The 126,305-nt window shown below is 38.1% G+C and overlaps 1 protein-coding gene, 1 long non-coding RNA gene and 3 pseudogenes across 3 annotated transcripts; 2 read left to right on the forward strand and 3 right to left on the reverse strand.

Annotated features, from left to right (window-relative positions):
• Nucleotides 1-3,976: 3,976 nt before the first annotated feature.
• Nucleotides 3,977-4,714, forward strand: LOC101441261 (mitochondrial fission factor pseudogene; annotated as a pseudogene).
• A 43,775-nt stretch (nucleotides 4,715-48,489) lies between these two features.
• Nucleotides 48,490-90,538, reverse strand: LOC139436754 (uncharacterized). Its single transcript, XR_011646109.1, has 4 exons — nucleotides 90,441-90,538; nucleotides 79,795-79,943; nucleotides 64,138-64,274; nucleotides 48,490-52,520 (listed from the first exon to the last, which is right to left on the reverse strand). It is a non-coding gene; the product is annotated as an uncharacterized lncRNA (long non-coding RNA).
• LOC101434404 (high mobility group protein B1-like) lies at nucleotides 68,083-68,904 on the reverse strand (annotated as a pseudogene).
• Nucleotides 69,183-70,043, reverse strand: LOC101434830 (small ribosomal subunit protein uS15-like; annotated as a pseudogene).
• Nucleotides 90,539-90,624: 86 nt separating the features above from the next.
• PAPOLG (poly(A) polymerase gamma) lies at nucleotides 90,625-121,676 on the forward strand. Of its 2 annotated transcripts, none has more exons than XM_058278609.1 (22): nucleotides 90,625-90,879; nucleotides 93,686-93,847; nucleotides 95,637-95,703; nucleotides 99,409-99,490; nucleotides 99,735-99,844; nucleotides 100,949-101,002; nucleotides 103,190-103,301; nucleotides 105,386-105,475; nucleotides 107,837-107,975; nucleotides 108,617-108,689; nucleotides 109,410-109,530; nucleotides 109,997-110,081; nucleotides 110,459-110,512; nucleotides 111,992-112,111; nucleotides 112,498-112,607; nucleotides 114,734-114,855; nucleotides 115,108-115,283; nucleotides 115,683-115,771; nucleotides 115,860-116,080; nucleotides 116,611-116,676; nucleotides 116,871-116,927; nucleotides 117,634-121,676. In XM_058278609.1, exons 1-22 carry the CDS (start codon nucleotides 90,863-90,865, stop codon nucleotides 117,730-117,732), a joined length of 2,226 nt encoding a protein of 741 aa, XP_058134592.1. In that variant the 5' UTR covers nucleotides 90,625-90,862; the 3' UTR covers nucleotides 117,733-121,676. The 2 variants fall into 2 exon arrangements, with proteins under 2 accessions (XP_058134592.1, XP_058134593.1); XM_058278610.1 differs by having other exon boundaries at nucleotides 115,111-115,283.
• The last annotated feature ends 4,629 nt before the right edge of the window (nucleotides 121,677-126,305 follow it).

Below are 126,305 nucleotides of genomic sequence, written 5' to 3' on the forward strand. Positions count from 1 at the left end.
AATGCCAATATAGAAAGAATGTCTAATGCCAAGGACATCTATGGTTTGCTGAGCCAACAGATCAAATAAGTTAACATGAAATAAAATTCCTATTTTAAATATTTCTTTCATTTGCTTAGAAGCAAGGTATGGGAATAGATAATTTCAACAAAATTAAAATTTAAAATAAATACAATTTTTAAGATAGGATGAAAGTTGACATTAGTGACCTTCCCGTATATTTGTGGCTTCCCATGGTAAATAAGGGCTGCAGAATCTGGCCTCTGCCATCTCCTCCAACACCACCCATGACTATGCCCCTTGCTAATTCTGTTCTGGTTGTAAGTCTTCTCTTAGCTTCTAGAGCAGACCAAGCTGTTTCCCATCATGGGGCATTTGAATTTGTTGTATTCCTTACCTGGAATAGTCTTCTGCCTCTTCTCATTTTAAATACCACCTCTTCAAAAAAAGCCTTTCCTGACCACCCTTTCCAAAGTAGGTCACCTTTCTTATTCCCTGTCACCGCACTCTTTCCTGCATGGCACAAATCACAGTCTGAAACTTTCTTATTTATTGGTCATTGAGGATCTGTTTCCCCACCCCAGAACATAAACCCCACAAAAGCAGGAATCTATTCATCTTGTGCTCCATCGCTAGACCTATGTGCCTGGTACAAAAGTCTATCAGCCAGTGACAGTTCCTGATGCAGCCACCTCAGATTGAGAAAATCACCAATAAATGCCAATATGCCTAGATGGATTTCAGGCAGAATTTGCCATGTAATGGAATGTAGGATATTCTGGGAGCCACAAACCTTTGGGTTAGATTATTCATTCATTTCTGAAAATATTTGTTTTTGGTTTAACTCTGCATAATGATCACTAGAGGGCGACATAGCCAAATACTATATACTCCGAAATTCAAAGATTTTCAGAGAGAATTTTAGAAGTCCTGCAGCCTAACCCTCCTCTCAGCTTCCCTGACAAATGTCAATGCAGTTTCTTTTAAAACAAACAAAATTATGGTGGAGAAGTCACTCCACGTGGACAGATGACTCTGTGGCTGGGCAGTACTCTTGTTTAGAAAGTCCCCTTTCTTGTTGACCTCGCTGTAACTGCCCCTCATGACCTTCCTCCTCACCAAAATCATCAAGAAATGGATACTACCTTAGGCCCTAGCCTGAGCCTCACTGTCCAGAGTATTGTTTAGAATCTTGTACGCAGCCAATCCCAGCATGCCACATACACTTCTCAACCTTTGCCATTGCTCCATATGGGAAGTCCCAATTTTTCTCTCCTTTGACCCACTGGCCCACTGCTCTCTCCCCCAAGCTTCACATTTTGCCTTGTTCCACAGTAAATGTACTCCCCAACATTGTCATCTCCCTCTACCCTAAAAAGACCTTCCATCCTCTTGCCTCCATGAAAAGTTGTCCTGATGGTATCCATCTCCAGAGAAGGTGCTAGATCTCCAAGGTCCAAGTACCATAGGCAGGATTGGCATTCATTTGGCTGCCAGTGCCACTCTCAAAGCATCACTTCTCCTGCTTTGAGATTTGTGCTTCCTGCTACTCCCCTGTCACCACCCCTCTTCTGTATGGTTTCATTAATGTCGCCATCTCCCTACCCTCTTCATTCCACCCGCACCTGGAGCCTCACCCTGGTGTTCAAATTTACCTAGTAATTGTCTCTCCAGCTCACTCAGAAACACCTCCCACCATACTAGTCCTTCAGTCTCATTAAGATGTCTCCTGCATTTTCTCCCCATAGCACAAGCTTGTACATCTTTTCTTATCCAACCAAGATTCCCACTATTATTTTTTTAAACAGCTTTAATATCCTTATCCACTATCTCTCTTCCCAAACATTCCCTGGCCAAAACCCCAACTGGATAAATCTAACTATTCTCCTTTTCTACTCCTACACTAAGTACTGCTAGTGAACATAATAGCAAATATTTATTGACAACAACTTTATGAGGTACCATTATCATTATCCACATATTACAAATGGGAAAAGTAAGTAAGGATCAGAGAGAATGAGTAAATCACCCTATGCTACACAGCTAGTAAGCCAGACAATCTGGCTTAGTCAAATATCTTTAAATATATACAATAAAAATGGATACAATTTTGGAGAGAAACTGACAAACTAAATATCAAAGTGAGAGATTTCAGTACACTTCTTTGAATTATTGATAGGTCAGACATTCAAAAACCTAGTAAAGATATAGATGATAGAGAACACACTTAGCAAGCCTGATAGAGCAGACATATATAGAACCCTGTACCTAACAATTAGACAAATGCACAGAGTATATTTTCAAAATTTGACAATGAACTAGAGCAGTAGTTCTCAAAAATTTTGGTGTCAGGACTCCTTTAATAAAGCCAAAACTTGATTCTTTAAAAGTACTAAGTAAAAGAGTCTCAGATAAACTAAAGCTGAAGGACTACATCACCACTAGACCTGCCCTACAAGCAAGGCTAAAGGTAGTTCTTCAGACTGAAACAAAAGTACAATACATTATGGTTCAAAGCAGCATAAAGAAACAAAGACCTGTGGTAAAGGCAATCATTTGGGTAATTTTAAATTCCAGTATTATTGTATTGTATTGTGTTGTTTGGTATGTAACACCACTTCTCACTTCCTACGGTGCTGAAATGCAAATGCATAAAAAGTAATGATAAATGTAGGTTTTTGGACATACAGTGTACAAGAAAATTGGTGGGGGGACAGAGGGGTATAGAATATGTATGCTACTGAAGTCAAGTGGGTATCAAGCCAAATATAACTGTTATATATTTAAGATGTTAAATTTTAACCCCATGGTAGCCACAAGGAAAACAGATGAAAAAGAGATCCAGATAGAAATGAGAAGATACTCAATATGGCACAAGACAGGAAAGCAAATAAATATAAAAGTAGCCTTTAACAGAAGCAAGGGACAAAAAAAGTATAAGATTTACAAAGGCTAAATAGCAAAACAGAAAGACCTATATTATCGATAGTGACTTTAAATGTAAATGGATGAAACCTCCAGTCAAAATGCAGATATTAGCAAGAAAGGGGGGAAAAAAATCTCTGCAGGAGACACAACTTAAAGTCAAAGATACAAGTAGGTTGATGGCAAAAGGATGGAAAAAATAAACCATACAAATAGTAACCAAAAGAGAGCTGGGGTAGCTATACTAATAACAGATAAAATAGACTTTAAGTCAAAAATAATTACAAAGGGCAAAGATGGTTATTAATACTGATAAAGGGAACAATTCAACAAAGATGTAACAATTATAAATGTCTATGTACCTAATAGCAGAGCCCCAAAATATGTGAAGGAAATACTGAAAGATTTGAAGGGAGAAATGGACAGTTCTACATTAATAGTAGGAGACTATAACACACACTTTCAATAATGAATAGAACATCTGTCAGAAGATCAATAAGGAAGTACATGAATTGAATGATACACTAAACCAATTAGACCTAACAGACACATACAGAACACAGCACCAAACAAAAACAGAACACACATTCTTCTCAAGTGCATATAGATCATCCTACAGGATAGCCCGTATGCAGGGTCATAAAACAAATCTCAATAAATTCAAAAATATTGAAATCATATAATGTATATTCTTTGACCACAACAGAATGAAGCTTGAAATCAATAACAAAGGGAGAACTGGGAAATTCACAAATATGTGGAAATTAAACAACATACTCTTAAACAACCAATGGGTCAAAGAGGAAATCAGAAGCAAAGTTAGAAAATATCTTGAGGCAAATGAAAATGAAAATATGACATAATAAAATTTATGGGGGCCAGCGCCGGCTGTTCTCCTGTCTTTCCCGGAGCGCTGCGGGCCGCTCCGGCAGGTGCTTTGCCCGGGCGCCTTCGTGCGCTCGGCCCAACGCCTTTGAGAGCCCCCTGCGAGCCGGCGGGCGGCGGCCCTCGCCGGGGACCCCCCAGCGGGCCCAGGGGGCAGGTGGGGCAGCATTTCCTTCTCCCACTGCTGCTGAGATAGCGGAAATTAATCGAATTCAGTATGAAATGGAATACAGCGAAGGTATTAGTCAGCGAATGAGGGTCCCAGAAAAATTAAAGGTAGCACCACCAAATGCTGACATGGAACAAGGATTCCAAGAAGGAGTTGCAAATGCTAGTGTAATTATGCAGGTTCCAGAGAGGATTGTTGTAGCAGGAAATAATGAAGATGTTCCATTTTCAAGACCAGCAGATCTTGACCTTATTCAGTCAACTCCCTTTAAACCTTTGGCGCTAAAAACACCACCTCGTGCACTTAGGCTAAGTGAAAGACGTTAGATTTTCTGGATTTAGAAAGACCTCCTCCAACCCCTCAAAATGAAGAAATCCGTACAGTTGGCAGGCTGAAAAGCGAGTGCTCTATGAGTGAAAATGCTGTTCGCCAAAATGGACAACTGGTCAGAAATGATACCATGTATGGCATTTCAAATATAGATACTTCAATGGAAGGAACTTAAAATGACATGGCTGTTGTAGATGCAACTTCATTAAGACGACAGATAATCAAACTGAACAGACATTTACAACTTCTAGAAGAGGAGAACAAAGAACGTGCTAAAAGAGAAATGGTCATGTATTCAATTACTGTACCATTCTGGCTGCTTAATAGTTGGCTCTGGTTCCGCCGCTAGAGGTAACCTCAGCTTTCAAGAATATTTGTCTCAACAACTGGAAATATAAAGAATTTGCAAACTTCTCTGTTTCCGTCTTTGCATTGTATGCTGTTTTATAGTCCAGATCCTAAAAATGTATTTCTTCCAGAAAGGAAGGGGAGGAGGAAGGACTTAAATTTGTAGAAGTAAAGTTATGTTTTGCCACTCAGCTGTACGTACTTCCACCCAGTTCTACAGAAAAAACGACTTAAAATTCTCCCTTTGCATGTTTTGTAAATAGGTGCCAGTTGTTTTTGAAAGGAATTCGTTCTTTGCCGCATCATTAGTTTTACACAACTAATTTTCTGAGTGGAGGAGAGAATGCATAGAGAATAGATTTAGAGAATATCTGTAAAAGAAAAACAATTCTTTATTTTGTCTTGTTTCTCAAATACTGTTAGAGTGAACATTTTGTTTATGGACATTTTTGCATCTGCAACTCAACATGAACACTTTTGAAGTCATTGTTTGAGGTCAGATGTAAGAAAACAAGCCACCTAATAGTTCATGATTATCTTCATTAAGCACTTGTACAGATTAAATTAAAATAGTTCCTAACATTTCAGCAGTCATCTAACATGTGCGCAATATGTGCATTATTTTCATTTTAGTTTTGCAGATGGTTTTCTATAATATAATGTTTTTACTAAGTTCATGTGTGAATGATTTTTAAAACTACAGAATAAGGTACAAATATAGTGTATTTAATAAACTGTCAAGCAAATAAAAAAATAAAAATAAAAATAAAAGTTATGGGATGCAGTGAAGGCAGTGCTGAGAGAAGTTTATAGCTCTACATGCTTACATTAAAAAAAAAAAAAAAGAGTTCAAATCAGAGACCTAACCACAAAACAGGAAGAACTAGAAAAAGAAGAGCAAACTAAACCCAAAGCAAGCAGAAGGAAATAACAATGATTAGAATAGAGATAAATGAAATAGAAAAAAATAGAATCGGCAAAAACAAAAGTTGGTTCTTTGAAAAGATCAACAAAATCCACAAACCTTTAGCTAGCCCTACAAAGAAAAAAAAAAAAAGAGAGGATACAAATAATGAAAATCATAAACAAAAAGGGGGACATTATTACTGACCTCTCTGAAACAAAAAGGACTATAAGTGGATACAATGAACAACTGTATGCTGATAACTTAGATAACCAAGATGAAATAGGCAAATTCTCAGAAACACACGAACCAGGTATATTGACTCAAGAAGAAATAGAAGAGCACAACAAACAAATTACTAGAAAAGAGATTGAATCAGTAATCAGAAACCTCCAAAAAAAGCCCAAGACTCTATGGCTTTACATGGGAATTCAACATAAGAAAATCAATAATTTAATATACCACATTAATAGGATGAAGGAAAACAATACATGATCATCTCAGTTGATGCAGAAAAGGCATTTGACAAAATCCAGCACCACTTCTTGACAAAAACATTCAGAAAACTAGGAATAGAAGGAAACTTCCTTAACATGATAAAGGGCAAAAATGAAAGACACACAGCTAATATTATACTCAATGGTGAAACACTGAAAGCTTTCCCTCTAAAGTCAGGAACAAGATAAAGATGCCCACTGTCACCACTACTATTCAACATTGTACTGGAAATTTTAGCGAAACCAGTTAGGCCAGGGGAAAAAAAGCATCCAAACTGAACAGGAAGAAGTAAAACCTCCCTTATTTGTAGATGATATGATCCTATATATAGAAAATCCTTAAAAATCCACAACAAAGCTCCAAGAGCTAATAAAAGAATCCAGCAAATAAACAGGGTATAAGATCAACACCCAAAAATCAGTAGTGTTGCTATACACAAGCAATGAACAATTGGAAGAAGAGATAAAGAAAAAAATTCTCACAATAGCAACTAAAAGAATCAATTATGTAGGAATAAATTTAAGGATGTAAAGGACTTGTATGCAGAAAACTATAAAATTTTGCTAGAAGAAATTAAAGAAGTCCTAAATAAATGGAAGGATATTCCATGTTCATGGATTGGAAGGCTAGATATCATTAAAATGTCAGTACTACCCAGTGGAATTTATAGATTCAACAACGTAATCCCAATCAAATTTCCAACAACCTTCTTTGCATAAATAGAAAAGCTAATCTCAAATTTATATGGAAGGGTAAGGGGTCCCAAATAGCTAAAGCCATCTTGAGAAAGAAGAATGAAGTTGAAGAACTCAGGCTTCCCAATCTTAAACCTTATTACAAAGCCATAGTAACCAAAACAGCATGGTACTGGCACAAGGACAGATATCTAGACCAATGGAATCAAACAGAGCTCAGAAATCAACTCTCAAATTTATGGCCAATTGATTTTTGACAAGGTGGCAAAGAACACTCAATTGAGAAAGAATAGCCTCATCAAGAAATGGTGCTGGGACATGTGGAGCTGGCCCATGCGCAGTGCTGATGCGTGCAAGGAGTGCCGTGCCTCGCAGGGGTGTCCCCCTCAGAGGGAAGCCCCATGCACAAGGAGTGTACCCCATAGGGAGAGCCGCCCAGCGCGAAAGAAAGTACAGCCTGCCCAGGAATGGTGCTGCACACACAGAGAGCTGACACAACAAGATGACGCAACAAAAAGAAACACAGATTCCCATGCTGCTGACAACAGCAGAAGCGGACAAAGAAACAAGATGCAGCAAGGAGACACAGAGATCAGACAACCAGGGTGGGGAGAGGGAGGGGAGAGAAATAAATAAATCTTTAAAAAAAAAAATAGAAATGGTGCTGGGAAAATTCTAGCTCCATGAGCAAACAAAACAAAACAGACAAACAAAAAAGAGGACCCCTAATTCACTCCATACACAAAAATCTACTCAAAATGAATCAAAGACCTAAATATAAGATCTAGAACTATAAACTCCTAGAAAAAAAACATAGGGGAGCATCTTCAGGACATTGTGTTAGGTAATAGCACAAGCAACAAAAGAAAAAATAGATAAATGAGACTTCATCAAATAAAAAAATTTTGCTCCTCAAAGGGCTTTATCAGGAAAGTAAAAAGACAACTTCCACAATGAGAGAAAATATTTGGAAACCATATGTCTGTTAAAGGATTAATATCCAGTATATATTATATATGAATGTTATTCAGCCATAAAAAGAAATGAAGTCCTGGTACATGTGACAACATGGATGAATCGTAAAGACATCATGTTGAGTGAATAAGCCAGTCACAAAAGGACAAATATTCTATGATCTCACTGATTTGAAATGACTAGGATAAGCAAACTCATAGAGTAGTATCTAGAATATAGGTTACCAGGGGAGGGGGTGGGGATGGGCAACGGGAAATTGAGGCTTAACATGCAGAGTTCCTATTTGGAATGATGGAAATGTTTTGGTAATGGGTGGTGGTGGTGGTAGCATAACATTGTGAATGCAATTAACAGCACTGAAATATATATCTGAATATTATTAAAAGGAAAAACGTTAGTTTACATATATGGTAAGAATAAATTTTGTAAAAAAAATCAGTGGGACTTTATTACATAGTGAACCCTGAGTTAAACCATGGACTTTACTTAATAGTACAAATATAAAAGTGTGCTATCATCAGTTGTAACAAATGTTCTACACCAATGCAAGGTATTGCTGGTGGGATGATATATGGGAACCCAGTATCTTTTACATGATCATTCTGTAAAACCACAACTTCTCTAGTTAAAAAAAATTTTTTAAATTAGGACTCCAAAGAGTTTTTGTTTATGTGGACTATAATTATCAATATTTACTGTGTTAGAAATTAAAAATGAGGAATGTTTTATGTATTTATTAATTTATTGAATAAGTGCAAATATTTATTTGAAATAATAATAAACTTATCACATATTAACATAAGTGCATTTTTATGGAAGATAACTTTTTTTTAATTAGTGAGAAGAGTGGTAATGTTTTGCATTTTAGCCAATTTCTTTAATGTCTGGCTTAATAGAAAACAACTGGATTTCATATCTGCTTCTATATTCAATCTTTTATGATATGTTGCTTCAGTTGAGTCTATGAAAAAAATCCATCTGCACCTATGAGAAAGAGGAAAATAGTCCCTGACACTTGGCCAGCCTTGGGGCTGTTACAAGCTGGCCTGGCCCTCAAAGTAGGCCTTGATGTTGCTCTGTTAAATTTAAACAATTTCACAAAACATCCACACGTGTGATCATGATGGATCAGGACAAAAAAGACCACTCTGTAATCACATGTGAACACAGACAAAAACGAACATTGCCCAAGCCACAAAACACCAAGCACCCCCTCTCCCAGCTAATATGAATGACTGCTGCTGCTTTACCAATTTTAGCTTCAGCCTCGCTTTAATCTGCCATTCTGTAGGTCAGATTTATTAAGATTTCCAATCATAGAGTTTCCCCCAATCTCTGACAACATGCAATCCAGAGCAAAGTCCTGCTTCCTTAAACCCTCCCCCAAAATTACTTAACACAAGTCCAAATCCCACAAGTCTTTTCTAAAACCTCTTACTGAAAAGCCTCATGATTCGCTAGGATATGCATTCTTTACTGAAATAAACAAAAAACCCAGTTTGTTCACTTGCAGCTGTGTTCCTGGTGGTCTTTGGCTAGTTAGAAAAGGGAAGAATAGTTTAATTGCCTTTTTTAGATCACTGTGGATATTCTTCTTTGATAATACATCAAATTTCATCAAATGATAGTTTCTTAAATGTTATTGCGATGTGAAATCTGAAACCACATCAATGAACTTTTCATAGCCTGTCACATTAAAATCTACTTTGCATTTTGACTGGTTCTTCTGACCATACATAATTTTGAACATCCTGTATTGGCTATTTTGGAAAACGTCAGTTCACTGATTTATACAGAACTTCTGAATATTGACACATTTTGCTATGCAATATAGTTTAAAACCACATTTGTTAATATTACCACCAACCCTATCAGAAAAGTCTTTAAGTATTTGAGTAGCTCCCAATGGCAGGTACGAAATTTTCTAAATTCAAATTTTCACTCAAAAGCCCCAGTATTATAATTGGCAACAAATACCATCAGTTGTTTTTCTCAAAGTGGCAGGTTCACTTCGATCATTTTCAAGAAAATGTCTGCCAAACACCCTAGTCCAAATAACCACAGTTTGTTCATCAATTGTTCTTTTGAGTAAACTGGTTGGTGTTCTGCAGGGGAAAAAAAGAGCTGATTCTGCTCTCAACACAACCAACCATACAAGTGCTTCACCATGGGACAATCATAATTCTTGATATACATCAGACATGCTTTAGGTGTACTTTTCATTTTGTCAAACAGAATATTTAAAAGTATGTCCTCAAAGGTCAAGATTTTCTAAAACTAAAATTTTTTACTGCTTCATCAAGAACAGTAAGTAAAATTCGTTGGGTTTTTCCCCTGCAAGTTCATGGTGGTGAAGAACATGACAACTAGTACACTTTGATGCAACTGCCTTGATTCATGCTAAGGAATCAGCAGTTAAACTGCCCATTGTATTTGCACCATCATTGCAAATACCAACACAGTGAAAAAGGCAAATGTGTTAATACTGTTATGAAAAGAGTTTTGACCTCATAAATCCCCTGAAAGTGTCTTGGGAATCCCCAAGAATCTGCAGACCACACTTTGAGAACTGCTAAAGTAGACTATAAAATCTCAACAAATTTAAAAGAATATGTATCATATAGACCACAATCTCTGGCCACAGTGAAATTAAGTTGAGCCCATTACAACAAAAATATAAACATCCCCTTCATTTGGAAATTTCAGAATATTTTCTTAACAATCCATTGACCAAAGAAGAAATCATAACAAATTTAAAAATACTTAGAACTGAATGACAATTTTTTTTTAAAAGTCCAAGTGGGGATCTGAGATTTCCACCCTCACAAAGCTGTAATGAGGCTCCCCACTACCACTGAGGTAGGATCAGTGAAGCCCAAGTGGGGATCTGGGACTTTTATCCCTGCCAGCTGGTAATAAGTCCCTCATCTTATAATATCAACAGAGACTGCATGGAGAGACTGACTTCTGTCACCTACCAGCAATAATAAAGTGCCCCTACCCTTCTCCACTGAGTTGGTATCAGAGGAAACCTAGTGAAGAATTAGGAATTACACCAAGGAGACATAGCAGTCCTAAATGTGGCTCCACCAAACAACAAAGCTACAAAATATGTAAAATAAAAAATGGACATAACTGAAAGAAGAAAAAGACAAATCCACAATTATAGTTGGAAACTTCACACCCCTTCTCAATAATTCGTAGAACAACTAAATGAAAGTAAGTAAGGATATAGAAGAACTCAACACCATCAACCAACAAGATCTAATCAACATGTATAGAACACTGCCTAACAGCAAAATACACATTCTTTTAAAGGGCCCATGGAAAATATGCCAAGAAAGACTATTTATTCTTTCATAAAACAAACCTCAACAAATTAAAATAATTGAAATCGGTGTGTTCTTCTACCACAATGGAATCAAACTAGATATCAATAACAGGAAGAAAGCAGGAAAACCTACAAATTCTTGGGAACTAAACAGCACACTTCTAAATTCTAAAGAATTCTCAAAGGAAATAAAAATACATCAAACTGAATGGAAATGAAAATACAACATATCAAAATGTTTGGAATACAGCTAAAGTCATGCTGAAAAGAGAATTTATAGTATTCAATGCATACATTAGCAAAGAAGAAATCCTAGAATAATAATCTAAGCTCCCACTTCAAAAACCTAGAAAAAAAGAGAGCAAAATAAGCCCAAAGCAACAGAAGGAAGGAAATAATAAAGAGTGAAAATCAATGAAAACAAAAAGAGAAAAACAATAAAGAAATTCAGTGAAACAAGGAGCTGGTGCTCTGAAACAATCAATAAAAATGACAAACTTATAATAAGAATGACAAAGAAAAGGGAGAAAAGACACATTACCAATATTAGGAAAGAAGCAGGGAATATCACTGAAAACTTGGCAGACATCAAAAGAATAAAAGGCATACGAAAAACTATCTAAATTTGACAATTTAGATGAAATGAACCAATTTCTCAAAAAACACAGAATACCACAACTCACCTAATATGAAACAAATAGCTTGAATAGCCCAAAAACTAATAAGGAAAGACTGAAATCATAATTTTAAAACTCCCAAGAAAGAAGACTCCAGACCCAGATAGTTTCATTGGTGAATTCTACAAAACACTTAGAGAATAACTGACAGCAATCTTACACAATCTCTTCCAGAAAATGGAAGAGGCAAGAACACTTCCCAGTTCATTTTGTGAAGCTTAGTTTACCAGAACAAGACAAATACAATATAAAAAAATAAAACTACAGTTCAATATCTCCCATGAACTTAGATGCAAAAATTCTCAGCAAAATATTAGCAAATTAAGTCCAACAATGTGTAAAAAGAACCATACACTATGACCAAGTGGGATTCATTCCAGGTATTCAAGTCTGTTTCAACATTTTTAAAACAATTGTTGTAATATACAATCTCCATAGGCTAAAGAAAAAAAATTACATGATCCTATCAATCAATGGATTAAAAAGCATTTGACAACATTCAACACTCATTTATGATAAAATAGAAATAAAAGGGAATTTCCTCAATTTGCTAAAAAGCATCTACAAAAAGAAGCCAAAAAACCCTACAGCTAATATTGTACTTAATGGTGACAGAATTACTGCTTTCCTAAGATTAGGAAAAAGGCAGGGATGTCTGCTCTCATCTCTTTTATTCTTCATAGTGCTGAAAGTACCAGCCAGCTCAATAAGGCAAGAAAAGGAAATAAAAGGCCAATTGGAAAGGAAGAAATAAAACTGTTACTTTTTTTTAATATTTTTTAAAAATTAAAGTTAATAGATCACAAAGCACATTACATTAAAAAACATTAAAAAACATAAAAAACATGAGGTTCCCATATACCCCACTCCCCAAACCGCCACCCCACTATTTTTGTAAATTGTATGTTTTTGAAGATATATACATCACAAAAAAAAAAGTTATATTAAAAAATATAAGAGGTTCCCATATAACCCCCACCCCCACCCCACTCCTCTCACACCAACAACCTCCTCCAGCATTGTGGCACACTCATCACACTCAGTGAACACATTTTGGAGCACTGCTGCGCCACATGGATAATTGTTTATCCTGTAGTTCCAAACTGTTTCTATTTCCATAGAATCATGACATGATTGTCTACATAAAAATTTCCAGTTCCAGCAAGATGGCATTGGCTTAAATGGACAATTCCTAGCTCATTCACAAAAAATGGCTAAGAAGGGGCAAAATCCTACCTGAGTGAGCTGTGTTGGGAACCCACAGAGTAGGAGGTTTCAGGGCATCAATCTAGAGGGAACTGGACAAAGACATAAAGAGCCCAAGGGAAAATCTTGAGTTTCTCACCCTGTGGCTAGAAACAATAGACTGCTAAGACCCACCCTCAAGGCAATAAAGCCTCCATAAACCTCCTGACTCCCACCAGCCATTGAGTGGGAAGGAGAGCTCTCTGGGAGAATGAGGGTTCTGGTGAAGGGTGGAGAGGGGTTTCCTTTCTGTGGGGTTGGTTACCTGGGCCACCTTTGAACTTCGAGGACAATACCAGCCGGCACTGAGGTGGCCCCGGGAAGAGGGGAGAGGAGAATCTTCTCAGGCAGCTTGACACACCTAGCCACCTTGAAAGAGAGGAACTTAGGCCAGGAGAGGACAGAGATAGGCAACAGACTAGTCTGGTGCTGAAAACTTATCAAAATTCCAACTCCCCTGAGGGAGGCCGGCTATAGGAAGCCTCAATAAACTTTCAAGGGCCTCTTGAGGATACCCTGGGAGGAGGAAGGGTTTGGAAGCCGGTTGAGAGTGATTTCTTTGTGGTGAGTTCAGTCACCAGTGTCCCCTTTGAATCCCAGAAGGGGCTTCAACCTGATCAGGAGAGGGGAGGGGGGTTCTGCTTACAGAGGCTGTCATACCAGTGCCCTGGGAGAGAAAGCAATTAGAATAGAAATGGAGCAGGGACAGACAGGTGCCTAATCAGCAGGACTCTGCCCAACTGCAAAGATTGTAACCTGCCTGAGGGAAAGTGGGTGGATAGCTTTCTCAAAGGCCAGGTAACCCAAAGGGAAAGTTTAGCTCAGGGAAGAAGTTCCTCCCTTGAATATACAAGGTCCATGGTTTGATTCCTGGCTCTTCTTGGAGAAATGATCCACCAGGTTATCAAATATCCACCTGATACTTTAGGACAAGAAACATATAAGCAGTCTTTGTATTAGCTTTTCTCGGATCTCTAATTTTTCTCAAAAAAAAAAAAAGGTTTCTTTTTTCGATTTAACTTAGTTTACTCACTAAAATCTCATACAAAACCTGCAGAGGGCAGGCTTCAAGGTAATTGATTGATGAACACCAGCAGCCTGAGAAATTCCTTAGGGACCTAAGAGGACAGGCTGTTTTTCCATGTTTTTTGTTTGTTTGCTTCTTTGTTTGCCAGTTTTTTGTTCTTTCCCCCTTTATCCTCTTTCTTCCCCTGCCTTCTGTTGTTAATTAGTTGCTGCTCTCTTGTTTCTTCTTTGTTGTGCTTCCCTTTCCTTTGTTTTCCTTTATTTTTTGTTTACCAATTTTGTCTGCCTACACTATTTCTTTTCCTTCCTTCATCTTTCTATCTTCTGCTTTCTGTTGGTGTTCTTTCATTCTACCTTTTTTTGGGGGGGGAGGTCTTCGATTTTTCTTGTTCTTATCTTTCCTTTTTTCTCTGTTTTCTTTCCTTTTTTACTTTTTTTTTCTTTCTGTCTTTTCTCTTTTTCTCCTCATCATTCTGGCCTTTTAATTTATTCTAAATATTTTTCTCTATTCGGTTTCTCATTTCATTGTTTATACTCCACCTTTTTATTCTTATTCCTCTGCACTTCTTACTCAAGTTAATTACTCATTTTCCTAGGTCTTACATGGTTCCTCTTCTACCTTTTACTATTATTATTACTATTATCCTTTTTCTCTTCATACTTCTTTCCTTTTCTCTGGCCCTGATTTTTTTTCCAAGGGAACAGAGACAACAGCAAGAAAATAGCATAAGAGGAATGACATGTAAAAATGAAAACTGACCACACACACAAAAAACAACAATAAAATAAAACCCTAGACTAGAATGAGAAGCTAATCAACTGAACAAACCCATCAAAATAAACTGGTGCCTAGACACCAACAAAAAATTACAACCCATGCTAAGAAACAAGAAGACATAGCTCGGTCCTATATAAAAATTTCCAAGGAATCTACCAAGAAATTCCTATAATACATGAGTCCAGCAAAGGTGCAGGATATAAGAAAAAATAAATTGTGTATCTACAAACTAGTGAAGAATATATGAGTACCAAAATTAAAAATCGAATATTACTTACAATCACATACAAAAAAATGAAATACTTAGGTGTACATCTAACAAAACATGCACAGGATTTGATTACTTAAAACTACACTGCTGAACTAAATCAGAGAAGATTTAGATAAATGTAGAGACATACCATGTTCACAGATTGACTCAATACAGTAAACATGAAGCCATATGTTTTGTTTATGAGATACATACTAAAGATTTACCTATTGTTCACTGAACAATATTGTTCACTGTTCAATGCAACTGAAGGCAGGAGAGATTGTCATATCTTAGAACAAGATAGTCTTATAGTACTGCCGTCATGTTGGGTTGAATAATTGCCCCCAAAAAGATAGCTATGTCCTAATCCCTGGAACCTGTGAACGTTACCTTATATGGCGAAAAAAGTGATTTGTGGGCATAATTAAGAATGTGGACTTGGGACACTTCCCTGGATTATCTGGGTAGAATCTAAATGCAATCAAAAGTGTCTTATAAGAGAGAGGCAGAGGGAGACATGACAAAGACAGAAGAGGAGAAAGCAATTTGACCACAAGGCTGTGATTGGAGTGATGCAACCATAAGCCAAGGAATGCAAGCAGTCACCAGCCGCTGGAAGAGGCAAGGAGCGAATCCTCTCCCAGAACATCCAAGGAAGTTCAGCCCCACTGACACCTTGATTTCAGCCAGTGAAACTGATTTGGGCCATATGCCTCCAGAATTGTGAGAGAATAAATTTCTGTTGTTTTAAGCCCCTAAGTTTGTGATAACTTGTTAGAGCAGCCATAGGAAACTAACATAATCATTAATTCTCATAATCATCACTTGGTCAAAAATTTCCCACTTACTTTAAACAGAAGTTGTTTAACATCCAGTGACATATGATTCAATTGAAGAGAAAATAACAAACCCATGAGTTTAATCAAATAAGGATGTGGCAGCAACAAAACTAACAGAATGGGTATCACTTGCTGGAAGAAAAGCCCTATAGATAACAGGAGAACCCTATTTCAAAAACTGTTTGCATGAACCACACTCTTTATGGCACAGAAGACCATACTGTGTGGGAAAACAGACATCAAACTCTCTGAGACAAGTAATTCAAGAGTTGGACCCTGAATGTGAAGTTTGGGAATTATCTTAAGCAACTTGATAAGAATGCTCTCCATAAGTACATAATAGGAAACTCTGAGTGAGAAGATAGCATTACATTATTGTTTGTCTGGAGTAGTTTTTTTTCCCCTTTCATAGTAGAAATAAAATAATGACTTGTCTTATGTTAAAGTAAATTGGATGCAAATAGATACCCATAATTAAGATTGACACTTGCATAAGATGTCCAGTACAGAGGAGCTGCTGCTGGTGGGTTAAGGTAGCCAAAGAGAGATAACTGTCCACCAAGCATCACCTCTCCCCATTAGGCATCTGTGTCCCCAGGGAATGTGTCTGTAAGGCAGAGTACATGAGTGCCACTGAAAGAGGCGCTAAGGCAGAGTACACAAGTGCCATTGAAAGAGGCTCAGGCTGGGGTCTAGACAAGTGAAAGGAGGGCTGGGGCCAGGAAGCCCAGATCTGGTTAGAGCTTCTAGAGCTGTTTTCTTAATTTTGAGGGAGAGCTTGAGGCTCACAGTCCTTTCTCTCACACCTCCAGTTTTACTCTCACCACTAGCGAGTGGTATGCATCACACTCTGGATGCATTGGATAAGATGTGGTTAGGAAACATGGAGAAAATCTGCTTCCTGTCCCAAAAGATAATTGTATCTTAGGAATTGTTTTTTCTTTTGATACACCTGCCCAGTCATTCTCCAAACTACCAAAAGACTGCATCTAGTAGATAGTTTCACTCAGAGAAGTTACCATATCTGATAAGAGTTTGTCCCACCCACTAGGTCTTTGCAAAGGCTGCCTCTGACTTCTGGCCCTCAGTGGATGATACAGTCATGATTTGTGGTCAAACATCCCACTTCCTTAAAGGTAAGTTTCAGCATTTTCCAGATCTACTATTGCCTTGATATAATTTATAATATATTTTAAAGGTGAAATATTCTATACAGCTCAAATAATTTTTCTTTTTTTTTTTTTGTCAAATTATTTTTAAACCAGGTTAGTTTCAAATAAGTTTCAAAAATGAGTAAATAATCCCTTTGGCTATTGTTGCCACGTGGATGAGCCTGCCCAGAATGTACTGCAGAAGAGATATGGTATATTACCCAGTCCTTCCTTAACCTCTCTGTGCCTCAGTTTCCTCACCTGTAAAATAGTTATCGTAACAGCACTATCTGGTAAGGACACGGAGAGGCATCAAGGGGCCAATGCAAGTGGAGTACTTGGAACAGTGGTTGCATACGGTAAGATCTGGAGGTGCTCCTTGTTTTCTGCCCATAGTTATTAGGGGCCTTTCTGAAAGGCGTGGAAGAAAATGATTTATATCATTCCCAACTTGCAACTGAAAATGATTAGCCCACATTGGGGTTGTTCGTCACTATTAACTAAAGGCTGGCAAAAGCGTATATTATTAAGAAAGCAAATCATACATCACTGACAGGCTGACTACAGCCTTTGTGGATGTTTTATTTAGTCTGATTTTCATCACCTGCCTGGCCCCCTGAGGCATTTGAATTGGTGATCTCTGATATTTTGCTAATCTTCTACATTACAGAATTCCCCATCTCTTCAGCCAAACAGTCTTGGATTAATGGCTGAGAGAGAGCAGTCCCCTCAGAGGAAAAGGAATCATGGAAAGACTTCAGCGTCTTCCATCACCTTCGGATAAGTCAGTTATTTAAAGTTCTCATGTGAAACCTCAAGACAGAATGGAGGAGGGGTCAGGAATGAATTTTAGGGATTTTCAAGGGTACTTTGGATTGTATGTTGTGCCGGACATCTTGTTTGCCACCCCAGTCCTCTCCACACCGTCCCCTCTGTGCTTTGTGCCCAGGCTGCATCAACAGGCTATTTGCCCTCTGGATTCCAGTCAGGTTCAGACAAAGGTGGGGGTCACCAGCAGGAGCTGGAGGTGTTCAGGAGACCAAGACCAGGGTGTTTATATCCCAGCAGGGTCACTTCAGAGTTCTCTGCTCCTGTCAGGGGAACTTGCCCACACAGCTATCTCTGTCTCTGGCATCCTGTAACCAGTCCCCCTCATGGTCCCTCCAAGTGTAGGCATGGAAACCGCCTTCTATGACAAGTCCTGGGTGCTGCCCAATCCCCTGTGGTTCACCAATACCCAGCCCACACCTTTGTCTCCTATTAAACTCGCCTCACATATCCTCCTTCGAGGGTATCAACTATTTCCTGGCACTCTGTCCGACTGATATATATGTGCTCCTCACCTTCTTTACTGTTGAACCTAACCCCTGGTAAAGGGTCAAGGTCTGCACAGAAAATACAACTTTCTCTGCTTTCCTATAACTCAACTTAATTTCTATTTCAAGCTCTAACTCTCCAGGGTGGCAGAAATATAAGCTAAATCAGTTCAGGGTCCCCCTAGACAATTAAAATAAAATTAATAACAGTAAAAATAGAACTGTGCACTAGGACTTTAGGAGCAAAGAGGCTAACATGGCCTCAAAGGAGGGAAATAGGAGTGTCAGGGAACTTCCTAAAGTGTGTGATGCCTGAGTTGGGACTGAGGGGTGAGGGAAGGTAGCCAGGGGAAAAAAGAAAAATTGCATGCTAGGCTTAGGGCAAGGGCTGAATGAAGGCCAAGGCAAGAACGATGTGTAGCAGACTTCAGCACTTCATTGCTGTTCAAGGGTAAGGTTTATGGCCAGGAGAGGGGACACATAAAACAGTGACCAGATCTCAAAAGGCTGTGTTAACATCATGTTACGGTGTGTTAATATGTATTAAGGTTGAATGTTATCTTATAAGTCAGTAGTCCCCAAAGTAGGGGTACACACACCCCAGGGTGCGTACAAGAAAGTTCACTGTAACACAGGAAAAAAATGTCAGCACTTCTGTCTTATGTTTTAATTTCTTTTTACTTTTGCATAAGTTTTATAATGTACATAATATATTAGTATAGTAGTACATGTTTTATAATAAACAAATAAATGTTAGGCATGCACTTAAGTTTGGGTTCAGTCTCAGAATCAACCAGAATGTGACAATTTATTTTGGCATTGGCTAAGTGCCCTCTTTGACTTCCTTTCTAACATCCCAGAACTTTTGTATAATCAGTGATCCTGTGAAAGTGGACATCACCATCTTATCTAAGCAGTATAACAATGACAATAATATAAGCAAGTCATGTGATTTGGTTTCATTGTTAATAGAATACTTGTTTTCTAAAATGGGTAAATTCAAATGCAGTGGATGTGTCATGATGATGGGAGTGAGTGTTGCTGGGGGGGGAGGGGTGCGGTGGGGGTGGTGGGGTCGAATGGGACCTCATATTTTTTTAATGTAATATTTTTACAAAATCAATAAAATAAATAAATAAATCTTAAAAAATAAATAAATAAAATAAAATAAAATGGGTAAATATTCTACATTCAAACTGAAGTGAAATTTTCTTATGTGCTTTATAAGTTGAAATTCTAAGTGTTTGATGAAATATAAATGTATATTTATTATTGCAAGAGAAAAATGTAACAATAATCCATGATGATTGCAAAACTGATAATTTTACATATAAAATCGATTTAAAATGTTCAACTTGTTAACTAAATAGAGAAATTGATTGACACAGTATGAAGATTTAGAAAGGGAGCATTAGTTGGATAACTTTATGAAGATTTTATATTCTTTTTGAGCCACACATTTATAAAACTTTAAAGAATAATACAAAGTAAAATAAAAGAGACTAGCATTCATAATCCAAAATAACCTGTATCAAATTTTTAACTATTTAATTTCATTTTGGTCATGAAACTTTCACAGAAAGAATACTTATTTGGGCATTCTTTTTTTTCTTTCCCTCTCCCCTTCCCCCCTCCTCACCCCGGTTGTCTATTCTCTGTGTCTATTTGCTGCATCTTCTTCTTTGTCCGCTTCTGTTGTTGTCAGCAGCATGGGAATCTGTGTTTTTGTTGCGTCGTCTTGTTGTGTCAGTTCTCTGTGTGTGGCACCATTCCTGGGCAGGCTGCACTTTCTTTCGCACTGGGCAGCTCTCCTTACGGGCGCACTCCTCACACGTGGGGCTCCCCTACGCGGGGGACATCCCTGCGTGGCACAGCACTCCTCGCGCGCATCAGCACTGCGCATGGACCACCTGCACACGGGTCAAGGAGGCCCGGGGTTTGAACCACGGACCTCCCATGTGGTAGACAGATGCCCTAACCACTGGGCCAAGTCCACCACTGTATTTGGGCATTCTTTACATCTCATGAATACGAAGTCGCAGCATAGTATCAACTTTGCCACCTCAAAATTTCACTCCTAAATCAAGTACAATAACATCCATAATAATTTATTCTCATTAAGACATAAAAATATAATAGTATATAAAAATAGGAAGGTTTTAGAGAAAAATTAAGTGCCCAAAACTTATTTTGATCTTTCATCAAACTTTCTGTTTTCAGTAAGTCAAGTGAATCTTCTGCAATTTGTCCAAGCTATGAATCCTAGTACAAAATTTCTTCAAGAACACAGAATAGGGATTTCCAGTTGACCAAGATGGCAGCATAAGATGCTCCAGGATCCAGTCCCCCCCAAAGAATCTTTGAGCAACTAGCAAAAAACAAAAGAACCATCTTCCTCAAAATTCCAGAAAACATCTAAATGGTTGCAGTAATTTGGAAAGTGCCAAATCAAGATAATACAGCTTTAAAAATGGTAAGAGAAGCTCCTGGTGCCCTTGCAGGAACAAGGCATGTATGGAGTCAGCCTGTACTCCATTATGGACACCTAGACCTGTTCTGGAGGGAGAAGAGAAACCCCATGCACATATTGGGTGTCTGTATGTTGGTGCCAACCTTTCTGTGGCAGCCTGAAAGACTAAACCAGGAAACTTATCTTTGGCTTACCCTCCAAGAACTTGCCCTGCCAGCAGAAGCAGCTTGTGGACAGCTAAAGCAATGTAAGAAATAATTAAGTCAGAAGAGCCTGGGGCAAAGGATTACCAGCTTTAAGACATATAATAGATCACCTGGGAGAAGGGGAAGGTCTATTTCATAGGGAGTAGAAGAGACATAGGGATTCCTGTAAATGGGGGAATTCCTAAAGCAAGTCAACACAAGCCCAAGACAAGATAAGGATCAGATAAGACAGAGAGGACCTAGTACTTTTCCTTTTGCCTCATGCTGATTTTCTTGATAGGAGGGCTAAACTATGAAAGAAAGTAACAGCCAAGGCAGAAACAATAGGTAAATTCTGTGAAAAATGGTTTTTTGTTTGTTTTGTTTTGTTTTGTTTCGCATTGGAAAATTCATACTATGTGGAAATTAAACAACACACTCTTTAATAGCCATTGGGTCAAAGACGAAAATACAAGGTAAATTAGGAGATATCTTGAGGCAAATGGAAACAAAAACACAACATACTAAAACTTATGGGATGCAGCAAAGGCAGTACTGAGAGGGAACTCTATAGCTCTGAATGCTTACATTAAAAGAGAAGAAAGATCTCAGATCATTGACCTAACTGCCCAACAGGAGGATGTAGAAAGAGAAGACAAACTAAACCCAAAGTGAGCAGAAGGAAAAAAAACAAAGACTAGACTAGACATAAATGAAATATAGGATAAAAAGCAAGAGACTCAATGAAACCAAAAGTTATTTCTATGAAAAGATAAAGAAAATGAACAAACGTTTAGCTAGACTGACAAAGATAAAAAGAGAGTAGATACAAATAACTAAATTCAGCAAAAAGAGGTGCCATTATTACTGACTCCACAGAAATAATAGGGATTATAAGAGGATACTATGAGCAGTTGTCTGCCAATAAACTAGGTAACCTAGATGAAATAGATAAATTCCTAGAAAAATGCAAAATACCGACACATACTCAAGAATAAATAGAAGATTTCAACAGACCAATAACAAGTAAGGAAATTGAATTAGTAATCAAAATGCTCACCAACAAAGAAAAGCCAGGACCGAATGACTTCACTGGTGAATTTTACCAAATATTCCAAGAATTAATATCAATCCTGGTAAAATTCTTCCAAAAAAAATAGAAGAGGAGGGAGTATTTCCTAACTCATTCTATGAGGCCAAAACCACTGTAATAGTAAAGTCAGATAAAGAAACACTTGTGATGGTTAAGAACATGTGTTACCTTGGTCAGGTAATGGTGCCCAGTTGTTTGGTCAAGGAAGCACTGCCCTAATTGCTACTCTGGGGCATTTCATGGATTTAAATCATCAGTAAGTTGATTGCATCTCTGGTTGATTACATCTACAATTAACCAAGAGATTGTCTTCAGCACTGAGAGATGTCTCATCCAATCAGTTGAAGGCCTTAAAAGGAGAAGTAATGATTTCAGCAATCAGAATTTCCATCTCTCCTTCAATCACTCAGCCTTTCCTGGGGAATTCATTGAGGACCTATATTGGAGTTCCTGGCTTGCACCCTGCCCTATGAAATTTGAACTTATCCATCCCCACAGTCATGTGAGACAATTTTATAAAATCTTATAAAATTTACCAATATCTCCTGTCAGTTCTGTTTCCCAAGAGAACTCTGACTAATACAACACTCAAAGAATTGTATACCATAATCAAGCGAGATTTGTCCCAGGTATGCAAGGGTGGTTCAACATAAGAAAATCAATTTATTTAATATACCAGATTAATAGAATGAAAGGAAAAACATATTATCATCTCAACTGATGCACTTGACAAAATCTAGCACCACTTCTTGACCTAGAAACTAGAAATAGGAAGAAACTTCTTCAAAATGATAAAGGGGCATAAATGAAAGACCTACAGCTAACATACTCAATGGTGAAACACTGAAAGCTTTCCCTCTAAAGACAGGAACAAGACAAAGATGCCCACCCACTGTCAGCACTGCTATTCAACATTGTACTGGAAGTTCTAGCAAGACCAATTAGACCAGAAAAAAAGAAATAAAAGGCATCCAAATCTGAAAGGAAGAAGTAAAGCTTTACTATTTGTAGATGACATGATCCTAAATAGAGAATATCCTGAAAAATCTACAACAAATAATCCTAGAACTAATAAATAAATTCAGCTAAGTGATGGGATTAAAGACTAATGGAAAAAGTCAGTAATGTTTCTATGCACTAGTAATGAAAAAACTAAAACGCAAACCAAGGAAAAAATTTTAATTTACAATAGCAACTAAAAGAATCAAATATTCCGGGCTAAATTTAACCAAGGATGTATAAGACTTATATACAGAAACCTATAAAACTTCACTGAAAGAAATTAAAGATCTAAATAAAGGAAATGTCAATTCTGTAAAACCAGTTTACAGATTCAGTGCAATACCAATCAAAATTCCAATATCTTTCTTTGCATAAATGGAAAAGCCAATTATCAAATTTATATAGAAGGTTAACAGGCCCCAAATAGCTAAAACCATCTTAAAAGAAAAATGAAGTTGGAGAACTAACACTCTCCAACTTTAAAACTTATTACAAAGCTACAGTAATCAAGACAAGAAAGTATAGTGACTGGCAAAAGTAGAGACATATAAAATAATGCAATCAACTTGAGAGTTAAGAAATAAACTCTCACATCTATACCCAACTGATTTTTGACAAGGGTGAAAAATGAGAAAGAACAGTCTCTCCAAGAAATGATGCTGAGAAAACTGTATATCCATATGCAAAAGATTGAATGTGAACCCCTTTCTCATACTATATATAAAAATTAACACAAGAGGGAACAGGGACCTAAATATAACAACCAAAACTATAAAATTCCTAGAGTAAAATAAAGGGAACCAACTTCAGGACCTTTTGTTAGACAATGGTTTCTTAGATTTTATACCAAAAATATGAGCAACAGAAGAAAAACAATAGATAAGTAGGAATTCACCAAAATGGAAAAAAATTCATCATCAAAGGACTTCATCATGAACGTAAAAAGACATCCTATATCTTCTCTCCCAGAAAATATAGCTAGAGGAGAGGCTGAAACAGCCTTGAAAAAAATTTTCTAGCGTTTAGGACACCAGGCAAAGACTGGTCACCACCCAGAAGAGAGCGGGACAAAGGAAGAGAATCAGGAGTTAAAACCAGCAGCTGCTATTGCCAGCACCCTCTCCCAAACTAAAGACACTTTTGAATTCTCAGCCCTCTGGGCCAGCTACAAAGGGGGTCTCAGGGATTCACTACCTCAGGAAAGAGCTGAGAGAGGACACAGCCTAAATCAGACTTAGCTTTTGACTCACAGATTTGTTCTTCTCTGTCACAGGAGCTCTTCCAGGCTGGGTGGAGCCATCCCATTGTTTGCCTTGGGAGCCAGCTTTGGACTAAAGAGATTGGAGACTAAAGAACTCCAACCTCTCAATCTCCCTCTCTACCAACTGGGACTGATTGTTGAGGATACAGAGGGGAGTAGAATTATTTCCTACCTGGGACAAAGGAGGGGCTGTCAGCAAAGGCTAGAGAACTGTCTCTGAGAAAGTTTGAATTACAAGGCTCTTAACCTCCAGGCAAGAACCTATATCACACTGATTCCATCCTTGCTGCAGCAATCACACTCCAACCAGGCATTGAAATCAGAGGGCTGACAAAGAGTGCCATCTGCTGTCAGACCAAGGAATTGCATGTGAGGAAATTATAAGTAAGTAAGACCGTCTTTTTCTGGCCTCTACAGTCTCCTACCCTAAGACCCTAGGAAGTGAGTCTGTAACTCATTACTGGCTCCAGAGCCCAGTTTTGAACAACTAACAGGGACACTCCTAACAATCCAGGTAGAACGAAGAATCAAAGAGCAGCAGTAACACACAGCCTCTTGCCACTAAATCTCCACAAAAGATAGAGAAATTGAAAATCTGAGTAAATTACCATCCTAATCACATGCCTAGACATCAGCAAAAAATTATGAGCCATACTAAGAAAATGAAAGATATGGTCTAAGAAAAGGGCCATGTCAAAGCCCCAGAAGAGATGCAGGATTTGAGACAACTAATTAACAAGATGCATCCAAATTTCCAAAATCAAATTAATGAGTTGAAAGACAATATGGCTAAAGAGATAACTGACATCAAGAAGATATTGAGCAAACACAAGAAGAATTTGAAATCTTGAATGGAAAAGTAACAGAGCTCATGGGAATGAAAGACACAGTAGATGAGATTAAAAAAACACATTAGAGGCATACAACAGCAGACTGGAAATGATAGAAGAAAGAATAAGTGCTACCAAAGACAGAACAACTAAAAGTGAAGAGAGAAAAGAACAGAGACAGAAAAAAATGGAGAGAATTAAGCAGGGGCTCAGAGAGTTGAATGACAACACAAAACACAACAACAAACATATCATGGGGAAGTTCCAGAAGAAGAGAAGGGGAAAGGGACAGAAAGAGTATTTGAGGAAATAATGGCTGAAAATTTCCCAACTCTCATAAAAGAAATGAACTTACATGTCCAAGAAGTGCACCATACCCCAATCAGAATATATCCAAATAGACCTACTATAAGACACATACTACTCAGAATGAGAAATATCAAAGATAAAGAGGAAATTCAGAGAGCAGCAAGGGAGAAGTAAACCATCACATACAAGGGATGCCCAGTAATACTTAGTGCGGATTTCTCATCAGAAACTATGGAGGCAAGAAAACAGTGGTATGATACAATTAGGGTACTAAAAGAGAAAAACTGCCAGCTGAGAATTCTTTATGCGGAAAAACCATCCTTCAAATATCAAGGGTGAATATAAAATATTCAGAAACAAACAGAAACTGAGAGGATTCATAAAAAAGAATATACCTTTGCAGAAAATATTAAAGGAAGCCTTAGAGCATGAAAGAAAAAGACAGAAGAGAGATACTTGGAAGAGAGTATAGATGGCAAGAATAGCAGAAAGGAAAACCAAAAGAGTGAAAAAACATGTGAAAATATGATATGACATATGAAAACCAAAGAATAAAGTGGTGGAAGTAAATAATGCATTTACAGTAATATCATTGAATGTGAATGGATTAAACTCCCCAATCAAAAGATACAGGCTGACAGAATGGATATATGAGCCATCCATATGCTGCTTAGAAGAGACTCACCTTAGACCAAGGAATACAAACCAGCTGCAAGTGAAAGGTTGGGAAAAAATACTCCACACAAATAGTGACCAAAGGGAGTAGTTGTGGCTCAGGTAGTTGGGAGCCCACTTCCTACATGGGAGGTCCCAGGTTCAATTCCCAGTGCTCCTAAAGAAGACAAACAACAAATAGACATCAAGCAAAAAACAATGAACAGAAAACAAGCAAAAAAATGAGCAAAACAATGAGCAAACAATGAGCAGACAGCAAGCAAAAACAAAATGAGCAGAGAGCAGATGAGGCTCAAGCAGTTGGGTGCCTACCTCCAAAATGGGAGGTCCTGGGTTCAGTTCCCAGTGACTCCTAAAGAAGAAACAAACAGACAAAGGGCAGTCTTGAGAGGGAAATTTATAGCCCTAAATGCCTATATTAAAAAAGAAGAAAGAGCTAAAATCAAAGATTTGGCTGACCAACTGGAAAAACTAGAAAAAGAACAGCAAACCAATCCCAAAGCAAGCAGAAGGAAAGAAATAATAAAGATTAGGGCAGAAATAAATGAAACTGTGAACAACAACAACAAGAACAAATAGAAAAAATCAACACAACAAAAATCTGGTTCTTTGAGAAGATCAATGAAATTGACAAACCCCTGGCTAGACTAACAAAAAAGAGAGAAGATGTAAATAAATACAATCAGAAATGAAAGGGGTGAAGTTACAACTGACCCTACAGAAATAAAAAGGGTCATAAGAGGAGATTATGAGAAACTGTATGTTAATAAACTAGACAACCTAGATGAAATAGGCAAATTCCTAGAAATACACAAACAAGAAATACAAGAACTTAACAAACCAATCACATCAAAAATCCCCAAGAAAGAAAAGTCCAGGGCCAGATGGCTTCACAGGTGAATTCTACCAAAACATTTCAAAAAGAATTTACACCAATCCTGTTTAAACTCTTCCAAAATTAAGAGGAGGGAAAATTACCCAACACATTTTATGAAGTCGACATCACCCTAATACCAAAGCCAGATAAAGACACTACAAGAAAAGAAAATTACAGACAAATCTCTCTAATGAACATAGATGCAAAAATTCTCAATAAAACACTTACAAATTGAATTCAGCAGCATATCAAAAGACTTTTACATCACAACTAAGTGGGATTCTTCCTGGTATTCGAGGCTGGTTCAACATAAGAAAATCAATCAACATAACACACCACATTAACAAGTTGAAGGAAAAATTTCATCTCAATTGATGCAGAAAAGGCATTCAACAAAACCAGCATCCTTTCTTGATAAAAAACACTTTGAAAGATAGAAATAGAAGGGAAATTTCTCAATATGACAAAAGGCAAATATGAAATCCCAAAGCCAATATTGTACTCAATGGGGAAAGGTTGAAAGCATTACCTTTTAGATTGGGAACAAGACTAGGATGCCCACTGCCACCACTGTTATTCAACATTGTACTAGAAGTTCTAGCTAGAGCAATTAGACAAGGAAAAAATAAATAAAAGACATCCAAATAGGAAAAGAGGAAGTAAAACTCTCACTATTTGCAAATGACATGATCCTGTATTTAGAAAATTCTGAAATGTCTACAACAAAACTGAGCTAATAAATGAGTCCAGCAAAGTGGCAGGATACAAGATCAACACACAAAAATCAGTAATGTTTTGTACACAAGTATTGAACAATCTGAGGAGGAAATCGGGGGGGGGGGGGAATTCCATTTACAATAGCAACAAAAAGACTCAAGGGAAGCAGATGTGGCTCACATGCTAGAGCTTCCACCTATCATATGGGAGGACCTGGGTTTGATCCCTGGGGCCTCCTGGAGAAAAGGAAGAAGAGAAAGCATGCCCATGTGGTGAGCCAGTGCCTGCATGAGTGCCAGTGCGGTAAGCACAAGTGCCCACATGGTAAGCCAGTGCCCATGCAAGTGAGTCACACAGCAAGATGATGACACATCAAAAGAGAAACAAGGGAAGAGTCAAGGTGAAGCACAGCAGAAACCAGGAACTGAGGTGGTGCAATTGACAGGGAACCTCTCTCCACATTAGGGGTCTCCAGGATTGAATCCTGGTGAATCCAGAGGAAAGAAAATGAGAAGAAAAGACAACACAGACAGCAAAAACGGCAGGGTGGGAGGAGGGGAAGGGAGAAACTTTTATTAAAAATTTTTAAAAAGACTCAAATACCTAGGGATCAATTTTACAAAAGAAGTACAGGACCTATATGTACAAAACTACAAAACAGGGAAACGGACTTTGGCCCAGTGGTTAGGGCGTCCGTCTACCACATGGGAGGTCCGCGGTTCAAGCCCCGGGCCTCCTTGACCCGTGCGGAGCTGGCCCATGCGCAGTGCTGATGCACGCAAGGAGTGCTGTGCTACACAGGGGTGTCCCCCGCGTAGGGGAGCCCCACGCACAAGGAGTGCACCCATAAGGAGAGCCGCCCAGCGCGAAGGAGGGAGCAGCCTGCCGAGGAATGGCGCCGCCCACACTTCCCGTGCCGCTGACGACAACAGAAGCGGACAGAGAAACAAGACGCAGCAAAAAGACACAGAAAACAGACAACCGGGGGAGGGGAATTAAATAAAATAAAAAATAAATCTTTAAAAAAAAAAAAAAGAAAAGAAAACTACAAAACAATGCAAAAGAAATCAATGAAGGCTTAAACAAATGGAAAGATATTCCATGTTCATGGATTGGAAGATTAAATATCATGAAGTTGTCAATCCTACCCAAACTGATTTATAGATTCAATGCAATAGCAATCAAAACTCCAACAGCTTTCTTTACAGAAATAGAAAATGCAATTACCAAATTCATTTGCAAGGGAAAGTGCACCTGAATAGCCAAAAGCATTCTAAAAAAGAAGAATAACCTGGGAGGAATTTCAGTGCCTGACCTTGAAACATATTACAAAACTACAGTGGTCAAAGTGGCATGGTACTGGCATAAAGATGGACATATCAATTAGTGGAATAGAATTGAGAGTCTGGAAATAAATCCCCACCTCTATAGCCAACTCGTTTTTGGCAAACCTACCAAGTCTGTAATGAGACAAAACAGTCTCTTCAACATACAGTGCTGGGAGAACTGGATATCCATAACCAAAGGATGAAAGTGGACCCCTATCTCACTCCCTATACAAGAATCAGCTCAAAATGGACCAAAGACCTAAACATAGAAGCCAGGACCATAAAACTACTAGAAGAAAATGTAGGGAAACATCTTAAAGACCTTGTGGTAGGTGGTGGTTTCTTATACCTTATACCCAAAGAATGCATAAAAAAAGAAAAAAAAATAGAAAAATGGGACCTCCTCAGAATTAAACACTGTGCACCTCATAGGACTTTGTCACAAGGGTGAAAAGGCAGCAGACTCAAGGGATAAAATATTTGGAAATCAAATGTCCAATAAGGGTTTAATATCCAGGATATATAAAGTAATGTTATAACTCAACAATAAAAAGATAAATGACCCATTTAATAAATGGGCAAAAGACTTGAATAGACATTTATCCAAAGAAGAAATACAAATGGCAAGAAGAGACACATGAAAAAATGTTCAACATCCCTAATGATTAGGGAAATGCAAATCAAAACTACAGTGAGAGGAAGTGGATGTGGCTCAAGCAGTTGGGCACCCACCTCCCACACTGGAGGTCCCAGGCTCACTTCCCAGTGCTTCCTAAAGAAGACAAACAAACAACGAGCAAAAATCAAGCAAAAACAAACAAGCAGGGAGCAGATGTGGCTCAAGCACTTGAGCACCAGCCTTCCATTTGGGAGGTCCTGGGTTTGGTTCCTGGTGCCTCCTAAAGAAAAACTAAAACAAAACAGAAAAGAGCAGACACGAGTGCAAAACAACGAGCAAACACAACAAGCAAACAGATGAGGGCACCATTGCAGAGGGGCAGGAAACTACAATGAGATATCATTTCACACCTATCAGAATGGCCACTATTAAAAAGACAAAGAACTATAAGTGTTGGAAAGGACATGGAGAGGAACACTTATTCACTATTGGTGGGAATGTAGAATGGTGTAGCCACTGTGGAGGACTGTTTGGCAGTTCCTAAAGAAGTTTAAGATAGATTTGCCATGTGACCCTATAATACTACTACTGGGTATATACCTGGAAGAACTGAGAACAGTGACATAAACAGACATCTGCACACTGATGTTCATAGAGGCATTATTCACAATTGCCAAAAGTTGGAAACAACCCAGGTGTCCATCAACCAATGAATAAATAAACTGTGGTATATTCACACAATGGACTATTATACAGCTGTAAGAAGAAATGAAGTTATAAAGCATATGACAACATGGATGAACCTGGAGGACATTATGTTGCATATAGCAAGCCAGACACAAAAGGACAAATACTGTATGATTGTGCTACAATGAACCAAATACGTTGTGTAATATATTGTATAATTCCATGTAAAATGTAAATATAAATCAATTTATAAAGATGAAATTTGATTAGTGGTTATGTAAGGCTAGGGAAGGCATGCTAAGAGGTGTGGAGTTTTTCCTTTTGGAGTCATGAAATAGTTATAAATTTTTTTGTGACGATGAATGCACAACATTGTGGTTATACTAAAAGCCATTGATTGTGTACACTTTAGATAGGTTGTATGGCATGTGAATATATCTCAATAAAACTGCTTAATAAATAAGTAAATATGCAAGAATAGCCAGAAATAACAGCTATGTACAGCAGGGGAAACATGAGAGGTGAAGAATTTTCTTGTTTGTTTTTTGTTTATTATATTATTATTATTGAAATAATGAAAATGCTCTAATAATGATTGAAGTGATGAATGCACAACTATGTGATTGTACCAAATACCATTGATTGTACACTTGTAATGAATTGTATGCTTTATTATTAATAACAGATATCAGTAAAATAGATTTGTTAAAATGTATGTATATCCAATCAGGGATGTTTGGCAGACAAGTAAACACCCAGATCTAGAGCACTGATCTGAAGTCCAGGGAGAAAAGGCAGTACTAATGGAGAGGGCTAGGACAGAGCCCCAGGAGCACCAACATTTAAGAGACATCAGGAAGAGGAGCCACAGAAAAGGCTAAGCAGCAGTGAGAGAGGCACAGGGCAAGGAAGAGCCCAAATCAAAAACACAGAGCTGATGCTTAACTTCACTCATGCAAAGAGACATACAAATTAAACTGTACTGCAATACCAAATATCAATGTTTGATAACATGTGTGATGGGACTGAAAATATGTACGCTTTCAGTGGAGGACTATTTAGTAGCCAGCTCACAAAATTACAAATAAATATACCCTTTGAACAACCCCCCCAAAAAAGCCTACAAAATGGGAGAAAATATTTAGAAACCACTTATCCAAAAAAGTTTAATATACAGAATATATAAAGAAATCTTACAATTCAATAACAAAAACACAACCCAATTTAAAAGTGGGCCAATGAGTTAAATAGACATTTCTACAAAGAAGATATATAAATGACTAACAAGCATATGAAAAGATGCTCAATATCATTAGCCACTAGGAAAATGGGAATCAAAACCACGAGATACCATTTCACACTCACTAGAATGGCTACTATTAAGAAAACAGAAGGAGAGAAGAGGGAAGTTGGCATCGGTTAAGTGTGCATTCACCATCTCTTTCGCAAAAATAAACACCGCTGAGTGCAGGCAAGATCCTGCCCCAGTGAGCTGTTTTGGGAATCCACAGAGCAGGAGGCTTCAGGGCATCAATCTGGAGAGAACTGGACAAAGAGATAAATTGCTCAAGGTAAAACCCCTGAGTTTTTTGCCCCTGAGGTGAAAACTGGAGAAAGGCAAAGCCCCACCCTCAAGGTAAAGCTGCTGCGAGCCCCTATTCCCATTGGCCACCCAGTGGAAGGGAGCCTTCTCCAAGAGTGGGAAGGTTCTGGCAAAGGGTGGAGAGGGGTTTCCTTTCTGTGGGTTTGGTTGCCTGAACTCCCTTTGAGCTTTGAGGAACATACCAACTAGCCCGAGGTGGCACCAGGAAGAGGGGAAAGGCAAATCTGCTGAGGCAGCCCAATTTACCTAACTGCCCTGGGATAAAGAAACTTGGCCTGGAATAGGACCGGGTCAGGCAACTGACAAGTCTCACGTTGAAAACTATCAACATTTCAACTCCCCCAAGGGAGGTGAGCAGTAGGAAACACTTAATAAGCTTGGAAGAGCCTACTTAGGATCCCCCTGGAGGAGAGTGTGGTCTAGAAGAGGGTTGAATCATTTTTCTTTGGTGAGTTCAGTCATGGGGGGGGGGGTCCCATTTGAATTTCAAAAGGGAACTCAACCTGACCTGGAGAGGTGAGGGGAGATCCCCACACACAGGCTATTGCATCCTGCTGCACTGGGAGAGAGAGCAATAAGAATAGAAAGGGGGCAAGGACAGGCTCCTAATCAGCAGGAATCTATCCAAATGCAAAAAGTCAAATGTGGCCAAGGGAAAGTGACTAGCTTTTTGAAGAGCTAACTGACCCAATGAGAAAGTTTAGTTCAGTGGAGGAGTTTCCACCTTGAATATACAAGGTCCCTAGTTCAGTTTCTGGCTCCTCTTAGTGATCCACCAGGATATCAACATACAGCTGATACTTTAGGACAGGCAAAACAAAGACATTATTTTTGTATTAGCTTCTCTTGGGTCTCTTATTTTTCCTTAAAAAAAAAGTTAATTAAAAAAAATTTAACTTAGTTTACTTGCTAAAAGCAGCTTCAAAACCTGCAGGGGGAAGGCTGCAGGGTAACTGATTGATGAATGCCAGCAGTCTGAGAAGCTCCAAAGAGGCCTAAGAGGGAAGGCTGTTCTTCCTTAGTTTGTTTGATTGCATGCTTGTGTGTTTGTGTTTTTTGTTGTTGTTTTCTTGTTTTTCTTTCCTCTTTCTCCTCCCCTGCCCTTTTTTTTTTTTTTTAGGTGCTGCTGGCTTGTTTCTTGTTTGCTATGTTACCTCTTCCTTGATCTCCCTTTTCTGAATATGCTGATTTTGTCTACCAGTGCTAACTCTTTTCCTTCCTTCATCTTTCTATCTTCTGCTTTCTGTTGTTGTTCTAACATTCCACCTCTTTGCTTAGTCCAATTTTTCTGATTTTTATTTCTATCTCATCTATTCTGTTTTCTTTCTTTTACTTTTTCCTTTTTGTCCTTTCTTTCCTCTTTCCCTCTCACCTCATCATTCTGACCTTTTAATTCATTGTGTATATTTTTCTCTACTCAGCTTCCCATTTCATCATAGGTACTCCACTTTTTTATTTCTATTACTCTACACTGCTTACATGACTTAAATATTGATTTTTCTAGGTCTTATACAGTTCCTCTTCTAACTTTTACTATTATTGTTGCTATTATCCTTTTTCTTTTCTTACCTCTTTTGCTTTCTCTGGCCCTAATCTTTTTCCTTCAAGGGAACATAGAAAACAGCAGGGAAACAGAACAAGAAGAACAAAGTGTCAAAGAGAAAACTTAACACACACACACAAAAAAAACAGCAGCTAAATAAAACCCTAGAGAGAGAAGCTAATCAACAGAACAAACCCATCAAAATAAAAAGATGACCAGACAGCAAGAAAAAATTACAAACCATACCAAGAAGCAGGAAGACATGGCCCAGTCCAATGAACAAACTAAAAATCAGGAAGAGATGCAGACCTTTGAACAACTAATTAAAACTTTCCAAACAAATATCATGGATCAACCTAATGAAGTGAAAGAAGAGAGTAAGGATATTAAGAAAACACTGGGAGAACATACTGAAGAAATTGTAAACACACATAAAATGATAACGGATATGATGTTGATGAATGGCATAGTCCAAGAAATTAAAAACACACTGGAAGCACATAACAGCAGATTTAAACAGGCAAAGGAAAGAATTGGTGATATGGAAGACAGTACATCTGAAATCAAACAGATAATAGAACAGATAGATAAAAAGATAGAAAAAATCCAGCAGGGGTTTATGGATTTGAATGGCAGCACAAAACACACAAACATATGCATTATAGTCATCCCAGAGGGGGAAGAGAAAGGAAAGGGGGCAGAAGGAGTGTTGGATGAAATGATGGCTGAAAGCTTCCCAACCTTATTGAGGGAGACGGACGTAAATGTCCAGGAAGCACAGCACAGCCCAAACAGCATAAATCCCAAAAGGCCTAATCCAAGACATATACCTGTCAAACTCTCCAATGCTCAAGACAAAGAGAGAATACTGAAGGCAGCAAGAGAAAAGAGAACCATCACATACAAGGGAAGCTCAAGAAGATTAAGTGGTGATTTCTCATCTGAAACCATGGAGGCAAGAAGGCAGTGGTGCAACATAGTTAAGGTACTAAAAGAAAAAAACTACCCAAGAATTCTGTATCCAGCAGAGCTGGCATTTAAAAATTATGGAGAGTTCAAAATATTCACAGATAAACAGAAATTAAGAGAGTATGCCAATAAGAAACCTGCCCTTTAAGAAATTCTAAAGGGAGTTCTGCAGGTCAAAAGGAAAAAACAGGACAGAGAGTTAGAGGAGAGTGTAGGAACAACTAAAAAGACAAAAAGAGAAAGAAAAACAGCATATGACATACATAAAGCCAAAGAAAATATGTAAGTTAGTCCTTGAAAGTAATAACACTGAATGTTAATGGATTAAACTCACCGGTCAAAAGACACAGATTGGCAGAATGGATAAGGAAATATGACCCATCTATATGCTGTGTTCCCACCTTTGGCCAAGGGATTTAAGGAGGCTGAAAGCGAATGGCTGGAAAACAATATTACAAGCAAACCATAATCAAAAAAGGGTGGGAGTAGCTATACTAATGTTGGACAAAATAGACTTTAAATGCAAAACTACTGGGAAGTGGATTTGGCTCAAATGATAGAGCATCCGCCTTCCATATGGGAGGTCCAGGGTTCAAACCCAGGGCTTCCTGACCCATGTGGTGAGCTGGCCCACACGCAATGCTGATGTGAGCAAGGAGTGCTGTGCCATGCAGGAGTGTCCCCCGCATAAGGGAGCCCAAAGCACAAGGAATGCACCCTGCAAAGAGAACCACCCACACAAAAAAAGTGCAGCTGCCCAGGAGTAGTGCCATATACGCAGAGAGCTGACATAGCAAGATGGTGCAACAAAAATAGACACAGATTCCCAGTGCCACTGACGAGAATGCAAGTGGACACAGAAGAACACACAGCGAATGGACACAGAGAGCAGACAACAGGGTGGGGGTGTGGGGAAGGGGAGAGAAATAAATAAATAATAAATAAATAAATGCAAAACTATTATAAGAGACAAAGATGGACACTATATATTAGTAAAAGGGGTAATAGTTCAAGAAGAAAGAACAATCACAAACATTTATGTACCTAACCAGGGCCCCTCAAAATACATGAGGCAAACACTGAAAAAACTAAGTGGGGAAATAGATGCCTCTACAATTATAGTGGGGGATTTTAATACACCATTATTACCATTAGACAGAACATTTCGAGAGAGAATCAATAAAGAAGCAAAGACTTTGAATAATATGTTAGAGGATCTGGACCTAATAGACATATACAGAACACTACACCCACATACAGCAGGATATACATTCTTCTTGAGTGCACATGGATCATTCTCCAAGACAGACCACATGTTAGGCCCCAGAAAAATTCTCATTGAATTCAGAAAGATTGAAATTATACAAAGTAAATTCTCTGACCACAACGGAATAAAGCTGAAAATCAGTAAGGACCAGAGAACAGACTAGGCACAAAGATATGGAAGTTAAACAACACACTCTTAGACAAATAGTGAATCAAGGAGAAAATTTCAGAAGAAATCAGTTAGTACTTTTGAAACAAATGAAAATGACAACATAACATATCAAAACCTATGGGATGCAGCATAAGTTGTACTGAAAAGGAAATTCATAGTACTAGTGCATATATCAAAAAAGAAGAAAGAACTAAAATCAAAGACCTAACTGCACACCTGGAGGAATTAGAAAAAGAACAACAAACTAACCCCAAAGGAAGTAGAAAGAAAGAAATAACAAAGATTAGAGCAGAACTAAATGAAATAGAAAATAAGAAAGGACTAGAAAAAACAAACAAAACCAAAAGTTGGTTTTTTGAGAAGATCATTAAAATTGATAAACCCTTAGCTAGACTAACAAAGAAAAAAAGAGAGAAGATGCAAATACACAAAATAAGAAATGAGGAAGGGAATATCACCACTGACCCCACAGAAATAAAGAGTATCATAAGAGGATACTTTGAAAAATTATATGCCAACAAGAAGGATAATTTAGAGGTAATAGACAAATACCTAGAAACACATAAGCAGCCTACATTGATAAAAGAAGAAATTGGTGATCTCAACAGACCTATCACAAGAGATAGAACTAGTCATCAAACACCTCTCAACAAATAGGGCGGCGGACTTGAACCAATGGTTAGGGTGTCCGTCTACCACATGGGAAGTCTGTAATTCAAACCCTGGGCCTCCTTGACCCATGTGGAGCTGGCCCATGTGCAGTGCTGATGCGCGTAAGGAGTGCCCTGCCACGCAGGGGTGTCCCCATATAGGGGAGCCCCATGCACAAGGAGTGCACCCTGTAAGGAGAGCCGCCCAGTGCAAAGGAAAGTGCAGCCTGCCCAGGAATGGTGCTGCACACACAGAGAGCTGACACAACAAGATGATGCAAGAAAAAGAAACACAGATTCCCGTGCCGCTGACAACAACAGAAGCAGACAAAGAAGACGCAGCAAATAGACACAGAGAACAGACAACTGGGGTGGGGGTGGGGGGGGGAATAAATAAATAAATAAATAAATAAAATTTTTAAAGTTTTTAAAAAAACCTCTCAACTAAGAAGATCCCAGATGCCTTCACAGATGAATTCCACCAAACATTCCAGAAAGAACTAACACCAATCCTGCTTAAACTTTTCCAAAATTAGAAGTAGAAGGAACATTGCTTAATTCATTCTATGATGCCAACATTACCCTAATACCAAAGCCAAACAAAGACACCACAAGAAAGGATAATTACAGAACAATCTCTCTAATGCTAAAATTCTCAATAAAATACTTGCTGATCAGGGAAACAGACTTGGCCCAGTGGTTAGGGCATCCGTCTACCACATGGGAGGTCCGCGGTTCAAACCCCGGACCTCCTTGACCTGTGTGGAGCTGGCCCATGCGCAGTGCTGATGCACGCAAGGAGTGCCGCGCCACTCAGGGGTGTCCCCCGCATAGGGGAGCCCCACACGCAAGGAGTGCACCCGTAAGGAGAGCTGCCCAGCACGAAAGAAAAGTGCAGCCTGCCCAGGAATGGTGCTGCCCACACTTCCCGTGCCGCTGACAACAACAGAAGTGGACAAAGAAACAAGACGCAGCAAATAGACACAGAGAACAGACAACCATGGGAGGGGTGGGGAATTAAATAAATAAATAATTAAAAAAATAAAATAAAATAAAATACTTGCTAATCATATTCAACAACACATCAAATGAATTATACACCAAGTGGGTTTCATCCCAGGTATTCAAGGATGGTTCAACATAAGAAAATAAATCAATGTAATACACTACATAAACAGATCAAAAGAAGAAAATCACATGATCATCTCTATAGACACAGAAAAAACATTAGAAAAAATACAGCACCCTTTCTTGGTAAAAACACTGTAAAAGATAGGAATAGAAGGAAACTTTCATAACGTGATAAAGGGTATATATGAAAAACCCACAGCTAACATCATATATAATGGTGAAATTCTAAAAGCTTTCCCATTAAGATTGTGAACAAGACAAGAGTGCCCACTGTTTCACCACTCCCATTTAACATTGTGTTAGAAGTATTTCCTTGAGCACTGAGGCAAGAAAAAACACATAAAAGGCATCCAAATTGGAATGGAAGAAGTAAAAATTTACCTATTTGTAGATGACATGATCCTATACATAGAAAGCCCTGAGAAATCTATAACAAAGCTTCTAGAACTTATAAATGAGTTCAGTAAAGTCACAGGTTATAAGATCAATGCACAAAAATCAGTAGCATTTCTGTACACAAGTAATGAGCAATCTGAGGAGGAAATCAAGAAACAAATACCATTTACAATAGTAACTAAAAAATCAAATACCTAGGAATAAATTTAACTAAAGATGTAAATGATTTTTCCACAGAAAACAACACAACACTGTTAAAGGAAATTAAGGAAGACTTAAATAAATGGAAGAATATTTTGTTTATGGATAGAAAGACTAAATATCATTAAGATGTCTATCTTATCCAAACTAATCTACAGATTTAATGCAATCCCAATAAATATCAACACAGCATTTTTTACTGAATTGGAAAAACTATGGAATTTATTTGGAAGGGCAAGAGGCCCCAAATAGCCAAAGACATATTGAAAAAGAAAAATGAAATTGGAGGAATCACACTGCCTGACTTTAAAACATACTACAAAGCTACAGTGGTCAAAACTGCATGGTATTGGCATAAGGATAGACACACTGACCAATAGAACCAACTGAGAGTTCTGATATAGATTCTCAAATATACAGTCATATGATATTTAACAAGGCCACCAAGCCCACTCAACTGGGAGAGAATGGCCTCTTGAACAAATGGTGGTTGGAGAAGTAGATATCCATATCCAAAAGAATGAGAGAGGAACATCATCTCACACTGTATATAAAAATCTACTCAAGATGGGTCAAAGATCTAAATATAAGAGCCAACACCATAAATACCTTGGAAGATAATGAAGGGAAGCATCTATAGGACCTTGTAATGGAAAATGCCTTCATGACCTTCACACCCAAAGCACAAGTGGTGAAAGAAATAATAGATAAATGGGACCTCCTCAAAATTAAAACATTTTGCACCTTAAAGGAGTTTGTCAAGAAACTGAAAAAACAGCCTACCCAATGGGAGAAAATGTTTGGTAACCATATATCTGAGAGGAGCCTAATACCCAGCATATATAAAGAAAACCTATAGCTCAAAAGTAAAAAAACAAACAACCCATTTAAAAAATGGGCAAGTGATTTGAACAGACACTTCTCCGAAGAAGAAATACAAATGGCTAAAAAGCGCACGAAAAGATGCTCAATGTCACTAGCTATTAGGGAAATGCAAATCAAAACTACAATGAAATACCATCTTACACCCATTAGACTGGCAGCCATTAAAAAAATAGAGGACAACAAGTGTTGGAGAGGATGTGGAGGAATGGGAACACTCATCCACTGCTGGTGGGAATATAGAATGGTCCAGCCATTGTGGAGGAGAGTTTGGCAGTTCCTAAAAAACTAACTATAGATCTGCCATATGACCCAGCAATTCCACTGCTGGGTATATACCCAGAAGAACTGAAAGTAAGGACCCAAACAGATATATGCCCACCAATGTTCACAGGGGCATTATTCACTATTGACAAAAGTTGGAATCACTCCAAATGCCCATCAACAGATGAATGGATAAACAAAATGTGGTATATACATACAATGGAATATTACTCAGGAATATAATACTAACACACAGGATAACATGGATGAAATCTTTTTTTTTTAAAGATTTATTTATTTTGTTTATTTCTCTCCCCTTCATCCCGCCTGCCTCAGTTGTCTGTTCTCTGTGTCTATTTGCTGCATCTTCTTCTTTGTCCGCTTCTGTTGTTGTCAGCAGCACGGGAATCTGTGTTTCTTTTTCTTGCATCATCTTGTTGCGTCAGCTCTCCATGTGGGTGGTGCCATTCTTAGGCAGGGTGCACTTTCTTTCGTCCTGGGTGGCTCTCCTTATGGGGCGCACTCCTTGCATGTGGGGCTCCCCTACGCAGGGGACACCCCTGTGTGACACAGCACTCCTTGTGCACATTAGCACTGTGCATGGGCCAGCTCCACACAGGTCAAGGAGGCCCAGGGTTTGAACTGCAGACCTCTCATGTGGTAGACGGACACCCTAACCACTGGGCCAAGTCCGCTTCCCCCACATGGATGAATCTTGAGGGTCTTATGTTGAGTGAAGCAAGCTAGGCATTGAAGGACAAATATTACATGACCTCTCTGATATGAATTAAGCAAATTGAGCTGACTCGAAGAGCTAGAGTCTGGAAGATAGGTTCACAGGAAATAGGGGGGGAAAGGAAGGTTGTGAGTCAATGCTCATGCAGGTGAAATCTATAAGACAGAAGTGAATAGGTGTGCAGTGAAGGGATATGACAGAGTGTAGGGATGCTATTGGGTTGGGTGGTGCAAGCGTGACTGGGGGGTAGGGTGGGGAGGATGGGTTAGACAGTCCATGGAACTGGGGGGAGGGTTGAGGGAGGGAACTGATAAACACTGGGGATTGGTGGTACATGGTTGAAACTACAATGTTGAGAAAATTCTTTTGGCAATATGACAAGGAAGGGTTACTGGTTTAGGGTGTTAGATGGGGGTGGGGGGTATTTTGGATAGTTCAAACCTGAAGCAGTCTTCTAGAAAATGGATGAGTGATCATTTTGTCAAAATGTGTTGTATCAATGGGAGAAGACACACATAATGAGTGGGAAGGAGTTGGACTTCCATACTGGGGAGGTCCAATATGGTCTCAAACAGAAGGAAGGGAGTATCTCAAAAGTATAGGTGGTTCCTAATAGGGGAGGACAGACTAATGTGTCAAACCCTCAGCATTGTTTCAATTGTCTATGAATCTTGTCCTTCAAGGAGTGAAGCCTGGTGGTCACCATGGGCCCCAAGGGGAGAGAAAGAGAGGAATAGAATAGATGGAAGAGGGGGTATTTAGGGGGCAATGGAAGTATTCTGCATGACCTTGGAATGATGAATACAGGCCATGTTAAATTTCATCGAAAATTTATAAAAGCGTATGGTCTAAAATGTAAATCATTGACCAAGGTTAGTAGGTATGTTTCAATATTTGTATATCAGTTGTAAAAACTGTACCATCCACATAGAAAAAGGTAATTAATGGGGAAGGGGGAAGGGGGAGGATGTTGGATATATGAAAAATCCCCTATATTCTGTATGAGACTTTACTGTGACCTAAAACTTCTTGGAAGACAAAATAGAAAAAAGTAAGACATTGGGGAATAAAGGGAAGAAAATGCCACTGAACATACAGGACAACACATTACAGTGATGAAAGGCAAAATGTCAAAAAAACGCTTTTTTTAGTATTTTTCACTTTTTTTAATGCCCTAATTTTTAAAACTTTATTTTCATTTTAGTTTTTTTAAATTATTATGCATTTTATTTCATATGTTTAAAACTATCATTATTATTTCATTTTCTTATTAATTGAATTTGGCAATATTCTTGGCTTCATTTTTTAAGAAGTTTTGGATCACAAAAGGGTTACAACTATGACAAGGGAGGGTCATTGTGTGGGGTATCAGTGGTGGGGGATACATGGGAAGAAGTTCACCTGGGCATACATATAAGGTTCAAATGTTCATGGGCCACTGTCACAGTGGGTGGAGATTCACACAACAACTGAAAGAATATTGAATTCCCATCCTGCGGAGCTCTGTCACATTCTCTAATGGAACAGCAACAATCCCCCAAGTACAGGGACAATGACTAGTGAAGAAGGATGGTCCATCGATGGGGCCCTTGATATTGATGACTATGCTTATGAGCCATTTGCTCTTGAATTTGCAACTTAGTCTAGTATTGTAGGATGCCCAAAAGTTACTTCCTGAGAGCCTCCATGTTGCTTAAATGTGGCCTCTCTCTAAGCCAAACTCAGCATATAAATGCATTACCTTCCCCCCAGCATGGGACATGACTCCCAGGGTTGAGCCTCCCTGGCACTAAGGGATTACTACCAAGCACCAGCTGGTGATGCAATTGGAAAAAGATATTGAATAAAAGGGGGGAAAGGTAAAGACAAAAGGGTTTATATGGCTAAGAGACTTCAAAGTGAAGCTCATCAGAGAGGTAATGCTTATGCATATCTCACTAGGATCTCATAGACAGCCAAAGTAGATACTATTCCAAATAGTGGGGATCCTGAGGACTCTGGAAATACCCAGGTCCTATGGTCATGACTGATAGCTGCAGAGTATGATGCCTTGCCAGTGGGCCCTACTTTGGAGTTTGTGCATCCAAGTGTGACAGAATTGGACTCAGATGTGACTTCTCTACATATTGCCTCTTCTGTCCCTTTCATTTGAACCTAGAGTTGGTGCTGGAGTTGGTGGGTATATGTCCAAGAGATTTGAATCTCTGGGTTGTCCATGTGCCAGCTGGGCCCTGAGCCTCAGCAGGATTGCAACACCTACTCTCTAGTTCATTGAACTCACCCAGGACAACCAACAAGTAGGTAAGGATGGACAACCACCACACCAAGGAACCAAGAGAATCTACAACTGCAAGCAAGAGAGTCCCATCCATCAGCTAAATGGGATCGAAGCCCCCTCTCAATCAGAGATGGAGTGAGCATCACCATCCCAGAATCCTCAGGATTGGGAGATAAAATATGGACTAGAGTGGACTTCTTGGTATTCTACTATAGACTTATTGTGATTCTAGCAATGGAAGAAATTATATCATTGATGTGGAGACAGTGGCCACTGAAGGTGCTAAAGTCAGGGAGAGGGAAAAAGGTGTAATATGGGGGCATTTTCAGGACTTGAAATTGACCTTAATGACATTGCAATGACAGATACAGGCCTTTATATATCTTGCCACAAACTACAGAATTGAGTGGGAGAGAGTGTAAACTACAACATAAACTAATCCATGCTTAGTGGCAATGGTCCAAAATGTGTTCATCAATTGCAATGAATGTACCACACTAATGAAAGAAGCTATTAATATCGGGGAAAGTGGGAGGTGTGGGGAATGGGTCATATTGGAATCCCTTATATTTTTTATGTAACATTTTATATAATCTATCTTTTAAAAATAAATAAAAAATATATTTAAAAAAAGAAACCATAAAATAACAAGTGTTGGAGAGGATGTGGAGAAACGGAAACATTTGTTCATTGTTGGTGGGAATGTAAAATGGGGCAACTGCTGTGGAAAACAATTTGGCAGTTCCTCAGAAAGTTAAACACAGAATTACCATACAACATGACAATCCCATTTCTAGGTACATACCAAAAATAATTGAAAGCAGGTATTCAAACAGATATTTTCATAACAATGATCATTGTGGTATATTTTTTTTTAAGATTTATTTATTTATTTATTTCTCTCCCCTTCCTCCCCCCACCCCCCACCCCGGTTGTCTGTTCTCTGTGTCTGTTTGTTGCATCTTCTTTGTCCTCTTCTGTTGTCGTCAGCAGCACCGGAATCTGTGTTTCTTTTCATTGTGTCATCTTGTTGTGTTAGCTCTCTATGTGTGCGGCACCATTCCTGGGCAGGCTTCACTTCCTTTTGTGCTGGGCGGCTCTCCTTACGGGGCGCACTCCTTGTATGTGGGGCTCCCCTATGCAGGGACACCCCTGCATGGCAGGGCACTCCTTGCGCTCATCAGCCCTGAGCATGGGCCAGCTCCACATGGGTCAAGGAGGCCCTGGGGTTTGAACTGCAGACCTCCCATGAGGTAGACGGACGGCCTAACCACTGGGCCAAGTCTGCCACCTCATTGTGGTATTATTCACAATTGTCAAAAGATGGAGGCAATCCAAGTGTCCATCAACCACTGAATGGGTAAACAAAATGTGATATATACATCCAGTGAAATATTATTTAGCTATTAAAAGGAATGAGTTCTTTTTTTTTTTTAAAGATTTATTTATTTATTTAATCCTGCCCCCGCCCCCGGTTGTCTGTTCTCTGTGTCTATTTGCTGCATCTTGTTTCTTTGTCTGTGGCAGGGGAAGTGTGGGCGGTGCCATTCCTGGGCAGGCTGCACTTTCTTTTTGCGCTGGGCGGCTCTCCTTACGGGCGCACTCCTTGCGCGTGGGGCTCCCCTACGCGGGGGACACCCCTGCGTGGCAGGGCACTCCTTGCGCGCATCAGCACCCCGCATGGGCCAGCTCCACACGGGTCAGGAGGCCCGGGGTTTGAACTGCGGACCTCCCATGTGGTAGACGGAGATGCACTAACCACTGGGCCAAGTCCGTTTCCCTGAAGTTCTTATACTTGAGACAACACAGACTAACTTTGAAGACATTATGTTGAATGAAATAAGCCAGATGCAAAAGGGCAAATATTGTATGATCTCTCTGATAAGAAAAAATTAGACTAAGCAAGTATATAGTTAGAAACTAAAATACAGATTTCCAGGGGCCAGGATGGGGAAAGGGAATGAGGAATTCATGTTTAATTGGTGTAGAGTTCCCATTTGGGGAGATGGAAATGTTTTGGATGGTGGTGATGGTAGATAACATTGCAAATATAATTAACTGAAATATATATTTGAATGTGGTTAAAAGGGGAAATTTTAGGATGGATATATGTTACTACAATACAATTCTTAAAAAAAAATTTTTGGAATCTCCCTAAAACTAATAGCACAGTGAATCTGATTGAAGAAACAGGAATATAATGAAAAATCATGGAATTCCATTTGTCAGTGGAGCAAAATGGTAAAGGCTAGGAATTATTAAGGAATCACAAGCACTCAATATTTTGTTCATATCCTTTAGTTATATGGCCAATAAGGTAATTATACTACAGCATAAGGATTACTGGCCATGGGCCCCTCTCATCATTCTTCAGCTAAAAGCAAGTTATTTAATATATAAGATTTTTGGGAGCCCTCTTATCTTTCACTTATTATAAAAGATTCTCAAATAAGATGGAATAGTGGCAATTATGTTTTTACAAATTATGTTTGAACAAAAGAAAACCTTAAGAATGCACTTTGTAGAAAACAATACCAAAGTACCTGGGCTTTGTATAATCGAGAGTTGCTTACAGAGAAAGTGTGTCATCTGCCTGAAACTGATGAAGAAATAACCAAATTGTGAGTTCAAGTACTGCCTTTCATACATGATACATGGTGTGGAATCCTCCTATCACTCTCTTCTGGTAATATTGAAAATGGTATATAAGCAAACACAGCTGAGATGCAGATGGAAATTCAGATACTACTTGGGTATATGAAAAGATGATTACATTCTTCCCTTGCCCCATTCTTGGATCCACGGTTTGAAATAATTTTTTTCCCAAGCGATTGTGTGAAGCAGCAAGCAAATGCTAAGATATTAAAAGCAAGAAATAAAAGGAGCGCAAGGATCTTGAGTCTGTTTCTGAAAATATTCAGAATGTGTCCCCTTCAATAGCTGTACAAATCTTCAGATTGTGAGATTAGTTGAGTGGTATGGCATTATTACAAACCCTCAAATCGTCAACTCAGGAGGTTAAGGGGAAATTTATCCTAGTAGTCAGTTGCTATTAGAAATGAAAAAAAAAAAAAAAAGATTAATAACTTGGTGGGAACATCACCAACACCAGCATCCTGTGCCAGCAAAACCAGCTCAAAAAAGCCTTGCTCCTCCAGTCATCCCATATAAAAATGAGCATCTTATTTGCTATCACAACTGTGCTTTATAGTAACTGCAGGAGGAATCTAATAGCTAATTGTGCAAAGAAATTATTGTTCCTTCACTATAATGTCAAATTTTCAAAACTAGAATAATATGTATTTCATAAGAAAATTTTAACAATATTTTGATATAAAATTTCAGATTTAATCTCATATTCTACTAGTCCAGATTTAGCTTTAGCCAAATATTAGTTTTAACACTAGTCCATTCAGCTTTCAGCCAGCATATATATTCAGTGGGCCAATATGTATACACATTTGGAGATATGAGCCAAAAAAAGGTTTTACTCCTACATATATTGTTGTGGAAAACTGACTTACCTATTCCTTATTGTAAATGTTATACCTGTTCTACTGTAGATGTTGCAGTTGTTCCCTATTGTAGATGATGTTGCAGTTCTAATGACAAACAGCTGCTCGGTAGTTTCCCAATAAATGGGATGTGTAAACTAGGGTTGAGGCTCTCAGTTCCAGAAGCTGTGAGTCCTGGTCCCGTCTTTATCTCTTCTCTCATGTCTCTCTCTCTCTGTGCCTTTATTTTGTAAAGTTTTGCGTTTCCTTCCCTTTGACCAACCTATTGTGAGCTGATTGCAGCAATGGGCACCCAACATGGGGCTCAAAGGGAAGAAGGTTCACAGCAACTGACGCCCAATGTGGGGCATGAAGTAAAGAAGGCTTGCAGCAACTGGTGCCGGACCAAGGACACGAAGGGAAGGATTGCCACGAGCAAAAGTAAAGTTGTTGTAACAGCACAGAGCCCAGAGTGGTTTGGAAAGCCTTTGAAGTCCTCGAGGATTTGCTTATATTTCCCCAGGAGAAGGAGAACATCTTGTGTGGGTTCCAGCTCATCAGATAAAGCCATACCATGAATGCCAAGAGACAATGAAAGTTTCTGTGGAACCCAGAACGTCCAGTCATGCAGATGGAGAGACGGATGCTGAAAACTACATGGCTGGGTCTCATTTCAAAGACTAGAATGGCTTTACATCAAAGTATCTAAACTACAGAACTTTTTCAAGCATGGCATCATAAAGGAAGTAAGACTTGGGGACAGAAGGAAGGAAATTGAGAGAAGGAAAATGGGAAAGAAATGTTGAATTATAAAAGTAAGCAATGAAGAAATTCTAGATTAATAGATTTGAAGTTATTTTTGTGTTTTTCAATGTCAGTGTGTGTGTTGTAATTGTTTCAATGTGTGAGAAAAAGAAAAAGAGAAAAAGAGAAGGGTGGATGCCCAGAAAAGGGCAAGTGCCCAGAGCAGAGCAGGTGCCCAGAAAGAAAAAGGAAGGAAAAAAGAAAGAGAAAAGGAAAAAAGGAAATGGGAGTAAAGAAGGATAAAATAAAGATGTAAAAAAGCAAGTATTGAAAAAGGTAAAAAGTTTGTGGGAATGCTAACTGAAATTTAATGAGGTGTATTTTTAAAATGGCTAGTTTCATAAAATCAGAAAAGGAGATATGCGAGACACAACTAGTATGCATATAGCTAGTTGAAAAAATATTGTGGTAGCATTCAGTGAGATAATGTGTTTTGTAAAAGTTAAACAATCCTGAATAAATACAAAAAGTGCAAAAACTGTGTGAAAAGGTCAACAATGGACTTTTGCAGTTCTTTAAGGCTTTCTGCCCTGGCCTGATGACAATGAATCCTGCTGCATAGAAGAAACCTGTGGCAGTGACCCTATTAAGAAACGTCAGAAACAATGGTATTTTAAGAACCTGGAAGAGGCAAACAATTGGGACAAGCTGTAAGGTCCCTGCTGCTCAATCATTCTTAAATGTTTGTGTAAGACAAAACTATATTCTCTGCTGTAATTGATACATACAATGTTTTCTCATGTTAATGGAGTTTGTAATGACTTAGCCTGTGAATTGCATGTGGCCAGCACTAATATTGAGTACTGGTCTATATAGCCTTGTTAGTTGGGAATCTTAAGCCCATGAGAAATGAAAGTCTATTTATTAAATGTCTGTCAGTTGGAAGTCTTATTGTTTGTTGTTGCAGTTATGGATTATGTATAGAATGCTTGACTATGAATCAGAACTTTAATAATGAAACACTGTGTACTTAAGTGACTTGAACTGTAAGTGATATATATGTACCTTGTTGAATATACAAATCTCGTTTTAAATTTGAACAATCCTGGGACCAAATATATTGAGAAAAAAGTTTTGAGTATTGTTCAAACCTGAAGGTGAGGGTATCATGCAGGAAGCTTTGTCAATCAGTGAAACATTTGTGTAGACTTTGCAAAAACAAAAAGGGGGAAATGTGGAAAACTGGCTTATCTGTTCCTTATTATAAATGTTACACCTGTTCTATTGTAGATGTTGCAGTTGTTCCCTATTGTAGATGATGTTGCAGTTCTAATGGCAAACAGCTGCTCGGTAGTTTCCCAATAAGTGGGGTGTGGAAACTAGGGTTGAGGCTCTCAGTTCCAGAAGCTGTGAGTCCCTGGTCCCGCCTTTATCTCTTCTCTCGTGTCTCTCTCTCTCTCTGCCTTTATTTTTTTAAAGTTTTGCCTTTCCTTCCCTTCCAGCCAACCTATTGTGAACTGATTGAAGCAACTGGCACCCAATGTGGGGCTCAACGGGAAGAAGGTTCACAGCAATATATGTGATCAAAAGAGTTCAGAAGCCATTAATATAAGCCATGGGATTGGCAAGCTTTTACTGGAAAGCATTAGATAGTAAATATTTTAGGAGTTGTGAGCCACACAGTCCTTTATCACAAACTACTCAATTCTGCCTTTGTAGTACAAAAGCAGCCATAGACAATAAGTAAATGACTAGACGTGGCTGTGTTCCAATAAAACTTTATTTACAAAAACATGCACTGGGACAAGCTATAGTTTGTTTGACCCCAGGAATAGACCAAAGTGAACACATGAAAGACAGTAAAAATAGGAATGAGGTTACCACATTCCTTTCGGCAGCTGTGTGGAGAATAAATTGAGGAGAGCAAGACTGTTGGCGGGGACGTTAGTTAAGAAGCTGTTGGCAGTATATCAGATGAGGACCTGAATTAGAACAGTGGTAGCAGAAGCTCTAGAGAGGAAAGTACAAATTTAATAAATATATTAAAAGTAACTGGCAAGTTGACTTACTGTTCTGCCAAGATGGAGAAGCTCCATTCTACCCTCTTAGAACTAAAACACACTGGACATAAAAAAACAGCCATAGGAAAATCCTAAAAGATAGAAAGAAGGCAAACAACCTGTGGATCTCAGGGTTTGAGAAACAACATGTAAGTTCCATGGCTTTCCTTATTGCCTCCCATATAGCTCAGATAGAGTTCTATGGAAGCCTCCAACCTGGAATCACCAACAAGCACAAACCAGAAAGACCTCCAAGAAAAGCTTTTGCCCCCCTGGCAGAGAGGACAAGGAAAGGGGTGGCCAAATACCTATGGAAAAACAGCACCACGTCCCCTACCCCTGCCCAGTTTCAGAAGGGCCAAGCAGGAAGTTGACCTTCCACTCCATTCCCTCCCCTACACTTCCTCATACTCCCAAGAAAACAAGTAACATGATCCAATAACCCTATTAAGTGATGTTGATGGACTGAGCTGGGAGCTGATCTTCTATTCTACACCTAGAATAAGCAGGCAGTACTTCAATTCCCTCACCATAGTATTATCAGTGGGGTCCAGGGGTGAGCTGAGCTTCTACCCCATGCAATATCAATGAGACAGACTGAAGTAATACAAGGTAGGGTAGTCAACACCCTCATCCCCTTCCCTGGTGTCAGTGGGGCCCAGTAAGGAGCTGAGTCTCTGCTCCCACTCAGAAGCAGTGACAATGATTTTAAAGCAGTCATCAAAAAAAGTGCTTCAATAAACAATTAAAAATTCTCTTGAACAAATTTTTAAAAAATAGAAAATCTCAGCAAAGAAATCAAAGTTATTTTTTAAAAAGCAAATGGAAATATAGAACTAAAAAAGGTAATAATAAAAATAAACTTGGTGGATGGGCTCTAGAGTAGAGTGAAAATAACAGGAAAGGATCAATAAAGTTGAGGACAGATCAATAGATTTAACCCAAACTGAACAACACAGAGAAAACAGCCTGTGATAAATGAAAAGAGTATCTGGGATCTGTGAGCAACAAAAAAGATAACATTCATACCATCAGAATCTCTAAAGGAGAGAAAAGAATAAGACTAAAAAAAGTATTCAAAAGTATTCATAAATATTCAAAAGTATTCAAAAAGTAATGGCTGAGAACTTCTCAAATTTGGCAAAAAACATAAGCCCACAGATTTAAAAAGCTGACCTAATAGGAAACACCCAGAGAAATCCATGCCAAGACACATTATAATGAAAATCTTGAAAACAAAAGACAAAGAAAAAATATTGCAAGCAGCCAGGGAGAAATGCCACATTACTTAAATAGGAGCATCAATTCAAATGACAGTGAATTTCTCTTCTGAATGGATGCCAGGGAAAAAAAGTAGCACAACATTTTTCAAGTATTGAAAGGAAAGAACTCTAACCACAAATTCTACATCCAGCAAAAATATCCTTTGGGAATGAAGAGGAAATAAAGACATTCTCAAAGGAAAACTAAGAGAATTTGTTGCTAGCAAACTGTCCTTAAAGAATGGCTAAAAGAGTTTCTTTAAAAAAAGAAGAAATTATAGCAAGAAAAGCTTGGAACTTCAGAAAGGAAATAACTCTGGAGTGAAAAAATATGGATAAATATGATAGACAACGATATGCCTTAGGAGTTTTTAAATCATATTTGATGATTGAAGCAAATATTATAACACCATTTGATGTGTTCGATATATGTAGAGGAAATTCTTAACACAATCAAATTTCAAAAGTGGGAGAGTAAAGAGACGTATATGGTTTCTACACATCACTCAAAGTGATAAAATATTGATCCAGTAGACTGTGATGTTATATATCTAGGACAATACATACAGCAACCAATAAGAAAGTTATATAAGGCAAAAGTCCAAAAACCAGTATAAATAAACCAAGAAGTAATCCTAAACAATGTTCAAATAACAACAGAAAGTATGTAAAGAGAACCAGAAGAATGAGAAACAGAGAAAACAAATAATAAAACATTAAGCTTAAGTCCTAATATATCAGTAATTGCCTTACATGTAAATGGTCCAGATATACCAAATAAAAGAGAGATATCAGCAAAATGATTTTAAAATAATTATCCAACAATATGCTGTATACAAGAAAATAACTTCAAATGCAATGGCATACGTAGATTAAAAGTAAAAGGATGGAAAAATTTATATTTTACAAACATTAATCAAATGTAGAAGCAGGAGTGACTACGTTAATATCATATAAAGTAAACTTTAGAGCAAAGAAAATTACTAGAAACAAAGAGGGACATTACATAACGACCAAAGGACAACCCACCAGGAAGATAAAACAATCCCAAATGTGTATGCACAAAACAATAGAACCACAAAATACATGAAGCAAAAATTGATAGAGCTGAAAGGAGAAATGAAAATCCATAATTATTATTGGGGATTTCAACATCCACTCTCAGAAACTACAAGACAGAAAATAGCAAGAATATAGAAGACCTCATCAGCACCATCAACCAACAGGATATAATTTACATATATAGAACATTCCAACCAACAGGAGATAAGGAATCTCATAAGAAATCACTGACAGAAAGAAAACAGGAAAATCTCCAAATACTTGAAAAGTAAACACACTCCTAAAAAATAATATATTGCTGAACAGAAAGTCTCAAAAGAAATTTTTGTGTTCTGGGAAGATGGCATTGGAAGAGGCAGGCAGGGCTCAACTCTCTCACAAAAACAAGGGAGAAAGAGCCAAAAGCTGTCCAAGGAACCTGCTTTGGGGGTCAGCAAACCAGGAGAGTGTGACACAACTCCCAGGGGGTTGAGAGATAGAGAAACCAAGAACCCAAAACAACAAACGTGAGTTACCAAAGTCCAGCAGCGGCTGTAAAAGGGTACCGCCTGCAAGATATTTGGCCAGGGTAAAACCCCTGCCTCGCTACAGCCAATGGAGAGGATAACAGACATCTTCCTTCCTGTCAGTTGTTACAAGGGAAAGGCAGGGGGCTTCTCTCCAGTGAATTTGGTTAGTGGCACCTACTTTGAATCTCAGCTCTGGTTAGACTTAAACATGGGAAAGTGGAGATTGAAACACCTCTGTGGAAAGGTACACTGATGAGCACCATCTGCTGGATAATCTGGAAATTGGATGGACAAAAACTGCTTTTGGGTCTCTCTTTACCCTGAGAGAAAATCTATGCCCCATTACTGAGTCCCTGGCCTGATTTTGATAATTTAATCTGGGCAATTTTAAGGACTTAGAATAAGTTGAAGCAAATATCATAGAAGATATATGGAAAAAAAAAATAGGCAGAGAGAGAAATTAACCATCATAGTAAATTTAGTAACATATTTAGATGTCTAGACATCAGCAAAGAATTACAAGCCATTCTAGAAAACAGGAAGAGATGGCCCAGTCAAAGGAACAAACCAAATATCCTGAAGAGATACAGAATTTAAGACAATTAATCAATGATAATCACACCACTCTCCTAAATCAATTCAAGGAACTCAAAGAAAATATGGCTAAAGAGAAAAAGGATATTAGGAAGACACCGGGGAGTGGTTGTGGCTCAAGCAGTTGAGCCCCCACCTCTCACACAGGAGGTCCCAGGTTTGGTTCCTGGTGCCTCCTGAAAAAACAAAAATGAACAACAAGCAAAAGAGATGAAAAAACCGACTCAGGGAAGCCGATGTGACTCAGTGGGTGGGTGCTGGCTTCATACATATGAGGTCCACGGTTTCAATCCACAGCACCCAAACCTAAAAAAAAAAAAGACACTAGGTGAGCATCAAGAACAATTTGAAAATCTGCAAAGAAAGTAACAGAACATATGAAAATGAAAGACATGATGGATGAGATTAAAAATACATTAGAAAGGAGAACCAGGAAGATGGCAGCAGAGTAAGGAGCTCCTAGAGTCAGCTCCTGCTACATGGCAGTTAGTAAACATTAGAGCTATCTGAAGCTGGCTGAGGCACCTGTTTGGGGGCTCCAGGAGGCCAGAAGAGCATCCTGCAACATCCTTGAAGGAATGGAAGGAAGAGACTGCCCATCTGCAGAGAAGACTCATAAGTAGAGTACTCCATGCCACACAGGCCAGTGCCCATCCCCTACTGGAGGCACAAGCCACCTCAGGAGCTGTTCCACAGCTGGAATTGAAAGCTCCACTTCCCAAAAATGGAGGAGGAAGAGGTGGTTGGGTACCAATTTCAGCTACTGATGAGTAAATTCAGCAGGCTAAAGTATAATCCTGAAAACAGCTGAAGTTTGAACCTGTCCAAGTCACAAAGAGGCCAGTAGCAGCCATCTTAACACCGTGTCTGGCACAAGGGGAAGCAGGATGGACTGAAAATCACAGTGCTGGTGGGGACCGGCTTCTTTCCATCCAGATCAGATTGCAGCTCTGGCCTAGTCCCCAGTGCCACCTCTAGTAGGGAGGAAGCTATGGAGACCTGCACCAGCCTTTCTGAGAAATTACCAACCAAGCCACGGAGGCCGGTGATTATCCTACTCTGGCAGCATGAGCCACCCAAGGAGTTGTTCTGTGGCTCGAATTGGAAGCTCCATTTCCCAAAAACGTGGGAGGAGGAAACGGTTGGCTGTCAATTTCAGCTACTGATTCGTAGACTTGGCTGGCTGGGAACAGCAGGGATGTGAATCTGCCCAAGTCAGAAAGAGGCTGGTGGCCACCATTTTGACTCCACCCCCAGCCTGAGGAGAAGCCAGTCTGACGGAAAATCACAGTGATGGTAGGAACCAGTTTCTTTCACCCAGATCAGCCTGCAGCCCTAGCCTAGGCTTCAGCCCCTCCTCTGGTAGGGAGGAGGCTGGCAGGCCCTGCTCCAGCCTATCTAGGTAACTGCAGGTAACTTTGGCTGGCACAGACTAAAAATGGGTAGTCTACTGGGGAAACTGTGGTCATCTTGGACCTGCACTGCATAGATTACTGCCCACACCTGCAGCTCCATCCCCACCCCAGGCAGGAGAGAAAGGGGCGTGAAGCTCCATCAGTCTCTCTGGGCAACTACAGTCTAGGCCTGCATGACTTGGATCATTCCACACAGCTGACTCTGTCCCTACCTCTGGCAAAGAAGAAAGTTGGGAAAAGCTTCACTGGTCCCTGGTACAATGAGGGCAGCTTATACCTCCACGGCTTACATTACCAACTATGTGCTTGGCTCCTACCGCACAACCAGCAAGGGAGAAAGGGCAGGAAGCTCTAAACTAAAGAGAAAAACTGCACTCAGAATAAATACTCTAGTAATCCAGATGCCAAGACACTAAAAAAAATTACAACCCACACCAAGAAACATGAAGATATGGCTCAGTTAAAGGAACAAGATAAACCTCCAGATGACATAGAGTTGAGACAACTAATTGTAGATGTTCAAATAAATCTCATTAATAAATTCAGTGACCCAGAGACAGATAATGTAGATACAACCCCAGGTATTGGTTCTTCTGAGGGCTACAGAGATCCACAGGTTCTATGGTCATGGCAGATGGAGTTCAGTGCCATGTCAGTTGGCCCTACTTTGGAGTTTGTGTTTCTGTGTGATGGAGCTGGACTCAAATGTGATCTTTGTCCACAAGCTTCTCCTGTTACTTTTAACAGATCTGTAGTTGGTGCTGGGGTTTAGTGTATACCCAGGGAACCTGAATCTCTGGACTGACCATGTGCTAGCCAGGCCCTGAGCCTCAACAGACTTGCAACTCCTACACTCTGGTTTATTGGACTTATCCCACTCAGCTAACATGGAGGTGAAGAATGTCAACCACCACACCAGGGAGCCAAGAGTGCCTACAACTGAAAGCAGGAGAATTGCATCCAGCATCCATGTGGAGTCTAAGTCCCCTCTTGACATAGATGTAGAGTGGGCACAACCATTCTAAGGTCCACAGGATGGAGGAATAGAGTATGGATTAGAGTGGACTTACTGATATTCTATACATGAACTATTGTGATTAGTAATCGAAGAAAATGTGGCATTGGTGTGGAGAAAGTGGCCATGGTGGCTGCTGAGGGTAGGGAGTGGAAGGAAGAGATGTGATGTGGGGGCATTTTCGGGGGTTGGAGTTGTCCTGGGTGGTGCTGTAGGGACAATTACCGGATATTGTATGTCCTCCCATGGCCCACTGGGTAGACTGTGGGAAAGTGTGGGCTATGGTATGGACCATTGACCATGAGGTGTAGCAGTGCTCAGAGATGTATTCACCAAGTACAATGAATGTCTCATGATGATGGAGGAGGTTGTTGTTATGGGGGGAGGAGTGGAGTGAGGGGCGTGGGGGGTATATGGGGACCTCATATTTTTTTAATGTAACATTAAAAATTAAATAAAGAAAAATAAAATAAATTCAGTGAGATGGCTAAAGAGATTACAGATATTAAGAAGACACTGGGGCGGCAGACTTGGCCCAGTGGTTAGGGCGTCCATCTACCACATGGGAGGTCCACGGTTCAAACTCCGGGCGTCCTTGACCCATGTGGAGCTGGCCCATGAGCAGTGCTGATGCGCGCAAGGAGTGCCATGCCAGGCTGGGGTGCCCCCCGCGTAGGGGAGCCCCACGCACAAGGAGTGCGCCCCATAAGGAGAGCATCCCAGTGCGAAAGTGCAGCCTGCCCAAGAATGGTGCTGCACACACAGAGAGCTGACACGACAAGATGAATCAGCAAAAAAGAGATACAGATTCCCATGCCGCTGACAACAACAGAAGTGAACAAAAGAAGATGCAGCAAATAGACACAGAGAACAGACAACCGGGGTGGGGGGGAAAGGGAGAGAAATAAATAAATAAATCTTTAAAAAAAAAAAAAAGAATTTGAAAGCATACATAGAAAAATAGCAGATCTTATGGGAATGAAAGTTGCAATAAATGAAATTTTAAAAAAACATTGGAATCACATAACAGCAGATTTGAGGAGGCAGAAGAAAGGACTGGTGAGCTTGAAGAAATGGCCTCTGAAAGTGAACATACAAAGTGAATAGATGAAGAAACAATGGAAAAAATTGAACAAGGTCTCAGGGAATTAAATGACAGCAAAAGGCATGCAAAAATACATGTCATATGTGTCCCAGAAGGAGAAGAGAAGGGAAAAGGGGCAGAAGGAATATTTGAAGAAATAATGGTAGAAAATGTCCCAACCCTATTGAAGGACGTAGATATCCCTGTCCAAGAAGCACAACACACTTTCATCCAAAAAGAATCCGAATAGACCAACTCCAAGACACATACTTACTCATCAGAATATCAAAGACCAATGACAAAGAATTCTGAGAGCAGCAAGAGAAAAGCAATGTGTAACATATAAAGGATATCCAATAAGATTAAGTGCTGATTTCTCACCAGAAACCATGGAGGCAAGAAGGCAATGGTCTGATATATTTAAGATACTACAAGAGAAAAACTTCCAGGCAAGAATCTTATATCCAGCAAGACTGTCTTTCAAAAAGGAGGATGAGTTTAGAATATTCACGGATAAACAGAAACTGAGTTTGTAACCAAGAGACCTGATTTGCAGGAAATACTAAAGAGTGTGCTATAACCTGAAAAGAAAAGACAGGAGAGAGAGGCCTCAAAGAGAGTCTAGAAATAAAGATTATATCAATAAAAGTAACTAAAAGTGTCAAAAGAGCAGTGAAAATAAAATATGACAGATAAAACTCAAATAATCAGGAATAAACTTAACCAATCATGTAAAGCACTTGTACTCAGAAAACTGCAACTCAATATTAAAAGAAATAGAAGAAGTCTTAAATAACTGGAAGAATATTCCATGCTCATGGATTAGAAAAACAAATATCTTTAAGATGTCAGTTCTACTCAAATTTATATACAGATTCAATGCAATTCTGATAAAATTCCACCAGCATTAAAAAAAAAAAATTTAAAACATGATCATCAAATTTATTTGGAAGTGTAAGGGGTCCTGAATAGCAGAAACATCATAAAAAGGGAAAGTGAACCCTCATCTCCAGGCTTTAAATCATATTACCTAGCTATAGTGGTAAAAACTACATGGTACTGGCATAAAGACAGACACATAGACCAATGGAACCAAATTGATGGGTCAGAAACAGACCCTCATTTGTATGGTCAAGTGATTTTTGACCTGTCAAACCCACACAGCTCGGGCAGAACAATCCTTTCAACAAGTGCTGAAAGAATTGGATATCCATAGCCAAAAGAAAGAAAGAGGACTCCTATCTCACACTTTATCAAAAAATTAACTTAAAATGGATAAAAAACCTAAAAATAAAAGCAGGAACCATAAAACTTGTAGAAGAAATTATAGAAAAACACCTTCAAGACCTGGTGGTAGATGGTGGATTCTTAAAGGAGATAATGGGAGGACTGAGATGGACTACTGATGTTTAATGTATGTAGAAGTTTTAATTAGCTTTACTGTAAAACTGTGGGAATGTATAGAGTGGATGGTAACACATAGTTTATAAATGAGAATGTGGCTGAAAATGGTAGCCTAGGTATGTAAATGCCAATGGAAAGAATGCTAGAGAATAATCTAGGAACTGAATAGCACAGTAAACCAAGAGGAGCATGAGAACTGTGGTTGACGGTATAGATGCAAGAGTGTCCTTTGTGAGTAGTGCAAATGTAGATCACTACTTCAGGGTGTTGGGAATGTGGAGAAGCATGGGAAAAATACAGCTGAAGTGACCTATGGACTGTGGTTAGTAGTAATAAAATAATATTCTTGCATCTGTGCAAAAGATGTACTGTGTTGATAATGAGGCAGTATGGAAAATGTGAGCCAAATGTATACTATGGACATGGTAACAATCAGATGATATTATCTTATCTGTAGCAAATGTTCCACCACAGTGTGGTGTGTTGATGGAGGGGTGTTGTTTGGGAATTCTACACATGTGCATGATTGTTTTATAAGTTTACTAGCTCTATCATAAAAAATATATTTAAAAAATAATAATAGGGTGGGTTGGGAGAAAAACACACCAAATGTAAGATAAGGACTATGAGGAAGTGGACTTGGCCCAGTGGATAGGGCGTCTATCTACCACATGGGAGGTCCGCAGTTCAAATCCCGGGCCTCCTTGACCCGTGTGGAGCTGGCCCATGCACAATGCTGATGCGCGCAAGGAGTGCAGTGCCACTCAGGGGTGTCCCCGCATAGGAGAGCCCCATGAGCAAGGAGTGTGCCCCATTAGGAGAGCTGCCCAGTGTGAAAGAAAGTGCAGCCTGCCCAAGAATGGCACCGCACACACGGAGAGCTAACACAACAGGATGACATAACAAAAAGAAACACAGTTTCCCGTGCCGCTGACAACAACAGAAGTGGACAAAAAAAAAAAAAAAAGAACAACATGCAGCAAAATGGACACAGAGAACAGACAACTGGGGTGGGGGAAGAAAGGGAGAGAAATAAATAAAAATAAAATAAATCTTAAAAAAAAATAAACCTATTTTTAAAAAAGATAAGGACTATGATTAGTAGTAAGATTTTGACAATATTTTTGCTTCATAATTTGTAACCAATGTCTCATAACAATGCAAGGTATTGGTGGAGGGTTGATGTATGGAACCCCTCTATGATGTTATGCATGTTTGCTTTATAAGTTGTTTTTTTTTTTTTAAAGATTTATTTTTATTTATTTAATTCCCCTCCCCTCCCCCAGTTGTCTGTTTTCTGTGTCTTTTGCTGCGTCTTGTTTCTTTGTCCGCTTCTGTTGTCGTCAGCGGCACGGGAAGTGTGGGCGGCGCCATTCCTCGGCAGGCTGCTCCCTCCTTCGCGCTGGGCGGCTCTCCTTATGGGTGCACTCCTTGCGCGTGGGGCTCCCCTATGCGGGGGACACCCCTGTGTAGCACGGCACTCCTTGCGTGCATCAGCACTGCGCTTGGGCCAGCTCCACACGGGTCAAGGAGGCCCGGGGCTTGAACCGCGGACCTCCCATGTGGTAGACGGACGCCCTAACCACTGGGCCAAAGTCCGTTTCCCTGCTTTATAAGTTTATAACTTTTACTATACACTTAATTGTTTATGTTTGTTCATATATAAATGATATAAAGATGATAATAATAGGGTTGGTTTGGGGGAAAATACTTCAGTTAGTAGTAACATTTTGACAATGCTCTTTAATCATTAGTTAAAAAGGTTTAACAATAATACAAATTATTGGTGGTAGGGTGAGTTATGATAGTCCTTTATGATGTTATATATGTTTGTTTTGTAAGTTCACAACTATTATTACACACTTACTGCCTTTGTATGTTTATGTATGAGTGACATACATCAATAAATTAATTTTAAAAATACATTAGAGAGGAGTGGATGTGGCTCAAGTGATTGTGCACCCTCTTCCCACATGGGAGGTCCCAGGTTTGGTCCATAGTACCTCCTAAAAACAAAAACAAACAAACAACAAGCAAACAAATGAGAAAAAAAAAATGAACAATGCAGGGAAACCTATGTGGCTCAGTGGTTGAGCACTGGCTTCCCACATATGAGGTCCAGGGTTCAATCTCCAGGTCTGGTATCAAAAAAAAACTAAAAATATATATATTAGAGGCACATAAGGGCATATTTCAATTACTTGAAGACAGAATCAGTGATTTCAAAGACAGAACAGGAAAAGACAGGAGAACAGAAGGAAAAGAGAATGGAAAAAAATGGAACAGGGTTCCTGAGAATAACACATGTTATTGGTGTTCCAAAAGGAGAAGAGAATGGAAAAGGGGAAGAAAGAATATTTGAGGAAATAATAACCAAAACCTTGAAAACTTCCCAATCCTTATAAAAGACATAAATATCAATATCCAAGAAGGACAACAAACCCCAAGCAGAATATATCTGAATAGACCTACCCTGAGACACCTACTATTCAGAATGACAAAAAAAAGAAGTCAGAATGACAAATATCAGAGATAAAGAAAGGATTCTGAAAACAGTAAGAGCAAGCAAAGCATCACATACAAAGGAACCTCAATAAGATTAAGTACTGCCCTCTTATCAGAAAACATGAAGGTGAGAAGAAAGTGGTATGATGTATTTAAGATACTGAAAGAGAAAAACTGCCAGCCAAGAAATTCTGTATCTGTCAAAACTGTCCTTTAAAAATGAGAGTGAGTTCAAAGTCTTCACAGACAAACCAACACAGACAGACTCTGTTACCAAAAAAGCAGAATTACAAGAGATACTAAAGAGAGTGTTGTAGCCTGAAAGGAAAAAATAAGGATGGGAGATTTGGAGAAGAGTGTAGAAATGAAGATTATTAAGAAGGGTAAATTAAAGGGTAAAAAGACAATAGCAAGATAGGACAACAGAAAAACAAAGGACAAATGGATGAAGTAAGCAATGTCTTTACAGTAAAAACATTAAATGTTAATGACTTGAATTACCCAATCAAAAGACATAGACTGATAAAATGGATTTAAAAATATGAGCCATCTATATGTTGTCTACAAGGGACTCACCTCAGATGTAAGAACACAATTCCAGGTTAAAAGTGAAAGGTTGGAAAAAGATATTCCATGCAAATAGTAACCAAAAAATAACTCAAGTAGCAATACTAATATTGGACAAAATAGGTTTTAAATGCAAAATTGTTATAAAGTATGAAGAAGTTCATTATATACATTATATATTAAAAATTGGGCAATTCACCAAGAAGAAATAACTGTACTAAATATTTATGCACTTAACCTGAGTGCCCCAAGATACATGAGACACACATTGACAAAACTGAAGGGAGGAATAGATGTCTCTACAATAATAGTTGGAGATTTCAGCACATCACTCTCAATATTGGATAGAACATCTGGGCAGATGATAAATAAAAAAACAGAGAGCTTGAATAATATGATAAATGAACAAGACCTAACAGACATCTAGAGAGCATTGCACCCCAAAACAGAGGATATACACTCTTTTCAAGCACCCATGGATCCTTCTCCAAGATAGTTCATATGTTGGGTCACAAGACAAGTCTCTATAAATTTTTAAAGATTGAAATTATACAAAACATTTTCTCTGATCATAACAGAATGAAGGTGGAAATCAATAATGGATGGAAAAAGGGAAAATTCACAATTATATGGAAATCAAACAACACAATCTTAATTAATCAGTGGGTCAAAGAAGAAATTGCAAGATATCTCAAGATGAATGAAAAATGAGAACACAATCTATCAAAACCTAAGGTCACCACAAAGGCAGTGCTGCAAGGGAAATTATAATCCTCAACGCCTACATTAAAAAGAAGAAAAAGCTAAAATTGAAGATCTAACTCCACACCTGGAGGAACTAGAAAAAGAACAGCAAACTTATCCCAAACCAAGCTGAAGGAAAGAAATAGCAAAGATCTGAGCAGAAATAAATGAAATTGAGAACAACAACAACAACAAAAAACCAATAGAGGGAATCAACAAAACTGAATGTTCATTCTTTGAGATCAACAAAATTGACAAACCCTTAGCAAGACTGACAAAGAAAAAAAGAGAGAAGATACAAATAAATAAAATCAGAAATGAGAGGGGCACATTACCACTGACTCCACAGAAAAATACAGAGAACTGAATGAAAATGAAAATAAATCATAAAAATATGTAGAGGGAGTGGATGTGGCTCAAGCAGTTAAGCATTAGCTTCCCACATGCAAGGTCCCAGGTTCAATCCCTGGCCCATGTCTCGTAAAAAAATTTAAAAATTAAAAATGTATGGCTAAAGCAGTGCTGAGAGGGAAATTTATAGCACTAAATGCTTAATCATAGAAATGAAGAAGGGTCTCAAATCCATAATCTAAGTTCCTACCTCCATTAACTCAAAAGAGAAGAATGAAATAAATCCAAAGTAAACAGAGTTGGAAAGCAGACTTGGCCCAATGGATAGTGTGTCCGCCTACCACATGGGAGGTCTGTGGTTCAAACCCCAGGCCTTCTTGACCCGTGTGGACTGGCCCATGCACAGTGCTGATGTGCACAAGGAGTGCCCTGCCATGCAGGGGTGTCCCCCGCATAGGGGAGCCCCATGCGCAAAGAGTGCGCCCCATAAGGAGAGCCGCCCCACATGAAAGAAAATGCAGCCTGCCCAAGTATGGTGCCACACACATGGAGAGCTGATACAGCAAGATGACTCAACAAAAAGAAACAGATTCCCGGTGCTGCTGATAAGGGCAGAAGCGGTCACAGAAGAACACACAGCGAATGGACACACAGAGCAGACAACAGGGGGGCTGGGGCGCAACGCGAGAGAAATAAATAATAAATCTTAAAAAAAAAAGTAAACAGAGGAAATAAATAATTAAGATAAGAATAGAAATCAGTGAGACTAAAAACAGGAAAATAGAGAAAATCAATGAAACAAAAAGCTGGTTCTTCAAAAAAAAAAATCAGTAAAATTGATAAACCTCTAGGAAGACTAACAAAAATAAAAAGAAGGCATATGCACAAAAATGAATTGCCTGGATGTGATCATGAAGAAATATCAGATAAAATTGGGGGACATTCAATAAAATCATTTGTTAAAATAACTGGTCTTTAGTCTTCAAAATTGTCAAGGTTTTGAGAGTCAAGGAAAGACAGGAATTTTTCCAGATTGAAGATGACTAAAGAGCCATGATAACTAATTGCAGCACTTGACACTTTCAGTATAACTGACATTATTGGGACAATTGGCAAAGCTTGAGTTGGGCCTGAGAATTAAGTGTAGTAACGTATTAATGTTATTTCCTGATTCCTTTGTAAAGTAGTTATGTCATTTGTAGCAGTTTGATATTATTGATGAATTCCAAAAAGAAATATTGGATTACGTTTGTAAACTGATCTTTTCCTCTGGGCATATTAGATTATTGGATTCATAGGTTTACTTGATTAAGTAACTATGTAAACCTCTTATGCCAGTAGGGTGTTGAGTCCCACCTTTTGGTGGGTGGGGACTCACAGATAAAAAGCATGGCAAAAGACAGAATTAGGGGTCCTTACTGTTGGAGTTTTGATGTTGGAGTTTGATGCTGAAGCTGAAGCCCCAGGAGGAGAGGAACCCTGAACCCAGAGAGAAGCAAAACCCTGGAAGGGAGGAACCCAGGAAGCCTGAACCCTCACAGACATCAGCAGCCATCTTGCTCCAACCCATGGAAATAGACTTTAATAAAGGAAGTAACTTATGCTTTATAGCCTGTTATGTGTAAGCTCCTAACCCAAATAAATACTCTTCATGAAAACCAACCAATTTCTGGTATTTTGCATCAGCACCCCTTCGGCTGACTAATACATCAGTAGAGAAGGTGTTTGGAAACCACACTAAAATATTTGGAGGTGATTGGTCGTAATGTTGGCAATTAATAATGAAATGTTTCAGAGAAAAACATTCTTTGCACCATTCTTGCAACTCTTGTGAGTTTGAAATTATTTCCAAAAGAAAGAGAAAAAAGTAACTGGCAGAGCTTAAAGTCTGAATGGAGATGAGAGAGTAGGAGTCAAGAATTACTCCCAGGTTTCTAGTTTGGGTGACTGGGGCCACCAGCTGAAACTGAGGAATAATATTTCATATCTTAGTTAAATGAATTAGATATAATTTCATAAGTTTAATATAAAAGAGAATTGCATAGATCAGATATTCTCTTTTATTATTGTTTTAAAATTATTAATAAATGTATTAAAGTTATCTTGACAAATGCCTTTATTTGTGGCTAAATTCTAAAAGTTTCCTGTGGTCAGATGGTTTGATACAAGAACAGGAACCAGAAATTCTGAATTTCATTCCTGGCTCTAATTTTATACAAAGCACTTAATTTCTTCCATGCTTGCTTTTTCATTTAAAATGTGGGACTCATAATTCTAGTCTGAAAAACAGTTTCCTCAGAAGAAAGTCATAACTTGAGTGAAATTAACTTCTTCTAATTTTTTAAACATAAAATTGTTTTTGATATTCACCTAACAGTACAAACATATCCCAAACTAATTGTTTCCTGAAAGTGATTATGTTTTAGAGTTATCAATTCATGTTGAGGTAACTTTATGAAATGGGAATTAAATTTGAACTAATTCTGATAAAAATCATATCCTTTAATCTTAGCCGTAACAACTGCTTAGCAATATCATAATAGGAAGGTTGTGCATCATGAAGAAGGTGGGGGAAGAAACAAAAACAACAGAAAGTCAATTCCTACATAAAACTCCACAGTTTCAATAATTTTTGGTATCCATTCCTTTTGTAAGTTTTCTCAGAAAGCAACAGACAGAACTATATATAGCCTCAGCATGAAACTAATGAATTCATGACAAAACAACACCACTAGACATAATGATATATCTGCATTGGGGTGTTAATGTCAGACTTTAATGTTGAAGACTAGACTTCGGACCATACCTTAATCTAAATGGGACTTATAGGGAACATACTGTGTTCAGGTAGGCAGTGGGTCCAAACAATTTGCTTTTTGTTCACTCATTGTCAAGTCCCTTCCACTACCCCTTCAGAATGCCTTTCAGGTTGAGTTTGTTCTTTACACGTGAAGACCTGGGAAAGCTGAGGGGAGCTGAAAGAGAAAAATCAGTTCACATATTCATCATCTCTCCTCACAGAGAAACAAAGACAACTTTACAGTATAGAAATATTTAAAATGTTATTCCCCCTTCGTATTTTAATGAATCTTTAGTTTAAATAGACTCATAAAATGATAATAGTCATAAAATCATGAACTATGCCTGTAGTAGAAGATATGGAAGAAGCTAGTGTTTAGAACTTGCCTGAATAAAACTCTACAGTTCTTGTACAAGGTTTGAGAGGGCCACAGCTCATAGATTCATTGGATTTTTAAAAAACATTTTTCTTGAAGTATAGCATATATACAAGAAGTATACACATTATAAGTGTACATCTCAATAAATAATAAAAAGATTACATCTACGTAACCATATTCAGGTCAAGAAATAGTAATCTGTGAAAAAATGATGGTAAAAAGAGGTCAGAATAGTGATTAACATTGGGAGTTATCTTCTGGGAGAGGGTCAAGAGAGCCTGCTGGGATGTTTCCAATGTTCCATATCTTGATCTGGGTGATGGTTATCATGAGCATTTGCATATGTACATATCAGTCTGAATATTTAAGATTTGTGCATTTTGCTATATCTATGTTAAAATTTTTAAAAAAATAAAAATTTCATTCTATTCTAAAACTGTTGTGACTCTAGCAATAGAAGAAATTGTGTCATTGATGTGGAGACAGTAACCACGGTAGTTGCTGAGGGCAAGGAGAGGAGGAAGTGGCGTGATATGGTGTATTTTCAGGACTTGGAGTTGTCCTGAATGATATTGCAGGGACAGATGCAGAACACTGTATAACCTACCACAACCCACTAGATGGACTGAGGAGAGTGTGAACTACAATGTAAACGATGATCCATGCGGTGTGGCAGTGCTCCAGAGTGTTTTCACCAAATGCAATGAATGTGCCTTACTGATGAAAGGGGATGTTGATGTGGGAGGACTGGGGGTGGGGGGGACTGGGGTATATGGGAACCTCTTATGTTTTTTAATGTAACATTTTGTGTGATCTATTATCAAAATTTGCTATAAATAAATAAATAAATAAGTAAAATTCCAAAGGCTTGGTTTTGCCTGGTTTTGAATGTTATGTAAATGAAATCACACAGTATGTGTTCTCTTATATCTTTTCAACATTATGTGCATTACGTGGTTGAATATAGTTGCACTTTTGTTTTTTTTTAAGGATGTATTGGGGATCAAACCTGGGTCTGGTACATGAGAACTAGGTGCTCAAACACCTGAGCTACATCTGCTCCCAGCTGGATAAAGAAGATTGCAGATAGCTACATAGTGGTCATAGGCCATTAAAAGAGAAGGAAAAATCAGTGGCCCCCAATAAAGAAAAAAAAGACATTTGGGTGAAGCACCTGGTAAATCGTTTGGCATGTCATTTGGTGTATTTATGTACACATTTCCGTAGGGCATATCTGTAGGGAGTTGAATTGCTGTACATTCAGGTGGGTGTATATTTGATTGTAGATATTGCCAAACAGTTTTCCAAAATGGTTGTACCAATTAACATCCCACCATCAATGTATGAGAGTTCTATTTGTTCCACATCCCCACCAATAACTGGTATTGTTAGTTTTCATAACTTTAGGCATTTTGGTGGATGTGCAGTGGTATTTTATTGTTTACTTTTAATTTCTTTGGTTGCTAATGAATTTGAGTATTTTTTTCATATATCAGTAGTCATTTTGTGACATCTGTTCAATTCTTGCCCACTTTTCTAATAGCTTTCTGTATTTGTCTTACTGATTTGTAATTTCCCTTTATAAAATCTGGATATGAATCCTTTGGCTTGCCTTTTCACTCTCTTAATGGTGTCTTTTAATTAAGAGAGGTTATTAATGTTAGTTTGATCCAATTTATCAATCTTATCCTTCATGATTAGTGCATTTTTTTATGTTCTGTTAAGGAATCTCTTCTACCATGAGCTCATGCAAATAATTGCCTATGCTTATTTTAAAAGCTTTAGACATTTAGGTCTGTAATTTTCTGGAATCCAATTTTATATATCACATAATATAGTTACCAGGTTTCATTTTCTCCCCATATGGATATCCAAATTGTCCCAGCACTGTTTATTGAAAAGACCATGTATCCCCCACTGCTCTGAAGTGTAACCTTTGTCATAAATTAAGTGCCTATGTGTGTTTGAGTCTGTTGCAGGCCACTATTCTGTCCAGTTAGTCTATTTATCTTTCCTCACACCAATACCATGTTGTCTTTTTTTTTTTTTTTTTAATTTATTTAATTTCCCCCCTCCCCTGGTTGTCTGTTCTTGGTGTCTATTTGCTGCGTCTTGTTTCTTTGTCCACTTCTGTTGTCGTCAGCAGCAAGGGAAGTGTGGGCGGCGCCATTCCTGGGCAGGCTGCACTTTCTTTTCACGCTGGGCGGCTTTTCCTCACCGGCACACTCCTTGCGCGTGGGGCTCCCCCACGCGGGGGACACCCTTGCGTGGCACGGCACTCCTTGCGCGCATCAGCACTGCGCATGGCCAGCTCCACACGGGTCAAGGAGGCCCGGGGTTTGAACCGCGGACCTCCCATATGGTAGACGGACTCCCTAACCGCTGGGCCAAAGTCCGTTTCCCCCATGTTGTCTTAATAACAGAAGATTTATAATAATTTTGAGCTCCAGTAGTAAGGTATACTTTGTTTGTTTTCAAGATTTTCTTAACTATTCTTGGCCTTTTGCATTTCCATATAAATTCTTTAATGAGCTCATCAAAATACACTTACATACACACATACAAACTTCCTAAGATGTTTATTAGTTCTGTTTTAAATATATAAATCAATTTAAAGAGAATATCTGGGGAGCAGATATAGCTCAAGTGGTTAAGTGCCTGCTTCCCATGTACAAGATCCTGGGTTTGAGCCCTGGTACCTCCTAAAACAAACAAATGAAAAAAACAACTCATTGGGGAGCAGATGTAGTTCAGTGGTTGAGTGCATGCTTCCCATATATGAGGTCCTGGGTTTAATCCCTAATACCTCCTAAAAACAATAATAATAAAGAGAATTATCTTCCAGTCAAAGAACATGGTGTTTCCCTCCATTAACACATTTGAGAGTAAATTGTTTCATGATGTCACCTAACCTGTAAATATTGTATATTGTATAAAATATATATAAAATTTTGTATTGTTTAAAAGAGAAGATATAACTTTACATAATTACAATGTACTTAAGAAACCATAAAATCAACATTCCACAATATATTATCTAGTCTGCATGCTTAATTCAAATTCTAACAATTATCTTACTAATGTTTTCTGCAGCAAAAGGAAAAAATAGCGATTTCCCACCCTGGTCCAGGATCCAATCCAGGATCACATTTCACATTTAATAGTCATGTTTTAGTCTCCTTTAATCTATCCCTCAGTCTTTCTTTGTTTCAACTTACTTGAGGACTACAGGCAGGTATTTTGTAGAATGCCCCTTGATTTGGATTTGTCTAATATTCGTTCACGATTAGATCTGAGTTATGCATTTTTGGCGGGGAAACCACGGAAGTAACATTGCATCTCTTTTTCTTTTTAAAAAAAATCGTATTTACTTAGAATGTCAACAGAACAGCTGCAACTTTTTTCAGTTTTTGCAATTCCAGAGTAGTATTCAGATAAAAGAAGGACAATTATTTTGGATAAGCTGCATGAGAGACAACTGAAGACGAAAAAACTACCACACCCATATATAACTAATTTGTGCTGTGCACCAAGAAGAATTGCTTTAAATTTCCATGCCAATTTACCACCCCCATACTGTACCAGGAAAGGTTAGTGGTTATTGAAAAGACCACCAGGGCAGGGCTAGCTAAAGACAATTCCAAAGACACTGTACAATTTAAAAACAAATTTTACACAGTCTTACTTCTCAATTTTTTCTTTTGAACGGGTGAATTGTACATGGGGGGGGGGGTAGTTTTAATGCTTTTTGACCAAAAAAAAACCTGCCTTAGAACCAACTTATTCATCATCATCTTCTTCATCTTCCTCCTCCTCATCTTCCTCTTCTTCATCTTCCTCCTCTTCCTTCTTTTACTTGCTTTCTTCAACCTTGGCAACTCCCTTTTTTGCAGTACCCTTTAGACCATTATGTAGCGGTATCCTTTTCGTATTTCTCCTTCAGCTTAGTAGCCTTTTTTTCTTGTCACCTGCAGCTGTGTTATTCCACATCTCTCCCAGCTGCTTTGCAACATCGCCATTGGACAGGCCAGGATGCTTACCTTTGATTTTTGGGCGTCACTCAGAACAAAACAAGAAAACGGCCAAAGGAGGCCTCTTAGGTGCTTTGGGATCCTGGAACTTCTTTTCTGTTTCCCTTTTAGGAGGGATATAGGTTTTCATCTCTCTTTCATAAGGGGTCTTGTCTGTCTTGGCTGTTTTCAGATTTTCCTTTCTCTTTAGCACTCTTAGTTTTCCACCTCCCGAAGCACTTAGAAAACTCTGAAAAGTTGGCTGAAGCCTCTGGGTGCTTCCCCTTGTGCTCCCGCTGGCAAGTTTGCATGAAGAATGACAGTTTGCCTCTGGGCTTCTTAGGGTCTCCTTTTCCCATGTCTGGTTATTTTTCAGCCCCAGCCCCCCCAGTTAGCACGTGCTCCAGCGCTGCCTGTATGGGGCTCAGGGTACTGCAACAACTGTCCATTGTGTCTTTCTTGGTGCATCATGCCACGAAGTACATGATGTCAGTTTTCCCTTTTCCTGGTGATGTTAACTTTGATCACTTTGTTAGGTAGTATTTGCCAGGTTTCTCAAATATAGTCACCACATTTCTTATTTGATGTGTTTTGGGGTTGTTGTCTTTTTAATGCTATTGTAATGGTATTTTTAAGATTTCATTTTCTTGATAATTGATAGTTGTTTTTTTTTTATGTTAAGAGATGACTTTATATTCTAAGTACAAAGACAAACTTAGGCAACCAGGGCAGAGGCTGTGGATGATTCGTATTTCCAATTGGGGGAGAGAACTCGCTTTGTCTTGTAATATCGAGCCAATTGGTGAATTCAGCTCTCAATCAGAATCAGATAGAATTTAGTATCCTTATCCTTTCTGTTCCTCTCAAAATGCTTTCTTTTTTTTTTTTTTTTTTTTTTTAAAGATTTATTTATTTATTTAATTTCCCCCCCTCCCCTGGTTGTCTGTTCTTGGTGTCTATTTGCTGCGTCTTGTTTCTTTGTCCGCTTCTGTTGTCGTCAGCGGCACGGGAAGTGTGGGCGGCGCCATTCCTGGGCAGGCTGCTCTTTCTTTTCACGCTGGGCGGCTCTCCTCACGGGCGCACTCCTTGCGCGTGGGGCTTCCCCACGCGGGGGACACCCTTGCGTGGCACGGCATCAGCACTGCGCACGGCCAGCTCCACACGGGTCAAGGAGGCCCGGGGTTTGAACCGCGAACCTCCCATATGGTAGACGGACGCCCTAACCACTGGGCCAAAGTCCGTTTCCCTCAAAATGCTTTCTAACAGCAACAGCTTTCTTAATTAAATGGTAAAGATCCTCAGGAAGATCAGGAGCAAGTCCTTTGGACTTAAGAATTCTCAAGATTTTATTGCCTGTCACAAAAGGTACTTGTGCAACGCCATGTGAGTCTCTTAGGATCACACCGATTTGTGAAGGAGTCAGGCCCTTCTTGGCCAGTTTGTAGATTTGCTCCTCCATGTCATCAGACGTCAACTTCAGCCAGGTGGGGACTCTGCAGCAATAGGGCAAGGCCAACTGGTACAGGCCCTTCCCAGGAGCATGCATGTGATCCATGATGGCAGCAGTAAGGCAGCGAAAAAGAGAATTGATAGTACTTAGAAATACAATTGATTATCATATATTAACCTTGTATCCAAAACTCTTGCTAAATTATAATTTATCTGTAATGCGTGTGCCTTAATTTTTTTAATTTTTAATTCTAATAATTTATCTGTAGATTAGTTTGAGTTTTCTACATATACAATTATGTTAGTTGCATATAATGACAGTTTTTTTCCTTTCTTTTACTCTAACCTGTAAACTTTTTATGTTGTTTTCTTGCCTTTTGTGTTTGCTACAATAATGTTAAAAAAAATAATAATACTGAGCATCCTTGTCTTGTTCTAATTTCAAGGGGAAAGATTTTGATATTTTACTATTTAATATGATGTTTGCTGTAAAATTTTTGTAGAACTATTTATCAGATTAAGAAAGATCCATTGATTCTTTCTATTCATTAGTGCTAGATTCTTTTTTACAATCATGAATATATGTAGAATTTCACCAAATGATTTCTGTGTCTATTAAATTGATGATATGCTTTCTTTACTCTGTTAATACAGTTAATTAAATTGATTAATGTTAAGCCAATCTTGCATTTCTGGAATAAATCCAACCTAATCATGATGCATTACCTTTTTTATATATCTATGGGTTCTGTTTGGTTATTTTATTTAAAATTTTAGCATCTAGGGAAGCAGATGTGGTTCAGGTGACTGAGCTCCCAACTACCACATGGGAGGTTGCTGGTCCAGATCCCAGTGCCTCCTAAAAGAGATAGCAGGCTGGCATGATGGGCAGGCATGGCAAGCTGACACAACAAGAGACACAAAGAAGGAAAAAAAAATAATGATAGACATAACAAAGCAGGGAGCAGAGGTTCCTAAGACAGGGAGCTGATGTGACAGGCAGGCACTGCAAGCTGATGCAACAAGATGACACAACAAGAGATGCAGGGAGGAAAAACATAAAGAGACACAACAAAAGCAGGGAGCGGAGGTGGCTCAGGTGATTGAGTGACTCCCTCCCACACCAGAGATCCTGGGTTCTGTTCCCAGTCCCTCTAAAGAAACAAGGAAGATAAATAGACACAGCAAGTAAAAAACAAGGGGGTGGGGATAAATGAATGAATGAATGAATGAATGAATGAATGAATGATTTCAGCACCTATGTTCTTGAGTGAAATTGATCTGAAATTTCCCTTTTCTATAATGTCCTTTTCAGGTTTGGGGATCTAGATTATGTTGGCCTCATGGAAAATTTTCCTTTTTTCATTCTCTGAGTGAATTCAGTAGAATTCACCAGTGACACCATCTGGGTCCAGAGTATTAATGTGGGAATGTTTTTAATTCAGATTTTATGTCTTTAGTTGATGTAGGACTATTGAGAGTTTCTATTTCTTCTTTACGTCTCTTTTCAGAAGACATTTTTTTTCTAGAAAATTGTCCATTCTGTCTAAACTTTCATATTCATTGGTATAAAGTTGTTCACACTGTCTTCTTACTGATTTGTCAATGTCTATAGGATCTGCAGCAATATTCCCTTTTACATTCTTGATAATATTATTTGTGCCTTCTTTCCTTTATTAATCAATGTTAACAGGGGTTTATCAATTTTATTAGTCTTTTCAAAGAACCAACTTTTGACTTGGTTGCTCCTTTTATTGTATGTTTCTCTTCTATTTCATTAATTTCTGCTCTTTATTATTTTTCCCTTCAGTTATCTTTGGATTTAACTTGTCCTTTTTTTTCCCCTTGTAAGCAATTCATTCCTTTATTTTCAGGATGAGTTCAGAAATTCCTCTAGGATATGTCTAGATAAATATCTTTATTCATTACTTTTTAACAAATCGATTTTATTGATACATATTAATAAAGCATAAATCTATCCAAAGTGTATACTCAATGGTATTTGGTATAATTACATAGTTGTGCATTCGTCACTTCAATTATTATAAGAGCATTTTCATTATTCCAATAATGATAATAAAAACAAACAAAAAACCTCATTACCTCTCAATCTCTCTATGCTTTCCCTGCCATACACAGCTGTTATTCTGTTTTCATCTCTCTAGTTTATTTGTGCTTATATTTTGTAAAAAATAGTCTTGAATATGCAATATTACCCATATTCATATTTCACATGAGGTTTCACTATATTTTACAATCCCGTGTTACATTTTTTAAGCTTTAATTCTAGTAATATGCATGCCCTTAGACTTTCCCTTTCAACCACTGTCATACCCATATAATAGCTCTGCTAGTCACAAACACTATGGTGTGCTTTCACCATTTCCATCATTTCCAAATATTTACAAAAAACCTTTTTACCAATTCTGCACAGATTAACCCTCAGTTTTCTATTCTCCACCCTCAATTTTCTTGTGACCTATATTCCAATTATTAACTCCATGAATTTACACAATATATTTAGCTCACAAAAGTGCAATCATATAGTATTTGCCCTTTTGTGCCTGGCTTGCTTCACTCAACATGTTCATTATGTTCATCCATGTTATCATTTGTCAACAGGTTCATCCATGTTGTCATATGCTTCACAACTTCATTTCTTCTTACAGCTGCATAATATTCTATCGTGTATATACACCACAGTTTGTTTATCCATTCATTGGTTAATGGACACCATGGTAGTTTCCATTTTTGAGCAATTGTGAATAATGCCACTATGAAATCAGTGTCCAGATATCTATTCATGTCATTGCTCTCAGTTCATCTGGGTATATACCTAGTAGTGGTAATTCCAGATCATGTGTCAAGTCTATATTCAGCTTCCTCAGGAATTGCCAAACAGTCCCCACAGGAGCTGAATAAGCATTTTTTAAAAACATATTGGTTTTATTTTTTTTTTAATTGATTGATTGATTGATTTAATTTCTCTCCCCTTCCCCGGCCCCACCATTGTCTGCCCTCTGTGTCCATTCGCTGTGTGTTCTTCTGTGTTTGCTTGCATTCTTATCAGTGGCACCAGGAATCTGTGTCTCTTTTTGTTGTGTCATCTTGCTGTATCAGCTCTCGGTGTGTGCTATGTCACTCTGGGCAGGCTGCACTTTTTTTTTCTCTCGCACAGGGCATCTCTCCTTGTGGGGCGCACTCCTTGCATGTGGGGCTCCCCTACACGGGGGACATCCCTGTGTGGGGGCATTCCTTGTGCACAGCAGCACTGCATGTGGGCCAGCTTACCACATGGGTCAGGAGGCCCTGGTTTGAACCCTGTGCCTCCTATATGGTAGGCGGGTGCTCTATCAGTTGAGTCACATCCACTTCCCTGAATAAGCATTTCTATCTCTCCACATCCTGTCCAACAATTGTAGTTTTCTGTCTTTTTAAAAGTGATCATTCTAATAGGTGTGAAATAATATCTCATTGTAGTTTTGATTTGCATTTCCCTAATCACTAGTGATATTGAACATTTTTTCATGTGTCTCTTTGTCATTTGTATTTCTTCTTTGGACAATTGTCTATTCAAATCTTTTGCCCATTTTCACTCAGGTAGTTTGTCTTTTTATTGTTGAGTTATAGTATCTCTTTATGTATCATGGATATTAAACCTTTATTGGATATGTGATTTCCAAATATTTTCTCCCATTGAATCAGCTGCATTTTTACCCTTTGACAAAGTCTTTTGAGGTGCAAAACTGTTTAATTTTGAGGAGGTCCCATTTATCTATTAATTCTTTTCTTACACATGCTTTGTGTCTAAGGTTTAAGAAACTACCGCCTACCACAAGATCTTGAAGACGTTTTCCTGCATTTTTTTCTAGAAGTTGTATGGTTGTTGCTTTTATATTTAGGTCTTGGATCCATTTTGAGTTCATTTTTAAATAAAGTGTAAAATAGGGGTCCTTCTTTTTTCTTTTGGATATGGACATCCAGTTCTCCCAACACCATTTGTGGAAAACCATTATGGTCCGGCTGGGAGGGTTTGACAGCCTTGGCAAAAATCACTTGACAATAGATGTGAGGGTCTATTTCTGAGTTCTAGATTCAGTTCCATTGGTCAATCTGTCTGTTTTTATGCCAACACCATGCTGTTCTTACCACAGTAGCTTAGTAATATACTTTTTTTTTACCCTTTGTAAATAAGAAATGTTTACCAGAAATAAAACTTTATTTCATAATAAAAGCAAATACCTACTCTTGTGGAAAGATCAGTGGCAAAATATATTATGTTATCTTTGACCAATTAAAAGTTATTCTTATTTAAGAGTTTGCCAATCTGATGTATTACCCTACTTTTTCTCTTTCCTTTCCCCTCAGGGAAAAATGTCACCTTGCAGATGAATTCAAGACTGTCAAGTATAAAACACTCAACTTTCTAATCTCTGTTAGTAATATTCTTTTAAGTCAGAAAGTGAGAGTCCTTCAACTTCATTCTTCTTTTTTAAGACATCTTTAGCTATTTGGGGCCCCTTACCTTTCTAAATAAATTTGATAGTTGTCTTTTCCATTTCTGCAGAAAAAGGCTGTTGAGGGAAGTGGCTGTGGCTCAATCAGTTGGGCTCCCGTCTACCATATGGGAGGCCCTGGGTTCATGTCCCAGGGCCTCCTTGTGAAGGCAGCCTCACCCCGCATGCTGCAGAGAGCCGCCAGCCCACAAGCAACATGGAGAGCTGACTCAGCAAGGTGATGCAACAACAAAAAAAGGGAGACAAGTAAAAACATAGAAGAGCACACAGCAAATGGACACAGAGAGCAGACAACAAGCAAGCTGCAAGGTGGAAAGGAAATAAATAAAAATAAATACAGACACACAGAAGAACACACAATGGATGGACACAGAGAGCAGAGAGTAAGCAAGCTGCAAGGGGGGGTGGGGGGATTTTTTTAAAAAGGCTGTTGGGATTTTTATTGGAATTACACTGAATCTGTAAATCAGTTTGAGTAGATTGAGATCTGTCATTCATTTTTTTTTTTTTTTTTTTAAAGATTTATTTATTTATTTAATTTCCCCCCCTCCCCTGGTTGTCTGTTCTTGGTGTCTATTTGCTGCGTCTTGTCTCTTTTGTCCGCTTCTGTTGTCGTCAGCGGCACGGGAAGTGTGGGCGGCGCCGTTCCTGGGCAGGCTGCTCTTTCTTTTCACGCTGGGCGGCTCTCCTCACGGGCACACTCCTTGCGCGTGGGGCTGCCCCACGCGGGGGACACCCTTGCGTGGCACGGCACTCCTTGCACGCATCAGCACTGCGCATGGCCAGCTCCACACGGGTCAAGGAGGCCCGGGGTTTGAACCGCGGACCTCCCATATGGTAGACGGACGCCCTAACCACTGGGCCAAAGTCCGTTTCCCATGTCATTCATTTTTTAACTTCTTCAGCTTGCTGCTTAGATCTTTGCTTTTTACTGTTTCTTCTTTTCTTTTTCTCTATTTGTATGAGATTTTAATTTATTTTATTATTAATCTGAATGTTGCAATAGACTATTTTCATTCATCTCTATATCCCCTTCTTCCTTCAGAATACCATAGAAACAACTACTATATGACTTGAATATTTCTGCCTCTTCTTTTCTAATACATACATTTTAAGGCTATAACTTTCCCTCAAAGCATAATGCTTTAGATATATCCTACATACTTTAATATCCATTTACAAATTTACATCATGATTTCTTTCCCTTTTCATGGGTTATTTATAAGTGCATTGCTTTTTTTCAAAACATATGGGAATTTTCTAGTCTTCTTTGTGTTATCAACTTACAGCTTAATTCACTATAGTTATAGACTGTATCTTATTATTTCAATCCTTTGAAATTTATGTCCCAGGTTATGGTCAAGTTTGGTAAATGTTTCATGTGTATATTAAAGGTATATATTCTGCAGTTGTAGGTACATTGTTTCATTGAGCAGTTTAATCATGCTCAAATCTGTCTACATATCCTATCAGGTTGTGAGAGAAGTATGTTCTACTATTAATGTGAATTTGCTTACATTTCTTTTAGTTTTGCTTATTTTTGCATTATAGTTCTTGATTTTATATTCATTAAGAACACACAAATTCCTGGTAAATTGAAACTTTCATCATTGTGAAGTGTCCCCTTTATATTTAGGAATATTTCTTACCTTAAAGTCTATTTTCTCTGATGTTAATGTGTCTACACCATGTTTCTTTTGCTTGAATTTGCAAGTTTGTATAGCTTTATGCTTATGTTATTTACAGCTCAGAGATGTCAAAATCCATTATTTTATGACATGATCTTTAAAAAAAAAAAAAACAGCTAATTCGTTATCTTTGGAGGAAGTTAGAGAACCAGCAGCTTATTTGGGAGAATCCTCAAATATCTATTATCTGTAGGTTTTTTCTCTTGGTGCAGATTCCCAAAGGAGGAATCTTCATTCCTTTTCTTTCAAACATATTCTCCTTTTATCTTATATAATATCAAATTATCTTGGGTTTCCTCTTACTTCAATGGCCGTTTATTTTGTCTCCAACTTCTTTGCTGGATCCTAATTCTCTACTGAACTTTGCCATTTTTGAGTGCCCCAGGGTTTAATCTAGGCCCTCGTCTTTCCTCAACTATATTTTCTGTAGGTGATCTTACCTAGTTCCATGACATAAATGTCATTTATACACTGTATACTCCTACTTGACATGTCTACTTGATATTTAATATGCCTCTCAAACTTAAGACGTCTAAAATAGAAGTCTTGGTTCGTCCCCTATATCTGTTCCTCTCATAGTCTTCTCCATCTCAGTAAATGGCTTTATGCTCACTCGATAGCTCAAACCAAACATCTGATCGCTATCCTTGATTCTTCCCTTATCCTTAACTCCCACTCAATCCAGCCACATATTGTTTCAGCTCTACTCTCAGAACAATTTTGAAGCATCCCTTCAGTCCATCTCCAATGTTCCCACCCATATTAGTCAGCCAGCTGATACAAAGTACCAGAAATCTGTTGGCTTGTATAAAGGGTATTTATTTGGGGTAAAACTTTTTAGTTACAAGGCCCCGAAGAGTCCAACTCAAGGTGCCTTAAGAGGTACTCTCTCACCCAAAGTCTGTTGCCACATGTTGAAGCAAGACAGCAGGTGATGTCTGCAAGGGTTCAGCTGTAGGCTGGAGGGCTCATTTCTTTCTGGGCTCAGCTGTTCTGGTCTCTTTACAAGATCAGCTGTAAACTATCAGGCAAATGGCTTATCTCTCTTCCCAGGGCCACAGGCTTCTCTTCCGTGTCTATGGCGCACCTTTTATTCCTCTGTGTATCTCTTTCCCTGTGTTTTTGATTGAGTATCCATTTATATAACCCACAAAGGGGATGGGGACTCAAATTCAGTCGCCCTAATGATGTGGTCAACTCAAAACCCTAATCTTTTTTTTTCTCCCCCCCCCTTCTTTGCCCTGCTTTTTTTTTTTTTTTTTTTTTTTTGCCGTCTTTATCCATTTGCCATGTGGTCTTCTGTATCTATTTCTCTTTTTTGTCTTCTTGTCTTTTCTCCTCTAGGATTCACTGGGATTCAATCCTGGGGACCTCTGATGTGGAGAGAGGTTCCTTGTCAATTGCACCACCTTAGTTCCTGGTCTCTGCTGCACTTTACCTTGATTCTCCCCTTTGTCTCTCTTTTGTTGTGTCATCATCTTGCTGCATGACTCACTTGCACGGGCACTGGCTCACTGCGCAGATACTCAGCTTGCTGCATGAGCATTTGGTTCCCAACACAGGCACTCTGCTCACCACACAGGCACTAGAATGGGCCGTCAGCTTGCCGCGCGGACACTCAGCTCACCACGTGGGCACTTGCATGGGCATTTGGCTTGCCAAACAGGTACTCAGCTCAACACATGGGCACTCAGCTCACCACCCAGACACACTTTCTCTTCTTCTTTTTCAGCAAGAGGCCCCAGGGACTGAACCCTGGGTTCTTCTATATGGTAAGCAGAGGCCCTATTCCCTGAATCACATCCACTTTCCTCAAAGCCTTAATCTTAACATAATTTAATCAAAGGCATTTAGCTGAATTCAATACAATCAAAGGGTATCACACCCAGAAGAAGAGACCAGTTTACAAACATTATCAATATCTCTTTTTGGAATTCATAAATAATATCAAACTGTCACACTACCCTACTCCAAACCGCCATTAATTCTTACCTGCTATTGTCTTCTGACTAGTTCTCCACTTTTACTCTTCCTCCTCCACTATTAATTCCCTACACCATAGTCAGAAAGATCTTTCTAAACATAAATTAGATAATGTCATTCCTCCTACTTAAAACCTTGAGGAATGTCCCATTATACTTAGAATAAAATACAAGCTTCTTGCCATGCCCTGGAAGGCTTTGCTTGATCTCACACACACACACACATACACACACACACACACACACTTCTCTCCTTGTTCTCATACCACTCTCTCTTCCATCGCTCTGTTTCAGTAACACTGGTCATTTGGGGGTGGGGTGGGGGGAGGGAATGGTTATCTCCTAGGTCTCATTTTTCCTGTAACAGTCCCCTTCCCTTTTTTGTTCATACTATTGATTTGTTGAAGAAAACAAGTCATTTGTCCTCTAGAATGTCCCCCATTCTGGATTGGACAAGAATATATATAGGAAGGAGAGGGCAGGAAATAGAGAAAATCAAGTAGGATGCATTGAGGGAATTTTACCTATTTTACAGATTTAACAATAAATTTCCAACCTTCTTTGCTTATTCCCAGTCCCTCATCAAGCCTAAGTAAGTTGTGATTTCTAAAACAAGCTAGTGCCCTGATAATCACTGAGCCAAGCTTGGGATCCACACTCCCCACTGCCTCCCCTCCTCAAGCTCATGTAATCTGAGGCTGAAGCCACTGTGCATCCCCTTATCGGCTATAAAATCAATTAAGGGTTCCTTGTGTCTCAGATGCTTAGGGTTGCATAATAACTTTAACAAGATACACTTACTTATTTTACTTAAGAGTTAAAAATCTTAACATCATGAAAATACAAATTCATATAAAATAACTAACTGCTCTATGGAATCCAAACCCTAACAACTTACCAGTTCTTGGTAGGTCCAACTTTGAAGGCCTTCCTTCTTAGAGATCAAACAATTGTCATGGTCTTTGCTAGATTCCTGTTTTTTCTTTTTTTTTTTTAAGATTTATTTTTTATTTATTTCTCTCCCCTTCCCCTGCTCCCCCCACCCCCCAGTTGTCTGCTCTCTGTGTCCATTCACTGTGTGTTCTTCTGTGTCCGTTTGTATTCTTGTCAGCGGCGCTGGGAATCTGTGTCTCCTTTTGTTGCATCATCTTGCAGTGTCAGCTCTCTGTGTGTGCGGTGCCACTCCTGGGCAAGCTGCACTTTTTTCACAAGGGGTGGCTCTCCTTATGGGGCACACTCCTTGTGTGTGGGGCTCCCCTACATGGGGGACACCCCTGCATGGCACAGCACTCCTTGCATGCATCAGTACTGCATGTGGGCCAGCTCACCACACGGGTCAGGAGGACCTGGGTTTGAACTCTGGGCCTCCCATGTGGTAGGCGGACACTCTGTCAATTGAGCCAAATCCACTTCCAGATTCCTGTTTTTTGAAGACTGAATTGCAGTCACCTCCAAATGGTTAAAAAAAAAAAAATTCCAAGTGTAATTTGGGTTTATAACAAATCACCCAAAACTTAATGGCTTATAACAATAATATAATCATTTTTACCTCTCATGGTTTCCATCAGGAATCTGGAGCAGCTAACCTGGACAGTTCTGCTCAAGGTCTCTCATGAGGTTGCAGTCAGATTGGAAGGGGTTGGGATTACTGCAAAGTCTTTGTTACTTACTTGTCTGGTACCCGGGCTAGGGAAATCCAGTAACTGGAGACTGAAACTCCTCAAGAATCCCACTCTATCTTTGTATGGTTCCCCAACATGGCAGCTTCAGAGTAATCAGACTTCTTACATGGCAGCTCAGAATTGCAAAGGCTTGGGCCCTAAGAGAGAGACAAGGGGCGCTGTTAAGGCTTTTATGTCTTCCTAGCCTTGGAAATCACATAGCATCATTTCACCAGTCTATCGGTTGAGGCAGTTACAAAAGTCTGCTTGGAGAATGGATGTAGCTCAGTGGTTGAGTGCCGGCTTCCCATATATATGAGGTCCTAGGTTCAATCCCCAGTACCTCCTAAAAAATAAAAGTCCACTCAGGTTCAAAGGTTGCACATAGAGCCCACTTCTCAATGGAGGAGTGTCACATCCCACTTTAAGGAGATCGTGTGGGATCAGATATACATCAGTACAGAGATCTTTAGAATATGTAACCTGCCACAGCAGCATCTGCAAAGTCCTATGGCCAATGTAGACAGTCATGTCCACCATTACTCCTGGGATCCAACCTGTTTGCATTAGGTCCCACTCCTCCTTTCTTATCTCTGCTCCCAGTACCATAGTGTCAATCTTTATTGTCCTTCACACATCAGAGTCCCACAAGCTCTCTCCTAATAGCAATCTCTCAGATATTCTTCCTCAAGATTTGGAAGGTGAAGAACCCTACTGGGCTTGGGAAATGGGTGCCACCTATCAGCCAGGCTAGAAGTCCTCAGAAATTTCATTATGTACTTGGGACAACTGTATAGACCCAAGAGTGCATCTTCATGTCAGTGCTCCAAGATGAAATTCTTTCCTCCATACTTCAAACATCACTTCAGTGCATGCCTCCTTCCAACCAGTCACTGTGTTAGGAGTTAGGAGCTGATAGTACAACGATGAAGGAAGACGTCACCTTTCCAAGAGAAGCTCACAGTAGGGAGGTATGTTGGTAAACTTGTTGGAACATCATTCAGAAGTTACTGAGAACATTAAAGAATTTTAAATTCAAGTAGTATTATGATCAATTTTGCACTTTAGAAAGATCATTTCTATATTAAAGCAAAGCTAACCTTGTCCCTCACTGCCAGGAATAATGTACTCAGTTCACTATACATACACATTTTCTCAGAAACAAAACCTCCATTAAAATGTTTTAGAAAAATCACAGCAAAAATACCTTTAAAAATGTATTAGACTGGAGGCGGATTTCTTTGATATGGAGTCTTTTTAAGAGAGAATCATCAAGGCTGGTTTGTTTATGTACACGACAGCAAACACACCCTGAAGAAAGCCTGCAGTGGAATGGAGTTTGTTTTCCTCAGTTCAGAAGACAGAATTAGGAGTTGCAGCAGCAATGATCTCATCTTCTAAAGACTTTACTTCAAATCCTGAATTATTTTTCACCATTCCTTCAGAGCCAGGTTAATTTGTTTCCCTAATTATGAAAACACAGCATAGCAGTATTCTTTGTCAAGTACTTTGGACATATTTCTGATTTATTACAGATGCAGTAAAATCCTCCCATAAATAGTCCTACAGAAGAACCCAAGTATTTTCACAATAGCCTTTCATGGAATCCAGACCCCCAGCAATAATTCCTGGTAGGTCTGTCTTTTCCTGCAACATAACCTATATTGGACAAAGAAACTGCATACCTGATTGATTCAGGAAATCAAAGTAATAAAACTGCCAATGACAATGCAGCCGAGTGATTAGAAGAAAGCAATTTAAACACCCTTTTTACTCATTAATCTCCAACTGCTAAAGACAAACAAAAAGCAAAATTAACATGATTGTAAACTAAGCACTTGTGTCCTGTGGCTACCGTTTTGGCCTGCTGAGACAGAATAAGTTGATCAAAGCCAGCGAGTCCGCAGAGAACTGCAGGATTCGTGCTGCTTCAGGAAGCGCACAGCCAGGATCCGTTTCAGGAACAGGTGAATACCGTAATTAATCTTGGCTTCAATTTGGAGTGAAGCAGGGAACCTATCTGCCCTGTCCACTGAGTTTATATGTCAATCCCCTGAGCTCCTGAGAAAAGTTTCAAAATTGGTGTACGGACTTTTTCTGCTCTTCCGAATGTGTGGAGAAGAAACATAGTGCTGAGTTCCCTAACTTAGGGGAGTTAAAAACGCCTCCCAGGAAAGCTGTTGATTGTTACCTTGCTTGGTTTGACGCATCTAAACGCACAGAGCAAAGAGTATTCCAATGAAGCTAGCAGGTTTTTAAATACAAGAAAATATTTGGAAACCCAGGGGGCCTCCCCCCACAAGCACAAACCATGAAAATCCAGACCCATGAAATTGTGCTCTTTGTGGCAAACTGATCTAATCAAGGGCTCTTAATTGCTTAAAGAATATTCCGGGCTTTACATATTATTCTAGGTACAGAAAAATGTACCCTCACACCAAAATCAGAATTTTTTTCAATCCACCAAATTGATTTAAAAATTCAAACAGGGGTGGCGGACTTGGCCCAGTGGTTAGGGTGCCCACCTACCACATGGGAGGTCCACGGTTCAAACCCCGGGCCTCCTTGACCCGTGTGAAGCTGGCCCATGCGCAGTGCTGATGTGCTCAAGGAGTGCCCTGCCACACAGGGGTGATGCGGGAGCCCCACGCACAAGGAGTGCGCCCCATAAGGAGAGCCACCCAGCACGAAAGAAAGTGCAGCCTGCCCAGGAATGATGCCGCACACACGGAGAGCTGACACAACAAGATGAGAAATACAGATTCCCGTGCCGCTGACAACAACAGAAGTGGACAAAGAAGATGCAGCAAAAAGACACAGAGAACAGACAACCGGGGTGGGGGTGGGGGGGGAAGGGCAGAGGAATAAATAAATAAATACATCTTTTTTTAAAAAATTCAAACAAATATATCTGCATCAATGATGAAAATTTCACATAAAAAATTCTAAAGAATGTTTGCTAAAATTCAATCCTTATTGAACTGGATAGCAAAATAAAACCAAACCACAGAAGGCCAAGTTGCTATGAGAGGAGACAACAGATTGTGGGTGTAGACAAGAGATGCTAGAAGATGCCCTCTGATACCCAACATGGGGCATAGAGGCCCCTCTATGACAGAGGACTGAAAGAATATCAAGTTGAGAGGCCTGTGAGGAATTGCAACACTTGGGAGACCCTTCCATCTTCCAACACACTCAGTGGTGGGCTGAGGCCCCACAAAGGCACATACTGACCATCCATGAATAAAACCTTTAAGAGTAGGGAGCCTTTTCCCCATAACCCTACCCACATTGATAGAGAAGGGGCTTCAGCTATGGCTCTGCCTTCCCCATTCTGCTCTGCTTCTCTGCCCCAATTTTATAACAGTACATTGATACGTTTCTGAAATGCCATCACTGCCAGATCTTTGTTCTCTTTCTTCATCTGGATCTGATGTCCTACTATTAAAAATTTGTCTGTAGACCCATATCCATTTCTGGCAACATCAAACTCAACTCCTATTTGTTCAAAATCAACTAAAACTGGGGAAGCGGATGTAGCTCAAGGGATAGGGCTTCTGCCTACCATATGGGAGGACTTGGGTTTGATCCCTCGGGCCTCCTGGTGAAAAAGAAGAAGGGAAAGCATGCCTGCACAGTGAGCCAGTGCCCACGTGGTGAGCCAGTGCCCACGTAGTAAGCCAGTGCCCATGTGGCAATCCAGGGCCCCCATGATGAGCTGAGTGCCATGTGGCAAGAGTGCCCATGTGGTAAGCCAGTGCCCATGCAAGTGAGTCACGCAGCAAGAGGATGACACAACAAAAGAGAGAAGAAGGGGAAAGTCAAGATGAAGTGCAGCAGAAACCAGAAATCGAAGTGGCGCAACTAACAGGGAACTTCTCTCTACATCAGAGGTCCCCAGGATTGAATTCCGGTGAATCCTAGAGGGAAAAAAATGAGAAGACCAAGAGGAGAAATAGATAGAGAAGATCACACAGCAAATGGATACAGACAGCAAAAACAGCAGGGTGGGGGGAGGGAGATGGAAGGGGGGAAATTAAATAAATCTTTTTAAAAAATCAACTAAGACTGAGCATGAATCAATTGAGAGCAAAGTCAACCATATATTTTATTTTATTTTTGTTGTTCAAAGTGAGTGGGATGTCCCTTCATAGGGACAAGCCAATGATTTGTAAGAAAAGATGGCATAGCCCTGCGATCCTCCCAACATTCCAGATAGACAGGTGCTAAGGTCAGGTATTATGTGTTCCAGTAGAGGGGCATTCCCACCCCCCTTCCTGGGATGATACCTTCTGAGAGAATATGTGTATGAAAGCAACCTTGTCAGAATGTGGACAAAGGAGATTATTTAGAGCTAAGGTGAATGGGTTTAGGTGCCAGCTGTTTACAAGAGTTGCCTGGGAAAACCCTGTATCCTTCAGGCTCCCTTAGAACACGCAGCCCCTTCTGTGAGGTGGTAGAAAGCCATCCTGTGGGAAGTTAAGTTTTAGTGTAGCCCCTCTTGCTGATTCAAAATGGGAAAGTAGTTTCAGTTGGCATGATGTGGAAGCAAAACAGCATTAACTCCTAAGATCATTTTTACCTGACGCACCACACTCTTCTATTTCATTTTTTCATTATTTCACTAATTTTAACCTGGGTTCAATCCCCATTCCTGGAACCTAAAAAAAAAAATGCTGGTCATAGCCCACTATATTGACCTACTAATGACAGGTGTGAACAATACTGTACTGCAACAATCTGTCAACAAGAGGAAATCCTCTGAGTTCATGAAATATTGTCCAGAGATGAAAAACATAGTTGACAAACTTTCAATGGAATAAATGTATAACACTCAGACATATCAGAATATTCTAAGTGAGAAAGAAGGGAAACTTGAGGTATTCTTTCAATTTGGGGGCAAAAAGACAGAGATGATGAGATGAAAAGAGACAAGAGACAATAACAAGAGACAAGAGACAATAACAGTTGAAATAATTTCATTCCACAAAAATTTATAGAGCCCCTTACTAAATGCTGAGGATGAACTGGTGAGCAAGACAAATATGGTTCCTGTTCTGCTGACAAGTAAACAACCCAGGAGATAATAAAAGCTAAGATAATAATTTAAGGAGATGGCTTTTTCCTAAAGTACATGCACTGACATTTTATATTTCCCAAATTACAACTCTGTATACCTAAATGATTTCCACAAAAGAGAGCACACTAGTGGAGCAGAAGCTGTAACAATTTTTAAAGTAGGAAAAAAAGAACTTACCTGATCTTTTTAAAAAATCTTAAAAAGAAAATTGAGAATGTTTCTTTTGTTCTAGACATATTTTAGGAAAATACTGTCATATAAAGGCTTATTTGAGGGGAATTTTTAAGCTTCAAAAATTAAAAAGAACCTTATGGGGGAAGCGGCTGTGGCTCAATCGTTTGGGCTCCTGTCTACAGTATGGGAGGATTGGATTTGCATGCCCACGCCCGTGGAGAGCTGACGGCCCGCGCCCACGGAGAGCTGGCGCAGCAAGATGGCACAACAAAGAGAGACAAGCAGAAGAACACGTAGTGAATGGATAGAAAGCAAACAGCAAGCAAGCCACAGGGGGAAGGGGATAAATAAAAATAAAAACAAACCTTTAAAAAAAAAAAAAGAACCTTATGTGTGTCTAAGACTTAGCAGGTTGCAACAGGGGAACATTTACCAAGCTTTGAAGTAAATGTTATCATTTAGTAGAAGGGCCTTTTCAAATATGCCAGAACTCAGAAAAAAATGTACCCTTTTATGACTATTTCAAGATATTCTAGAGCAGCAGATATAACCTAGAGAAAGAATTCAAGCATAGGGAAATTGCAAATGGAAGGCACTGATAATGAGTCAGTTACTTTGGAGGAACAATTCTTGATAATTGTTGTGAATACAGTTATATCAAGAGCAAAATGGACCAAAGATATGAATAGTCAAGCCACTGAGGAGGAAATATAAATGGCTGGTAAAATAGGAAAAGATGCTCATTCTCACCACTGATTAGGGAAATGCAAGTTAAAACTACAAAGATATACCACTTTCCAACCTATCATATTGATTTTTTTTTTTTTAAAGATTGACAGAAGAACCAACTTGACAGAGGAAGACACAGGCCAAAGTTGGCACAATTTTAGCATCAAAACAATAATGACTGACTGAAACACATTAATCAATATACCCAGAGTCTATATGGTACTCAAAAAAAGTGGGAGGAATAAAACAACCAAGCAAACAAGCAAAAAGCTCTATGGAAGTGGCTATTGCAGGCTATTACACTAAGTTTTTACTCTGAAAAGGAAAAATATATATATATATTTTTTCCTTTACAGTAGGAATTGCATTCTAGGGTAACCAAATCATCCCAGTTCATGAAAAAGAGCTCCTCTTCCCATAAAAATGCCAACTATAAATGTAGATAGAATGATAGAACTGGAAAATCACAACTTGAAACCCCCTAAGGAAATAATGAAGGCAAGAATTATCAATGGATGTTGACACCATTACATGAAAGTTTGAAGGGGAGCTAGATATACAGCTAGTGCCAAAGGTATCACTCCAGAGATTACTAGCTAGTTCCAAATGACTGCTACCACCAGTCTTATTTTCCTAGGACTGCTGTAAAGAAGTCCCAACAGAAAGAATGGCTAAAACAACAGAATTTTATGGTCTCACAGTTCTGGAGGCTAAAGTCCAAGATCTTTAGGGGAGACTCCTTCCTTGCCTCTTCCTAAGTTCTGATGGTTTGCTCACAATATTTGGGCTTCAATTTTTGTCTCAGTCATCACATGACATTCTCCCATGTCTATCTGTGTGCAAATCTCTCTTCCTTATAAGGGTACCAGTCATATTGAATTAGGGCCCACCCTCATCCCGGTTAGTCTTATCTTACCTAATCACATCTTCAAAGATCCTTTTTCCAAATAGGGTCACATTCACAGGACCAGGGATTAGGACTCGAACATTTTTTTTTCGGTGGGAGAACACAATTCAACCCATAACACTACTTAAACCAGATATCAATCTTAATCTGAATCCTTAACGATGGGGCAACCAGAGCTTCACTATGTGCCTCCTGATAGGATGTAATATGAAGTGTATAAGGAGCCTCTGAAGTAGTCTTGCCAAAGTGTTCAGCCTGAATCTAATCAAGCCTTTAGAGCCAACTTCCAGTTATAGAAAATTTGGGGGTTATTGTTAAATGACACCACAAGGAAGCGTCAGAAAAATCCAGAAGTTGAAACATTCTAGGGAAAATTGGCCTGATGTCTCCAAGTCAATGTCATAGGAAAAATAAAAAGTTGGGATTGGGGAGGAGGGTGGTGACCAGGAGAGGATGTCTGTTCCAGATTAAATACACTTCAGAGACACAACAACCAAATGCAATCATGGTTCTTCATTAGATTCTAGTATGAACAAACCTGGTATAAAACACATTTGGGGGACTGGGGAAATTTGTTGAGTAGATTAATATTATTTCATTTTTTAGGAAAGTGTTCTTATTTAGAGATGCCTATCAAAATATTTAGGAATGAAATGTTATGACATCTGCATTTACTTTAAATGACATCAACAAAAAAATAGGTGAAGCATGAAAAATTCTAAAACTCATTCAATCTAGGTGATAGGTACATGGTTTATCCTCTCCACCTTTCCGTACATTTATAAATTCTCAAGAGTATAAAAATTCATTTTACATTTATAAATTCTCAAGAGTATAAAAATACTGATAATATCCAGCATTTGTGAGGTGTTAAGGAAAGAGATCATCACATACATATTGTTGGAAGTAAATTGGTGTAACCTTCTTAGAGGACAATTTGGAATATATAGATTTTACTTTGATAAAGTATTTCCATTATTAAGAATCGATTCAGTAACTAGTGACACAAGTGCAGAAGGATGTATGTAAACAGATGTTTATTAACATAATATAAACTAATTTGAGACAATAGGGAACTGGTTAAATATATTATGACAATATATTATATATAATCTATGACAAAGAATACCATATTACTGTTTAAAAGAATAAAGTAGGTATATATTTACTGACATGTAAAGATGTTGATGATTTTCAGTTTAAGAAAAAAAGCAAGTGGCACAGCAGAATCTGTAGTATAATCCTTTTTTTTTTTTCAAAATTAAGAAAAATATAATACTAATCTGGTACATGTTTAAATGTGGTTTTGGGTATACCAAGAACATTCTAGAAGGGTACATATCCAGCTGTTAATGATTCATTGAAGAACAAGAGTGGAGTGGGGCATGGAAGGAAGAGACATCCACTCATTTTTGTATTTTGAAAAGTTTCAGCTTAAAAAATAGAGCTACAATTGAAGTTAAGTTGGTATCAAACCAAATATTATTGCTATATATTAAGAATGTTAAATTTTAACTGCATGGTAACCAGAAGGAAAATAGATTTAAACAAATATCCAGATAGAAATAAGAAGGTACTCAATATAGCACAACACAAAAAAGTAATAAAAAAAAAATAGCTACAGTGTAGACTGCAAAAAACTGTATTCTTCCTTGAAAGAAAGTGTCTTTATTGAAAGGGAAGTTGAGGATTAGCATTTAACCTGGGTAGATTAACGAAGACAGGAAAATGAGAAAAAAAAAATTAAAACAGTGTGAGTATTGTTCTGATAATGATTTTAAAAATTAGATAAATAGGTTCAAGGCTGACTTTAAAATACTTTTACATTTCACTGATCTAGTAGAATTAAAAGCAGAGTTTACCTCCCTTCCAAATTACTACGGTAGATAATTGCAAATTAAGTATTCTATATAATTAAAACAAGAGAAAAGAAAAAAATGAGGAAAGGAAATATTAATGCAATAAATGCATAAACAAAAAGGAAAAAATGATAATAGTTATGGCAATAAATGTAAATGAATCAAATTAATTGAGTCATTGTGTGCCTAGCACTGGGATAAATGTTCTACACCAGGTAGAAAGCAAAATCAGCCTGCAAATTTTTCTGTCTAAGCCCTAAAAAGAACTTTAGAAACCTAAAGGAAAGGAGGCTTTCTCTCTCCCAGACTGGCAAGATTGCCTAGGCTACTGGGGAGACCAGGATAGGTGGGGAGAACTAGGTACATCTGGGCAGAGACCTCTGTGGCAGAGCCACATCTGGACAGAGGACCAGATATGGCCTGGGAGCAGCAAAGAACCTCCAAGCCCAAAGTCCAAGACGACAGGAAAGTGGATTTATCAGGGCCCAGTACCAAATGTACATACTCTGCTCCACCTCTCCCAATGCCTTGGTGCCAGCCCAAGAATGGGTGTTGGTGGCACCCAGGACCACCAAGTCTTTGTCTTCTAGCTTAGAAGAATGAGGGGCTTAGAGTCAAAAATCAAGTTACATCTAGAAAATAAAGTGGTATTTCTTGCATGTCTGAATTTTTAGACTGAATTTCATACTACCTATACATACCCTTCTCATTTAATTGTCCTACAAAATTCTACATAATTCTCCTGTTACCTTCATTTTACATTTTACAAAAAGCTCTTCAAGGTTAATTTTCCTGAGGTCACAAAACTAATAAATAGCATAACTAGAACTCAAATTTGGGTCTGCTTTGCACCAAAGCCCATGTTAGCGACTACTTTATGCTGTCTGGATAGGTTTTGCCTTCTCTTTCCCACCTGCGCCCAACACCTACGTCGTGCTAATTTAGGCAGCATTCCCTTCTTCCAGGAAGCCCCTAATGAGCCCCATTACACCACACACACACACACAAGTTTAGCTACCCCCCTTCTGGCCTCTCCATACCCTGAGCCAGTCTGTTTCATAAACTATACTGTATTGCTATGAGCTATGTATATATCTGCTCTCCTCCATTAGACTGTGAACTCTTTTTAAGGCAGAAATTAAACCTCTCCAGTGCCTGGCACAGTGCCTAACAGGTAATAGGTGCTTTAGTTCTACAACTAAAGGCTATCACTTATATTTAACTATATATAACTTCCTAAGGTCAAAGGATCCATATGATTTTAGCACCATTTTATCACTGGTGTGTGACACAGGGCCTCCAGGCACCTATTACGTCTTCAGTAAGTACTTTTGAATGAATGAATGAATACTGTATTTACCGTGAATCTGAATCACATTCCAATAACTGGCTTATTGACATTCTTTGCCTTGTAAAGAATATTTTAAATTTCCATCCTTTAACATTTTAAAATTCGTCATTACTTTCTTCATCCTCACACACATATATGGAACATGATTCTATTATTTGAAAGTGTGAGAAGATTTTGATTCAACCTTGGATTTGTGTACTAGACTCTCCAAATTCCACTTACCCTCCCATTGCGAACTGCCAGCAGTAACTTTGAACCTCCTCTGCTCCGCTGACTGCCACACTCTCGGGAATCACGGAGTGGTACTTAGAGGCAAAGTGAAGTTAGCCTCGATTTACAAACTTGCTTTTCCTGGGATAATTGTGAAAAACTCATACTTTCCTGGATGCGACCCTCTAACGACAAAATCTCCACAGGCGACTGATTATGTGTGACTATGACTAAATTAAAGATGTGGGATAAATTAAAGAGTTACATAGCATCTGCTAGGTAAGGCTGTCATTTAAAAATATATATATGATATATGCTTTTATTAGAGAAACAAGTGAAACATACCGCCTTCCAAGCGGTTTGTCTGGATTTACAGTCCCACCCACGAAAGAGGAAACGGAACGCTCCTCCTCACCGGCGTGCTCGGGAGAGCCGAGGCCTCTGAGGGCGGGGCCACCGGAGCGCCCAGAGACCCAAGAGCGGAGGAGGCGGGGCGCGGGCGGGCCCGGGCCTCTGGGGGCGGGGCCTCAGCGGGGCGAGGGGCAGGCTGGGAAGCGGCGCCATATTGGCGTCGGCCGCGCTGTATTGTCATAAATAGAGCCGGTTTTGTGGTGTTTTCAGTACTCAGTTGGATGCTTCGGCTGTAGTGGTTAAGTGAGCGAATAAGCGAGCTACAAGCGAGTGGAGGAAAGTGGACAGGAGAAGGGAGGAGCAAGGACAGGACTCCAGCGGGAAAGACACTCGCCTGAGGGGGGACGCAGGAAGCGATGAAAGAGATGTCTGCGTAAGTGGTGGGGGGCAGCAGTTGGGGGCAAGGCGGAGAGGGGTGGGCTGGAGTCATCGGCCCGGGGCCCTGTTTCCGTTCTCTGCCACTCGCGCCTTTCCTGAAGCTCTCCCCGGCGATTTCCTTCCCAGCTCCGGGCCGGTCGGCAAGGGCACCTCCCAACACCCGCGGCTCACCTGGCCACCCCTGCACTGATTAAGGGACTCTGGGAGTCCCATCTGTCCCTGACTGTCCCGCCTCTAAGCGCACCCCCAGACGAGGTTGCGAAGGAAGAAATTGTCGGTCACCCTCCTACCCTTAGCACTGCCCGAGCCCGTCTCTGCTCCTGTCTGCATTGGCGCAAATACCATCCCCCTACCTCCCCCTCCTCCCTTCCCGACTGGCTGTCTCCAGGTCTTCTGGAGTGAATGACCTATCCCAGTCCGTGGAATTGTCTTTAATAAAGGCTATGGTCTGTTCGCCGCGCCGCCCCCGCTCCAGCCCCCGCCTCCCCACCTCCCGATAATTTCAACTGATCTATACCTTCTGCTCACACTTAGATAAATCAGAAACATTTTCCGTGCTTAGCAAGATTTCGTTGTAGCTTCTTACAGTTTGTTTTATAGGGAAAGAAAAATGCAGAAAATAACATAAGCATCATCATGTAGCCACCACCCATCTTTCCCAAAGCATAGCAGTCTATATGTGTGTGGTGTGTGTGTGCGTATGTTGCGTATGTATGTATGGTGTGTGTGTGTGTGTGTGTGTTTAAGAAATCAAGCACTCCAGAAACATCTGAAGGACTCTCCCCTACTTTCTTCTCAGTTCCCATTCACTTCCCTCCCCAAAGGTGTCCACAGTCCTGAACTTCATGCTTATTATTGCTGTTTGTCTTGTTTTATTACATATGCACATGTCCATAACTTTGTTTTACTTGCTTTTAAACTTTATGTAACTAGTATCACACTTGTCATTCATTATGCAATTGCTTCTTTAGCCCAACATGGTATCTTTGAGCTTTGACCATGTTAATATTTTCAGCTCTATTTTATTTTAACCATTCTATTGTATTGCGTTATAGGGATACACCCTAATTTAATTCTTTTCCGGTTAATAAATAGTTAAGGTTGTTTCTGAGTTTTTAATGTTACAGTGTGGTAATGAACATTATTGTCTCACGGTACTCAAGTACTAAAATTTCTTTAGGGTATTTGAAGTGAAATTGATGGTTTGAAGGGAATATAGGATTGATTTGTTTACCTTTTTTCTCCCTGTCTAGATGAAAGAGGTTCAGAATCCTAGACTTGGAATTTTCAGACCTGTTGGGACCTAAGTAACCAATTTTTGGCATACAGATGAGAAAGAGAGACCCAAGATCATACAGTTGCTGCCAAAACAGAAGTAGTTATGGAAGGGACAGTGGGTGATAGAACTATTTTAGGTTTTGGTGTTCAGATTCTGGCTCTTCCTCTTCCTACACATTTGAACCTCAGGTGCTTATCTGTAAAATGGAATTTATTCAATACCTACCTCTCAGGGTTATTTTGAGATTAAATGAATGATCATATTTAAAGAATTAAGCTGTATCATCTGTTTATCATACGAATGTAAACACACGCAATTCCAAAACACCCCCTCTACTCTCCTTAGAGATAAAAGAGCCAAGTCTTTTTAAAAAGTAGTTACAACTTGAAGTAACTAATTGAAGTTAAATGTTTGTTCTACAGCAAAATAAATGCCAGAGAGAAATTAGTCACTGGGACTGATGTTTCCCTTTTGTTTCTTTGAGTCATTGAGTCATTTTGGAAGGTAAATAAGCTATTTTACCTTCCACTTGATTCTCCTTCCCTACCTATACTGAGATCTTTAACCAAAAAGTATGTGGACTTACTAATAATAAGCTCACCATTATGACCTGTTAAAATAGTCGTTATTGTGTTTTTGTATGTTGTTTTTGTTTCCAGGGTTAAGTTATTTAGTTTAACAGACAAATATTTATTTTGAGATTATTCTTATTATTGGTGCTAATGTCCCTTCTTGAAAGGATGATGAAGTTAGTAGGGTTGGTTAGTTAGTTTTTACTTTTCTTTCTTTAGCAGGATAAATTTTGGTATCAAAATGCACTGGTAAAACTTTCTACTTTGAAATTATTGGTCTGTGGAAACCCATATCTTAAAAATCTGTTGCACTTTATTCAAATCTCTAACTTCCAGATAGTTAAGAGTCTTTGGGGACTGGCATTTCACCTGCGTACCAGTCTAAATGAAAAGAACAATTAACTACAGTTGCTCAAAATGTTAGGACTATAAACTCTTAATTCAAGAAAAGGATATTCTTTTTAAAAGCCAAAATATTTCAAAAGGATCTTATTTTGGGATTTTTTTTCTTTCCTGAGTGTGGGGAAAATATTGTTTTTACCTAGAGTGCTTTCTTTCCAGGGGTTGACTGCTTTTAAAAGATTCTAGAACCTAGATGGTACTTGACTGCAGGGTGTAGTGGAGGTGGCCCTGGCACAGCTCCCATTCAGGCTCTTTGCATTTCAGCTGAGTGATGTTTTTGATACACAGTTACTCTGATGCCAACACATGCTGCTTTTGGCTTGAAAAGACACTCTAACCATGAAAAATGACAGTGTGAATAGCCCTTTATAAATACAAACACAAAATACTAATTTTTCCTTTTAAAAAAAAAAGAAGTGCCTGACCCTGACTCTTAGTACTAAGCAAACTTTTATGGTAACTAAATTAATGTGTAGTGGATTGAGAGATTAAATATATCACTATGATATGGTACTTTAAAATTTTTCTTTTATTTCATTTTTCAACAGAAACACGGTGCTGGACAGCCAGCGTCAACAAAAGCATTATGGAATCACCTCTCCAATTAGTTTGGCATGTCCTAAAGAAATTGATCATATTTACACACAGAAATTAATTGATGCTATGAAACCATTTGGAGTTTTTGAAGATGAAGAAGAATTAAATCACAGGTATATAATTCAAATCTGTAAAATATTTTATAGTACATTATTTAATTGCTAATTTTACAAACAAATATCAAGTGCTAACTATGTGCCTTCCTGTTAGGTGCTAGGGATATAGAAGTAACCAGAAAAGAAAAAAGAAAAATCTTGGCCCTCTTGGAACTTACAGTTTAGATGGGTTTGGAGGAGGAGACTGACCATAAGCCAAATAAATAAGTAAATACAATGATACAAAAGTGCTGCTGAGGGAAGTAAAGCTGGGAGTGGGAGTTGTCAGAGAAGGCCTCATTGAGGTGACATTGAGGAACGATTTCAAGTTGAGCAAGGGAGATATTTGGGGAAAACACCTTCTAGACTAAGGACCTGAGATGGGAGTGTATCTGGTATGTTGATAAAATACATAAGAAAGTGGCCTGTGTGTCTGGAGCAGAGTGAATGGGGGAGAGAATATGGGCTTAAAAAAGTGAGTGTGAATGGTCTTGGAGGACAAGGCCACTTTGGACCTTGTAAGTCATCATAAAAGTTTTGGGAGACGTAGGTGTGGCTCAAGTGGTTGAGCACATGTCTCCTATATGAGAGGTCCTGGGTTCCATTCCCCGTTCCACCTGAAAAAAAAACAAAAAAATAACAAGCAAAACAAACCAACTCAGGGAAGCCGATGTGGCTCTGTGGTTGAATGCTGGCTTCCAACATACAAGGTCCTGGGTTCAGTCCCAGCCCCTAGTACCTAAAAAAAAAAAAAAAAAAAAAAAGTTTTGGCTTTTACTCTGAATGAAATGGGAAGGTATTAGAGGGTTTTGAGTGGAGGATTGGCATGATCTGACATGTTTTTAACAGTTGATTTGGCTTCTGTGTTGGAGAACAGAGGGGTCAGATACAGGGAAGCTAGTAAGGAGACTACTGTAATAACCAAAGGAAGAAGCAATGATGGCTGGAATAGCAGGGTGGCAGTTCAGATATGTTTTTAATTTTAATTTTTTTTTTACTTTTTATTTTTTTTAGGCCCCGGGGATTGAACCCGGGACCTCATAGATGAAAAGCAGGTGCTCAACCACTAAGCTACACCTGCTTCCCATCCAGATATATTTTAAAGGTATAGTGGCTAGCATTTAATGATTTGGAATGTAAGAGACAGAATAAGGTCAAGGATAAACCAAGGGTTTTGGTCTGAGCCCCTTGAAGGATGGAATTCTATTACCTGGGGAACAATGAGAGAAAAGCAAGTTTGGACAGATCAAGAGTACAGTTTTGGATATGTTGAGCTGCCTACCCCCTTCTTTTTTTTTACTTTTTTTTCTTAATGTGGATTTGGTATGCCATTGATTGCAATTTGTTGTTTTAATACCAAACTGCTTTTAGTAAGTAATATTTAATAAAAATTAGGTAATTACTCATTTTAATTATCCAAAGACCTATGACTGACAATGAGAGAATGTAACTATTACAACATTGAAATATTTAATTCCTTAGTTAACTCAAGAAAGTTGACCATTTAGGTGGCCTTTACAACCTCATCCAAGGTAATTTTATGGTTTTCATTAGACTTTGAATTTTGAAAATAGCTTAGAGACCCAAAATACCATCATCATACTTACCATCCCTTTGGCACTCCTCAGAACCTAAGAATGCCAAAGATATGTGCCATGTATAAATAGATAATGACAGCATTAACATGTGTATAATATGCTTTTACCATAACACCAACACAGAAGTACTGCCTATTTTTAATTTTTTAATATTGTTTATTTTTTTTTGTTTTACTCTAAAGCTTTTATTTTATTTTATTTTTTAACAGGCTGGTGGTTCTTGGTAAATTGAACAATTTAGTAAAAGAATGGATTTCCAGTGTCAGTGAGAGTAAGGTAAGACTCAACCACTCAGAATTTTTAGGGTTCATTATGTCCTGGCCATTGGTCCTGGTAATAAAATGCAGGAATTGAGATTAATCTGAGATACATTAGAACTTGGCTATTTGGTATACTTGGGAACAAACTATTCTAGACACCAAATATTCAAGGATTTACCACAGAGGTGGCCAATGTCCACAAAAACATGTCTTCTTTAACCCATATGTGGTGGCCCAAAATTTGAATACCAGGAAGATTTTTGGTTTTGTTTCTATTTTTTTAACTTAATAGCCAGAATTTTAACTTGCCATGAAACATAAGATCTGGCAACATGGTGCCTGCCTTTCTGTAAGGAAGTGCTTGAACAAGCATGGGCTCCTGCCCTCCAGTGCCTCACAGCCCCCATTACCTGGTCTTTCTGACACAGTCATTTATCCATTTCTGTGTATCTCATGTGTGCTTCTCTCATTTGCATTCTCACCTGGCCCTGAGACCTAGAAGATTGCAAGCCCTGACTTACACAACTTATTCCCCCTCCTGTAGCTTAACTATTTTTTTCTAAAATTGATCACTTTTTTCCTGCTTTCTTAGAATATGGTGAATGTAATTGAATTTTTATTATTGTCTGCGAATCATCACTAAAAATTATTTTACTGGGTGTGCTAGAGTGACATTGGGCTTGTTTGCCTGGGTGATAACAATTTGCCTCTTCACTAAGTGGCCCAAATAGTTGAACGTTCTTTTTGTTTTTTATAGTTTTCCCATCTCTTCCTTAAAAGCAAATAGTTCGAAGCTAACACCTCACAACTGTTGTTGTGTCTATCTGTAAAGCCCCCCTACCTGTTAGAATTCTATCTTTTACAATTTGTATTATTTCTTTCCGTACCTCTGATACATATTTAGAACTGTTTCTTTTAAATAATAGGCTCTTGGTAAGATTTCGAGAGACTCTCCTAAGAATACAGTCATTGAACTTGATTACACAGGCTTTATGCTGTTTATTTTTGCTGCTAAAAGGCTTTCTGGTTCTTCTGTGAGCTTTTATCAGAGTTATGATTAAGACTGTTAGATAAGTTGAATTCTGAGGAGGTGACAATACTAGTCATGAATTTTATTTTTTTTTTAATTGTTGGTTTTAACATCTTCCATTGAGTGGGTGAGGTGATTGGTCATTTTTTTACTTTGTCAATTATTATCCCTTTCATTTATGTATATCTTAGTTTGGAAAATTACTGAAAGATTTGAGTTAGATCAAAGAACTCTAAATCAAATCCTAGTTAAATGCTGTGGTTTGTGGCAAAGATATTTTACCCTTTGATTCAGCATATCGTTTTATCATAATCATGCAAGGATCATACTTGTCAAAGTGAGAATGTAAACTAAAAGTTTTTAAGGTTCTGGCAAGAGTCCTTTCGGTTCATGTTAGCCTTCAATAAATTTACTGACTACTTTCTAGCTATAAAGTTATTTGGCATACTTATGAAACATTAATATCCACTAAACAAAGAATGTTACAAACAAAATACCCTGTTATTCAAGTTACTTAGTAGATATTATATTTTGGAATTTCTACTGGGCATTATGGGAAAATACAGAGAAATAGGAATTTAAATATAATTTAAATATAATTGAATTAATGAGACATACATGCCAGAAAAACAAAAGGCAGCAAAGGTAGTATAAAAGAGTTTAATAATGGTAGAAGAGCTCAAGGGAAAGAAAAAAAGAGTTTGTTATGGAATGGGGTGTGATCAGGATAGGCTTCATGAAAGAGGTAGACTCTGAAATGAACCTTGAAAAATGGATAGCATTGAGATAGATAGAGAGAAGGAGCAAGCATTCCAGGCAGGGACAATGGCAAGTACAGTGAAAAGGAGATTGGATTATGTAATATGTTGGAAGTCAAGAGTTTCGAAAGGGGAGGCTGGGAGGCAAAGTAAGAAAGAGCTCCATAAGAGCATATTATGGAGATCTTCAATAGCAGAACCAAGGATCCTGACCTCAGAAGTCAAAGACAATATTGGCAAGTTTTTGATCAAGAGAATTATGTAATAGAGTAATTTAAGAACATCAGCCAGTGAACTTTGTGTAAAATGGGTTAACAGACAAGAAAGACTTAAATACAAGGAGGCAGCTTATTAAAAATGACTAGAATTAGAGGGGTGGTAGTAGAATAGAAAGGAGGCAAATGTGAGGGCTGAAAACTAGAATTGGTTATCCAAAAATAATAGTGATTATAAGTCTGGCCAGTAAGGAAAATGAACAGAAATAGGGAAATCAGAAGGGATATCTTGATTTCAATCATAGGAAGAATTTTTTGCTTGTTTCAGGCATGGATACTAAGTAAAAATATCTGATGGATGGTTAGAATTGGCTCTAGAGAAAGATAAAAGGTAGCATTATAATTATGGAAAATAAAAAATACATTAACTGAAGTTGTTAGATTAGCTATTATAAGTAGATTATGGGGAAGCAGATGTGGCTCTAGTGATTGGGCTCCCATATAGGATATTCCAGGTTTGGTTTCTGGGGCATCCTGATGAAAGTGAGCTGGCCTACACAGCCAGCTGATGTAACAAGATGACACAACAAAAAAAAAAGAGACAGAGGAAAAGACAATGAGAGACACAACAAATGAGGGTGCTGAGGTAGCTCCAGCGATTGAGTGCCTCTCTCCCAGGATCAGTTCCCAGTACCTCCTGAAAAGAAGACACGCAGACAAAGAAGAATGTGCAGTGAATGGACACAGCAGACAATGAACACAAGCAGCAAGGGGGGTGGAATAAATAAATAAATATTTGAAAAAATTAAAGAATTTTAAAAAAATAAAGAAATTATGGCAAGAATGATCCCAGTAGGGTGTCTACAGAGTTTTAACAGAGGAAGGTTGCAGAGCTACTAGAATCAAGAAATTAAGCCTATCAGTCACAGTATTTTATTTAAAAGATGGGATTGGTCAAGAGTATCATGCTGTACAGAGCTGAAAGCCCATTTTTTGGTAGTTAAGAGTTCTTTGGTGACTATTGAATATGATGAAGGCGAAGATAGGTAATTAGAGGGGACAAGTGAAAAGAAATGTTTTCCTTAAGATAGAGATGTGTGCATGTAGAGTAGGCATGAATTTATTTAGTCTCCCCTCTGGGAACAGCCTCATTACTTCAAGTCACAACCAGAAGAGCCTTGAAGTACATTTACAATTCTCATCTTACCAAGGTAGACAAATGTACTATATATCACTTACTTAATAAAAGGCAGTTCACCTGTAGGTGATTTTTAAAATTTATTTCTCTCCCCTTCCCCTCTCTGCCCGCCCATTGTCTGCTCTCTCTGTCCACTCGCTGTGTGTTCTTCTGTGTCCACTTGCACCCTCAACAGCACCGGGAAACTGTCTTTTTTGTTGCATCATCTTGCTGCATCAGCTCTCCGTGTGTATGGCGCCACTCCTGGGCAGGCTGCACTTTTTTTTTTTTTTTAACCCGGGGCAGCTCTCCTTGCAGGGTGCACTCCTTATGCGTGGGGCACGGCACTCCTTGCACGTGGCAGCTCTACGCGTGGGCCAGCTCCCTACGTGGGTCAGGAGGCCGCGGGGATTGAACGCTGGACCCTCCCTTATGGTAGGCGGACGCTCTATCAGTTGAGCCACGTCTGCTTCTCTAGGTGATTTTTTTTGGTACTAAATCAGTTGAATCATGAAATGCCTTTTGCTTAATTTTATTTCAGAATCTCCCACCTTCTGTTGTGGCTACTGTTGGTGGTAAAATTTTCACATTTGGATCCTACAGGCTTGGAGTACACACCAAAGGTAATTGCTTTTCTGTGCTCTAGTGATAATGAATTTTCAGTAACAAACTCTTACTTGTTGTTCATAATTAGAAAATACAGAAGCAAAAAATTCCCATAATCTCACTACTTTGAACTAATCATTGTTAACATTTTCCTGTACTCATCTTATATACTTTCTCCTGTATATGTCTATGTGTGTACTTTAGCAAAAACCAATACTTAGTATACTCTTCTTGATAGAAATACTTTATTTTGATTTGCAGGAGCTGACATTGATGCCCTTTGTGTAGCTCCAAGACATGTGGAGAGATCTGATTTTTTTCAGTCTTTCTTTGAAAAATTGAAACATCAAGATGGCATTAGAAACTTAAGAGTAAGTATTTCCTGGTATTTAATATTTTGAACTCAGTAACAGCTATAAAACCTAGGACTTATGATTATTAAAATATCTTTTAAGAAGTTGCTATGTCTTGTTAAAATAATGCATAATGTTTAAGAGCTTGGGGTTTGTAATTATACAGACCTGGGTTTGAATCCAGAATCCACCACATACTAACTCTTTGACTTTGGTCAAATTACCTGTTCTCTCTGAACCTATTTCCTCATCTGTAAAATGGAGATGGTGGTAACTTCCTTATGAGATTTTTCTTGCGGGTTGATGAGATCATTTCCATAAAGCATTCACTATAATATCTGACAAATGATTGATGCGTATCAAATAGTGACTGTTATTAAATGTAAGGGGTTCAAGTGGTAATTCTTCCAATATGTTTATCTAGCTGTTGATTAGCAAATAAAATTTGAACACGAATAATTTCACAAATATGACCTTAGTCCCACAAATACAAAGTGGCAAGACGTTTTATGTGTTTGAGCTATGGGTGTTAAGGGACCTAAACAAACACAGTTTTAATGTAATCCCAAGTGCAAGGATAAGATGAAACTCAAAAAAGAATCAGTGCTATTTTGAAGAGTGGGGACATTTTCTGAGAAGGAGGTTAAGACTTCATTAGGTTGGGAGATTAACGAAGGCTCAAAAAGACATCATTTTTTTGAAAAACTAATCTAAGCTATATTGACTATATTATTAATTATTTTTTGATGGAGTAGTTTTGAGCCCTGATTGGGTTTTTTTAATTTTTTAAAATTTCTAACACCAGTGCTCCTTCTAACCTAATCAGTTTTCAATTTAGGCTCAAGAGATAGTAAGTACCCAAATGGCAGCCTTCCAGTTTCTGACAAATATTTTTAAGAGGATAATAAGTTAGATAACTACTGTCATAGGCATTTTCTGTATCTTCTTAAATAATACAAGTCACAAATTAGAAAAACTTATTTAGAATGTAAGACCAAGGGCATTTTCACTTTTTCTTTTGAGTTAAAATACAGATTGGGAGCAAAGATTTTCACATTATTGGTGGTTAGGAAGGGCATAGAAATGCACATTATGTGTTTTAATTATTTTCCTCTTTCATAGGCTGTAGAAGATGCCTTTGTACCAGTAATAAAATTTGAATTTGATGGTATTGAAGTAAGTGTGTTAATATTTTTCTAACTTTACAATTAAACTATTTAGCCATAAGGTTAGTTTTTTTTTTTAATCAAACTTAAATAGGTACATAGTTTAAAGAATTAAATACTATTTTAAAATAGTCCCTCACCTTTCTCTCCCCTGTATCTGTTGAATTCTCACCATGGAAAATGAACCATCCTCCATCCCAACCCCCATGATTCTTATATATACTTTTCTCATTCCCACAATCTCCAAAAATAATTATCATTATAATACAATTACAGTATTATAGTTCACTGTTTATAGTATTATGATTTTGTAAACAGTGTTCAAAACTGAGCACAAAATCTCCTAGATGCTTTACTGTGTGACATTTTGCTGTCTTGAAAGTTAAATTATTTGGGGGATTTTTTTTTGCTTGGTTTTCTTACTTATGACTAATTCAGACCAGTCTCTGCCAGTTATCTAAATCTCCTTTAAATAAGTTTAGAGTAGACCCATCAAGTAGTTTGTCCTTACCATCTTGAAAAAAATACCTCATTGAGTCTTCTCACCTGTTCTAATCCACACTGATTGTTCTCTCTAAACTGGTATATAGCTGTCATCCTGGCATCTTCCTCTGCTATCATCCTTGGATTCCCTTTTGCTTCTCACTAGACTTTTTTCTTTCTTGATTCACTCTTAACTTTAGTGGAGCTCATCTGATAGCTTCCTGAGAAAGGGTACTTTTTTCCCCCCAATATTTGAATGTTTAAAAATGTCCTTATTTGTCCTCACACTAAATTGATAGTTTGAATATAGAGTTCTATGTAGGAAATAATTTTTCCTCAGAATTTTGGAAGGTCTTGCTTTATTGTCTTCTAGCCTCCATGCTTTGTTGAGATGTGTTTGGCATTTTGATTCCATATCCTTTTTATATGACTTGTTCTGTATCTCAGGAAGCTTATAAGATTTTTTAAATTGTTATTTTGTCTTTATAGTTGTGAAATTCATGATGGTATACTTTGCTGTGGTTCTTTTCAACCAGTGTTCTAGGTATTCAGTAGTCCTCTCTCAACCTGGAAACTCATGTCCTTCAGTAATTATAAATTTTATTGAATTCTATTTGATTTCCTACCTTTGTTTACTCTTCTTTCTGGAACTACTAACATTTGATTGTTGTCCCTCTAGAGCTGGCCTTCTCTTTTTTCCTACTTATAACCACATCTTCATCTTTGCTGCTTTTCAGGGTTTTTCCATCTTCCAATCTTTACGTTGTTTTTCATTTCTGCTGTCATTTTTTTTGTTGTTAGTTTTTCGGGGTTTCTTTCTTTAATGTCAAATTTTTAATTTCCAAGAATACTTCTTTTATTCTGTTTTTATTTATGTATGTCCTTATTTATAGCTTCCTTTCTTATTTCCTGAGTGCAGCATTTCTTATCTCTGCTTTCTTAGATCTGCTGGACTTGTCCATCTACCTATCAGCTTTTATTTTTACTGGTGTTTCCTTCTATTTTCTTTGTCCTAATGGGTTGTACCATTAAAAACAAAATGAAACTAAACAAAAAACAAAATAAAATTTTACTGGAATTTTAGTGGGGTTTCAGGTGGGAATGAATGTAAATGTGTGTTGGATCTGCTGTTATTTAGAAATCTACACATATGGTTTTGATGGATTTTTTTGATGTGTAATAGCATATATGCTAAATGTTTCCCCTTAATTTGAAAAGTTAGTTACCAGGAGCAGGTGTAGCTCAGTGGTTGAACACCTGCCTCACATATATGAGGTCCCTGGTTCAATCCCTGGTAGCTCCTTAAAAAAAAAAAGTTTATTACCTAACTTTGTGGTAGTATTCCTATGTGAGGTTGCCTACATAGGCTTTTTTTTTTTTAATTGTGTTTTTTTAAGGATATACATAGGCTTTTTTTTTTTCTTTTTGAGGTACCGGGGCTGAGGATTGAACCCAGGACCTCGCAAGTGGGAAGCTGGCACCCAACCACTGAGGCACATCAGCTCCCCTGAGTTGTTTTTTTGTTTTTTTGTTTTTTTCATTTGCTTGCTTGCTTGTTTAAGCCACATCTACTCCCTGCCTATCTAGGCGTTTTGAAGTTTTAGTTGAACTTCCCAAACTAGTAATTAGAACTTTTTACATTTTCAAAGGGGGGTGTGATAGATTAGAAGGGAAAAAAGTAATATATGTTCTCCTTTTTTGTATCTTTCCAAAGATTGATCTAGTCTTTGCAAGACTGGCAATACAAACCATATCAGATAATTTAGATCTAAGAGACGACTCTCGCCTGAGAAGCCTTGATATAAGGTGTATTCGCAGCTTAAATGGTAAGCTTCTAAAAGGAAATCTCAGATACCTGCTTAACAACAAGTAGACACAGAGAGGTATTGCAGAATTGAATATTGATGGACTTTTAGCTCAATTAAAAATGATGTTGTCTTCTTTATACAGATAATCTGACCACACTTAAGCATCTTAAAAACCACAAGTGTTTTTTTAAAGATTACTTATATTTTTAATAGCGGTTCTCAAACTTACTGGTTGCAGTGCCCCTTTATACTCTTAAATTTTATTGAGTGCTTCAAAGAGCTTTTGCTTATGTGGGTCTTATCTGTCAATATTTACCATGTTAGAAATAACTGAGATGTTTTTAAAGTATTAATTCACTTAGAAGTAAACATAATATGCCCATTTTAAGTTAGTATGAGTTTATGTGTGAGAAAATGGCTTTTTTTTTTTTTTACATTTTTCAAAATTCTAATGTTTGACTTAATAGAAGGCACTGGATTCTCATACCTGCTTCTACCATCAATCTATTGTTTTGGTTGAAGTATGCAAAGAAAACTTGGCCTCGTACAGATTTGTACCTGGAAAAGGGAAGAATATTTTAATTATTTTTTCAAATAATTGTGGGTAATTCTTTGATACCACACCAAAACTTAACCAGTGACAATTTTTTTCTTTTTACATCTTTATTGAGGTATAATTATATACCATAAAATTCATCAAAGTATACAATTCAGTGTTTTAGTATATTCACAGAGTTGTGCAACCATCACCACGAATGAATATTAGAACATTTTCATTACCCTAAAAAAAAATCCCTCATCATTTGCATTCATTTTCCCTTCCAACTCCCAATCCCAGGCAACCACTAATCTATTTTCTGTCTCTCTAAATTTGCCTTTTCTGGACATTTTATATAAACAGAATCATATACTGTGTGGTGTTTTGTGTCTGACTTCCTTCACTTAGCATAATGTTGGTGAGGTTCATCCATGTCTGTAGCATATATCAATAGTTTGGTCATTTTTATTGCTGGATAAAAATGATAGTTTCTTAAAGATTAATTTGAATATGGAATCTGAAACTACAGCAGTGAACTTTCCATTAAAATCCATGGTCTACCTTATTTTTTGAATGCATCATTTACCCAGGCATGACTTTGTGGTGTCATGCCTTAGTCATTTGGAAAATATTGGTTTACTTAGTTATTTAGAGCTTCCATATTTTAACATATTTCATTATAAAATATCAAAATAAAATCCCATTCTAATCACTAGCAGTAGCACCAAAAAAGTCTTTAAATATTGGGAAGCTGTCAGGCTCACAGTGCCTATTATAAGTTGTCCAATATTTTAAATTTTACTTGAGAGCTTGAATTACCCCAGTATGAATAACCAGTTATCTGTCTCTTATTATTTTAAGTAAACTGGTGCTCCTTGAAAGAAAGTGGCTAGTTCAGCTTACAACTCAGTCACAGAACTTCTTTTCCTTGAGATAACCATGGTACTTTAGCACATTAGCAGAATATTAAAAACAGGGTTTGGTTTGTTTGCTTTTTAACTGCAACTGTCTGGCAGTGATTATCTACTAGAACAGTTTGTTACTATACCTTGATAAACTGTTAAGGAACCGGCAGTTTTAGTGACCACTACTTCTGTACCATCAGTGCAAATATCAACATGGGGAAAGGCCAAGGAAGCCTTGGTATTATAAAAAGAGGTTTGACCTCGCAGATTCCCAGTGATCCACACACCGTACTTTGACAACCAGACTTCTGTTTAACTTAATTATTGCCCTTTGTTGTATTTCCAAAATTCAACAGTGATTTGTGCATAAGATTTATATTGAGGCACTAACAGTTTTATAACTTAGCGGTATTTGATTAACAGTAAAGTGAAATATGGAGGAAGCTCTACAAAGATAAACAGTTCCATCTCTCATTTTAATATTGGATTACATTACTCGTGTACTTTTTAATTCTTCAGAAGCAAAGTGACTTTTCATTAAGTACTAAATTTTAAATACATAGAGAAGCCCTGACATTTTAATATTTTCATATCTTTAGCACTTGAGATTATCTGGGTTTTGTTGCATAATGAAAAATGAATGCTTTTGTCTTTTTCAGGATGTAGAGTTACTGATGAAATTTTGCATTTAGTGCCAAATAAAGAAACTTTTAGACTCACTCTGAGAGCAGTCAAATTATGGGCAAAACGTAAGTATTCCAAGTCTTTTATTTTAAGTTTTGTTTTGGGTTTTTTTTCCTGTATTTTGTTTTATTTTGGTGTTACTGCTTTAAATTTTATTAGTAGTTATACAATAGTCGGTGTACAATTGCCCACAATTACAAATCTATACATATAAATGCATACTCATATGAATACAAATATTAACTTACTGTAAATGTTTTGAGGTAATTATTTTATGTTTGCAATATAAAATTATCGTTTCCAATTGACTGTGATAAGAGCAGATATGGAAACTCCCAAGACTATTCATATGGTTGGGGATTAAGATTCAATAAGCTTTTTCAGTTGTGGTAGTTATAATGCTTTGATATGTGGCACTGCCTCCTCCTATCTTGGGTGAAATCAAAAAGCCTGTCTTTTCATCTTACTGTTCATCCAGGCAGAATGAGTCAGAACATAAAAAGTGAAATCTTCGCTAGTCTTTGGGCTCCCTGTCAGCAGGACCATTTTACTTGTCTTTGTATCCCCCATCACCATTAAAGAGTCTGGTTTATACTTGTGGTCAATAAGTTTATTAAGTGAAGAGTCGACAGTGACAGTTTTAACTTGGTTTTTGGTTTTTCTTTTACCTTTTAATAAAGCTGGGAGCTGCACTACTTCATAGTCTATAGATTCATAAAAAGCCCGTAGCCTGGTCCTGACCTGGTACAGCATAATTTGTATTATTTGTAACTGCATTTAAGTAATGCTGCACTTCTGACACCAGGTTTTACATAGTCTAAAACAGTACTGTCCAAAAAAACTTTCTGTGATGATGGAAATGTTTTGCAGCTGCTCTGTCCAGTACTGTTATCACTATCCACATGTGATTTCTGAGCACCTGAAATGTTCAGCTGACGGACTGAACTTTTAAATTTAAATTTAAAATTAAATAGTACCCAAGAGAAAGGAAAACATACATCCACACAGAAACTTGTACACAAATGTTCATAGCAGCATTATTCATAACAGCCAAAAATGGAAGCAACCCAAATGTCCACCAGTTAATGAATGGACAAATGTTGTATATCCATACAATGAGATATTATTCAGCCATAAAAAAGAATGAAGTACTGATACATGTTATAACATGAATGAACCTGGAATCCATTAAGCTAAGTGAAAAAGGCCAGTCATAAAAACCATACATTGTATAATTCCATTTATACGAAGTATCCAAAATAGGCAAATCTATAGAGACAGAAAGTAGGTTGGTGGTTTCCTAGGCCTGGGGAGGTTGGGGAGAAATGGTGAGGGGAAGAAGAGGTAACTGCTAAAGGTGTGGGATTTCTTTTGGGGATGCTTAAAACGTTCAAAATGAATTATGGTGATGGTTACAACTCTGTGAATATACTAAAAACTATTTAGTATGAAATATACCTCAATAAAGCAATTACCAAAAAGATTAAGTAGCCATACCTGGCTTGTGGCTACCATATTGTACAGTGCTGGTATAAAAACTACTTGGACTTAAATACTTGTATAGGTAGGATAAAGGAATGTGCAGTGAAGGGATAACATGAACAATCTGTCTTTCCTTACACTTTACATTAAATACCATGTTTTGTCAATTCTTCAATGCATATTTTTCACATTTAACATCTCCAAAATTGGTATTTTTAAGCTTTTTTTTTTTCACTTGCTTAGTGGGAAATGAAATAATGCTGTCTTATAATCGAGAGCATCTTAGGCTTGATGGAAATATGGTAATACTTGTTTTTAGTAGATTGATGTAAGAAATTGTCATATAAGAAATTAGTAATATCAATGGTGTGTTCTACTTGAAGGAGAGATATCAAAAATTTCCCCAGTTTTACACATGATCTAAAAATACCCATGAGTGTTTTCTAATGAAATTATTATTCTTCCCTACTTGTAGACTCTTTAAAAACCTTTCCTCCTTCCTTTCATTTCTTTCTCAACCCTAGATATTGAAAGGTGGAAAATTTCAGGGTAATAGTTGTAGAGCCCACTTGGGCTATTAGAACGAGGCAGGGAACTGTATTAGAGGGCAGGTAGGGGAGGTAAGATGAACAGTTTATGGCTTCCTCATAGACTGTGAGCCTACTGTGAAGCTCTGCCTATCGATTTTTTAAATTGTTTTTTTGTTGCTGAAGATTTTTATTATGAATTGGTGTTGATTTTAGTCAGTCGTTTTCTGTGTCAATTGAGACAAATCATATTAATAATTTTTTAATCTTGCTCGTATCATAGTTTACTGCCTATTGATTTTAATGTTTCTATATGGGAAAAGAATTCCAAGCAACAATCTTAATAATGAAGTCATCCTGTTTCTTATGGTTGCATGTCATGGATGATGGGTCCTAACAATATATTAATTTTTCTAGGACGTGGTATTTATTCCAATATGCTGGGATTCCTTGGCGGTGTTTCTTGGGCAATGCTAGTTGCAAGAACTTGTCAATTATATCCAAACGCAGCAGCTTCTACTTTAGTTCATAAGTTCTTTTTAGTTTTTTCCAAGTGGTAAGTATTCTTCTGCATACTTTCACTATCTACTAACTTATGCCTATATGTCTTTTGTTTGGAAATGTAAGAGTTATGCATAGGCTCTTTCTGTTGTACTAAGTTAAAAGTTAAAAAAACATCAAATTTGAGGCAATGGAGGGACATTCAGTCAGAGCTTTCTCCCAGGGATCTGGCCTTTAGCTTTGGGAGAATAGTCACAACAGATTTGGCTCTGCCAGTTACTATGCTGTGAGTGGATATATTGTTTAATTTCTCATTTGTGAAATGGTGATGATAATCATAGTTACCACATGGATTTGTTATGAGTATTTCCAGTAAATGTTAGCTGTTGCTGTTATTACCAAATTGAGAATCTAATCCATAAAAGAAATGAGAAGGAAGGGAAAAATTCAGATATAAATAAGTTAGAGCTATGGGGCAAAGCAGTATTTACTTTTTCAGAAAACACTGTTTTAAAATAAGCAGTTTTTCTTTTGTATACTTCATTTCCTTCTCCATTTCTTTTTTTTTTTTTTTTCCTTAAGTACCAAATACCCAAACGTTTGCTATTTGAAGATTGGAATAATCTAATGATTTTAACATTTCATAAAGTGCCTGAAGAATGTCCTTTGTGAGTTAATTTGCCTTATTCATGTTAGGGAATGGCCAAATCCTGTGCTGCTGAAGCAACCAGAAGAAAGCAATTTGAATTTGCCTGTCTGGGATCCTCGGGTATGTGACTTACGTAATTTAAACCTTTTAGGAAAAGGATGTTTCTCTAAATTACAATCTGTCCCTGCTCATCTTCCTTCTGTATCTTTGTTCTCCTTTACCCCGTCTGCTGCATTTTGGTGCAAATGATTTGGGTCTTCAATGCTGGTCCAAGTGTTATATCATTAAAAAATACCCAAGTTAAACTAGATGAGTGGTTATCAACCAAAACATCCTAATCTGTTGTTGGAAACTGTCTCACAAGTAAATAGTACTAATAATTAAAGTACTGAAATATATAGAAGCTATACTTTGAGATGCAATTTAAAGCAGATTCCTGGTTCTAAGGTGGCATAACTCTCATTTTAATGTGCTTTTAGAGTGAGGGCTCATTCCTTTGGGTGATTAAGTAGAAGACATCCATTGAGTGGGTGCAGAAAAAAAGATTGAGAACCAATGGACCAGATAACACTTAATGCAGCTATAATACTGTGCTGCAATGTACCATCAATTTAACAGCTTTTCAGGGGAAAAATAAACTTATGAAAATTTTCCTTTAACTGACTATCAGACACAACTGATTTCAAAAATATATTTAGTTGGGGAGGGGAAATGTAAATCTTAGAATTAAGGAAATATAGTATTAAATTTATATTTCATATTCTTCAGACTTTTGGGGAAATGAAGTGAGGACAACTGAAATAGGAGACTAGATCAATTATTCTGCTTCTAATTTCACAGGTAAATCCATCAGATAGGTATCATCTCATGCCCATAATCACCCCTGCCTATCCACAACAGAATTCTACGTATAATGTGTCCACATCAACTCGAACAGTAATGGTAGAAGAATTTAAACAAGGTAAACATGTTGTCCCTATATTGCCCTTTACATATTCCTACAAATTTATGGTTGACAATTTTATTCGCTATTGTTGCTGCGTAAGAGATTGGATTGGCAGAGTGTATATATAACTGCCTGCTATTTCTAAAAATTCTTTCAAATGTGAATTTATTTTTCCAGTAATTAGTTTTCCAAAATATATCATAATTAAGGCCAAGAAAGAAACCTGCCCAGTCTCGTTGAAATTGATTTTTATGTTCAGAAAGAATGTAATATTTTTTTTTTAGTATGTACTGGGGATTGAACCGGAACCTCGAGCATGGGAAGAACGTGCTCAACCACTGAGCTACATCTGCTCCTGAGCATAATACATTTTTACTCAAGAATTTGGTGGGGCTAGGAATTTGGTAGTAGGGTATTAGAGGAGCTAAATAATGTACAGGTCAATTTTCAAAACTTTAAATCTCTCTCTCTCTCTATTTAGGCCTTGCAGTCACAGATGAAATTCTTCAAGGGAAATCAGACTGGTCCAAACTACTTGAGCCACCAAATTTTTTTCAAAAATATAGGTATTTGAAATTTTGTATTTTATATGTATGTGAGTATAAAGAAGAAAAATATTAAATCTATAAAGTCCATATATGTGACTGCTGTCACTTGTATTTTTTAAGCAAACTAGAGAATATGGTAGCAGAAATTTTAAATGATAGACTTTCTGTATTCTACTGGTATTTTACCCGTTGACTTTGTTCTTGTTTTAGTGAATTATTTTTAATCGCACACTCAGAATCATGTGAAAATCAGAGCATGTTTATTTTCATAAACTGTGTGTCTGTTTTAGCTCTTTTGCTCATTGGGAAGGGAGAAAGAAAAGTAACAATGGAAAAGCAGAACCTAACAATGTTTCTGGCTTTTTTTTCTGATTGTTGCTGAAAATTCTTCATAGACATTATATAGTATTGACTGCCAGTGCGTCAACAGAAGAAAACCATCTAGAGTGGTAAGACTTCTATTTCAAGTTCTTTACCTGCCGTGTGGTGATACAACATATTTATGTGATGCTTTACTGTTTATAAAACACTTTCTCACTTGATTTTCAAAATTATTAGATTATATTGGTGAGCAGCTAGTACAGCTCAGTGGTTGAGTGCCAGCTTCCCACATATAAGGTCCCAGGTTCAGTCCCTAGCCCCAGTACCTCAAAAAAAAATTTTTTTTGAAGAAAAAATAGATTGTATTGGTGACTTTCGTACATGACCACAGAGTGTCAGTGTTTAAAGAAATGCCAACAAATTAATATTTCAGAATCAAGAATGACATGGGATAAGGATATATATGCAGATCTTTTTTTGTCACTTCACAGATTTAAGCAAAATTGTGAGGCAGTTGGATTCTTTCTAATGTATCTAAATTCACTCCCTTTGCCTCCACTATATTCACATCTCTGGCTCCATCAAGTGGAAGCTATTAGGCCACCAAAGATGGTTTTGCTTTCCTCAGGTCTGACTTCTAGAAAAGTAGAAAAAGGTCTTACTTTTGCTTCAAGTATTCAAGACTCTTTCATTGGTAATTAAAGGGAGCCTGAAATGAATCCTTTTACTAAAAAAAAAAATTTCATTTGTCACCTAGATGAGGGAATAACAGACTAGAGTCCTAGCCAAATCCAGCCTGTCACCTTTGTAAAGTTTTATTGGAATATAGCCATGTTTATTCATTTAAACATTGTGTCTGGCTGATTTTGTACTACCCAGCAGAGTAGAAGAGTTGAAACAGATTGTATGGCCCTCAAAGTCCAAATTATTTACTTTCTGTCCTTTTACAGAAAAAAGTTTGCTAACCCCTGATTTAGATAACATTGTGGAATAATTCAGTTCTTTTAGTATCTGCTGTTGAAGCACACATAATGTGCTAGCTTTTTCATGTGTTTGAAAAATGTATAATAAAATATTCTTATAGTTCTTTCTGATTCATAAATTAGATGAAACTTTATTTTAGTAGTATTTAATCTGCTTGTAGTAGATTATTTTTTAAATACAAGGTCAAATATTTTTAGAAAATCAGAGCATGTTTAGTTCATAAACTACATTACAATATTAGCTTTTTTGTTCCCACCATTTAAAATTTTAGCCTCAGGGCTGAGATTTATCTAAAGATATAAGATTTGAAAATGGGAAAAGATTCAGGACCTAATTAAACAACAGTTTTTATTCATGATATTTTATGGTTTTAACTAAAGTAGGGCATTTTAGATTCAAGAATGCATTAAATGGAACAGTTTTTTTTTTTTAAATAAATAGAAAAAGCACACAAAAACTCCTTGTCATTTGCCTACATGGTGTTTAAGACTCTATATATTGGACTTAATTTTTAAAATGAACATTTTAGCATTGAAATTAATAAGCTGTATTAATTTGACTGTAGCTTCCAAATTTAACATGGGCATAAATAAGAAAAATCTTGTACTGTTCCTTTATTTTAGGGTTGGATTAGTAGAATCTAAAATCCGTGTACTTGTTGGAAACTTAGAACGGAATGAATTTATTACTCTTGCCCATGTAAATCCTCAGTCATTCCCAGGAAATAAGGAACACCATAAAGAGTAAGTTATTTTTTAATACTGTATTTCTTAAATAATGTTACTTGACATATACATTGGTTAGGGTCATTTGTACGATTATCAGGCATTGATGGAAGATGATACAGTATATGTTTAAGTGGCTATGCATTAAAATTAAACACACACTACTCTGGTAGCTCACAGAGACTTAGCAAAAATTTTGGGGCATCTTAAGTAATTTTCTAAGCAGGTTAAGCCTCTATAGAACAACACAGGACAACTTACCAGAATTCTAAATTTCACTTTTAAGAATTTGGCCAAACCACTGAAATCTGTGTTTATGCATACATAGAGATCAAGTTTTAATTATCAAGTAACTTTTGTAAAATTGTAAAAATTAATGGAAATTCGTACATTTTCTCTTCTAGCAATAATTATGTATCCATGTGGTTCCTTGGAATAATTTTTCGGAGAGTAGAAAATGCAGAAAGTGTTAACATAGACTTGACATATGATATACAATCATTCACTGATACAGGTAAGATTTTCTTATCATAGACCTGTAGTTCCCAACCTTGACTGTACCTCAGTATTATCTGCCTAGGATCTGGTTGGCTATTATTTTTTTGGTTCCCACAGTTGGTTAAATAAATATGGTAAATCCATATTGTGGAATACAATGCTGCCGTTAAAAAAGGCATTAAGAAGCAATTTCCAAGATATATTAAATGGGTGGAAAATGGCCAAGCAAATATATGGAGAGTGCTACCATTTATATAAGTAAATAAAAATATATGTGGGAAGTGGAATTGGCTCAACTGATAGAGCATCTGCATACCACATGGTAGGTCCAGGGTTCAAACTCAGGGCCTCCTATGTGGGGAGCTGGTCCACACGCAGTGCTGATATGCACAAGGAGTGCCGTGCCATGGAGGGGTGACCCCCACATAGGGGAGCCCCACACCCAAGGAGCGCGTCCCGCACAATAAAAGCGCGGCCTGCCCAAGAGTGGCACTGCACACACAGATAACCGACACGGCAAAATGACGCAACAAAAAAGAGACACAGATTCCCAGTGCCGCTGACAAGAATACAAGCAGACACAGAAGAATACACAGCAAATGGACACAGAGAGCAGACAATGGGGGGAACGGTGGGGGGAAGAGAAATCAATAAAAAATAAATCTTTAAAAAATATATATGTATATATCTGTGGTTGCTTGTAAATGCACAGAGTATCTCCAGAAGGAAATGTGAAGAAGTAAAAAAAAAAAAGCGAAACTGGTTGCTTCTGGCTCAGGAAATCAGGTATCTAGAAGACGAGGGTGAGGAAAATTTACTGAATACTCTGAATCCCCTTGAAATTTGTACCAAATGAAAGTATTTTAAAACAAAAGGAAAGAAAGCTAAGCTAGCTCCAAAGGTAATTCTGTACAAGAACAGCCAGGGTGTGTAATCAGTCATAAAGATGGCTTGATTTTTATGTTTTAATTATTATGGAATAATTGTCATGGTCAATGTAGGCTTGTTCAGTATGTTTCAAAATTAGTGAGAAAGGTGTCCTTCACATCTAGCTTCCTGATAACATTCATCTGGAATACCTTTATATATGTCATAAATTTGGGGTTGTTTTAATAATCTAGAATTGGGTACATTTATACTTTTATTGTTCTTGGTTTGGCACATCTGTGTTTTCTAAATTCTTTTGAGCTAGCCCTCACATTTATCATGAAAAGGCAGATTCCTGGCTTTTTCCTTAGAACTACTGAATCACACTCTCTAGGGGTGGAGCCAGGGTATCTGCAACTTAAATGAACATTCCAGGTGATTTTTTTAAATAAGTAATCTGGGAGGTAAACATAAAAAAAAATTTTTCCATTCTAATTTGGGCTCAAATTTTTCCAAAGGATGGGAGACTTTGTTTATTATAGATTCATGATGTTATTTTGCGAGTGGGGAGACTGACACCTCAAGAGATTAAATAATTTGCAAATTTCATAATCGTTGCTGTTGCAAAGACAGACTCCCCCGTTTTCTTTGTCTTCAGTAGCTTTATATCTAATTGGGTATTCACAGTTAAAATATATTAAGTAGTCTGTGTGGTAATTAATAAAACTGGTACTCATATAAGGTGTGAAAAGCCCTAGAATTGGAATCTAGAGTTGTGTGTATTCTGATCCTGTCAGGGCATTCAAGGATACTGAGCCTTATTTCCCCACCTTTATAAGAAGGGTCTACTTCTAGACAGGTTTCTGAAGTCTGACATTCTGTAATCAGTGAGGGCCTCAATAGTAGAAGGAGCTTCATGGAGGAAATATAGCTTAAATTGCATCATGGAAATTTGGTATAAGAATTAGCTTAGACTTGGGTGAGTAGTTATAAGGAAATTACCTTTTGGGAAAATAGCAGGAAAAAAGATTTGGAAAACATCGTTTCTTCTTACATTTATTTTAAAGTGAAATTTGATTATAGGAAAGTCTTAGCTAAGTAGATGGGCATGGTAAATCTAGTTGGTTCTTGAATAGGAGTGTGACACATAAGGATGTGTGTGTTTCTCTTTGTGTCGTGGTGGGGAAGTTTTGAAGGTAAATGCATTTCATGAATGCATTCTGAGCCGTTGGTTCAGAAAGAAATTTCCCATTTAACATATTGACATTGTTACAGTGTACAGACAGGCAAACAATATAAACATGCTAAAGGAGGGAATGAAAATTGAAGCAACTCATGTAAAGAAAAAACAGCTCCATCACTACCTTCCTGCAGAGATTCTTCAAAAAAAGAAAAAGGTCAGTTTGTACTTCTTACCTCTCTAATATGGTTCCACTCAGATGAATGATTTCTGGGGCCAAATTTGCAGTCACATTCTTAACAGCTTCCAAACCTATTAAGAAAGGAGGGAAGGTACAGAAATTCAATCTAGAACTAAAATCTCACCATTAATCACAAAGGATCATTTGCTTATATGTACTTCAAAACTGAGGATAGTCTTTATATTCTCACTTGCCTTTGGAAGTCCTAAAAGCTTTCCACCCTTTCAGCAGAGTCTTTCTGATGTCAGTCGAAGTTTGGGTGGACTTCAGTCCAAAAGATCTTCTCTGGATAGCAGTTGTTTGGATAGCTCCCGAGACACTGATAATGGAACACCTTTTAACTCTCCCGTGTCTACAAACAAATCTTCGAAGCCTGATAGTCCTCCTATGGGAGAAACAGAAAGGTCTGTATTTAAAAATTGTTCTTTCGGTCTTAAGTTCAGAGTTTATTTGAGAATAATGTGAACTTCATTTGTTCCTTTGCTAAATGCCTTTTTCAGTTTTTAAAAGATCTTATTTTACCAGCTGCTCATCAGTTTCTTTTTTAGAAATATTTAACAATTTGTGGTAATCTTGTGAGACAGGATAGATTTATGAACATGTGGGACTAGAGAAGTACAAGAACTGCATAGGCTTTCTGCTTAAATTGATTTCTTTAATTCTCTCCAGATCTTCTTTTCTCTTCCTTGAATGAAATGTTAAAATAGGAGTGCTTTAAAGAAATAATATTAAATGTTAAAATAAGTGTTTTATATAAGCAGTATTTAAGTAATTTAATGACAGTAATTTAACATTTTTAATAGGAGCAGTGTGGAACCTGCTGCTGTAATTGTAGAGAAGCCACAGAGTGTTCCACCAGCTCAAGGACTGTCTATTCCAGTCATTGGTGCAAGTAGGTATCTAAACTTTTATTTTTAATAATTCTGCTACCACATGTGTATTTATTTACTAAAATCTTTTTTTTTTTTTTTCCATTTCAGAAGTTGACTCTACAGTAAAAGCTGTATCACCCCCAGCTGTATGCACCATTCCCACTGTAGTAGGACGAAATGTCATTCCTAGAATCACAACACCCCACAACCCTGCCCAGGGGCAACCACACCTAAATGGAATTTCGAATATAACTAAGAACATTACACCCAAGAGATCCCATTCCCCATCAATAGATGGGTCTTCTAAGAGGTTGAAAGACATAGAAAAGGTCAGTTATTGCTTTAGTGGTGATTCAGCAGTTGATTTTTTTAAGGTTAACTTAAAATAGTATTAAACTCAAATTTCTCTTTCACTATCCCTATTCTTCCATTTGGACTTAACAGTTTAAAAATAATTATTTAACCAAACCCTAAAAGACCAATACTGACTTTTCATCTTAAATTCAAATTACTGATCCATCAGAAAACTTGAACAATTGATCTAAATTTCTCATTGACTTACCCAGAAATGATTATTGGTTATTAAATAATGGTATTTACTGTGTTAGAATGTTGATCTCTTTTATCTCCAGCAGGTGGTAGTAGAACTATATTTCAATTGTTTGAATTGATTTAACCAAAAAGATCACTCAACTGTAGACATTAAGGGTAGCCTTGAATTCAATCTTAATTCCTCCACCAATCCATGTTATAGTAGTTTATTGATAATAGCCTAATCACGCTAATTAATTTCCCAATTCAAACAGATTTATATGAGTTTGTAGGTACATAATAACTCATTTTAATGTTTATATTTTAGTTTATTCGTCTTGAATCAACGTTTAAGGACTCACGTGCTGCTGAAGACAGAAAGAGAAAATCAGTGGTAACTATATTAATAGTGTCTTTCAAAATATTAAGTTTTAATAAGCCATATTTCAGGAAAAATACTATATAAGAGGTCAGATTAGATCTACTCTTAAGTTTTGGTTATGTTTTATTTCATGTAGGAATTGAGTTATAGGCACAAGTGTTTGCATATCGGGAAAAAGTTCTCATATATAATACTTCTGTTTTTAGGATGCCATTGGAGGAGAATCTATGCCTATCCCTACTATTGATACATCACGCAAAAAGGTAAAAAAAAAAAAAAGTCTTAACTGTAGGTAAAATACTGTGTACTTGTAATTTACAGATATAAAAATCATGTTATGAGCCTAGCACTGGATGAAAAAAAAGGATAAGATTTTGTCCCTATCCTCAAGTTTTAGTTTAGTTGGGGGTTGGGGCGGAGATAGCCTTGTATTTTGCTAGTATTGAAGTTACTACCCTGATTACAAAGCTCAGTTTTCCTGAAAATCTTACAGGTTGGGTTACAGTGTTCTTTATGAATGTATTACAGAAACTAGTTGAGAGATAAAACTCTTGGATATCAAATTTTCCTCCTTAATACACACACACAAATTTCATGCTTAGTAACTATACTGTTTGTTTCTCTTGTACTGTTCTTGACTTTGCGGACTGTGTTCTTTATGCATCTCAGTCCAGAAATGATGATCAGATTAACAGTCCTCTTTTCCTATACATATTCACACTATTCCCATTTCTCCTCTTTCTCCCATCCCTCTGCTTTTCATCTCTACCTTTTAAAAAAAAAAAAAAAAAAGTTCCAAAAGCAAAAAATGCCTGTGAACACTGACAGGAGGTATTCAATACACTTGAGTATTTAGGAGCTTCAGGGGTTTGGAGAAAAACTCCAGAAAGAGTCTGTGACTGAATCAGTAGTTGGACCTTTATAATGATTATATATGATTTTCCTTCCTCATTTTTTTTTCTTTAATAGAGACTACCCAGTAAAGAACTACCAGATTCATCATCCCCAGTTCCAGCAAATAATATCCGTGTCATCAAAAATTCCATTCGACTGACCCTTAATCGGTAAAAGCAGTGCCTCCTCACTTAAGTGAATATGCAATCATTTAGTGGCATAGAAGCGGCTACTCTTTTTTAAATAGAAGTGGCTGTCATGCATAAAATATGGTGAAAGTTACAGTCATCGGCCTCACGAACTTGAAATGAATTTTGAACTCTAACACTTTGACCTGCAGATGCTGTAGCATTCTCATTGATTGCTACATACACTTCTCTGAGGATCACCCGCTGTCAGATTGTTATCCACAATATTATGGCTTTGCGTTTGGAGGTTTTACTGCCTTAACTTTCGATGTTTGTTTTTCTATTATGGGAACCAGTTCTTGGACACTTGGACACTGATAAAACAAGTCCTGAACTCACATATATATATATTTTTTTTAAGTCTTATGTTGTAATCATTGTATAGAACTGAAAAAGTTGGAAAAAAAAAAAAACTGACTTGTAATTTTCCAGATGCTAATACATTTTACTTTAGCATTGAAGCCACTTTGTGAAATCTGAGATAAATGAATGTGAGGTATCTTGTCTGCCTTCCTCATTTGTGTAGATGTACTTATTGTCTGTTCTGTTAATTTAAATTATTTTTTCCAGATTGGCACATGGAATATTTAAATTTTTATTTTTTTGTGCCTTTCTGTCCAAATGTTGCATAGTTACCAGGGAGGATTAGTCAGTGATTATATACAAGAGTTGGGCACCATGAATTCTCTTTATTTTGCCTCCTATGGAGGCCTTTGAAATGCATCTTTATTAAAAAAAATCAAAATATAACCAGGATACTGAAAGTCAGTATGTGAATGGTGAAATTGTTACATATCCTATCTCATGCCATTTTTGTTAGTTGTCTGGTATTTTTCACTGAGAAACAATTCATTCCAGCATCAACAATAAGATACCTTTAAGTATAAAAAACTTGTATTTTTGAAGTCTAAAAATTAATCTGGCATGATAATTACTACCATTACTTACCCCGACAACTTCAAACAGTTTCTTCACAGCCTAGGCATGCAGAAATAAGCAGTGGGTTTTACTGAAACCTAAAGGCATTTTTGAATGACATTGTTATCAACCATTAATTGGCTCAGGACCTTTGTAATTTTTATTTAACTGTATAAGTTGTCTTTTTTTACACTGCTTTTTTCAATGCATTTCTTAATATTTTTTAAGTTTTATGAATGCATGCTCAGTTTATTAAACTCCATAACCATGTAATTCTTGTAATATGTTTGATTCAGTGTTTTGTAAATGAAGTCGTATGTATTTTCAGAGTATTTTTGTATGTACTGTAAGATACCATCTTTTCAAAGAGAAAACTTTAAAACCTTTATTGTCTCTCTTTAGTCTAATTTTTAAAATATGGATTATGCTTGAATTATTATTCTTAAAAATGGAAATATACATCTTGCACAACCCAGTACCCCAAGAATATATTACGTCCTCCAACTTTCACTAGTCTTTAGTAGGTCCACTTGTAAAAAAACAAAGTGATACATTTGAATACTGGGGGGGACTACTAGGCTTTGTATTTTCTAGGCCTCACAGGAGACCATCTAGTTGGTGGAGGAATAATAGCAGTCCATATTCTCTTGCAAGCCCTTTGCCATTGAGTTGAAATACTGAATGCTGATTGTCAACAGAACAGTTTCCTCCCTCCCCCTATTCCCTGACCCCCCTATGTCTCTGAAGTGGAAATTCTATTGTTTAACTTTTACAGAGGAGAACATGAAAAACTTCTTAGAAGTAAAGAAGAGCAAGGAAAAATAATAGTTGTTCCATTATTCACCTTTTACACTGTGTAAGGCAAGAATGAAATTCTATAACCAAGTTATATCCCCTTTGGCAAAGCTGTTATGTTCTTTTAGTTGACTAAAAGAGGAGAGTCAAGTATTTTGGAACTTGTTCTCCAGATACTCTGTTTGAGCAAAAGTGAATGATTATGAACAGATTGAATGAATGTCACCTGACTTTAAACTTAGAAAAATTCTTCACTAAGTAGTTTCATTAAATTTTATATATTTGATGTGTTTACATTTTCTGTATTTAGCATCTAGCTAATATCCCCTGCTTCTAAAGCAGTCTTCAAAGTCTTAAAAATTCCCTATAGATCCATGTTTACCCTATTATATAAACAGATTCTTTGGAGTTAAAAAGAAACAAACCTAGCCCTTGTTTTCTCTCTTTAAGGGTCCATTTAACATGGGGTTAAAACATGGTTAAAATCCTCAAAGATGTCATACTTTAACCAGTTTGGTAACTGAGCAGTTTAGATACTTTGCAATGGTGGGCCTGATGAGAAAGGAAATCTTTTCTGTCTTGAACAGTATGTAAAACTTACCATTACATTTTATTACCATAGTGGGAGACCTCCATTGTACCGCCTCCAAGTAAGTAAAAGGGGACAGTGTGGTCTGGGATTTAATGTTCGGTCAGAGGCACTAAGCTCATGTGTTTGTTTTTTTAAGTGTGATACTACCTGGAACTATATTCTAATTCTATAAAAGCCAGTTACCTATTCTTCAAAATTTAGAAAGATTTTCATTTTCATAAGGGTTTTAAATTTTTCTGCTAATTTTTCAGACTAGCTCTGAAGAATAGTGTATCAAAGGAAAACAACTATCTCCTAAGACTTAAACCTTAAAGACAAACCAACTTGGAATTAAAACATTGTAAAGTTGGGGCAGGAGGATGAATTTAAAAGACTGGTGGTGCTTACACAATAACTTTGTCTTCTCAGCATTTTAGTAGCTTTAAAATGTTTAATTTACTATAGTAGCAATGAAGTGAAGATAGGCGATATTGAAATGGGCTAAATTTATTGTTCACTGCCCCATAGTCTTGAAATAGGAATTCCTAACTCAGGGATCATGGGCCCTTAGGGAAGCCTTTGCAATTGTATGTAAAAAACTTTTTGTATATATACATTTGGTGGGGGGAGGGGGGATTCATAGCTTTCATCAGTTTCTCATGACCCTAAAAAGGGTTAGGAACCACACCTTTGCGATTGAAAATAATGGACTATTGGGAATTTCCTCTCTAATTTTTCTGCAGGATATTTCTGAAAAATGTACTGTGGCTCTTAACTAGCGAAATGGGCTGATGGAGGGTTCTGGAACACTGAATATCTCTCCAAGGTTCTTTAAAATCTATACTTCCAAAGTGAAACTTTGTCAGAATTTAGAAAAAATGCTTACTATTGGATTTGCAAATGTTCTCATGTTAACTTAGTTTCATTAACTGGATCAAGCTTTAGTTTGACAAATTCAGCCTTGGTAGAATAGTTCAGAATTGATCGTTAGAAGTGGTAGAATTATTCATTAAAGATACTAATAATTCTTTGAGGTAGGAGCATTAATGATTTCTTACTTCCTTACTTTTCCATTTTGTGGTTCATGCAGAACAGACCAATAAATAGAAGAGCTTTGGTTGGAAAAAAAGTTTGTGTAAACAAAATTGTGTTTAAATAAGTACCTATTAAATCTTCCAAAGCTTAAAATTTAAGTCGTGATGATAGGAATAAAAAATAGTGCAGATGATGGAAGGAAACACTTCTCAATAATTTTTTAACTATTTCCTTAGGATTTTTAAAAAGAATTGTGCAGAGTGAGATCCTTTCCACATTTCTCTAATTTTTTTTTAAATAATTATATTTAAAATTAGTTGAACATAAGATCACTATTAGGCTTGTTATAATTTTTTAAGTTATTGCTCCATCTTAGCAAAGACCCACACAGTTACCTTCTGAAGTATTTAGGATATCTTTGAGGTAAATGGTGCTACATCACTCACAGTATTGTGTGAAAATGAATGCAGCTGCTGTTCCTTTCTAGATAGCTGTTTGTGTAGTTCATATTAATTTTTCCTGTTTTATTTGGATTGTCTTATTTCTTAGCTGTACACATGAGCTTCAGTATTTGTCTGGAATAAGTAATCAAATAAACTTGCTTTGATAAATAGGTGTTATGATTGAGTGATATTATTTGGGAGTAACTCAAAAGTATCAGAAATCTTAGTTCTTTTTCAGACTAACAGCCAATTTTGTCATCATGCAGACTCTTTTTGACAGATGTTATCCACCAAGAGTTACAAGTTGGTGAGAGTTAGCTACTCCCCCACAACCTACTATCCACTTAATATGAAAGCAAAGCTCAACTCAATTTTGCCTCATAACAGAAGCATTTATTAAACGTTTATTAGCAAGCAGTAGCACAATAGCTTATACAACCTGCTCTGTAAATTTTTTGTCTTTTTATGTAATCTAACCAAACATGCAATGAAAGGATCATTTGAGGCAGACAGTATTCTGGGGCAAAATTCCATACTAATGGTTGGACACAGGTCCATTTAACAAGTTTTGGGTACTATTCAGAGAAGTACAGGCAAACCTCACATATAATATGGGTTCAGGTTCCAGATCACTGCAATGAAGCAAATATTGCAAGAAAGTGAGTCACATGAATTTTTTGGTTTCCCAGTGCATATAAAAGTTAGCTTTATACTGTAGTCTATTAAGTGTGCAATAAATAGCATTATGTCTCAAAAATATGCATACTTTAAAATACTTGATTGTTAAAAAACGCTAACCTTCAGTGAGTTGTAATTTTGGTGCTCAGTTTTGCCTCGATTGGCTGCTGATCGATCAGGGTGGTGGTTGCTGAAGGCCGGGTGGCGACGGCAGTTTCTGAAAAGACAGCAGTGAAGTCTGTCATGTCAATTTACTCTTCCTTTCATGAAAGATTTCTCTCTAGTATGTAATAACATTAGGTAGCATTTTACCCATAGTAGAACTTTTCAAAATTGTAGTCAGTCCTCTCAAACCCTACCAGTACTTTACCAACTAAGTTTATGGAATATTCTGTATCCTTTGTTGTAATTTCAACAATGTTCACAGCATCTTCACCAGGAATAGATTTCCATCTCGAGAAAACACTTTCTTTGCATATTCGTCAGAAGAGACTCCTCATCCATTCATATTTTATCATGAGATTGTTGCAATTCAGACACATCTTCAGACTCCACTTCTAATTCTAGTTCTCTTGCTATTTCCACCACATCTGCAGCTTTTCCCCCATTGATGTCTTGATGCTCTCACAGTCATCCATTAAGGCTGGAATTAATTTCTTCCAAACTCCTGTTAATGTTGTACTGATTGGACTATAGATAACAGAAGAGCCACTTCTGAAGTCTGGGCTTCCTGATTAGATTGCTAACTGATATCCCTGATTGCGGCAACTGACTGCTCCTAGGAGAGAACTTAAACTAACAGTGTCACACCATACTGAAATATTTTAAGGTAAATTAACATCAAAACAAATTAAAAATTACTGTTAGATTCTTTGTGGAACAGAATGAATTGTGGTATTAAGGGGCAAAAAAGAATTTACATGTTCTGCAAACCATCTCTCAAACCATATGATCAAACTATTTTACTTATTGGTCCTTAAAAAGATCCATGCCCAGGCCCTTCCTTGCCAATCCCTGTTTATTGAAATTTTTGGCCTGATGCTGCATAGAGCCTTCCATGATACCCTGGCCAGAGTGAATCACTCTTTCATCTACCCTCCCAACATGTTAACTTGTACATTTTAACACTGAAATTATTCAAACTTGTATAATGTTCGGTTTGCATTTTGGTTTCCCCTGACAAGATCATAGGTTTGAGAGTAGTGACATTTACCCAAAAATTTTTATGTAGTGGGTATCCAGAAAATGTTGAAGAGGAAAACGTTTCTGTTTGTTTTTTAATTTGAATAGGGTTATTTAGGAGAAGAGAGGCATGATCAACTAAAATGCCAAAAGGCAAACAAAACTCAGTGAGACCTTTAAGACACATGTTTTTATAACTTTTTCAACTGCAACTCCTAGTAAGAAATACATTTTATATTGCAAGCCGGTACATATATACACACAAACATGAATATATGTGTGCGTATAATTAAAACAAATTTCACAAAACAGTATTGTCTGTTGTCTTTTTTTTTTTTAAGTGCTGATTGTGTCCCACTACAGTGATTTTACAACCTCTCCTGAGTCATAACCCCACCACTTGTGCTCGCTCTCTGCTCTCTGTGTCTGTTCACTGTGTTTTTCTGTGTCTGCTTGTCTTCTCTACTTGTCTTCTCTTTAGGAGTGATCCAGGGACCTTCCGACATGGGAGCAATCCAGGGACCTTCCGACATGGGAGAGAGGTACTCAATTGCCTGAACCACCTCAGCTCCCTGGTTACATCTCTCACTATCTCTCCTCTGTGTCTCTTTATGTTGTGTCATCTCGTTGCACCAGCTCTTTGCTGCATGGATCAGCTTGCTTTTCAGCAGGAGGCCCCAGGAATCAAACACAGGACTTTCCACGTGGTAGACGGGAGCCCAATCACTTGAGCCACATCTGCTTCCCCATTGCTTTTTTTTTTTTAAGATTTTATTTTATATTTATTTCTCTCCCCATCCACCCCCTCCCCCTGTTGTCTGCTCTCTGTGTCCATTCCCTGTATGTTCTTCTGTGATCACTTCTATCCTAATCAGCAGCACTGGGAATCTGTTTTGTTTTGTTTTTTTTAAGATTTATTTATTTATTTCTCTCCCCTTCTCCCCACCGCCCCAGTTGTCTGTTCTCTGTGTCTATTTGCTGCGTGTTCTTTGTCCGCATCTGTTGTCAGCGGCACAGGAATCTGTGTTTCTTTTTGTTGCGTCATCTTGTTGTGCCAGCTCTCCATGTGTGCAGCTCCTCTCCTTACGGGGCGCACTCCTTGCGCATGCAGCTCCCCTACACGGGGGACACTCCTGCGTGGCACTCCTTGCGTGCGTCAGCTCTGCACATGGGCCAGCTCCACATGGGTCAAGGAGGCCCCGGGGTTTGAACCGTGGGCCTCCCATGTGGTAGACGGCTGCCCCAACCACTGGGCCAAGTCCACTTCCCTGTGTTTCTTTTTGTTGCATCATCATATTGTTGAATCAGCTCTCCGTGTGTGCAGCGCCATTCTTGGGCAGGCTGCACTTTCGTGCCGGGCAGCTCTCCTTATGGGGCGCACTCCTTGTGTGTGGGGCTCCCCTACGTGGGGGACACCCCTGCGTGGCACGGCACTCCTTGCATGCATCAGCACTGCGCATGGGCGAGCTCCACACAGGTCAAGGAAGCCTGGGGTTTGAACCGCGGACCTCCCATGTGGTAGGCGGATGTCCTATCCATTAGGGCCAAGTCCACTTCCCCCCATTGTTTTCTTATATAACATCCCAACATGGTCCAGGAATTTAAGGATACTGGGGAATAGGAGTTCAATAGTAAGACTATCACTACCGGGAAATGGACTTTGGCCCAGTGGTTAGGGCATCCGTCTACCACATGGGAGGTCCACGGTTCAAACCCCGGGCCTCCCTGACCCGTGTGGAGCTGGCCCAAGCGCAGTGCTGATGTGCGCAAGGAGTGCCGTGCTACACAGGGGTGTCCCCCGCGTAGGGGAGCCCCACGCGCAAGGAGTGCACCCATAAGGAGAGCCACCCAGCGCGAAGGAGGGAGCAGCCTGCCGAGGAATGGCGCCGCCCACACTTCCCGTGCTGCTGACGACAACAGAAGCGGACAAAGAAACAAGACGCAGCAAAAAGACAGAAAACAGACAACCGGGGGTGGGGAGGGGAATTAAATAAATAAATAAATAAATCTTTAAAAAAAAAAAAAGACTATCACTACCTCCTGGGAAGTTATAAATGGTAATTATAAAAGCATTTAATATTTACTTAGCATTTTTTTTAAGACTTATTTATTCCCTGCCCTCCCCCCCCCCCCCCCCATTGCTGCTTGCACTCGCTGTCTGCTCTGTGTCTATTCACAGAGCGTTCTTCTGTATCTGCTTGTCTTCTCATCTTCTCTTTAGGAGGCACTGGGAACCAATCCTGGAACCTTTCAATGTGGGAGAGGGGCACTCAATTTCTTGAGGCACCTTAGCTCCCTGGTTTGTTGTATCTCATTGTCTTTCCACTGTGTCTCTTTTTTGTTGTGTCAGCTTGCCACACAATCCAGCCCACCTTCACCAGGGGACCCCTGGAAGCAAACCCAGGACCTCCCATATGGTAGACGGGAGCCCAGTTGCTACAACTACATTTGCTTCCTTACTTAGCATTTTTGATGTGGCCTTTAAAACATTATGGTACTTTAATCTTTACAAAGTCTTTCCAAGTACTACTATTATTCTGATTTTACAAATGAGGAAATTGTGGCTTAGAGAAAATAAATGACCAGTTACAAACTGCCCAACTATTAAGAGGCAGCCTCAGGAAGGATGATTCAAAGTCTGAATGCTCAACCACCACTCCCTTTAATAAAATAAGTTAAATGGAGGTGTGAATCAAATCCCTACCACCCTGCACCCTTCCATGGAGTCTGGAAATTTTGAGGGTAGCCTAAGCAGCTGCAACGACAAACATTCTACCAGGCTGCAGGGGGCACTGTGTCCTGCTGCAGAGAGCCCAAAGCTTAGTAAGCATCAAGAGATCCCAATTCCAGCCCAGCTCTGCCACTTACATCTGTGCAATTTCAGCTGTCATTTAACCTCATGTGCTTTGCTCCCTCCCATCTGAAACACTTGCCTTT

Source organism: Dasypus novemcinctus, chromosome 17 (assembly GCF_030445035.2).
Source record: "Dasypus novemcinctus isolate mDasNov1 chromosome 17, mDasNov1.1.hap2, whole genome shotgun sequence".
Classification (NCBI taxonomy): Eukaryota; Metazoa; Chordata; class Mammalia; order Cingulata; family Dasypodidae; genus Dasypus; species Dasypus novemcinctus.

Bases quoted from the DNA above. Each gene is read 5' to 3' on its own strand.
- PAPOLG (XM_058278609.1), top strand. The intron at 109,531-109,996 runs GTAAACATGTTG...CTCTCTATTTAG, and splicing joins GGTAGAAGAATTTAAACAAG to GCCTTGCAGTCACAGATGAA. The intron at 115,772-115,859 runs GTAGGTATCTAA...TTTCCATTTCAG, and splicing joins TATTCCAGTCATTGGTGCAA to AAGTTGACTCTACAGTAAAA.